At 41.0% G+C, this 141,197-nt stretch overlaps 9 protein-coding genes and 3 non-coding genes across 12 annotated transcripts; 7 read left to right on the plus strand and 5 right to left on the minus strand.

Annotated features, from left to right (window-relative positions):
- Window positions 1-2,833: 2,833 nt before the first annotated feature.
- Window positions 2,834-2,940, minus strand: LOC125588164. The gene has a single exon (XR_007324558.1). It is a non-coding gene; the product is annotated as a small nucleolar RNA R71 (small nucleolar RNA).
- A 16,321-nt stretch (window positions 2,941-19,261) lies between these two features.
- LOC106398145 (homeobox-leucine zipper protein HDG2-like) lies at window positions 19,262-21,121 on the plus strand. The gene is made up of 4 exons (XM_013838740.2): window positions 19,262-19,564; window positions 19,641-19,730; window positions 19,850-20,201; window positions 20,298-21,121. The coding sequence occupies exons 1-3, from the start codon at window positions 19,343-19,345 to the stop codon at window positions 20,195-20,197; spliced, it is 660 nt and encodes a 219-aa protein (XP_013694194.2). The 5' UTR covers window positions 19,262-19,342; the 3' UTR covers window positions 20,198-20,201; window positions 20,298-21,121.
- A 202-nt stretch (window positions 21,122-21,323) lies between these two features.
- LOC125587779 lies at window positions 21,324-23,059 on the plus strand. The gene is made up of 5 exons (XM_048758910.1): window positions 21,324-21,861; window positions 22,065-22,251; window positions 22,355-22,469; window positions 22,572-22,702; window positions 22,782-23,059. Exons 1-5 carry the CDS (start codon window positions 21,721-21,723, stop codon window positions 22,844-22,846), a joined length of 639 nt encoding a protein of 212 aa, XP_048614867.1. The 5' UTR covers window positions 21,324-21,720; the 3' UTR covers window positions 22,847-23,059.
- A 15,273-nt stretch (window positions 23,060-38,332) lies between these two features.
- Window positions 38,333-38,438, plus strand: LOC125588151. The gene has a single exon (XR_007324545.1). It is a non-coding gene; the product is annotated as a small nucleolar RNA R71 (small nucleolar RNA).
- Window positions 38,439-51,067: 12,629 nt separating this feature from the next.
- LOC106398146 lies at window positions 51,068-51,628 on the minus strand. Its single transcript, XM_013838741.1, has one exon. It carries the CDS (start codon window positions 51,626-51,628, stop codon window positions 51,068-51,070), a length of 561 nt encoding a protein of 186 aa, XP_013694195.1.
- A 5,746-nt stretch (window positions 51,629-57,374) lies between these two features.
- Window positions 57,375-58,322, minus strand: LOC106398148. Its single transcript, XM_013838743.1, has one exon. The coding sequence runs from the start codon at window positions 58,320-58,322 to the stop codon at window positions 57,375-57,377; it is 948 nt and encodes a 315-aa protein (XP_013694197.1).
- A 3,267-nt stretch (window positions 58,323-61,589) lies between these two features.
- Window positions 61,590-63,068, plus strand: LOC106398149 (protein FAR-RED ELONGATED HYPOCOTYL 3-like). Its single transcript, XM_013838744.1, has one exon. It carries the CDS (start codon window positions 61,590-61,592, stop codon window positions 63,066-63,068), a length of 1,479 nt encoding a protein of 492 aa, XP_013694198.1.
- A 2,635-nt stretch (window positions 63,069-65,703) lies between these two features.
- Window positions 65,704-78,320, minus strand: LOC106412618 (uncharacterized protein At3g43530-like). The gene is made up of 4 exons (XM_048757407.1): window positions 77,736-78,320; window positions 77,533-77,664; window positions 65,951-66,178; window positions 65,704-65,865 (listed from the first exon to the last, which is right to left on the minus strand). The coding sequence occupies exons 1-4, from the start codon at window positions 78,318-78,320 to the stop codon at window positions 65,704-65,706; spliced, it is 1,107 nt and encodes a 368-aa protein (XP_048613364.1).
- On the plus strand, window positions 75,223-75,328 carry LOC125588147. Its single transcript, XR_007324541.1, has one exon. It is a non-coding gene; the product is annotated as a small nucleolar RNA R71 (small nucleolar RNA).
- A 1,664-nt stretch (window positions 78,321-79,984) lies between the features above and the next one.
- On the plus strand, window positions 79,985-81,795 carry LOC106415103 (transcription factor VIP1). Its single transcript, XM_013855726.3, has 4 exons — window positions 79,985-80,661; window positions 80,742-80,874; window positions 81,217-81,301; window positions 81,394-81,795. Exons 1-4 carry the CDS (start codon window positions 80,078-80,080, stop codon window positions 81,582-81,584), a joined length of 993 nt encoding a protein of 330 aa, XP_013711180.1. The 5' UTR covers window positions 79,985-80,077; the 3' UTR covers window positions 81,585-81,795.
- Window positions 81,747-83,798, minus strand: LOC106415102 (serine decarboxylase). The gene is made up of 5 exons (XM_013855725.3): window positions 83,388-83,798; window positions 83,089-83,320; window positions 82,813-83,006; window positions 82,601-82,737; window positions 81,747-82,535 (listed from the first exon to the last, which is right to left on the minus strand). The coding sequence occupies exons 1-5, from the start codon at window positions 83,677-83,679 to the stop codon at window positions 81,972-81,974; spliced, it is 1,419 nt and encodes a 472-aa protein (XP_013711179.1). The 5' UTR covers window positions 83,680-83,798; the 3' UTR covers window positions 81,747-81,971.
- Window positions 83,799-128,657: 44,859 nt separating this feature from the next.
- LOC106412617 lies at window positions 128,658-129,830 on the plus strand. Its single transcript, XM_013853534.2, has 2 exons — window positions 128,658-128,936; window positions 129,051-129,830. The coding sequence occupies exons 1-2, from the start codon at window positions 128,658-128,660 to the stop codon at window positions 129,828-129,830; spliced, it is 1,059 nt and encodes a 352-aa protein (XP_013708988.2).
- The last annotated feature ends 11,367 nt before the right edge of the window (window positions 129,831-141,197 follow it).

The raw sequence follows: 141,197 nt of genomic DNA on the forward strand, positions 1-141,197 counted from the left end.
TGCATCTTGAGATTTTGGAGGATCGACAGAGAATTAGGTTATACAAATCTTTTAGATTAAATATTCAGTTGCTCAGTTATAGTAATTCTTAAAATAAACATTCATAAAAAGTACTAATCCGGTGGATTCATTGTTAGAGTAGAGAACAACCTTTTTGATTTTGTTCAATTGTCCTGTTCTAGAAGCGATTAATAAAAAAATATATCCCCTATATAGTTAAAGAGAAACATTTGTTATTAATGTGTTCACACCATATTTGACCTGTGACAGTCTCACAATGATTTTAATTTTAGAATGCTGACGTTTCGCTTGCAAAAAGCTTCTCAACCCAAAATCGCGTAATTAACAAAATATGTTTCCAAGTTTGCATCTCACGTGTACATAAAAAAAGTTTTGGAGAATGACCGTTATCTTGCGGTTGAAACTAATTCTAATATTTTCATTGATAAAAAACGTGAGAAGAATTGGTTGACTAACGTGGAGAATATTTTCTGAGCTTTATGTAACCAGCATGGTTGCTTAACTGAAACTAATAGGGTTGCTCTTCTTCCTTTGAGTTTTCACGAGCTGTACGTAAGCAAGATGAACTGAATGAAACATCACATCCAAAGAAACTTTTCCTACTTAAACATTAATGATTGTTTGATATACCTTGGATTTGACCCATTTTTATCCATGGTATATAAGTGTTTTACTATATATATATCTATGTTTTCTACTCTTCTAGGTATGTTTTCAGGTTCATGTGCATTTCGGAGTAAAGCTATGACTTTGGAGCATTTTGGAGCTTAAAGGACATTTCACCCGAGCTGACCACTTAGAGGTCGAAGAAAGGAAGAATAATCGATCGATGCGCATCAATGCTGACGATCGATATCAGGAAATGCCTCGACAGATGAAGATCAATATCGATCGATGTAAACAAGTACCATCGATCTATGTCGAGACACCAGACGCGACATTTTGGATTCAGCAGACTTAAAAACCGAGGCCGAGCCAAATTACCAAAATGCCCTGACGAGTTTTTAACCTAGTAGAATATATACCGCCTAGTGTTTTTGACGGCAAAAGAACAGAGCTTTTTCTAGACCTAGTTTTGTTACAAGTTTCATTTGGGAGAGAAGATCACTTGTGATTGGAACTCCTTGTTTCTATTTCTTTTCATCTATTCTATGAGTTTCTATTTATCTATTGATATGAATTGCTTTGCTATGTCTGAGTAGTTCAACTGTTAGATCCAGAGTTCAGATAGGTTTGTGGGATTAGCCCCAAACTATAGATCTGCCATGTTGTGATATTCATGATAGATTTGTATTCATTGCTTGTTTTAGCCTAGCTAACTAGAACTTGATCATAGGATTGCACATTCAAGTACCCTTGTTATCCCATCCTGACATCTATCTATCATATTAGGATTTCTAGAGAGGGCTAACTGCCAATTTAGAATCTTAGTAGAGCATTTCATACTCGCGCATAGGCCTGGCTAGAACCCGTCGATCGATGTCCTCAACTGACAATCGATCGATGTTGGCAAAGGTGTATCGGTCGACGTCTTAATAGACTATCGATCGACACTCTCTTGTGTCTGCATACTAACCGGTGAGACACAAGATCTAGTCTGTTAACCAGTGGGACATGCGACAGCTGATCACTGAGTTAAGCGAATGAGCTCTAATATATCATGCATGCAACAGTTAGGCATCTATAGGTATTATAATCTCCAACACCTGAATAGTGGCCCTGCATCTAATATCATTTCCAACCAAGTTACATTTATATTTACTCGCTTGTTACTATTGCTATTCCATTTAAAAACATTTACAACCTTTAGAATTAATAAACACTAGATTTAATTGTTCCCTAGCTCTTTGTGGATTCGTTCCCTAAGTACTACATCTGAACCTCTTTTGATGAGAGTAACACTCCTTAGGGTAATTTGAGTGGTATCAAATTTGGCGCCGTTGCCGGGGAGCTTTGATCGCCATTAGATTTAGTTTTATTAATTTTTTTCTTTTCTTTACCCCCTTTCTAATAATCTTTTTCTTGTCTTTTCAGGTGCATGCCCAGCGGTACCAGAAGCAACAAGGAGAAAGACTTGCTGTTCTCAGACGATCCTGCTCATTTGGAACGCACCATCCGTAGAGGTCAACGTTCCACATCGCTCGACGCAACCACTTCGTCGTCGATCGATACGCACAACCAACCGTCGACCGACACCAGACCATCATCGTCGATCGATCCCAATCGTTCGACAACGATCAATACTACACCGCGTACATCGATCCATACCGTGTCATCAAAAATGGTAAACATTATTATTCTAACGCAGGACGAGAACGGAAACCTGTATGACCATGCCGATCATCTGCGTAATGCAATAGGTCAGAAAATAGATGCTCAGGAAACTGTAATCCCTGATGTTGATGCTACAGGAGCTGCTCAACCTGTAGATGAGGACGCTCGATCGAAACCACTGGCCGACTACAATTGCCCATATGAGTATTATTCCAACAGATCATTTATTCGACTCTCGGAGATCCAGAAGCAGAATTTCGAGCTGAAGCCTCAATACTACACTCTCGTGTCGCAGATACCCTACTCTGGGTTACCGCACGAGCATCCTATGGACCATTTGGAACGGTTCGAGGATCTAATCGCTGCTATTCGAATGGAAGGAGTCCCCGAAGATTACCTGCTGTGCAAACTCTTCAGATACACGCTGAATGGAGAAGCGATGCACTGGCTTAGGCAGCAACCCACATGATCTTTAACATCCTGGAGCGACATCAAGAATGCTTTCTTACGAAACTTCTTCGATGAGGTGCGCGCTGAAGAACTTCGGAACAAAATTTCCACATTCTCGCAGAAGGCTGGAGAGTCCTTCAAAGATGCGTGGATTAGATTTTGGTTCTTCCAGTGAGACTGTCCACACCACAGATTTAACGAAGTGCAGCTGCTAAGCACTTTCTTCCAAGGTCTCGCCTTACAGTATCAAATGGCCCTTGATACGGCGAGTGAAGGAAACTTCACTACTCGGAATCCGTTGGAAGCTGTGAGACTTATCAAAAACCTTGCTAACAGCAGCATCACCAAGAACACTGACTCTGAATGGAAGAAGTCTGTAGCCTCTATCGGGAAGGAACAGATGGACGAAGTAAGAGCTAAGTTAGATGTGGTGCACGAGCTTCTTAGGAAGCAACTCTGTTCAGCTGAAGGAGAAGTAGCAGATACGGAAGGAGAAGAAAATGTGAATTACATCGGAGGTACCGGATTCCAGAAATTTGGAAACCAAGGCGGAAACAGAAACTTCTTTGGAAATGGCCAAAGAAGTAACCAAAATTCACAATTTCAAAAACCCTTGAACAACAGCAAGAGCTACTCGAACTCTTACTACCAAAATCCACCATCCCAGACTCAGGAAAGCAAGATCGAAGAGATACTTGATCGAGTACTGTTGGGACAACAACAAATCACTGTGGATTTTAACGGTAAGGTAGACTCTGCCTACAACAATCTGAACACCAAAATCGAGACCTTAGGGACTCAGGTGAGAAAACTTGAAACCCAAGTAATTCAGACGGGCGAGACTATAAAGAGGCAAAAAGCTTTCGCTAGAGGGGCAGGAGCCGACAAAGGAAAACACCACGTAAATGCCATCATAGATGATGATTTCTGGCAAGTGGTGAGAAATGAAAAGCTTGAGGAAGGAGATTTTAAAATCGAAAGCTCCATGAGTCTCGGCGGATCCCAATGGTGTCGACCGATGTCGATGAACTCGCATCGATCGATAGACCATGATGAAGATCGTTGGACGGATTACTCCAGTCATCGATCGACGTCGTCTGCCAAATCGACTGAATGCAATGCAGTTCGAATTCTAACTCATGAAGAATTCGCAGCTAAGCATCCTCACCCACCCTCCCCTTTCTATGATAAAATCGATCGATCGGTTGAGCTACCCATCGATCGACAGAGTGAGTCCGACGTCGATCGTCACAACACACCTCCCATCGATCGACAGGCACCTCTGACATACCGAGTGCGGTTACCCTTGATCGATAATGATTACATCAACGCACTCAGACAACCACCTAAACCATTAGTAAACCCACCCGAACCAACACCCAACCCTTTAAATAGTTCACCAGAATCAGTTCAAGAAGAACAAGAATCTGAAGGGAGAAAGTTAAGGAAGAGAAAGGAGAAGATTCCTAAAAACCTTAAGAGGGAAGCTAACAATAAGGAGATGAATGGTTTCACTAAACGAGTCCTCAGAATCTCAATCGAATAACCTTTTGATGAAGCTTACTTCACACACCGGTTGTGGATGTTCTTCAGAGAAACAAAGGTAACCGAGGAGGACATTAGGAGAATGTTTCATCAAGTCAGAGAGAAGATGAAACACAAGATCACATTGACGAAGAAGAGTGATCCTGGGAAGTTTGCAATACCATGCGTAGTCAACGGTGTTGAATTTCCCCATTCAATGTGTGACACAGGAGCATCTGTTAGTATCCTCCCTAGGATCATGGTAGACCAGCTTGGTTTGACCATCGAACCCTCAATGGAATCCTTCACCTTCGTGGATCTTTCAGAGAAACGATCAGGAGGTATCATAAGAGATCTGGAGGTACAGATTGGTAATGCCCTTGTCCCTGTAGACTTTCATGTCCTAGACACCGAGCTTAACTGGAACTCTTCACTTCTGCTTGGAAGATCTTTCCTAGCTACAGTAGGAGCCGTATGTGACATGCACAAGAACAAATTGTGTCTAACGCTCATAGACCCAAACATCCACTACGACCCCATCCGACCTAAGAGAAAGGTCATTAATTCTGTGGATTATGAGAAAGAACTCGGCTTCATTGGCGCATGCCATTGTGGAGCAGAGTATGAATCGGAGTACGAAACAGAATAATCGGAATCGATCGACACCCCAACATTTCCATCGATCGATTCGAATGTGTCAATGGTGACCGATGAGCACAACAACACGTCACTCGACGTAATGCACCCACTTGACCATTTTGCTTCACCAAATCATTGTTACCAACATTTTGCCTTCCAACCTCCAAGCAAGAGAGAACATGATGATTAGTCCATAGGCAGTTGGGCAGACAGTGGTTTTCATGAAAGTTTTGCAGTTGACACTGTAATTACTTCACCTAATGAGGAACATACCGAGGAATACGATGAGGATTACTGGAAAGAACGTGCAATAGAAATGTCTTTGCAGGATGAAAGACTTGAAACACATAAATTCACCAACACGTTTCCAACATCGTTCGACTCTGTGCACTCCACATCGGTCGATACCCATCCTTGTCCAGCAAAACAACCGCTCACATCGATCGACACCTCGAAAGGAACATCGATCGATATTCGCACCGCAGCGAAAATCTAGGAGCAGGAGAATATTCCCTCCCCAACTAGGTTTATAGATACCTATATAAATCATTTTGCACCTCCGAAACCACCTACACACATCAGAGCAAACACACAAGCAAAAAAGATGAACACTCTTCCTTCTACATCAACAGAAAACTCCATGAAAAGCAATCATCTCAAGAACAAAAATTCTGCAGAAATTATACTGCCATCGATCAATGTGACTGTATCTACATCGATCGATACTACTCTAAACCCTAATCTTTCTATTTCTAAATTGAATGATTATGCAAACATTGATTACGGTTTTCTAACACCTGATGAATTTGGTATTTTCAGGGACACAGATGGCAACGCACGTGCAATGGATGGAAGGATTTTACAAGTGTCCAGAGAGGACATTACAGACATCCTTCAAGTAGCCAATGGACCTGAAAACCTATTCTCACATAAACGTGGCACTCCAGACGTCATTCAAACAGATCCTAACAACCACGCAGGAGTCGCCACAACAGAGATCAACCCAGATCTATCACGGCAACCAAAAGGGCAAGCATCGATCGACGGTACAACGGAGACATCGATCGACAGGGTAACACCAACGTCGATCGATAGGGATGAACCGACGTCGATCGACAGATGGTATGAATGTGGGAACCGCGCTTTCGACATGTACGGAGCCAGAAAGTTCACTTGGGAACAAAGGGACGAGTATGGAGTCTACAGAGATGAGCGTGGACACGCACGAGGCGTAGCTGGTGAGATGATACCTGTCACAAAGGACAACATCAGGAAAATACTGGAAAGAGCATCTCTTTTTTAGGAAAGCCACATCTGTCTTCCAGAACATGCCACTTCCTTCACACCCACAAGATTGGCACCAGAACTCTACACCAAAGAAGAAATCGATGAAATGGTGTTTGGTATTTGTGGAGCTCAGGAGAAACTGGGAGAGGAGCTCAAAACATTGGTAGATGATACACATCAGCCTTTGGATAGAGGCTACAATGAGCTTTTCAGATGTATGGCAGAAATGAGGACATAAATTGAGAGTTTACGTCAGCAACTTGAGAAGGAAGCTACAACCTCAGCATCGATCGACGCACCACGTGCAACATCGATCGACGTCAGTCTTCCTACAGCTCAGATCCCTGCAGGACTGCAATGTTCAACACAACACAGGGATGAATGGGAAGTCTCATACATCGACACAAGGATAAACGACGTTTATTGCCCTCTCAACAACAACGTGGACTGGCTAAACACTAAAATCGAGCTACTACAAAAAAGATATGGACACCATTCGCAAGAAGAACCAACAACCAGTCACATCGATCGACATGTGTACCTTCACATCGCTCGACGCCAAAGTCTAAATCCCGGATATGCATGACCGTTTTATATCACCAGTCATGATAGATTTAAACAAACTGTCTAGCCAATTACTTGATGCCCAAAAGGATATTGAGAACATTACTCATCAATGTTTTTTTCAGGCAAAATCAGCATCGATCGACAGGCTACGAGGGCCTTGGATCGATGGCAAGAAACCTGTGGAGTTACTTCCTTACGCAGCAGCAGAGGTTGACAAGATCACATCCAAGATCTACACTGCTCTAGACACCATGAAGGAACGACTTGACAAACGCTGCGATGACATCAACTTTCTATTCGACAACAAAATCAGTGGACTAGACAACCATGCAGAATGGCTACAGAAAGAAGTCAAAGCCATTCAGAGGCAACTCGCAGCTCAACATCAGATATCAGCATCGATCGACAGGACACCAGCGAAATCGATCGATGGCAACTCGCCTAGATCGACCAACGAACACATAATCGCATCGATCGACGCCGAGTCTACAGCAGTCGGCGAGCAGCTGACACACAAGACGGTAGAGTCAATGCAAAAGGAACTGACAGAACTTTCAGCATACGCCTATGACAACATAGGCTGGCACCAGGTCAGCATTGACAACATTCAAGAAAGAATACAGAACATCTCCAAATTGCTTGAGAAGATGGATGACAAATAGACAAGAAATGATGAGGCCACAAGAAGTTTCATTACATCTTGGTCCAGAATGCGCAGAGATGACGTGGATGCTTGCTTTCCAACAAGCAGCTGCTTCTCCACCCAATAGCCAATCACTACCACAGTCAAGCTAAATGACTATAACCAAGCGCTGAGTGGGAGGCAACCCACTATTAGGTATTTTACTTTAGTTTTATTAGCTAGCATTAATTTCTTTCGTTTTATTTCTTTCAAATTTAGGAGACCCAAGTAGGAGGACCTGAATATCGACTGACGACGAGACGTCGACATCGTTCGACATCGGCAACCACACGACGATCGATGTAACACTTACACATCGATCGATATCTAATCCGGTCAGATGTATCTTTCCTACTTGTTACATTTCGTACATCGTAAACTATTCATCATAACTCCGGCAGAGTTACACTGGGACAGTGTAATTTAAGTCTGGGGGGAGATTTACTGATATAATTTATTTTATTCTTATGTAAAAGGGAATTTCAAATAAATTATGCTTAGCTATTGAAAATAAGGACTATAATCCTATATTGATTTAAACATGAATATCTAACCAATCTTTAGCACCATTTTAGATTTAGTGATTGCAGATAGCACTAAAGATGCTAAAGCGGATCAACCTATCAACTACACACTTACCTTGAACCGTATGAAGTAACCAAAACTGATTTCCAACACTAAACCTGACATAACCGCTTGTATTGGGGCTTGGTATACATGGGATCGGATTCTTCAGACAGGTCTGGAAGGTAACGCCTAGTTTAGATTATTTATCACATTTTCTCTCTCTAAATTTCGACCCTAGATTAGTTAGTGAGTATATAAAAAAAATAAAAAAAAATAAAATAAAATAATAAAAAAATATAAATAAGATCTATTGTTTAATTAGGATGAGTCTGAACAGGACTTGGTGGCTAAAACCATTAAGGCTTGTATCATAAAGACTCAAATAAAGAGTTCGAAATGGGACTTGGAGGCGGCAATCTTCAAGGCTCGCTTTCGCAAAGAACTCTTGGATATAGGTCAAAAAGAAGTGAACAGAACTTGGTGGCAACCACCATTAAGTTTTGATTCATGGAAGCCTGTCCAATCTTGGTCACTGATCCTGCAATGGAAGCAGACTTTGACTCAAGAGAGAAATTTAGAGAGAGAGAAACTAGGAACTAACTTTGACTCAAGTCTGCTCCTTTCCAGCTCAGCACCTACAACCCAAAATCATAAAAGTTAACAAGCACCCAAGAAGCTCGATCGAAACCTTAATCCAGATTCCTGACTGATGCTTACAAGAGCTTAAATTGAAGAATCTGTCTCGTAATAAAGACAATCGGAGATATCAACTATGTTTATCTTGATGGTAGATTACAACTTGAGAAAGAGAGAGAGAGAGAGAGAGAGAGAGAGAGAGAGAGAGAGAGAGAGAGAGAGAGAGAGAATCAGTAGAAAGCTAAAGAAAGGAACTTGTTGTTTATCTTCTTCATCTTCTAGGGTTTGGGGATAACCCAAAAGAAACTAAAACAATTCACTGTCTCCTACAAATTGTTTTTTTTTTTATTAACTTGTACCTTTTGTTTTGCTCACAGTTTTGTCTTCTGTTCTTCACTGTATCTTTTAGAGAGAGAGAGAGAGGAGGAAGATGAAAAGAGAGAGAATAGTCCTTGCGGACGTCAAAACTATTTTCGATCTGATTTTTTCATTCCCTTTCTTACTTTTCTGTCTCTCTCCTCTCCTTCAAATGAAGTAAATGACATTACTCTAAATTTTGGGTTATCACCATATTTTATTCAATCATTTTTTCCCCTTTCAATTTTAATCATGCAAGATTATGTTTTTTTTTTTTTTTTTTTTTTTGTAATCCAGGGTTTCCCGCTTCGCGGGTCAATCCCTGGACCCGACCAGGCAGCAGGCCAGCTTCACCTGGGAGGTTTTTCCCTGAGCCCGAAGTCCCAGTACCCACTTTGGTGTCTAGATGAGGCAGGGTAGTTTTCGCATGGGGGGGATCGAACCCGGACGGTGGTTGCCACCACAGGTCCGTCCTTCCACTTGGACTACCTCGTCCGGACAAGAGATTATGTTTTTCCTTTGAGATTATACGAAGTTATACTATTTTAATTTGACTGAAATTAGAAAAAAAATAATTCGTAGCAGAAAAGAAACTAAACACCAGCTAATACAATAATAACCACTATGATAACACATTAAGATACTAGAGTGGACACAAAGAGAATATCTAATATTTTAAAATAATTTGATTTGTTTCATTCGAATAATTAGTTTTTTTGATCCGATACGCTTAGATCAATACAAATAAATTAATAAATAAAAATGTATAATAATCGAATATTTTATTACAGAAATATTTTTTTACTTTTTATATCTAATAACTAAAACAATAAATTTAATAAATAAATATATTATAAACTTACATAAAATATGTTAATTATAATATATATATATATATATATATATATAATTTTTAAATGTATTAATATATATGCATATTACATGTCAAGGCATATATTCACTTTTTAATACTAGTATGTGTGATTTGCTTCATCTTTTGTGGATATTTCATATTAGTATTTGATTTACTTCGTAAAATCGGGGATGTCTAATTTACTTAACTCAATGAGACTTAAAGCAAGTATTCAATTTATAATATATCATATTATACTCGAAAGTAAAGAGTACGACTCAATAATTAAGTTTATGATTTTACAGTGGCGTGGATTTGAATAGTAATGCATGAGGTGTTTATGTCGACAAGTTTGAAAGTTTCTTAGTTAGACTTCCTTTTAAGGACCTTAACATTTGCATCTTGAGATTTTGGAGGATCGACAGAGAATTAGGTTATACAAATCTTTTAGATTAAATATTCAGTTGCTCAGTTATAGTAATTCTTAAAATAAACATTCATAAAAAGTACTAATCCGGTGGATTCATTGTTAGAGTAGAGAATATCCTTTTTGATTTTGTTCAATTGTCCTGTTCTAGAAGCGATTAATGAAAAAATATATCCCCTATATAGTTAAAGAGAAACATTTGTCATTAATGTGTTCACACCATATTTGATCTGTGGCAGTCTCACAATGATTTTAATTTTAGAATGCTGACGTTTCGCTTGCAAAAAGCTTCTCAGCCCAAAATCGTGTAATTAACAAAATATGTTTCCAAGTTTGCATCTCACGTGTACATAAAAAAAGTTTTGGAGAATGACCGTTATCTTGCGGTTGAAACTAATTCTAATATTTTCATTGATAAAAAACGTGAGAAGAATTGGTTGACTACGTGGAGAATATTTTCTGAGCTTTATGTAACCAGCATGGTTGCTTAACTGAAACTAATAGGGTTGCTCTTCTTCCTTTGAGTTTTCACGAGCTGTACGTAAGCAAGATGAACTGAATGAAACATCACATCCAAAGAAACTTCTCCTACTTAAACATTAATGATTGTTTGATATACCTTGGATTTGACCCATTTTTATCCATGGTATATAAGTGTTTTACTATATATATATCTATGTTTTCTACTCTTCTAGGTATGTTTTCAGGTTCAGGTGCATTTCGGAGTAAAGCTATGACTTTGGAGCATTTTGGAGCTTAAAGGACATTTCACCCGATCTGACCACTTAGAGGTCGACGAGAGGAAGAATAATCGATCGATGCGCATCAATGCTGACGATCGATATCAGGAAATGTCTCGACAGATGAAGATCAATATCGATCGATGTACACAAGTACCATCGATCGATGTCGAGACACCAGACGCGACATTTTGGATTCAGCAGACTTAAAAACCAAGGCCAAGCCAAATTACCAAAATGCCCTGACGAGTTTTTAACTTAGTAGAATATATACTGCCTAGTGTTTTTGACGGCAGAAGAACAGAGCTTTTTCTAGACCTAGTTTTGTTACAAGTTTCATTTGGGAGAGAAGATCACTTGTGATTGGAACTCCTTGTTTCTATTTCTTTTCATCTATTCTATGAGTTTCTATTTATCTATTGATATGAATTGATTTGCTATGTCTGAGTAGTTCAACTGTTAGATCCAGGGTTCAGATAGGTTTGTGGGATTAGCCCCAAACTATAGATCTGCCTTGTTGTGATATTCATGATAGATTTGTATTCATTGCTTATTTTAGCCTAGCTAACTAGAACTTGATCATAGGATTGCACATTCAAGTACCCTTGTTATCCCATCCTGACATCTATCTATCATATTAGGATTGCTAGAGAGGGCTAACCGTCAATTTAGAATCTTAGTAGAGCATTTCATACTCGCGCATAGGCCTGGCTAGAACCCGTCGATCGATGTCCTCAACTGACAATCGATCGATGTTGGCAAAGGTGTATCGGTCGACGTCCTAATAGACTATCGATCGACACTCTCTTGTGTCTGCATACTAATCGGTGAGACACAAGATCTTGTATGTTAACCTGTGGTACATGCGACAGCTGATCACTGAGTTAAGCGAATGAGCTCTAATATATCATGCATGCAACAGTTAGGCATCTATAGGTATTATAATCTCCAACACCTGAATAGTGGCTCTGCATCTAATATCATTTCCAACCAAGTTACATTTATATTTACTCGCTTGTTACTATTGCTATTCCATTTAAAAACATTTACAACCTTTAGAATTAATAAACACTAGATTTAATTCTTCCCTAGCTTCTTGTGGATTCGATCACTAAGTTACATCTGAACCTCTTTTGATGAGAATAACACTCCTTAGGGTAATTTGAGTGGTATCAGTGTTTTCCTTCCTTTGAGCTTTTATGAGCTGTATGTAAGAGAGATGAACTCAATGAAACAGTAAATCGAAAAAGTTTCTCCTACTGGGTCCCTTTGTTTTTTATAAAGATTTGCTGAGCTCCAAACTATTTTTCTAATAGAACATTTGATTTCAAAATTCCACCCCATGAAACACTTTTTCTTCACCCATATATGTTTAATCTGCACTAACAAAAATGTTTACCAAATATCTTATTCTTTATATGTGTTTTAATGCATTAAGTACTAAATATGCAAAAATGTTTACCAAATATTTCATGGCGAGGGCGACGAGGTAAGGGAAAGGGGGCAGTGACGGTAAGATGCCGACTGGACCGGGCACTAGCAAATGAGGAGTGGCACACACGATTTCCATGCTCCCATACTGAATATCTGAATATGGTGGCATCGGATCATCGTCCATTGGTGGCTTATTTGGAAGATAAGATTGTTAGAAGAAGAGGTCAATTTCGATTTGATAAGCGGTGGGTTGGTAAGGAAGGTCTAATGGAATCAATTACGATGGGCTGGTCAGCAAATAATGAAGATAGTGGTAATGGGTTAGTGGAAAAAATAAGTAATTGTCGTCACGCGATTTCAAACTGGCGTAAAAATAATCCGCCCTTTGGGAAGGACAAAATTGCAAATCTACAAAAGGCTCTCGAGGAGGTACAAACGGATGATACTAGGTCTCAAGAGGAGATATTGGAAGTTTCCAGAAAGTTGCAAGAGGCATATCAAGATGAAGAGGAGTATTGGCATCAAAAAAGTAGGAATATGTGGTATTCATCGGGAGATCTTAATACAAAATTTTATCATGCTCTAACTAAGCAACGGCGAGTGCGTAATAGGATTGTAGGACTTCATGATGTAAATGGAAATTGGATTACGGATGATAATGGGGTGGAGAAAGTAGCAGTTGATTATTTTGAAGAGTTATTTAGTACTACTTCTCCATCAGAGTTCGATGATTTTTTATCAGAGATAGCACCAGGAATTACGCCTGCAATGAATCAGTGGCTATTGAGGTTGGCAACTGAGGAGGAGGTAAGAGTGGCGTTATTTATGATGCATCCCGAGAAGGCACCAGGACCGGATGGTATGACAGCTTTGTTCTTTCAACATTCATGGCATATTATTAAGGGTGATCTGGTGGATATGGTGAATAATTTCTTGATTTCGGGGGAAATGGATTCAAGATTAAATATTACGCATATTTGTATGATTCCAAAAACGGAACGACCTACGAGGATGGCAAATTTAAGGCCAATTAGCCTATGTAATGTTGGATATAAAATTATCTCAAAGGTCTTATGTCAGAGGTTGAAAATCTATCTACCTTCTTTAGTCTCGGAGACTCAATCGGCATTTGTGGCTGGACGATTGATTTCTGACAATATTCTTATTGCTCAGGAAATGTTTCATGGATTACGGACTAATAAGGCATGTCAAGGAAAGTATATGGCGGTTAAAACGGATATGAGTAAAGCTTATGATAGGATTGAGTGGGAGTTCATTCGGGCATTATTGCAGAAGATGGGCTTTCACCAACATTGGATCAAATTAATGATGGAGTGTATTTCGTCGGTCCAATATAGAGTTCTTCTTAATGGCCATCCCAAAGGGCTCATTGTGCCACACAGAGGACTACGGCAGGGAGATCCGTTATCTCCTTATCTATTTATTTTATGTACTGAGGCACTGATTGCAAATATTCGGAAGGCGGAGAGGGAGAAGAAGTTAACAGGAATAAAGGTTGCCAGGGCATGTCCATCGATTTCACATCTACTTTTTGCGGATGATAGTTTGTTTTTCTGTAAAGCTCAAAGAGAAGAATGTCTTACTATTCTCCGGATTTTAAAGGAATATGAAGTGGCCTCTGGTCAGTTGATCAATTTTGAAAAGTCTTCAATTCAATTTGGACACAAGATTGAAGAGTCTATGAGACAAGAGTTAAGAGATATTTTGGGTATACATAATTTGGGAGGCATGGGATCCTACTTAGGATTGCCAGAAAATCTTGGAGGTTCCAAGATTCAAGTTTTTGGTTTTGTTCAGGATCGCTTAAATAATAGGGTCAATGGATGGACTTTTAAATTTTTTACAAAAGGCGGAAAGGAGGTGATCATTAAATCTGTGATTACGGCTTTGCCGAATCATACGATGTCTTGTTACCGGTTACCTAAGGCCACTGCAAAAAAACTAACGAGTGCAGTAGCTCAATTTTGGTGGAGTCCTGGAGGTAGTACAAGAGGACTACATTGGAAATCCTGGGATAAGGTATGTGTCAGCAAGGAAGAAGGCGGCTTGGGTTTTAAGGATATAACTGATTTCAATACAGCAATGCTTGGAAAGCAGTTATGGAGGCTAATAGAAAAGCCAAATACGTTATTTTCACGGGTTTTTAAGGGTAGGTATTTTAGGAATGCCTCACCCCTTGACCCGGTTCGATCATACTCTCCATCATATGGCTGGAGGAGTATTGTCTCTGCTAGATCTCTGGTAAGCAAAGGACTAATCAAAAGGGTGGGAACAGGAACGTCTATATCAGTATGGAACGATCCCTGGCTCCCAACCACTCGCCCGAGACCAGCCAATAAAAATCAACATAATTTGTTTCCTGACCTTACAGTGGATGCCCTTATTGACTCCACATCGCGAAGATGGAATTCGCAGGTTCTTCGGACTTTGGTAGATCCACAGGATGTGAAAATTATAGAAAGTATACCCTTGAGTAGATATCAGATGGTGGATAGGAATGGATGGCACTTCACGAATAATGGTAAATTCACAGTTAAATCAGGATATCAAGTGGAGAGGATCTATCCGGATAGGGATCGATTACCGCTATTAATTGGTCCTTCTGTTGATGCTCTAAAGGCTTTTTGCTGGAAAATACGGTGTCCACCAAAAATCAAACATTTTCTGTGGCAATTGATTTCAGGATGTGTAGCAGTAAAGAAGAATTTGCAGGCCCGAGGGATGCATGGGGATATATGCTGTGCAAGATGTGGAGCGGAAGAGGAATCGATTAATCATGTTTTCTTTGAGTGTCCTCCGGCTATTCAGGTGTGGGCACTGTCAAAGATTCCAACAAATCAAGCTACTTTCCCGACAGGTTCTATATTTACAAATATGGATCACCTATTCTGGAGAGGTGTTCCACTGATGGAGGATCATCAATTTGCTTGGATACTTTGGTACATTTGGAAAGGAAGGAATAATAAGGTTTTTAGTAACTTGGATATAGATCCGAGGGAAACTCTTAAATTGGCTGAGACGGAATCGACACTCTGGGCTGATGCACAGTTACTAAAAGATCAGAAGAGGGGGACAAAGACTCAGGTTACGCCTCTCCCGTCAATTCCCGGTAGGTGGTGCTTTACAGATGGATCGTGGAAAGAGGGAGATAGGTACTCTGGCCAGGGCTGGTTCAGTACTCTAGCTGGTTTTGAAGGTCTGATGGGAGCAAGGAATGTAAGAGCTTCCCTCTCGCCTCTACATGCAGAGGTCGAAGCCTTACTATGGGCAATGGAATGTATGAGGAATTTAAGACAAGTTCAGGTTACGTTTGCAACGGATTGTTCTCAATTGGTGAAGATAGTTTCGGAACCAGAAGAATGGCCAGCTTTTGCAAGTTATTTGGAAGATATCAAGAACTTGAAGGAGAGTTTTACACGATCAGAGATTGTACATGTACCAAGGATGCAAAATACAAAGGCGGATAGTCTAGCACGCAGCGTGAGAAAACAGCCGTCTTTCGTCATCCACATGGATCAATGTCTCCCAGGGTGGTTTACAGAGTCTATATGAGTCTGTAATGTTGTCGACAAAAAAAAAAAAAATACTAAATATACAAACATTGTTGTAAAAAATACTATAGAAAGTGACAGACATTTTGGTTACTATAAATCATAACTAACAATTCTATTTAGAAATCACACACTTCCCATTTCTTGAAATCATAACAAACAACTAGATTTTGATCCGCAGAACCGCGCATATGTTGTTTTTATTTTTTATGTTTCACAGTAATGGTTGTTCATATGTTTTAATTATTTGTAATTGTATTTATTTGTGATATGTATTATTGGTGTTCAAACAACTAAAATGGTATATTAGTCAAATATTAAAAATTTTAATGTTTTGAAATTTCATTTAAAGATTGATTATAATTCAGTTTATTTTCAAGAGTTTTAAGAATATTATATTTTTAAAATTTAAATTATGTTTAGAATTGCTAGTTGTTAGTTTTAATTTATTCAGTCTTCTTAACAACCATTTCTTAATCATGCCACCAAGCTTTTGTTACGCTAAATTGTTTAAGTATGTATTTTTGAGGCAAAAATAAGTATTTGGATAACTGCGAACCAAATTAAAACCGAATCCAAATTTTAAAACGGGTTCAGGCGAGTTCTAAATATGCTATTATATTCGAATCAAACTCGAGTAAGCCCGAACCGATACAAAAATAAACTTTTATAATATCCGAATGAGACTAAATTTTTGATCTTAAAAAACCCGAACCCAAAACCCCAAACCAATACCAACTCGCTATCCGAACACCCATGCCTACTATTAATGTATCAGAAATGGTGGTCAGAACCGGTAAAGTCCAATTTTGATTTGCTTACTAACTATATAAAACCAATTGAATAGTCAATCTTATTAAGAATAGGTTAGGCCCGACCTTCCGATTCAGATTCAATAATAAAAGACAATGATTATTACTATAATCGTGAATCCGTGCTCGTGGATATATAATCGTTATAGCAAAATTTTATGATGGTCAGAAGTGGTTATCATTACTCGTGAATATATTTTCACATCATTATATATCTTATATTATAAAATAGATTTTTTTCCCTCCTTAGGGGGAATTAATACATGTGGCACCTCAATTACGTTTTGGACTTTTGAGTTCTGAGATTAGCCGGGCCTTAGTGTATTTAAGTTATTTTTCTATCCCAGTCACCCTAGGCTTCTACGTCACATGATTTATACTCATATATTTAAATAATGTTTGTCACAAACGTTAAATAAATAAATAAGGTACAACTTTAAATAAAAGATGTGATATGAAGTGAGTATAATGTTGAACATAGGGGATTTAACGTTTATTTATATTATTAACACATGATTTATTATAATACTTTATAATAACCACCATGTTGATTTTTCAATTCGTTTACAACTTTCTTAAGATGTATTTTTTCTTTCTTTTTTTCTTGCAGAATCATCAAGAACGCCATGAGAACTTACAACTTCGTGAGGAGAACACTAGGCTTAGAGCTGATAACCACCACTTTCGTGAAGGTCTCGCTAAAGCCTCATGTCCTAATTGCGGAGGTCCCACCGCAGTTGGCGAAATGTCTTTCGAAGAACATCATCTTCTCCTCGAAAATGCTAAGTTAACCGAAGAGGTACGTACTTGATGTGTGTACTAGAGGATGAATAAGTGAACAATGCACCTTTATAATGTTTTGTTTAATGCCAAACGTAAGACAAACACACATATACGATTGGTCTCATAAGTTCATAACCATTTCAATAACACCTCATAACATTTTTTCAACCAACAACATACATTATATGGATTTAAAAGGAAAGACACTACTACATATTGCAGTTACTTCAAATTTACTTACTATTTTTTTGTATTTCTCTTTGGGTTTCAAGATCCGTCAATTATCTGAGGTGGCGAAGTATACATGCAAAGCTGTAATGAGATATCCTGTTCCGCCTACTCCTAATCAAGCTCCACTTTTCGAGCCCCCGATGATAACTAATGGAAGTATTGGAAACCTCTCGTTGTCCAACATCGGATCAGTGAAAGAGGCCGATAAGCCATTGGTCATAGAGTTAGCAGTTGGAGCCATGTCAGAGCTTATAGCGTTGGCTCAAATGAATGAACCGCTGTGGAAGGAAGGAGTTCATGGCATGATATTAGATTTGAATGAATACACAAGAAACTTACAAAACGGACTCGGGCCTAAACCGGTCGGGTTTAGAACCGAGGCATCAAGAGAAACCGCGATTGTGTTCATGCACCATATGGACATTGTTCACAGGCTAATGGATGTGGTAAGTTAATTTAATCATTCTAATTATGATAAAAATTGTATAAGCCTTTTTGTAAGGTTTTGTAATTAATTAACGTGGTATTTGTAGAATCTATGGTCGACCATGTTTGCTGGAATGGTTGGTAGAGCCATGACTCATGACACCCTCTTGACTGGAGGCCAAGGAAACTTGGACGGAACTATCCATCTGGTAAATTTTCCACTTTGTTTTTCTATATAATATATGCAACAGGAGTTTATAACAAAACAAGAATAATATCATTTTGATATGAAACAAATATTATTAATATAAAGAACTAATATTGTTCTAGAGGTTCTAAGCGATGAGTCACCGTTGCTTAGAGCCTAACTCCTTTTACAATTGAATATAACCAAGATTGTTGTTGTTATTACTTCATTAGATGACTGCTGAATTCCAAGTTCTATCGCCGCTAGTCTCAAACCGTGAATGCTACTTCGTCCGCTACTGTAAGCAGCACGGTGAAGGTTTATGGGGGGGGGGGGGGGGGGGGGGTGGTCGATATATCCATCGACCATCTCATTCGAAACCTGGAACCTAAGTGTCTGCGAAGACCATCTGGATGTCTGATTCAAGACATGCCAAATAGATTCTCCAGGGTATAAACTAAAACTTTATGTTTAATAGGTCTTCTTATGGTTTTGTGTAGGAATATTCTAGTTAGTTATATTTTGTTTGTTTTGAAAAAGGTTACTTGGGTTGAGCATGTGGAGGTAGATGACAGAGGTGAACTTCATGCCATGTTCAAGCACTTGCTCAATTCTGGTCAAGCTTTAGGTGCTAACCGCTGGGTTTCTACATTGGACCGCCAGTGCGAGCGGTTAGCCATCATGATGGCTTCACACATTCGATCCATAGAACCTGGTGGTCAAATAAGTATTTACTACTCCTTATGATCTCAAACTAATCACAAAATAAAAACGCTCCCTGTTGTTTTTTCCTTAACCATTTTGTGAGTTTTGTTGAATGGTGCAGCGGTAACGAACAATGCCAAGCACAGCCTGCTGAACTTAGTTGAGCGGATGTCTAGAGGTTTCTTTGATGGAGTGACAACTTCTAATGCAGATATATGGATGAACTTGGGTGATTATACAGGAGATAGTGTGAAAGTGACGACTCGGACGAGCTTGAATGATCCAGGAAGACCTGAAGGACTCATTCTCTGTGCAGCCCATTCGTTTTGGGTCCCGGCTCCTCCTACCACTGTCTTTGACTACCTAAGAGATGAGAACAACCGAGTCAATGTTCGTACCTTCTTCTTTTTTTTGGACAATAGCTTATCTTTGTTTTGCCTAACATGTTTTGAAATGTTATTTGCAGTGGGATGTTCTCTTCCTTGGAGGGAATCCTCAGAAGCTGACACATATATTTAATGGGAGGGACAATAGGAACTGTGTATCTTTACTCCGGGTATATATTACATAACTTTATTGTTTTCTTTTTTACATCTATTACATGAGGTTATGTTTATATTGCATTCTTTTCGATTTTTAATATGCTACATGTGTTTTGTTTTTTTTGGTTACTAGAGCCCAAACACTAGCCAAAGCGAGATGATGATGATTGAAGAGAGCTCTACTGAGCCAGCAGCTTCGTTCCTGGTCTATGCGCCTGTTGATGTTCCGTCAATGGAGAAAGTTCTCAATGGAGGTGACCCTAAGTATGTGCCATTACTTCCATCAGGTTTTGCTATACTACCAGATGGTACGGCTCAGCCTGGAAAAGCAGGAGGGTCACTCGTGAACGTTGCGTTTCAGATGCTGGTTGACTCATTCCCTTCGGGTTCGCTGACTTTTAGCTCGGTTTCAACCATTGAGAGTCTGATTCTAGCAGCCGCGAATAAGATCAAAGCTTGCTTTACTCAGCAGACTCCTTGAACAGGTAACATAACTGAATCCATTTCAGTAAAGATACTTAAAAAACATTGTTACTTTCAACGCGTTGGTGTGCTAATGACTTTTATGTTATGTTTTACAGGAAAGTAAGTGTAAGGGGATGCGGAGGAATCAAGAGAGAGTGTGTTTTTATTTTATTTTCAAGAATTTGGAAAGCTTCAAAAGGGGAGGAGTCAAGAACGAACCTGACAAGAAACAGTTCAGTTCTTGAATGGTTTTCTTAATGAGGTTCGGGTATTGACTTCCTTGTTAACTTTTGCTATAAACTTTCCGTCATTTATGTTTTAAGTACTTTGTTTCATTCTGAATGTTGGAACTTTCTCAACTCATTTCTCTTTGTGTTTCGTGTTGATAAACTTTCTGTTGTATGTAGATAAATTTAACAGCCACTCAGAGCGAAGGAAGACAAAAATTCTGATCCATTGATTTTGTATACTATACCGGCTGATAATACCAATGATAAAATCCCCATGAGAATTTGTATCCACTTGGGTCTCCATAAATAAATAAGAATAGGTTGCAACAGAAAGATAAATCATAAACAACCTATATCTTAGTATTCAACAAAAAATATGCAAAAACAAACACAGAAAAACTCGTCACAACCTCCAATTGTTCTGCCTACAAAACGCAAAAGAAAATTTGAAGAAGGTAATAACTCATCTATGGCTACCTTGTTTTCATCATATGAGCAAATCCTTAGTTTCTTAAAAGAAAGTGAAGCGATTAGAGAAAAGGGTTACAGGATCGTTCAATTGCGTTTACACATTGAAGCAAAAAAAATTGGCTCTGAAAGAAATGGCGGAAGAAAATAAATTCCTACTGAAGAATTTAAGCTCCATACATGATAATAATGTACGAGAGTATATTCGACACGAACAAGCAAGAATCATACATAAAAGGAAGGAGCAACATCAACAACCGCCCATTAAACCAATTTCATATGGACAAATTTTTGGTGATCCTGTAGCCTCGGGACCAAAGTTACTGATTAATAATAAGCATGAATAATATGTATAATCTTATGTAATCTTATCGTTATTGTTGTCTGACCAATGATAATATCTTCTATTTTTTTTTCAAATAAATAAATTTCTTTCACAAATTCATTAATGCTACGCGTGTTTGATAACTCCACCAAACATAACAGTTGTATGAGGATAGCTAATGCCATGATTTACACCGATTAAGCAAGTTGATTCGACAACAACCAATATTAACAGTTTTCGAGAAGGCATGGCAAGGCTACAGCAAGTTTAGGTAGTGGAAAACAATTACCAAAAATATCAGTTTTTAATGATGTCGCATTGGTACTCAATCACAATAAAAGATTTGTAATCATTTTACTATGGAAATATCCGACTTAAAAAGGCTAAACAGTTCTAATCTCAAATATCTTTTTCTACTTTAAAAAGGCTAAACAGTTCTAATCTCAAATATTTTTTTCAGTTCTCTCCCTACTAAAGAAACTACCGAAGCTTTTGCGAATCTTGCATAAGAAAATAATGGAACGCAACAATACCCTAATTTCGGATCTCACTGAGTCGTCGATAAATGTCGAAGTCTGGGCAAAAATCCTACGAGTATGGGAAACGAAAACCGCTCCCAATGAGATAGAGCGTCATCTGATTGTGTCCGACCCGAATGTAAGTTAAATTTCATGTTTAGTTTTTCTTTTTCTGTTAGTTATTGGTTAAGTAATTTCTTTCTATGCCCTTTTTCAAAAAAAAAAAAAAAGTAATTTCTTTCTATGATAATGAGCTATTAGGGTTGCAGAATCAAAATTACAGTCCCTCATAGTTTGGCTGATAAGCACTATTTTGGATATTTCCATGTAAATCAATGGAAGATATTCAGACGATTTGAAGTTACACCATGCGATAGTTTGATTAGGAATACTCCACATGAATTCCAGATCAAATTTTCCGAACGTACACAGGTATTTTTTGGGTATTCACTTTCAGAAAACCCAATGTTTGTACATGTTCCGTTCCGACAAGTTCTTCAAATGAATTTCGACAACAGATATCCTATCGGTATGTAGTCTTAAAGCCCAATTCTGCTGTTTGATATAATTAATCAATATGTAATTTATTGTTAACTTAAGTTAATATCCGATATAATTATTGACTTTTGTAGACTTGTTAGGATGGGTTACGAAATTTGGAACTTTAAAGGAGTCTGAGGATGATCCTTACGAGGAGATATTCGGTGAACCTATCACTCATATTAGTTTTACCCTTAAGGATGAAAGGTAATTACTATTCTTAGTCAAATAAATTTTATAATTGTCAAATAATAGTATGATGTAAATTAAAATTATTCTTATTTGTATTTCATCTACAATACTACACAGTGTGTGTGAGTTGGAGTGCAAAGCTTCAGGAGAACTTGCTCGAGAATTGGATATGAAAAGTTGGATGATCATGAAATACGAGAAAACCTTCCTAGCTTTGCGTTTCTGGCGAGTTAACTGCATTGAGCAAGGTTAGATTCTAATGCATTTTTATAATATAATATCTTCAAAGATAGTCAATAAATTATTATTATTGTTGTACATTTTCAGGAAGAGTTATGATCACAGGCGGAGGGCCATGTGCTACATTCGAATTCGATCCAACTTGGATTTAGTTGATAATTTTATATTGATTACTCTGTTTGTTTATGTTGCTATGCTTTGGTATTGTTTTATTGACTATGTTAAAATTCTGTTAAACCGCGATTATAAACGGTGAAGTTAAATTAATTTGAGGGTTTTAATGGCTAGTGAAGGTAAGTCAGATTGAAAAGAAAGTTCATGCCTTTTTAAAAGTTCAAGATAATATAAGATTTATACTGAGAAAAGGAAAACTAAATTATTTATTTCAACAGCTAATTTACACCACTTTGAAAGTTGATATGACAAGAAGTAGAAGTAAAAAAAGTATTTGATTAAAGTTTAGTTACTCCAACAATGAATCCTCAAAAATATCTTAATTTTTTTTATTAATTTACAATATTGTCCTTGACATTAACAAAAGTCACAAATAATGATAAAACTTTACAATTTCTGTCAAAATCGAAAAACACAAACTCACTTCTAAGCATTCTCTCAATTTCATGATGGTTCATCTTCCGAAGTACAATCTGGAGGAGGCGATCGTGGGTTCCCAATGAAGTGTGACTGTGTATTACGTGTGGTACCTTTATTATCGAAGACACAAGAGAATCCAGGAAGACCTTTTTACCGTTGTATAACCAAAAGGAGGTAAGCTTCCTCGTCACTTGATTTTGTTATTTAGACAGAAATATATCTAATATGGTCATGAATTAGGGGCATTTGTTTAAGTGGATTGAGGATGCTGTATGTGAGGAAGTTGAAGATGCTATTCCAAAACTCGAAATCATTGACAAGGAGATTGCGAAGACCAAAACCGAGGTTGATGAGTTAAAGACTTTGATTGAAGATGTGAAGATAGATGTAGCAAGGAGCAAGATAGAAATCAGGAATTTGAAAGCCTTGATGGCAGTGTGCCTTTTTGTGTTTTATGGCTTTGTTGTTAGTAGAGTTTTATGGAAACCATATCAGCTAAAAACAGATTATTTAAACATGGTTGGTTCAAAATTAAACATCACCATCACAAAACGAGGTCGTTCAGGTTTAGCATCGACAACCACAACACCAAATATTATAGAAGTAGCAATCTAGAAACAAGATCATATCACTTTAACCCTAAATAACAGGATTGCCGCAAATTCATATAGTATTTTTGAGATACCCAAGTCAGGGGAGACAAATCAACAATCTTCCTCTTCGATGATAAGTGAGTCTACCATCGTCTTCGTCCTCATCTTCACTCGTCATTACATATGGTTCTAATTTCTCAATCTTGTTGAGAATAACATGGCATAATACCAAGTCAGTATCAACAACAGACGGTGGTAGACTAATCTCTTCAATGAACAATTCTTCTCTTGGAGGTTCTATTTCGTCAGGCAAAGAAATGTCATCAGATACTTCCTCCTGCTCAGTGAGAGCATAAGTACATTTGATACCAACAACGCTTCCCTGTGGATCAAACACAGTAGTATCTTCACCGACTCGTGTCCAGAGAATTCTAGGTTCTGGGCCGTTTGTTCTCCTGCAATAGCAATGCCATTATGTTTCTCTTGGATAGTCTGGATTAGAAGACAAAGTTAGACCACGAAACAAAACCACAACATGCATGATTCAACATCATCTGACCGGGCAAACAACGAGGAGGTATTGAGAAAATGTGGTCACACTCTTCAGGTATGATGACCTCTTTCTTTGGCTGTCCTAGAACTTTGTTATTCAGAAAATAGTTTGCCATCATATCATCTGATGGACGAAACCTGCAGCCGGCAGGGTAAAACCTAAGACAACTGGTTCAACCAAGTTATCATCAGTGGCCAAGACATCTCAAGAAACATATATATATGCATTGAGAGAGAAGATCACTTCTTTAAGGTGTTGAAGAATTTGATGAATGGATCCACCAGTTTAGGATATGTTTTTACTTTATCATAGACCTTGGCACTGGTATGAAGTTTGTGTGCGATGAGGTTGCATTCGTCAGTTTGGAGATCTGCGAGATTCTGTTCCTTGAACTCGGGCTCAGTCTCGGAATCATGTGTTTTTGCTATTCGATTTTCTACATTAGCAGATGAGTAATAGAATGAAGAACATTAGTTGAGATAATTAGAAAAGCATAGGAATCCGAAACTTTGAAAACGATAAACCCTAATTATAAAAACATCACAAGTACATGTACCGAGAGGAGGATTTTGGTCTAAATATTTCTTGTCCGCCATGAGAGGAGGTTGTTGAGCTTGTTTGAGGAGATTACTGTGTTTGTTGTTGTACACTCCTCTCCAGTAAAGTCCTCCTTATTTAAAACCAATAATCTTATTATAAAGTAAATAATTTATTTTATTGTTTATAAGAAAATTTATCTTTTTAAATTCTCTGTAAATAGAGATTAAGTTTATTAAATTTGGATATAGAAATACCAAATTTCATCAATGACACATGTCACTTTTTAAGAAGCTTTGATATTTTGTTATCCTCTTAAAACTAATAATCTCATTATATATGAAATTATTTATTTTTATTTCTTATAAATAGAGACTAAATTTATTTAATTTGGATATAAAAAAAGTTAATTATTAATTAATAAAATAGATTGTTAAAAAAAGTTAATAAAGTTGAATGTGTGTTGAATAATGAGTTGGAAGAAAGAGAATATGACATGAAGTGTTAAAACATGAACTGGAAAGTGTTGAATCTTAAAACCATTGTGGATAGTTGGATGTTGGGGTCAAAAACGGTCATGATGGAATTATCACCCGAAAACTCTCGGAAATCGCATTTCCGAGAAGATAGTAATATAAAAATATGATTTTCGTAAAAAATAACCAATACGAAGTTTTTACGAAGAAGTATCCTTGAAAACTCGAAATAGACAACTCAAGCTCGATCATGCACACTATCCGGTCACTACAACGCATGCACACTATCCGGTCGCTACGTAGCGACCGAGTCCAAGCCAAAGCTTGGTCGCTACGTAACGACCGAACGTCCGTTCTGTTCGGTCGCTACGTAGCGACCGAGCTCGAACCAAAGCTCGGTCGCTACGTAGCGACCGAGCGTCCGTCTCGCTCGGTCGCTACGTAGCGACCGAGCCCGAGCCATGCTCGGTCGCTACGTTGCAACCGAGCGTCAGTCTCGCTCGGTCGCTACGTAGTGACCGAGCCCGAGCCAAGCTCGGTTGCTATGTAGCGACCGAGCGTCCGTCCCGCTCGGTCGCTACGTAGCGACCGAGCGTTCGTCCCGCTCGAACGCTACGTAGCGACCAGGCTCGAGCCAAAGTTCGGTCGCTGCGTAGCGACCAAGATCTTCCGAAACATCGAGACGACACCAGTCTATGCATTCTCGTCAAACCATCAATGCTATCTCCCGAAGACCGTAGTGAGCTCAGTCTATGATTTCCGCTATTCTAGATCATCGATCAAACTTTGCGGATTAACACCGCGGAAAGTTCATTCCTTATCGAAAGAAATCATAGTAAACGCTTCGATTCGGAAGACGGCCCAAAGGGACCTAAAACACGACTCGAGGCCCATCCTATGATTTCTTAAAAAGCCCATAAACCACAGCACGGTTTACGCTTGGTCCACAAGGAAAGATAAATGTCAACTTTCCGCGGATAAATACGGAAGTTTTGAAGATAATTACGAAGATCGGAAAAAATGGAATATCTCCATTTTATGCTATGACGGCTTAAGGGCAGAAGAGTAAAAGCGTAAACTGAACTTGGAGCTAGTATATAAGGAGTCCTAGGCGAGGAGCGTGGGAAGAAAACTTTTTCAGAGCAAACTTAGCACTTAAGAGCAATTTAGGCAATTTTCCGTTTTGGTTATTTCGAGCTGCGACTCAATTAGGTTTAGCCGTCTTAGGGTTGCTAGAACTAGGAATCTCGCCGACAGCTCTCGAGCCCAGGCTTATACCTTGTTGTAGACGCTCATACGCAAAATTCAGAATTAGATCTTCTTTGCTCTCTTTTTCGATTTCTTATTTTCCTAGTTTCCTTATTTAAAAGGAAATCGACAGTGCGAATTTCGGTTCCCACAGTTTGGCGCTAGAAGGAGGGGGAATACGGATCAATCTAACCCGCAAAAGACACACCACGCTCAATCAGACATGTCAACTAACGACACGGATAACGTGCAGACTCGAATTAACGGAGGCTGCGGCACCAATCTCCACACTCCAGCAGCGGACGTACCCGCGGCCAACGCACCAGCCAACGCCGCGACGCTCGAGGTGTTTAAAAAAATGTTCGCCACCTATGAAAAAAGGTCGAAAGATCAGGATAAACTTGTGAGTACCTTAACCAAACATGTTGAAACCTTAATGGAAAGGACTCGAGCAATCTGTCCCCGCGGAACGACCAAAATCCGCGGGAAGAGGCTCGACTTCGCTACCCCACTTGACAGATCTGGAGTCGCGCAGGAACGACCTTTGGGTCAAAACCCTAGCGAGAAATATCCCTTCGAAAAGGGGAACCCTGAAAGTCCTCCGCCTCCTGCAAAGGATTCGGAGGATAACGAAGCCGAACGCATTGACCTGGATCCTAGCGATGTCTCCAACGCCACCGATGAGGACGTCGACAGACATCCAAGAAGGACCAGAAGCCGATCTGCTCGGGTAAGCTCTCCGTTCGAAAAACCAATGACGGAAGAAGAGGAAATCGCCTATTGGAACGAACAAGAGGAGCTGGCTGAAAGGCAAACCGAGCTCACTCGCAGTAAACGCCGACAGGCTCGGAAATCTACTGACGAGACATCGGATATCCGCGATCTTCGCGACTACATCACCAAGACTGCGGCAGAAGTGAGAGCCGTAAAGTCTCAAATCCATCATGCTACTAGTGCTGCCCCCGAAATCGATCGACTGCTGGAAGGAGCTCGGAAGACCCCTTTTACCAGTCGCATTTCGGATATGAGGATATCCGATCCGGGAAAAATCAAAGTACCGAAGTACGATGGTACGGCCGATCCAAAAGCACACCTTCAGGCTTTCCACATCGCGATGGGAAGAGCAAGACTGGAGAACGGCGAAAAAGATGCCGGCGTGTTCGTCGAAAACCAGGAAGGAGCGGCGCTCGAATGGTTCGCACGCCTCCATCGCAACACAATCGGGAGTTTCCGACAGTTCGCATCGGAATTTCTCAAACAATACTCTGTATTCATAGACAGAGAAACTTCCGATGTCGATCTCTGGAGTCTCTCCCAGAGGGATGACGAACCCCTCCGCGAGTTTATCAGCCGGTTTAAGCTCATAATGTCCAGGGTCAGCGGGATAAGCGATAAAGTGGCCATTGACGCGCTGAGAAAGACGCTCTGGTACAAGTCGAAATTCAGAATGTGGATAACCCTCGACAAACCGCGAAGGATCCATGACGCCCTCCACAAAGCAACGGACTACATCATAGTCGAGGAAGAAACTAAAGTCTTAGCAAAAACATAAGGTGGCAAGACCATCCTCGAAGGACGTGGATCCGAAAGCAAGAAAGAAGAACTCTCGTAACGACAAGTATGTCCATAACGAGGGGGAAGATCTCCAAGGGGCGCATAATTACGCGATCAATTCCTATCAAGTCCAAACCACGGGCAATACGTGGACCCGCAATCAAGGGTATGACGAAAACACCTTCTGCGAGTTCCACCAGTCCCGAGGACACTCCACGACCAACTGCAAAGTCTTGGGAGCAAGGCTGGCCACGAAGCTACTCGCTGGAGAGCTCTCGGAAGTAACCAGCATCAAGGATCTCATCCTCGACTCTGATCGCCTTCCAAAGACGGACAGAAATCCGCCCGCTGAAAAATCCCCTCAACGAAATCAGCCTGGGGATAAACGCAGTAGGAGGCCGAACGACAAGGGGAATGATAACAATCGTCGCAGAGTCAACATGATCATCGGAGGATCACAATACTGCGGCGATACTGTTTCGGCCATCAAGGCTTACCAACGGAAGGCAGAGTCGAGTGCAAATTGGCCTACATGGTCTCCTCCCCGAGATGGCCAAAATTGCTCGATCACCTTCACAAAGGAGGAAGCCGGTGGCATCGATCAACCTCACTGCGATCCGCTTGTCATAGATCCCGTCATACGAGACTTAGAAGTCGGAAGGGTACTCTTCGACACGGGAAGCACGGTCAACATAATCTTCCGCGACACTCTCAAGCGGATGAGCATCGAACTCGGAGAAGTAATTCCGACGCCAAAACCGCTCACAGGTTTTTCAGGCGAAGTATCGATGACTCTTGAATCAATCCAGTTGCCAGTCATGGCCAAGGAGATCACAAAAATCGTGGAGTTCGCGGTAGTCGATTATCCCGCTATCTACAACGTGAACATGGGAACTCCATGGCTCAATGCCATGCAAGTAGTTCCATCAACCTAGCACCTGGGTCTCAAATTTCCGACCCTAAGCGGAGTCGCGGCTATCTGGGGATGTAAAAAACAGTCGCGGCTATGCTTCCTCGCAGAGCACAAGTTAAGGCAAATCACGACTTCTGCAACTGCAAACGGCAAACGCACGAAGATAGATAGATCTTCGGCCAAAATTGCCCCAAGAAAAGACGAATTAACATCGTCTGCCGACGCAAACGCATCGGACATCAAAACTCAACACGAGTTCGAATCTGACGCTACAACTCAACCGGAACATCCAGAAAAAAGCGTTGACTCGGCCACGATCAACACGGTCACGGCGGTCAGCGCGACGTCTACCGCTGAGTAAAAACGCTCGCGGCATGAAACAGAACTACGAGATGGCTTGATCCTTGAAAGGGGTACGTAAGCAGCTCGTCAAAAGACGAGTTCAGCTATCCCCCTCTCTAAAAAGGGGGGGGGGGGGAGTGAGTGTGTATACTCGTATACTCCCATTTAGAAAAATCTTCATTATTGTAATCGAGTTTTTAGAAACTTCAAAATTTTTTACTACAATCTATGTTACTCCTTTTTTATCGAAAACGTTTTACGCTTCAGTTAAACGCAAAAACTTTCAGGACACACCTGGAAACGTTAAGACTCTTGTCTGCGGCCTCATCCGGCCCAAAATCGTAAAGTTATCATCGTTCAAACACTTTAAAATACACGTATAATCCTCGAAACAACTGCGAGACGTCGCAAAGTTAAAATTCGAAGATAATGCGAACAAATTGTCCGAACGCGACCACCAAAACCTTACACCCAGTTCGTTGATTGGCCCCGACGAACACGCCAGCCGTCTTAAACAGACGCAATTCTATCACTCTTTTGATCTTCAAAACGTCCAACACAAGGACGAAAGCGCGCTGCAACAAAAATCAGAAATTTTGGTTTAGCACTCCCAGTTAGCTTAAAAATTGCCTCTGAGAAGATGCTCGACTCGTACCATACAAGTCATATAAGCCGAGAACCTATCGCGGACTTTAAATCGGAACGAGTCAGGAAGAAATCGCAACCGGAAAAACGATAGCCGGCTAGTCACCGCACAAACCTTAAACCGAAAGTAATCCTAGGTCTTGCCCTAAACCCAATGCTCTGGTCTCTAACATCTCAAGGCATGAGATCTAAAAATTGATATGAGATCCTAAACCATGTCTCTCCGTTCACATCTCAATGTTCCCAAAAATCGTAAAGATAAATAATTTTCTACGAAAATCACTAACGAACCAACAGATTGAACGTCTCATCGGAATTAAATATGAGACGACAACTCATAGTTACTTCAAACCTACTCAGGAAAAATTCGAAATAAAACATTCATCATATATATAAAACCGCGTAAAGCGGTAAGGGATTCAAAGCCACCAACGGCCAGTCCCGGTAAATACAAATACGGCCATCTAGGCCTAAGCGAAATCCAAATTTAAAAAGCCACACTCGGCCGAAAACAGATAAACGATAATCAAACTCAACCATCAACGCAAAGGATCAATCCATCCAATGACTACCTCCCTGCCCATCAAAAACAGGATCCTCTACGGTCGGCTCTTCATCATCCTCAGCGTCAAGCGACCCTCGACCATTGCTCTGCCCAGTGGCATAGATAGCAGGCGAGGAGGTATCTTCGAAAAATACCCCCATGTCATTATCAATTGACGAGCTGAAACGAGATCGATGAGTCTCGACCGCAGCACGGACCCTCTCGGGAGAGAAATGACCCCAAAACAGCGGACCACCACGGAGAAGGTTTCGGACGATGCACAAATCTTCCGGAAAAGGAGGAATGGGGTTGTGCACTGCAAAATGGACGTAGTTCAGATATAAAATAAAAACGGGTAGTAAGAAAACAACGAGTGATAATTCAGCACGTTACCTCCTACCCCCCACAGTCGCCTAAACAAGGGAAGACACTCCACGGCGACCGAGGCTTGGTCCAGTCTAACATAAAAAAAATAACTCTTCCATCCACGATCGCCCTGAGAGAATCCCTTCAGGACTTCCATATAAGTACGCGATCTAAAACCATACAGACGATCAGTCCCAACTAGAGACAGGGTAAGGAAAGCTTCGAGATAATCAGCAGTGAGCTCCATGCCTCGCTCGTATCCTAAGACTAGCAACCCGACAAGATGCTTTATACCGCGGGGAGAAATCTGACTTATCGAAACTTCCAAACGGTTCAGAAACTCTACTATAACCGACAGAATGGGGAACATAAGCGAGCACGCATCAGATGCTCCTCGTACAAAGTAAAGAAGCCTCCGGGAGGCTCGTCAGCCCTCTCCCCCTCGAGGGGTAATCAAAAATCCACGTTTTCCGGAACGTGACAGAAGCTGCGTACGGTTCCAAGGAATGGAAGGGTACACCTGCTCGGTCTCCCAACGACCCTTTCCGAAAAAGGCATCATGGGAACCCACGGCTCGGGAGGCGGTTCTTCCACATTGCACGTAGCCACCCAATATGCGTCAGCCTCGGCAGGGTCAACAGAGTGTTCCACGAACTCGATCTCTTGGACAACCTCACCGCGTTGGTCACGGACAGTTCCGTGATTGAAGATAGTAGGGCCGAGCGTTGCCCGAAATCCCTTGAGACATTCTCAGAAGGGAAAGAAATGAAAACAAGGAGTTCCAATCACAAGTGATCTTCTCTCCAAAACTCTCTTCTCTCCCTCTCCAAATGAAACTTGTAACAAAACTAAGTCTAAAAGCTCTTTTACCGTCAAAACACTTAGGCAGTATATAATCTACTAGGTTAAAAACTCATCAAGGCATTTTGGTAATTTGGTTTGGCCTTGGGTTTTAAGTCTGCTGAGTCCAAATGTCACGTGTCTGATGTCTCGACATCGATCGATGGTACTTGTGTACATCGATCGATATTAATCTTCATCTGTCGAGGCATCTCCTGGTATCGATCGATAGCACTGATGCGCATCGATCGATTTATGTTCCTCTCGTCGACCTCTAAGTGGTCAGCTCGGGTGAAATGTCATTTATGCTCCAAAATGCTCCAAAGTCATAGCTTTACTCCGAAATGCACCTGAACCTGAAAACATACCTAGAAGAGTAGAAAACATAGATATATATATAGTAAAATAATAATATACCATGGATAAAAATGGGTCAAATCCAATGTATATCAACTCCCCCAGACTTACCCTTTTGCTTGTCCTCAAGCAAAACATACATGCAGTCTCTCTGAAAGAGGTTTGAAAATATTTGGGAACTTAAGATTTTAAAAACATAGAAATCTTTCGTCAACAATTTTGCAACCACATTTAAACAGTCCTAATCACAAAAGCACACTATGCAATATTCTAGCTTAGCAACCATTTCTAACATAACACAACTCATCAATTCACGTCTGACATCCCCTCTACTGATTTCATTTCATAGCATAAATATAAAGTGAATGCTTTACCTTGGGAGTATCGATCACAGGATGCAAGGATTTCAGACAGGTATCTGGAGCTGCAGGTAAAAGTTAGTTCCTAGTTTCTCTCTCTCTAAATTTCTCTCTTGAGTCAAAGTCTGCTTCCATTGCAGGATCAGTGACCAAGATTTGACAGGCTTCCATGAATCAAAACTTAATGGTGGCTGCCACCAAGTTCTGTTCACTTCTTTTTGAACTATATCCAAGAGTTCTTTGCGAAAGCGAGCCTTAAAGATTGTCGCCTCCAAGTCCCGTTTCGAACTCTTTTATTGGAGTCTTTATGAATCAAGCCTTAATGGTTTTAGCCACCATGTCCTGTTCAGACTCATCCTAATTAAACAATAGATCTTATTTATTTATTTATTTATTTATTATTTTTTTATAAAATAGAACTCACTAACTAAACTAGGGTCGAAATTTAGAGTGAGAAAAATGTGATAAATAATCTACACCAGGCGTTACCTTCCAGACCTGTCTGAAGAATCCGATCCCATGTATACCAAGCCCCAAAACAAGCGGTTATGTCAGGTTTAGTGTTGGAAATCAGCTTTGGTTACTTCATACGGTTCAAGGGAAGTGTGTAGTTGATAGGTTGATCTGCTTTAGCATCTTTAGTGCTATCTGCGATCAGTAAATCTTAAATGGTGCTAAAGATTGGTTAGATATTCAAGTTAATTCAATATAAGATTATAGTCCTTATTTTTAATAGCTAAGCATAATTTATTAAAATTTCTTTTTATATAAGAATAGAATAAATTATATCAGTAAATCTCCCCCCAGACTTAAATTACACTGTCCAAGTGTAACTCAGCCGGAGTTATGGTGAAATAGTTCATGATGTACGAAATGTAACAAGTAAGGAAGATACATCTGACCGGATTAGATATCGATCGATGTGTAAGTGTTACATCGATCGTCATGTGGTTGTCTATGTCGAGCGATGTGGACGTCTCGTCGTCGGTCGATATTCAGGTCCTCCTCCTTGGGTCTCCTAAATCTGAAAGAAATCAAACGAAAGTAAATAAATGCTAGCTAATAAAATCAAAATAAAATACCTAATAGTGGGTTGCCTCCCACTCAGCGCTTGGTTATAGTCATTTAGCTTGACTGTGGTAGTGATTGGCTATTGGGTGGATAAACATCTGCTTGTTGGAAAACAAGCATCCACGTCATCTCTGCACATTCTGGACCAAGATGCAATGAAACTTCTTGTGGCCTCATCATTTCTTGTCCATTTGTCATCCATCTTCTCAAATACATTGGAGATGTTCTGTAGCCTTTCTTGAACGTTGTCAATGCTGACCTGGTGCCAGCCTATGTTGTCATAGGCGTATGCTGAAAGTTCTGTCAGTTCCTTTTGCATTGACCCTATCGTCTTGTGTATCAGTTGCTCGCTGATTGGTGTAGACTCGGCGTCGATCGATGCGATTAGGTGTTCGTTGGTCGATCTTGGCGAGTTGCCATCGATCGATTTCGCTCGTGTCCTGTCGATCGATGCTGATATCTGGTGTTGGGCTGCGAGTTGCCTCTGAATGGCTTTGACTTCTTTCTGTAGCCATTCTGCGTGGCTGTCTAGTCCACTGATTTTGTTGTCGAATGGAAAGTAGATGTCATCGTAGCGTTTGTCAAGTCGTTCCTCCATGGTGTCTAAAGCAGTGTAGATCTTGGATGTGATCTTGTAAACCTCTGCTGCTGTGTAAGGAAGTAACTCCACAGGTTTTTTGCCATCGATCCAAGGCCCTCGTAGCCTGTCGATGGATGCTGATTTTGCCTGTAAAAATTTTTGATTAGTAATGTTCTCAATATCCTTTTGGGCATGAAGTAATTGACTAGACAATTTGTTTAAATCTATCATGACTGGTGATATAAAGCGGTCATGCATGTCCTCGTAAGTTTTCAGCCTCTCATTCATGGCTGAGACTTTAGCGTCGAGCGATGTGAAGGTACACATGTCGATCGATGTGGCTGGTTGTTGGTCCTTCTTGCGAATGGTGTCCAGATCTTGCTGTAGTAGCTCGATTTTAGTGCTTAGCCAGTCCACGTTGTTGTTGAGAGGGCAGTAAACGTCGTTTATCCTCGTGTCGATGTACGAGACTTCCCATTCATCTCTGTGTTGTGTTGAACATTGCGGTTCTGCAGGGATCTGGGCTGTAGGAAGACTGACGTCGATCGATGTTGCATGTGGTGCGTCGATCGATTCTGAGGTCGTAGCTTCCTTCTCAAGTTGCTGACGTAAACTCTCAATTTCTGTCCTCATTTATGCCTTACTTCTGAAAAGCTCATTGTAGCCTCTATCCAAAGGCTGATGTGTATCTTCTACCAATGTTTTGAGCTCCTCTCCCAGTTTCTCCTGAGCTCCACAAATACGAAACACCATCTCATCGATTTCATCTTTGGTGTAGAGTTCTGGTGCCAGTCTTGTGAATGTGAATGAAGTGGCATGTTCTGGAAGACAGATGTGGCTCTCTTCAAAAAGAGATGATCTTTCCAGTAATTTCCTGATGTCGTCCTTTGTGACAGGTATCATCTCACCAGCTACGCCTTGTGCGTGTCCACACTCATCTCTGTAGACTACATAATCGTCCCTTTGTTCCCAAGTGAACTTTCTGGCTCCGTACATGTCAAAAGCGCGGTTCCGAAATTCATACCGTCTGTCGATCGACGTTGGGTCGTCTATATCGATCGACGTTGGTGTTACCCTGTCGTTCAATGTCTCCATAGTACTGTCGATCGATGCTTGCCCTTTTGGTTGGCGTGATAGATCTGGATTGATTGTTGTTGTGGCGGCTCCTACGTGGTTGTTAGGATCTGGTTGTCAGGTCCATTGGCTACTTGAAGGATATCTGCTATGTCCTCTCTGGACACTTGTAAGATCCTTCCATCCATTGCACGTACGTTGCCATCTGGGTCCCTGAAAATACCAAATTCATCACGTGTTAGAAAACCGTAATCAATGTTTGCATAATCATTCAATTTAGAAATAGAAAGATTAGGGTTTAGAGTAGTATCGATCGATGTAGATACAGTTGCATCGATCGATGGCAGAGTAATTTCTGCAGAACTTGTGTTCTTAAGATGATTGCTCTTCATGGATTTTTCTGTTGATGTAGATGGAAGAGTGTTCATCTTTTTTGCTTGTGTGTTTGCTCTGGTGTGTGGAGGTGGTTTCGGGGGTGCAAAACGATTTATATAGGTATCTATAAACCTAGTTGGGGAGGGAATATTCTCCTGCTCCTGAATTTTTGCTGCGGCGCGAATATCGATCGATGTTCCTGTGTGAGTGTCGATCGATGTGAGCGGTTGTTTTGCTGGACGAGGGTGGGTATCGACCGATGTGGAGTGTACATCGTCGAACGATGTTGGAATCGTGTTGGTGAACTCATGTGTTTCGAATCTTTCATCCTGCAAAGACATTTCTATTGCACGTTCTTTCCAATAATCCTCATCGTATTTCTTTGTATGTTCCTCATTAGGTGAAGTAATTATAGTGTCAACTGCAAAACTTTCATGGAAACCACTGTCTGCCCAACTGCCTATGGAATAATCATCATGTCCTCTCTTGCTTGGAGGTTGGAAGGCAAAGTGTTGGTAACAATGATTAGGTGGAGTGAAATGGTCAACTGGGTGCATTACGTCGAGTGACGTATTGTTGCGGTCATCGGTCACCGTTGACTCATTGGAATCGATCGATGGAAAGGTTGGGGTGTCGATCGATTCCGAGTACTCTGTTTCGTACTCCGATTCATACTCTGCTCCACAATGGCATGCGCCAATGAAGCCAAGTTCTTTCCCGTAATCCACAGAATTAATGATCTTTCTCTTAGGTCAGATGGGGTCGTAGTGGATGTTTGGGTCTATGAGCGTTAGACACAATTTGTTTTTGTTCATATCACATACAGCTCCTACTGTAGCTAGGAAAGATCTTCCAAGCAGAAGTGAAGAGTTCCAGTTAAGCTCGATGTATAGGACATGAAAATCTACAGGGACAAGAGCATTACCAATCTGTACCTCTAGATCTCGTATGATTCCTCCTGATCGTTTCTCCGAAAGATCCACAAAAGTGAAGGATTCCGTTGAAGGTTCGATGGTCAAACCAAGCTGGTCTGCCATGATCCCAAGGAGGATACTAACTGATGCTCCTGTGTCACACATTGAATGGAGAAATTCAACACCCTTGACTACGCATGGTATTTCAAACTTCCCAGGATCACCCTTCTTCGTCAATGTGATCCTGTGTTTCATCTTCTCTCTGACTTGATGAAACATTCTCCTAATGTCCTCCTCAGTTATCTTTGTTTCTCTGAAGAACATCCACAACCGGTGTGTGAAGTAAGCTTCATCAAAAGGTTTTTCGATTGGGATCCTGAGGACTCTTTTAGTGAAACCATCCATCTCCTTATCGTTAGCTTCCCTCTTAAGGTTTTTAGGAATCTTCTCCTTTCTTTTCCTTAACCTTCTCCCTTCAGCTTCTTGTTCTTCTTGAATTGATTCTGCAGGTAAACTATTTAAAGGGTTGGGTTTTGGTGCGGGTGGGTTAGCTAATGGTTTAGGTGGTGGTCTAAGTGCGTTGATGTAATCATTATCGATCGGGGGTAACCGCACTCGGTATGTCAGAGGTGCCTGTCGATCGATGGGAGGTGTGTCGTGACGATCGACGTCGGACTCACTCTGTCGATCGATGGTTGGCTAAACCGATCGATCGATTTTATCATAGAAAGGGGAGGGTGGGTGAGGATGCTTAGCCGCGAATTCTTCATGAGTTAGAATTCGAACCGCATTGCATTCAGTCGATTTAGCGGACGACGTCGATCGATGACTGGAGTAATCCGTCCATCGATCTTCATCATGGTCTGCCGATCGATGCGAGTTCATCGACATCGGTCGACACCATTGAGAACCGCCGAGACTCATGGAGCTTTTGATTTTGAAGTCTCCTTCCTCAAGCTTTTCATTTCTCACCGCTTGCCAGAAATCATCATCTATGATGGCATTTACGTGGTGTTTCCCTTTGTCGGCTCCTGCCTCTCTAGCGAAAGCTTCTTGCCTCTTTATAGTCTCGCCCGTCTGAATTACTTGGGTTTCAAGTTTTCTCACCTGAGTCCCTAAGGTCTCGATTTTGGTGTTCAGATTGTTGTAGGCGGAGTCTATTTTACCGTTGAAATCCACGGTGATTTGTTGTTGTCCCAACAGTACTCGATCAAGCATTTCTTCGATCTTGCTTTCCTGAGTCTGGGGTGGTGGATTTTGGTAGTAAGAGTTCGAGTAGCTTTTGCTGTTGTTGAAGGGTTTTTGAAATTGTGAACTTTGGTTACTTTCTTTGACCATTTCCAAAGAAGTTTTTGTTTCCGTCCTGGTTTCCAAATTTCTGGAATCCGGTACCTCCGATGTAGTTCACATTTTCTTCTCCTTCCGTATCTCCTACTTCTCCTTTAGCTGAACCGACTTGCTTCCTAAGAAGTTCGTGCACCACATCTAACTTAGCTTTTACTTCCTTCCCGATAGAGGCTACAGACTTCTTCCGTTCAGAGTCAGTGTTTTTGGTGCTGCTGCTATTAGCAAGGTTTTCGATAAGTCTCACAGCTTCCAACAGATTCCGAGTAGTGAAGTTTCCTTCACTCGCCGTATCAAGAGCCATTTGATACTGTAAGGCGAGACCTCGGAAGAAAGTGCTTAGCAGCTGAACTTCGTTAAATCCGTGGTGTGGACAGTCTCGCTGGAAGAACCTAAATCTAATCCACGCATCTTTGAAGGACTCTCCAGCCTTCTGCGAGAATGTGGAAATTTTGTTCCGAAGTTCTTCAGCGCGCGCCTCATCGAAGAAGTTTTGTAAGAAAGCATTCTTGATGTCGCTCCAGGATGTTAAAGATCCTGTGGGTTGCTGCCTAAGCCAGTGCATCGCTTCTCCATTCAGCGTGTATCTGAAGAGCTTGCACAGCAGGTAATTTTCGGGGACTCCTTCCATCCGAATAGCAGCGATTAGATCCTCGAACCGTTCCAGATGGTCCATAGGATGCTCGTGCGGTAACCCAAAGTAGGGTATCTGCGACACGAGAGTGTAGTATTGAGGCTTCAGCTCGAAATTCTGCTTCAGGATCTCTGGAAGTTGATTAGCTGATCTGTTGCAATAGTACTCATATGGGCGATTGTAGTCGGCCAGTGGTTTTGATCGAGCATCTTCATCTACAGGTTGAGCAGCTCCTGTAGCATCAGCATCAGGGATTACAGTCCCCTGAGTATCTATTTTCTGACATGTTGCATTACGTAGATGACCGGCCTGGTCGTACAGGTTTCTGTTCTCGTCCTGTGTTAGAATAATAATGTTTACCATTTTTGACGACACGGTATCGATCGACGTACGCGGTGTAGTATCGATCGTTGTCAAATGATTAGGATCGATCGACGATGATGGTCTTGTGTCGGTCGATGGTTGGTTGTGCGTATCGATCGACGATGAAGTTGTTGCGTCTAGCGATGTGGAACGTTGACCTCTACGGATGGTGCGTTCCAAATGAGCAGGATCGTCTGAGGACAGCAAATCTTTCTCCTTGTTGCTTCTAGTACCGCTGGGCATGCACCTGAAAAGACAAGAAAAAGATTATTAGAAAGGGGGTATAGAAAAGAATAAGAATCAATAAAACTAAATCTAATGGCGATCAAAGCTCTTCGGCAACGGTGCCAAATTTGATACCACTCAAATTACCCTAAGGAGTGTTACTCTCATCAAAAGAGGTTCAGATGTAGTACTTAGGGATCAAATCCACAAGGAGCTAGGAAACAATTAAATCTAGTGTTTATTAATTCTAAAGGTTGCAAATGTTTAAATGAAATAGCAATAGTAACAAGCGAGTAATTGTTGCCTAATTGAGGTGATAGAATAGATCTATCAGCTAAAACCAGGGTGATCGGAGTTGGCATAAACTCTTTATATCCTAACGTCACTGCAACAGAGTAAGGCATAAGGTTCAAGCTAGAGCCGAGGTCACATAATGATCTAGGGAAGCGCGTGTTTTCTATTTTACAATCTAGGACGAAACTACCAGGATCTGATCTCTTCGTTGGAGTTTCTCCTTTAATCATAGCATTTACTTCTTCTGAAATCATCATCACGCTATGTTCTGCAATTGGATAGTTTGGAGATGTCATATCCTTTATATACTTCTTAATTGAAGGTGCTATTTTTATAGCATCACTAAGGGACATCTCAACAGTAATCTTATCTAAGGCTTTCTTGCAGATTGCGTTTTCTAATGATTTCTTAGTTTGCGTTTTAGGAGGAAAAGGGGGTAAAGTTCTATCGACTCTTTCAATTATGGGCTCGGGTTGAGTAGACCGTCGATCGACGGGTTTTTCAGGTCGTCGATCGATGGTAGGTGTTTTGGGTCGATCGACGTCAGTTCCGTACTGTCGATCGATTTCATCCTCAATCTCCGTATCTTCTTCTAGTTCTAAGTCTATTGCCTTTTCCTTAGCCTTTTCAGCGGTGGTTTTCCGGTTCTCTTGAGATGGATTTTGGTCAAGATCGTTAAGAAGAATAGGATGAGAGTTGCTTCTCTCGGTCTTGTCGGCGTCGTCAGGCTTTCCAACATCTGAGTTATTCCTCGTATCTGCTGCGAGGTTTTTCCCGCTGTGCAGCATTACGGCACTGACTTGACGTCTCGGGTATAAATCAGTTCTTCCGGGAAGACATCCATCATCTCTTTTTATGGCAGTTGCAATCTCAGCTACTTGACCTTCTAATTTTCGGATTAGTTCTCCTAAAGAATCTGCTTTCTCCATCAATTCTTCGTAAACCATATTTATCTTTCCATAAAACTCTGATTTTGTCTTACGGTTGCCAGTAAGAGCTTGTCTGATATTGAACCTCTCTCTTCTGGTACGTGATTTTACAACAGTGTCATAAGCTCGGGTAAAGCTATCGACATGAAGCACAGAGTAGGGATCAGAGCAGTTTGTTCCTTCATCCGAATAATCATCGGTGTCAGACAAAGCGTTGTCGTCGATCTGGGCTATATCAGATCGGTGTTTGTTTTGAAGAAAGGAATGAAGGGATTTAAGGAAATTCTTAATTTATATTAAATCAGAATTGTCTTTTGGACTTGTGGTTTTTTCTATCTCTTCATCCATCTTTTCATAGGATCTTCCCGTTGTCATATTCTTGATAAGGCGTCTAGCTCCTTCGGGATTCCTAGTGATGAAATTTCCATCACTCGCTGTATCGAGTGTGGTTTTATAGCTCAAATTAACACCTCCATAAAAGATGTTAAGAAGTTGTGGTTTTGAATAACCATGATGGGGACATTCAAGTTCATAGCCTCTGAATCTTCCCCAGGCGTTTTTAAACGATTCGGGTGGACCTTGACGAAATGTAGAAATTTGTTTTCTTACTTCCCAGTAACGTTCATCAGTGAAAAATTCTCTAAGGAAGGCTCTTCTAATCTCTTCCGAACAAGTGAGTGATCCTGTTGCTAAACATTTTAACCACCTGAGGGCTTCTCCTTCTAGGGAGAATGAGAATAGTTTGCAACGATCATATTCATCTGGTATTAATCCTTCCAAAGTTTCAATGTGATCTTGTGGGTGTTCTGGGAGAGATCCACGGAATGGGTTTTGACGAACCATACGGTAGTAATCTACGTTAAACTTATTTTTCTTGGTATCGTCTCCTGGTATTTTAATAGCGGACCTATTGGAATAGGTCCTACCAGGATCAAGGTAGTCTTGTATGGACAATTTTATATCTTCACCTTTAGTTAAGGTGGAATTTTCCTTAACAGGGATTTCAGTCCCCTGTTCAGTTTGGCTAGTTTCATTGCTCGTTTGACCATTTAGTTCAGTTTGGACTACTTTCTCGTTAGCAGGCTTGGTAAGAGAAAACTTACCTGCTTCCGGCTGGGCGGTATCGATCGATGTTGGCAGCTCCGTATCGGTCGATTCTTCTGACTCATCGTCGCTCGATGGAAACGTGTCTCCGTCGATCGATGGTTGGTCGCGCTTTGTGTTCTCAATTCTTTGTGTCTGAGTAACATATTAAGAAAGAAAACTTTAGCAAGATTTTCGTAACAAGTCTATACTAAATTCTAAATTAAATCTAATGGTAATAAGAAAGAGTCCCCGGCAACGGCGCCAAATTTGATATCACTTAAATTACCCTAAAGAGTGTTACTCTCATCAAAAGAGGTTCAGATGTAGTACTAAGGGATCAAATACACAAAGACTCTAGGATTACTCAACAGACTTAAATAATTAGAAATGAAGATAGACTAAAAGTTTTTAATAGTTTTAAAAGCAGTAAATGTTAAATCGAAAACAATAGTGATTCAATAGATTGAATTGAAGTGGTTACAAGATTGGGAAAGCAGCTAGATTCAGGCAATTCTCAGGTATAAAATGTATGCACTTAGTTTAGACTAAAGGGTTTGATGGTTTTTGAACTAAACATTGATTTAACCGGATAGATTATCTTCGCTAGATCTCGGATCTCAACTGTCGTATTTTGATCTCGAGAGAGTGTCGATCGATGTGACTTGATGTACATCGACCGATACACCTTTGTAACGATCGACCGACAGAACGATAGTTGCGTCGATCGATGGTTATTCTAGCGAGCTTTGCGAACGGGTTTAACTTGTTCTCTAACCTTCTCAGACCAACTGTTGTTGCGCCTGAGTTAGTTAGATCACGCAAATGGGTTCAGGTATTGAGGGAAAACGGTTAGTTGGACTCAATTAATCCTAAGATCTAAAATTAAGTTGATCAATCTCAACTTTAGCATTAAGTTCATAAGCAATGAAAGAACAATCAAAACACCTTTTTAATAGTCATATTAGCAGTACATAATTTCAACCATGGTGAGAAACCTAAATCTAACAATTGGTTTACTCAAACATATTCATGAGAGACAAAGTCATGATGGTGTGAAATAAACTCAAATGAAACATAGAACACAAATAGATAGAGTAATAGAAATAAAGGAGTTCAAGATCTTCTCTGTTTTGCAGTCTCAGATCTATCTCTCCAATCCTAAGCTCTCCTAATGGTAGCCAAAATGCTCCTTCTCCAAAACTAGGTCTTTGCAAGTGTCTACCTAGAAATGATACAAAACCCTATTACATATAGCCTAACAGGCGGCTAGGGACTTAAGTTGTAAATAATAGATCTTCTGGGAAATGAAATCTTTTAATTTGCGATTTCATTCGTGTGACTGGGCATCGATCGATGCACATGTATGTAAGTCGATCGATGGTAAGTGATTATGATCGACTGATGTTGCTCTTCAAGCGTCGATCGATTTTCTTTGCGTAAAAACATTCCAAAATGTCCCAAAAGTATCATTTCCTTCCATCAGGTGAATAAACCTGTATTTGCTTTGAAAAGACTCTAAAACATGATTAATACATCTTAACACCTTTATATACCATGTATTAAAACGGGTGAAAATCATGGTATATCATCCTCCATAACAGCCATATCCCACCATTTCCAAATATGGTAGTCGCCATCATCAACATTGTCGCACGTGAAGTATCTTCTCCCTGGATCTTTACGAGTGTAAGATGTTGCAACTACAGGCTCACCACCACAGTAGCATGTGGTCGGGATTCCATCATCAGCCTCAGGTTGAGGTGGGTAATGAACCATCTCTGCAAGATTGTAGCCACTCTCAGCTTCATCCGCGTACAATTCACCTTCTGCTTGAAGAAGGGAGGTTATGTCATACTCGTCTGATGAAGAAGGCTGGATGTACGAATAATCTTGTCCCATGATTCGTTAACCTGAAAGAAATTATGTACATGGTTTAACAACAACAATCACAGAGCATTAAAGCACCCGCACTGATTGAACAAAACAGAGGGATCGAGTTAGAACCGATTGAACAAAACATGACAAAAGATTAAGCTAGAAAGCAAACCAGAAGAGTGTCACTCGATTGTAACTCGGTTGTAATAATCGATCATAAGAACAAACGAGAAGAACCCCTAATCGTTTGAAACCAAAATCGTTTTCAAACCCTAAATCGAGAAGAACCCCAAATCGATTTTATACTCAGATCGTTTGAAACCCTAACCGAACCCTATATCGAGAGAAAAACAACAAAGAACATAATCTAAAGCCATAAATCTGCAAGAGAATGCTTGAATTTACCTTGGTATCTCAAAGGATCGAAATCGCCTTCTCGTCGCAAGCTTTTTTTTTCCCTCCGCTTCGGTCCGCTTCAAGTCGAGAATGTCTTCATTTTTTTTTGCAATACGAAACACAAAATCCCACCACCGAATCATACGCTGCCACATACGTAAGGATCAAGTCCTTAAAATCCTTACTTGCGAACACAGTGCGGGTACATTACAAACACATTATCTGCTTGCCTATGTCTCTTTTGTTTTTCTTTCAGGCATGCTAGTGATCCTAAGGTGCAAGAGGACCTTGGTATATTCATTATTCAAAAAAGTTACAAAAGTCATATAAATATAAAAAACGTTAAAACAGTTCTATTGTGAATAAACTCTTAAAATTTGAAAGTTTGAATAAATATAGATTTTGGATTGTATAAAATTTAGGGAAATTTATTGGACCAAAGAGTTAGGTAGAGCTTCTCAAGTTTACCTAGTTGTACATATCAAGGTAACAGCACGTACATTGCGAACACATTCTATGCTTGCCGTTGTCTCTTTTGTTTTTCTTTCAGGCCTTCCAGTAAACCTAAGGTGCAAGAGGACATATTAAGATGAAAAAACTAACTTTAAAAATTTTGAAGGGTAATTTTAGGTGAATCATCAGTTTTATACTGCCAAGCCATTGCTGTTTACTTGCCAACACCGTGCGGGTACATTGCGAACACATTATCTGCTTGCCGTTGTCTCTTTTCTTTTTCTTTCAGGCCTGCTAATGTTCCTAAGGTGCAAGAGGACCTATTAAGATGTAAAAAATTAATTTTATATTTTTTGAAGGGTAATTTTAGGGGAATCATCAGTTTTATACTGGCAAGTCGTTGCTTTTTATTTGCCAACACAGTGCGGGTACATTGCAAACACATTATCTACTTGTCATTGTCTCTTTTGTGTTTCTTTCTGGCGTGCTAGTGATCCTAAGGTGCAAGAGGACCTTGGTATATTCTATATTCAAAAAAATTACAAAAGTCATATAAATATATAAAACATTAAAACTGTTCTATTGTGAATAAACTCTTTATATTTGAAACTTTGAATAAATATATATTTTGGATTGTATAAAGTTTAGGGAAATTTATTGGACCAAAGAGTTAGGTAGAGCTTCTCAAGTTTACCTAGTTGTACATAGAAAGGTGACAGCACGTAACCGGTAGGGGAATCAGCAGTTGTACACATTCTCTGCTTTCCGTGGTCTCTTTTGTTTTTCTTTCAGGCCTTCCAGTGATCCTAAGGTGCAAGAGGACATATTAAGATGTAAAAAATTAATTTTAAAATTTTTGAAGGGTAATTTTTGGAGAATCATCAATTTTATATTGGCAAGTCATTGCTGTTTAATTCAAAAAAATGACAAAAGTCATATAAATATATAAAACGTTAAAACAGTTCTTATGTGAATAAACTCATAAAATTTTAAACTTTGAATTAATATAGATTTTGGATTGTATAAAACTTAGGGAAATTTATTGGACCAAAGAGTTAGGTAGAGCTTCTCAAGTTTACCTAGTTGTACATAGCAAGGTAACCGTACGTTATCAGTAGGGGAATCAGCGGCTTTATACATGCAAGGTTTTGTTGTTTACTTGCGAACACTGTGCGGGTACATTGCGAACACATTCTATGCTTGCCGTTGTCTCTTTTGTTTTTCTTTCAGGCCTTCCAGTAAACCTAAGGTACAAGAGGACATATTAAGATGAAAACAATTAATTTTAAAAATTTTGAAGGGTAATTTTAAGTGAATGATCAGTTTTATACTGCCAAGCCATTGCTGTTTACTTGCCAACACCGTGCGGGTATATTGTGAACACATTATCTGCTTGTCGTTGTCTCTTTTGTTTTTCTTTCAGGCCTGCTAGTGTTCCTAAGGTGCAAGAGGACCTATTAAGATGTAAAAATTAATTTTATATTTTTTGAAGGGTAATTTTAGGGGAATCATCTGTTTTATACTGGCAAGTCGTTGCTTTTTATTTTCCAACACAGTGCGGGTACATTGCAAACACATTATCTGCTTGCTGTTGTCTCTTTTGTTTTTCTTTCTGGCCTGCTAGTGATCCTAAGGTGCAAGAGGACCTTGGTATATTCTATATTAAAAAAAATTACAAAAGTCATATAAATATATAAATTGTTAAAACAGTTCTATTGTCAATAAATTCTTTATATTTGAAACTTTGAATAAATATAGATTTTGGATTGTATAAAATTTAGGGAAATTTATTGGACCAAAGAGTTAGGTAGAGCTTCTCAAGTTTACCTAGTTGTACATAGAAAGGTGACAGCACGTAACCGATAGGGGAATCAGCAGTTGTACACATTCTCTGCTTTCCGTGGTCTCTTTTGTTTTTCTTTCAGGCCTTCCAGTGATCATATGGTGCAAGGGGACATATTAAGATGTAAAAATTAATTTTAAAATTTTTGAAGGGTAATTTTTGGAGAATCATCAATTTTATATTGACAAGTCATTACTGTTTATATTAACAAAAAATTATAAAAGTTATATAAATATATAAAACGTTAAAACATTTCTATTGTGAATAAACTCTTAAAATTTGAAACTTTGAATAAATATAGATTTTGGATTGTATAAAATTTAGGGAAATTTATTGGACCAAAGAGTTAGGTAGAGCTTCTCAAGTTTACCTAGTTGTACATAGCAAGGTAACAGTACGTTATCGGTAGGGGAATCAGCGGCTTTATACTGGCAAGGTTTTGTTGTTTACTTGCGAACACTGCGCGGGTACATTGCGAACACATTCGATGCATGCCGTTGTCTCTTTTGTTTTTCTTTCAGGCCTTCCAGTAAACCTAAGGTGCAAGAGGACATATTAAGATGAAAAAAATTAATTTTAAAAATTTTGAAGGGTAATTTTAGGTGAATCATCAGTTTTATACTGCCAAGCCATTGCTGTTTACTTGCCAACACCATGCGGGTACATTGCGAACACATTATTTGCTTGCCGTTGTCTCTTTTGTTTTTCTTTCAGGCCTGCTAGTGTTCCTAAGGTGCAAGAGGACCTATTAAGATGTAAAAAATTAATTTAATATTTTTTGAAGGGTGCTTTTAGGGGAATCATCAGTTTTATACTGGCAAGTCGTTGCTTTTTATTTTCCAACATAGTGCGGGTACATTGCGAACACATTATATGTTTGCCGTTGTCTCTTTTGTTTTTCTTTCTGGCATGTTAGTGATCCTAAGGTGCAATAACGACCTTGGTATATTTTATATTCAAAAAAATTACAAAAGTCATATAAATATATAAAACGTTAAAAAAGTTCTATTGTGAATAAACTCTTAAAATTTGAAAGTTTGAATAAATATAGATTTTGGATTGTATAAAATTTAGGGAAATTTATTGGACCAAAGAGTTAGTTAGAGCTTCTCAAGTTTACCTAGTTGTACATAGAAAGGTGACAGCACGTAACCGGTAGGGGAATCATCAGTTGTACACATTCTCTGCTTTCCGTGGTCTCTTTTGTTTTTCTTTGAGGCCTTCCAGTGATCCTAAGGTGCAAGAGGACATATTAAGATGTAAAAAATTAATTTTAAAATTTTTGAAGGGTAATTTTCGGGGAATCATCAATTTTATATTGGCAAGTCATTGCTTTTCATATTCAAAAAAATTACAAAAGTCATATAAATATATAAAACGTTAAAACAGTTCTATTGTGAATAAACTCTTTATATTTGAAACTTTGAATAAATATAGATTTTGGATTGTATAAAATTTAGGGGAATTTGTTGGACCAAAGAGTTTGGTAGAGCTTCTCAAGTTTACCTAGTTGTACATAGAAAGGTGACAGCAAGTAACCGATAGGGGAATCAGCAGTTGTACACATTCTCTGCTTTCCGTGGTCTCTTTTGTTTTTCTTTCAGGCCTTCCAATGATCCTAAGGTGCAAGAGGACATATTAAGATGTAAAAAATTAATTTTAAAATTTTTGAAGTGTAATTTTCGGGGAATCATCAATTTTATATTGGCAAGTCATTGCTGTTTATATTCAAAAAAATTACAAAAGTCATATAAATATATAAAACGTTAAAACAGTTCTATTGTGAATAATCTCTTAAAATTTGAAACTTTGAATAAATATAGATTTTGGATTGTATAAAATTTAGAGAAATTTATTGGACCAAAGAGTTAGGTAGAGCTTCTCAAGTTTACCTAGTTGTACATAGCAAGGTAACAGTACGTTATCGGTAGGGAAATCAACAGCTTTATACTGGCAAGGTTTTGCTGTTTACTTGCGAACACTGTGCGGGTACATTGCAAACACATTATATGCTTGCCGTTGTCTCTTTTGTTTTTCTTTCAGGCCTTCCAGTAAACCTAAGGTGCAAGAGGACATATTAAGATGAAAAAAAATTAATTTTTAGAATTTTGAAGGGTAATTTTAGGTGAATCATCAGTTTTATACTGCCAAGCCATTGCTGTTTACTTGCCAACACCGTGCGGGTACATTGCGAACACATTATCTGCTTGCCGTTGTCTCTTTTGTTTTTCTTTCAGGCCTGCTAGTGTTACGTCATATGAGAGTGGTGTAAGTATGATGGGACGGTTGGGCTTGACTCGGGAGTCTCGTCGCTTCTGTTTCTTTCTGCAAGATTTTCCGTATCTGATTCCTCTTGATCTTCTTTTTATTCTCTCGGTTCACGCTTCTTTTCTCTGCCTCCCTCTGGAACTTTCTAACTTTGGTCAGTTTTTTCTCAAGTTTACATTCATGGCGAGAACGATTTCTGGCTCTTCCTCTCTGATCCCGTACCTATCCTTTGAAGATCGTCTTCAGATCAATTGTGCCATCTTCGCTAACGATGGGTTTCTTGTCGGTTCTCCATTCGATCGGTTTGCAAACGATCGTGCTGTAGCCACTTACGATGACTTTTGTTTTCGGGGCTTTGTGGTTCAAGGTCGTCTTAATCCTCGGGACTCCGGTTTCTCCGAGGTCTTTCGACTTCTTGACCGAGTTGAGTGGACGTATACCGTTCTGCATGTCCGTCCCTTCTGCCCCAGAATCGTGAGAGAATTCATCGCAAACCTATGCTACTGTGCTGACGGAGTAGTGGTTCGTGGAACTCACTTTTGGTTCGACCCCGATGTGATCAACACAGTGATGGTCACTCCTCACATCGAGCGATCTTATGACTGGGAGGGCTGTGATCTTGGTATGGCGATAAAATCACTTACGGGGTTTCAGTGCTCAGGCTGGTATGGCTTTTCCCTCATTGCTCTCGTTGCTCCCTACCAGATTCTCTATCGTGTGTGTGAGCGCAACTGGCTCCGGGGCCCGATACTGATGCGATGATCAAGTTGCGTATCAAACTGATCTATGCGCTTGTGAAACGCCGTGAGATCAACTTTGGTGAACTGGTGTATGATAGGTCCTGGCCATGGCACGTCAGGTTGATGAGGAGAAGAAGATCATCCTTCCGAACCTTATCTATCAAGTCTTCCAGCTTCAAAAGGAGATTCCTGTTCTTCCAGGTGACGAAGAGGACTTGGTAAGGGTGTGTTCATTACGAATTCCCCAGCGGACTCATCTCATCTCAAAAACCGTGGCCCGAGGGGACGTAGACGGATCGATGGTTAATTTATCTGAACGGTCACTCATTCAGGGGGAGAAGCGAGCCTGTCTTGTTATCTTAAAATTGTTTGCTTATGTTTAGTGCTTTCGGCTGCTGATTCATAGTTTATCTCTCGGTCTTTTGAATCAGTTTCTTGGTTTGTAATATCAAAACAATCTGCTTAATTTGTGCTTAATGTTTAGTTAATTCTCTGTGTTGATCGTTGATTCAAATGATTAGTATGAATGACTAATACTAATAGAGTATAAGTGGAACTTGTACTCCTGGTATGTTTGAATGTTGATGTTTAATGAGGTGATCGATTCAGACAACAAAGGGGGATATTGTAAGCTTGTGTACTTTGGGTAACAAGACAAGTTGTTGAGATACGCAAGATACGATGGAGCCAATTAAGGAAGTAAAAATTCTGTGGTTTAGAAGTTATAAAAGACGAGAAAGTTAGTCAATGAGGTTAGGGCTTCCGAAACAAAAGGAGAGATTCTAGCCGTCAAAAGAAAATGAGAGTACTCTATTGTTACTTGGAGATCAAGCAACGTGTGTGTTGGATTAACCAATGTCTACGAACTTTCGACAAAATCACAAAATTAACCGGAAATTTACTAAACAAGAACACTTTGATAACAGACACGAACAACAAAGATCTTGGTACTACTTTCTTTTACAGCATGTGACAAACGTTGCAACAAATCCAAAAGAGCTTGCAGTTATTGCAGGAACCATCTACCCCGACAATGTAAACATGCTCATTAATGCATTCCGGTAACATGATTATCGGAAATTGGAAGGATGATTCGTATTTGTTAAGCATCGGCGCATGGAACCTTGAAAGTAGGCACTCCATGGAGTTTCCCATATCATAAATGGTTTCCGACCGCAGGTCATCGTGATGGGCTGCGAACAACTGAAACACTTGGATGGCTTCCTTGTCTCTGGCAATACATACATTGAAAATGGCGACAGCAAAGGTTGATAATCCATGCGTCGGCACATTTGGTTCCAAAATTGTAATACTCTCTTCAAGTCCTATCATTGTTACTGCGTGGAGACCTTCATTTAAGAAGATGTTAACAACCAACACAAATACTCATTGGCCGAAAGATTTAGTTAGAGTTTCTCAAGTCTACCTAGTTGTACATAGCAAGGCAACATTATGTTATCAGCAGGGGAATCATCAGAAAACAAACTTTGGCCATATATAATTCCAGGAATTTTAAGGACAGTTCAAATAAGTTCTGCAAAATAAAAGGTAGAGTAGTTTTAATTGTTTAGTTTTAGTATATTCACAAAATAACTGTCTTAATTTTTTTTGAGTATGACCGAGAGATCATCACCCTCCGGAGTATAAACGTACACTATATCTTAAAGTAAGTTCAACCAGTTCTATATTCCATAATAATAATTAGTAGAGGGCACACGATAAGATACAAAAAGCGGTGTATGATCTTAGTTGGAAAACGATAACAGACCCCTTACAGCAAATAAGATTCCCAAAAACCTACATTCACATCATACTTGCAAACGACTTAAACTGAAGCAAACATATTAAAACTAGAGATTGGAGTCGACTGAGGTTGGGACAGCTTATTTACCGGCGCCAGAGAATGCGACGGAGTTTGAGCTGCGGCTGGATCCAGCGGCGGAGGGGCTCGAGTCAGCGATGCTGCCAGAGATGGAGCCCACTCCGGTTTAATTGGAGCCAGAAATGGAACCTAATCCGGACGCACTGTTGTCTGTGACGTTGTCAGTGACGGAGGCGCTAGAGTCAGCGACGGAGCCACCACCGGCAGCGCTGTTTGCGGCTGTTAAAGATTCCGATTCGTCAGTTACGGTACCTGAGGCGGCGGAGACAGAACCTGGTGTGGAAAAACCCTCGCTGTCATACTCAACTTTCACCCTCGTGTCTCCGTCATACGACCAGTCGTCGTCAGACTCTTCGTCTTCACTCTCTTCCTCCTCTTCAGGTTGCGATTTGTCCCAGGGGAGTTCATCTTCCGGGTCCAAGAAGGTGTTCTTCCTCTTCTTACGTCTGCGAGGTTTTTCTTCCGAAGATTTTTCCATCTTGAGTATCTCTTCAACTGCGGCTGCTTCTAGAAAGAGTGCTTGAAGAGTTGCAAACTCTTCAGATTCCAAACCCTCACGGATATCTTCCTTCAATCCTTCACGAGTGATTTTAATCAAATCATGCTCGTCTTTTTGATTCATGATCGCAAGACCGAGGAAGAAATCCTCGTATTCTTCAACGGTCATCGATCCTTGTTTGACTTCAAAAACCATTTTGAGTTAAGGAATGTTTTGCGGTGATGAAATGGTTTGAGGTTCAGATCCGTTTTAACACAATAAAATGAAGTAAGTAATATGAAATTGGCATTAATATCCCCTACACAGTAGATAATGCCGAGGCGACTTTTCTACTTCTCGATTCAAGGTAACCTAAACGATTAAGTAAAATGATCGTTTTAGAATAACTTTTTCTCGTGGATGTCAGAATTAATACGAGAGCAGCTTCAATTGAAAATAAAGTATTAATAAGCCCCGACAATGTCAGAACGAGTTTGAATTTTGTACAATGTCACCGAAACGAATTTGCATTTGTTTGAATATATCATTGCATTTGACCATATATGCTGTACACCACATTGAATTTCAAAAATATTATATTTATTCATAGAGTGATAAGGGCAATACACCATATTAAATATCATAAAAGATTATATTTATTGATATAGTGTTTAGGTAACCTGCCTCGATTCAAGGTAACCTGCCTCGATTCAAGGTAACCTAAACGATTAAGCAATTTGTTTCAGTTTAGTAGAACTTTTTCTCGGGAATGTCAGAATTAATACAATTTCTCTTTTAATTGAAAATAAAGTATTAATCAGTCCCGTCAATGTCAGAATGAATTTGATTTTTTTACAATGTCACCGATATGAATTTTGGCTTCGAATGGTGACCATTGTCCTGTCCCTTCTCGCAGTTAACAGTAACAAAATCTTTACATATACTATATATCTATATATTTTTATAACTGTTAGAACTGCACCGCAGTTGAACCGCTTGTCCCGCACCGCTCAAACCGCAGTCACCATTCGAAGCCTTTAATTTGTTTGAAGACTGTTGTTCCAATCTCCAACCGTATGTTTTCTCGTAAGCCTTCTCGATACATCTTTACCAATGTAGGTTCGTCGTGTTTGTCTACCAGACCTCCTGCTAGAAACCTTGTATTGTATTCTCTCACAGAAGATTTTCCTTGCTTCATTTCGCCTTCGGCAGGACAGAAATTTAAAAATAGATGAGGATGTTGCATTCTCCGACGGTGTATTTAAACGAGCCGGTTGATAGGATAAGCAACCATTAGAACACTAAAGGCGTAATTAGGAGGTGTTTCGTGAAAGTGTACAAGAGTGAGAGCCAACGAAATGCGACCATTTAATAGAACATTATAAAATACAACGTTAATAATTAAAAAGAACAACATTAATTGAAACCAACAACATTAATAATCATTTAGATGCATTTAGAGTTATTTAATTAAACAATACTACTTAGAGTTATTTAAGTAATTTAACATCCACACAATTCCTTAAGCAGTTTAATATCTTCCATCATTTTCTTCAACTCATCTTCCATCTTCTTTCAGCAACTTCCTCCTTTACCTCCTACAGTTTTTCTTTTACAGCATCAAAACAGTGATGCCGATTGTGAAACCCATCATTCTGAAGGATATAAGATAGTGAACTTCATATATAAACTAAAAAAAATTGAACTTATATAAGATTATAAACATCATTTCTCACCTCATCCCCCCTCCATACATAATTCCTTAAGCAGTTTGAAATCTTCACGCATTTTCTTCATCTCATCAACCATCTTCTTTTGGCTCTTGGCCTCCTCAGCAACTTTCTCGTTTAACTCTTCCAACTCTTCTTCGAAGGCATTAAAACAGCCATGACGAATGTGGAACCCATCATCCTGAAAGATATAAGAGAATAAACTTCATATCTAAACTCAAAATATTTAAATCATATATACAATTTATTTACTCACCTCAAACTCTGTGCATTCAAAGTAGCTCTTTCCTTTCTCGTCGATGAACACTCTTATAGGAGCACCACACGCACATGTTTTGGGTATGCAATGGTGAGCATAGAGAACCAACTCACGCCTATCGGAATCCCTTTTCCACTGCTTGATATCTGCATAGTAAGGATCCGTCATTATGAAATCCGCCTCAAAATATAGTATCAATGTAATCCTTTTCCCACTAAACATCTCAGTTCAATCTTCTTATATAGGGAAATTTTCCCATAACGGCTCTTTTTTACCCTTAAGGGCTTTTTTTCCAAGAAACTACATTTATTTTGAATTAAAGTTCAAAATATGTGGTTTCTCTACAAACGGCTATATTTCTTTTGAATCAAAACAAACGGCCCAACTTTAGTTTAAGATCTGTAAGGACACAAAATATTTAAATAATATATTCGCAACAGACTCTAAGATTTAAAGAGGTTTGGTGGTGAAATAAATGAAGGCTGTTTGGTTGGTGATGAATCAATGTTTGTGGGTTGGAATGTCAGATTAAACATTAAAACTTACATCCACACTACTTTCCTATTTCAAACCGCTCCTTCATTGTAAATCTTCATCACAAATTTTTACAATGACAGATCCCAGCTACGAAGACGATAAAGAACATAAGAGGTATAATGACATGCTGTTCTTCGTTGCCGACTCTGACAATGAAATTCTGCTACGTTGTCCATGCGGTGGCCAGATTGTCATACATGTCTTTAAGACAGGAAAAGACATTGGAAAGAAGTACTTTGTTTGCAAACACTTTGAGGTAACAAACTTATAACATATTCCTTTTCATTCTTTGAATTTTTAATATCAACATGTGGTTTCCAGAATGATGGCTTGCACAGAAAGAAAGAATGGGACGAGGCTATTGAAGAGGAAACGAAGAAGCTAACGAAGAAGGTTGCTGACGACGAACTCAAAATTCGAAGCTTATATTCCATTGAAGATCGTCTTAGTCGTTTAGAAGAAGACGAGAAGAAAAACGCTGAAGATATCGAAGAACTGAAGTACTTTCTTAAGAACTGTTACCCCAACGAGTTCTACTAGCTTTTAAAGCATGCTGTACAGTTTAATTTTTTAAGTGTACGGTGTTAAGGATTTTCTTGTTTAACTGTATGCTTATCTATTAAATAAACATTTGAACCGATAGAGCTTCTCAAGTTTACCTAGTTGTACATAGCAAGGTAACAGTACGTTATCGGTAGGGGAATCAGCAGCTTTATACTGGCAAGTCATTGTTGTTTACTTGCGAACACTGTGCAGGTATATTGCGAACACATTCTATGCTTGCCGTTGTCTCTTTTGTTTTTCTTTCAGGCCTTCCAGTAAACCCAAGGTGCAAGAGGACATATTAAGATGAAAAAAATTAATTTTAAAATTTTTGAAGGGTAATTTTAGGTGAATCATCAGTTTTATACTGCCAAGCCATTGCTGTTTACATGCCAACACCGTGCGGGTACATTGCGAACACATTATCTGCTTGCCGTTGTCTCTTTTGTTTTTATTTCAGGCATGCTAGTGATCCTAAGGTGCAAGAGGACCTTGGTATATTCCTTATTCAAAAAAATTACAAAATTCATATAAATTTAAAAAACGTTAAAATAGTTCTATTGTGAATAAACTCTTAAAATTTGAAAGTTTGAATAAATATAGATTTTAGACTGTATAAAATTTAGGAAAATTTATTGGACCAAAGAGTTAGTTAGAGCTTCTCAAGTTTACCTAGTTGTACATAGCAAGGTAACAATACGTTATTGGTAGGGGAATCAACAGTTTTATACTGGCAAGTGCTTGCTGTTTACTTACGAACACTGTGTGGATACATTGCAAACACATTATATGCTTGTCGTTGTCTCTTTTGTTTTTCTTTCAGGCCTTCCAGTAAACCTAAGGTGCAAGAGGACATATTAAGATGAAAAAAATTAATTTTAAAATTTTTGAAGGGTAATTTTAGGTGAATCATCAGTTTTATACTGCGAAGCCATTGCTGTTTACTTGCCAAAACCGTGCGGGTACATTGCAACATATTATCTGCATGCCGTTGTCTCTTTTGTTTTTCTTTCTGGCCTGCTAGTGATCGTAAGGTGCAAGAGGACATATTAAGATGTAACAAAATAATTTTAAAATTTTTGAAGGGTAATTTTATGGGAATCATTAGTTTTAGACTGGCAACTCATTGCTTTTTACTTGCCAACAAAGTGCGGGTACATTGTGAACACATTATCTGCTTGCCGTTGTCTCTTTTATTTTTCTTTTAGGCCTTCCAGTGATCCTATGGTGCCAGAGGACCTATTTAGAAATAAAAAATTAATTTTAAATTTTTTGAATGGTAATTTAAGGGGAATCACCAGTTTTATACTGCCAAGCCATTGCTGTTTACTTGCCAACACAGTACGGGTACTGGCAAGTCATTGCTTAAGCCTTGCTTACATTCTGCGGAATATTGCTAAAAAATATTATCGCCTTGCCGTTTTTTGTTTTAAGCGTAATGTATTGGCAAGCAACTGGCAGCTAAATATCAAATTATTTGAGATTGCAGACCAAGCCGAAAGACCCAAACAAAATAACCGTAGTTTGATCACCGGAAAACAACAATACCCCGACAAATAAACGCTAAACTGACAAACACTCCCCCTGAATGAGTGACTAATTAGCTGAACACCCATATATATCACCCAAACAACAATGTGGCTAATTTGCACGTCGATCGATTATGTCCGCCTTTGTTGCATTTAGTACACACGTACCTCCCTTTTTCCTTCATTGTTGATTTGGCACCCTGAGTTGCCTTCTTTGATGTTGGGGTACTCTGGAAAAGTCCTTTTCTCACACTGGTGGATGGAGTGGTTGGTGATGTAATCTTTGCCGAGTATTTTGGTTTCTTTCTTGATGACGGATTAGTTGATGGCGTCTTCCGCGATAGATTGGTTTGGTTCTGTCGTATTGGAGTTCTGGGGGCTGGATTACGACCACATTTCTTTGTTGATGTGTTACGTGAAGACTGATTAACTTTCGGTGTCACTGGTGGTGGATTGCTCGTACTCATTGTTTGGTTCTTCTTTCTTAGTAGTTTACGCTTGAACCGCTTGGCTTTTTCAATAGCAGATAAGTATCTCTTCATCTTCGGTCTACCACGTTGTTTGCAAATTTCTGGTGGCAGACACACTTGAGTAAGTACATCGGCTGGTGGGATCAAATCTTCATCTGTAGGGTTAATAGGTTCTGTGTACGCTGCAACCAAGTAGGCCTTTGTGTAAACAGGATCCACTAGGGTAGCTTCAACAATTTTCCGAGATTTAGCCACTTTAATTGCGTGCTCACAGGGTATCTTATCGAGATCATATTGCTTACAAGTACAAATCTTCTGCAAAAAAAAAAAGGAAGTCTATGAATAAAAACAGAGAAAAATGAGAACATGTAGAAGTGAAAGTCTATGTTTTCAGACCTTTTCTAGATCAACCATACAGAGCAGATCTCCACCACTAACATAGCTACGGGTTGAATTAATATGATCAACAGTTAATGTACCAATGTTGTCGTGTCTCATATGCAGTGTGAGTTCAGCTGCTTCTGTGAGGTTTGTTTTCATTGAGGCAGCTTTCTCTCGCCTTTCCGCAAACCATCTTGAAAGCATCTTTCTAAAAGAATCCACAAAATATGCAATTGGAAACGCTCTTTCCTCCTTAAGCACGCCATTAATGCATTCGCAGAAATTGCTTGTCATGATATCATATCTGTCTCCTGGAAAATGTGAACGAGCCCACATTCTAATATCTGCAGTTGTCAAGTAGCGGTGAAGTTTGCTGTCTTGACGTTCAATGACTTCAAACATATTCTGAAATTCCACCCGTCGATATACTCGGGCAGCCCTTTTCGCCAAACCTACCATTGGGGCATTTTTGAAACCGGTCATGTTTTATCCAAGGTGATATAAGCATATGCCCTTATCAGCTTCAGGAAAAACATTCGTAAGAGCCTTGGCTATTGTTGGGCATCGGTCAGAGATGAAAGCCATATTTTTACCATCACCAACCACACCACGCAGCTGAGTAAAAAACCATTCCCATGCAGCTGCATCCTCTGCATTTACAATCCCAAGAGCTATAGGATATATACCCCTATTTCCATCCTGACATGCAGCTACTAACATAACACCTCTGTACTTACCACTTAGATTAGCTCCATCTATAACAATAACCCTTCTCATGAACGGAAAGCCTTTGATACATGCGCCAAAAGCAATGAACAAATACTTAAACCTTTTCTTGGCATCAAGTTCAAGCTCTGTTATTGTACCTGGATTGGCGTGCTTTATTTTGTATAGATATGAAGGCAAGTACCGATAGCCACTAGCATGAGTGCCTCTAACCAACTCTCGTGCATATGCTAATGCACTATGAGCCTTTGTATAACTAATGTCAAGTTTATAAACAACCCTTATACAGTCCATTATATGTTTAGGCCGGATTCCTTTAAGATCACTACCACCAGTAAATCCCTCAACATACATCTGGCCAATACATTTTGCATTTGCCTGTCGTTGGCGAGAGTACCTAATGACCGTAGAGCATGTATGAAGATCAGTATATTTACCATCGAGGAATTCTGGAGATGATGTCGACATTCTTGTAGCACGTATACTCCAGGTACATCTAGCAACGAAGCATTTTGCGTTAAATATTTGCCTCCAAGACTTTTTGACAATGAAATCAAACCTTTCGATCACTGAAACCTTGCGTAATTTCACTATTGGTTCCTTCTTGCCACTAAATATGTCACCAGACTTAATGGTTTCACTCTTCCGCAGCTGTGATGGTTTCATAGTCTCATGTGATGGCTTCATAGTCTCATGTGGTGGCTTCATAGTCTCGTACTAAACATTTCCAAAATTACCAAAATCTGCAGCAGCTTTCTCTCTGACAACACGCTCTTGATTTCTGTTCACATCATGATGACCTTTGTTTGCAGACAATGAGACATTAATACACATTATGTATGTCTTCAACAATCTGATAAATCTTGCAAGGTGTCTGTCGTTACTAAAGAAAATCGGAGGAGTGTTTCTAGGTATTTTCTCCAATATACGTTTAGGCAGCATATAAGATAACTCGACCGCTTCCATCTCACTAATCTTGTAATCTTCACAAACCATGCGCAGAAAATCTTCGTAGTTCACATCGTCTGCAACAAAAAAAGCATTCTCCTTCTTACTTGGATCAAGAACGAACTCCCAACCAACATTATCCATCTTCCATTGTCCAAAAACAGTAATTAAGTGCAACATTATCTGTATAATAAAACTTACGTCAAAAGATCAGAAGACACATTGAAAAACTTTTCTTTTAGAAAGACAACAAGGTATAGTGAATCGCAGCGGCACGATAACAGCATTTTTAAGGCAACCATAAAGACTTCGCCTTTGTTCATACATCTTATAACAATGGACTGTTTATCATACCTGGTGTCTCAGAATTGGTTTCGAAGTTTCTGTCAATCAAATCGCATATAATCTTTTTTCGCCTTCCACCAATAAACTATCGAAATTTATCATAAATAAACGCAAATTTGACAGTAGAGAAGAGAAAGTAGTGCTGCGGCTTGAAGGTATGAAACATATCTGATGTGGGAGAAAGACGTTGAAGAGTTCAATGGTAATAAGGCAAAGTGTTATATTTTCTTTCTGTTTTCATTTTTGTATTATTTTTGTTGGAAAATGGTTAAATGGTAATTTCTAAAAGAGGATGAAACCTTTTAACAATTTTCCTTTGGAAGAGTATCATTCTCACATATGTTTTCGAAAGTAGGGCATATCAACAAATGAGCCTTTATTCTATTCAAAGTGAAGTTAGTACGAGCCAACTTCTCGCGTACCCCAAATGTAAAATACCAAATCTCCTACGGGTTCCTAGAGTCTCCTATGCCCCTATTTCATAATTCTTTTTTTGATCAAAATCCAAACTCCCAAATCAAATCCTTCCCGGTCATCAAAACTAAACCCTAACCCCCCCCCCCCCCCACCCCCCTATGGATTAGTGAACCCATGGGCAAATATTTAAATTCTATACCTTTCAAATTCAGAAAAATATATTTTAAAATCGTTTTTAATCACATTTTGATGATTTTTTCGAAAATATGGAAAACAACGTTTTTGGATTTTGAATACTTTTATCAAATTCTATAAATCAAATAAAAAATATTAGCGTTTCCATTTTAATTTTATGATTTTTCGTTTGACATATAAATTAAAAGAACAAAATGATCCTTTTGAGATTGTGTTATGAGATATAGGGGTACGAGAGAATTTGTCTCAGTTAGTACACCAATCAAAAGAGGCATCTCCCCGGTTGCCCCTAAACGTGACTTGCAAAATCTCGTATGGGCTCTATCAACCGCCTATGCCCCTCATTCATTAATGAGTCGCGAAATGTCGTAATCACCCTTCCGTGGGTGAAATAAAAAAAATAGAAAAATCAAAAATTGAGGGAATCGGGTGATTCGGGTTGAGAGGGTTCTGGTCCGGCACAAATTGGTTTGGGTTATGGCGGGTTTATAGATTAGGCGGTTTGGTTATATGATTCTGATTCAATGTCAATTAAAAATATAAAAGTTAAAATAAAACAAAAAAATATGAAATTAAAGCGAGAAATAAATTATCCAGTCCCCCATTCGTCATGAGTCCTCCCAAAAAAGCTCGATCGATTCCAGCTCGTCCAATTCAATTCGCAGCTCCCGAGAAATCTCGCAGCTCCCCAGAAAGCTCGATCGTTGGATTCTTCAGCGAATGCAGGTTAGTTGTTCTCCTCCCCAAGCTGCATTGGATAAAAATTGTTTTTAGGGTGTGTAATTGGAAATGTGAATTAATTAAAGAATATGGTTGGTTGATTGATTTGAGTTGCCTCCATGGAATTGAGTTGAGTTGAGTTGAGTTGAGGTTCTTGAGCTTATAGTACCCGAAACCTCAATTTGATATGTAGTTGAAGCATAACTTGGTAAAACTAGTAGAACTGATAATTGAAGTATAATACGTATAACTGTAGATAATTAGATAACACTAGTATAACCGTCACTTGAATTTGTTGTTTTTGCAAGATACAATGACGAAACACGTGAGCATACATTTCAAATTCAAAGATTGAGTCTATAGTGTAACCATGAAGACAACAGTGGATGATATAACTTTGGCAATGCTTGAAGAAAGGTTGTATAAAAAGCTGTCGTTGAATGAAAGGAATGTAAAACTGGTGCTGAGGTACATGCCGATGGTGGTTGGATGTGAGGCAGAGCTAACTATTTGTGATGATGAGGATTTGTTTGTTTACCTAATAACAATTGATAAAGACAACCGTAGAAGTCTTTTGTTAGTGGAGGAGACGAGTGTATCGGATCAGTTAGAGGTGGTGTCAAGAGTGTGCAAAAGTTCTGTTGGTATGAATTACCAAGCGTTGCAGGGAAATGATGATGAAGTCGGACCTAAGGCCCTGATACTGTACGTAGAAAACGGGGAGGCAGATCAACAGAAGAAGCAGATAGAGGTAGAGAATGATGACGAAAGAAGACATGATGATTTTATGGATACAGACGCTGAGACAGAAACCGCAGCTGAGACGGAAACTGCAGCTGAGACAGAAACCGCAACTGAGACGGAAACTGTAGCTGAGACGGAAACTGCAGCTGAGACTGAAACTGCAGCTGAGACAGAAACCGCTGCTGAGAAGGACACCACATGTAATATGGATGGCAGTGGTAATATGTATGTTGAGCAGCTACCTTTAGTAAAATGTAGTCAAGTTATAGAGGAATGGGGAGATGCTATGGGTATGTACCTTCTGCAGGAATTTCCAAACAAGAGATCACTTCAAGAGGTGGTGGATAGAGCTGCATTTGGTTGCAGCTTTCGTTATGTTATTAAAAAATCTGATCGTAAACGGTTGGTGTTAAAATGTTGTGAAGCAAACTGTAAATGGGGATTGCGAGCTGCGAGGATTCGAGAGACGAAAATTTTTCTATTAGGAGGTACTGGGGTGTGCATACATGCTCTCGGACTAATCAAAGTAATAGCTGCAACAGCAAGAGGAAAAGATCTGCAGAATTAGTTGCAACTTTTTTGAATGAGGAATATCCTGGAAAACTGATGACTCCTGTTCCGAGAGATATCATAGACTTAATTAAGTTAAGACTGGGTGTATCGGTATCTTACTCCACAGCCTTGAGAGGGAAAAATCTAGCTATGCGTGAGTTGCGTGGTAATTCAGAAGACAGCTACAAGATGTTGCCTAGCTACTTGTACATGTTAGAGCAGGTTAATTCCGGAACAACAACAGAGGTGAAGTTGGATGAGGCAGGTAACTTCAAGTACCTTTTCATAGCTTTAGGAGCTTGCATTGAAGGGTTTAAGGCCATGAGGAAAGTGATTCTTGTGGATGCTACATTTTTGAAGAACGGATATGGTGGGGTACTAGTATTTGCTAAAGCTCAAGATCCTAATCGTCACCATTATCCCCTCGCGTTTGCGGTGCTTGACGGTGAGAATAATGCTAGTTGGACTTGGTTTTTCGAGATGCTTAAAACTGTTATACCGGACTCTTCTGAAATAGTTTTTATGAGCGATAGAAATCAGAGCCTCATCACTGCTGTAGCTAATGTGTATCCACAATCTCACCATGGCCATTGTATATGGCATCTAGCTCAGAACGTGAGAAACCATGCTTGTAACACCATCAAAGCCGTAGTGCCATGGAGATTTATGAAGTTGGCTAGGTATTACACAGTGCCTGAGTTCGAGGCTGCTTATGCATCTTATAAGGTGAGATATCCTTCAGCCTGCAAGTATTTGGAGGAGAACACTAACAGAGCAACATGGGCTAGGGTCTACTTTCCAGGTTGTAGATACAACTTGGACACTAGCAACAGTGTGGAGTCGATGAATAGCGCGTTTAGGGACGCAAGGAGGTATGCCTTGATACCATTGTTGGATACAATCATCAAAAAAATATCTGACTGGTTTAATGAACATCGGAAGGACGCCGTGTCTGGATCAATTAATACCAAACTGGTTCCTCTGGTTGAGATCCATTTGCACAACTTATGGTCCAAAGCTGGGAAAACGCCAGTGCGTGAGCTGAATAGTTATGATCTTGAGTACGAGGTTACCGACACTGACAATGGGAAGGTTTATTTGGTGAATTTGATAGCGAAGTCGTGTAGCTGCAAGGTATTTGATTATGAAAAGTATCCTTGTCTTCACGGACTTGCTGCTTACTTATATTTCCTTGAGGTTCCTGCTGCTAATGGTCGTCGACGTGAGGTCAACATAGAGTATCATCAGTTGTGCTCAAAGTATTACTGGACAGAACTTTGGGCAATGGCTTATTACATGACCATTTTTTCTATGCCGGACAAGTCTGAATGGATTGTACCAGATCACATCAAAGAGCTCCAGATCGTACCTCCGAAAAAGCTGACAAGGAAAGGAAGGAAAAAGGTTAATAGGAATCCATCAGTTGGAGAACGGCGTAAAAGGACACAAAACGTAAGGCGAGCAAGGACAAATTTTGGTTTTAATTGGCTGTTGTTTGGAATGCGTTCTAATCCTCCAAGTGAAACAAACTAAATCTTGGAATGTTGCTTTTGCTATGTTGATTTTGCTATGTTGCTTTTGGTATGTTGAACTTGGAATGTTGTTGTTGTTAATTTTAATCGGGTTTGGAAAACTACTGAGAACCTTGGTATAACTAAGTATAATTGTTCCTGAATATACCCGAATTTGGTCCTTTATATATCCAATAAATGATATAAATTCTCCATCTTCTCTCTCTCTCTTCTCTCACTTCTCTCTCTCGAAACTCTTCTGCTTACTTTCTGAGGACAAAATATCGAAGATGCAAGGAGATGGTTCGGGTTCGTCAAGGAGAAGGGAAAATTCTGCAAGAAAATTGTGTTTCTGTCGCTTAGATGCCGAAATAAGACAAGCTTGGACAGACAGGAACCCGGGGCGACGATTTTATGGCTGTCCGCGTTATAAGGTATCCCAGCTGATGATAGAAATTGTGATCCAAGATTGAAAAATAAAGAAATTATTTACAATGGAATTTTTGGCAGGAGAAAAATGGATGCAACTACTTCAAATGGTTTGATGTAGAGGATGGTACATAATGGTAAAAAAATGGCTTTGATTGAAGCCCGAGATGAGATCCAAGAGAAGAGTAGGGTGATCGAGCAGTTAAACCAAACCATTGCAGAACTCACAATTAATTTGGAGAGGATCCAACAAGAAGAGGAAATTGTTAGAGACTTTCAAAATCTCTATGTTTAATGGTGTGAGAAAGTTTTATTCTAAGTTTACTTACTTATGTTTCCCTGTATTGGAACCTATGTATTTTCTAAGTCTGTGCACTGTCGAACTTATGTTGCAACTATGGAAAACCACGGAAAACTAGTAAAACAAGGTGTTACTATGATCGTAAATAACAGATATTTACTTGACATCATCCCCTCTAATCCAACACAAAATTGTTAATGCACAAACACATTCACTTGACTACTCCCCTAATTCATCAACAGAAACTCCTCCTGAAATTATATTAGTGAAATAAACTAAACTAATTCATCGTCATCACATTTTCTATTATGCATTGTATAGTCTTTCCAAGTTCATTTTCTTAATAAGAGCAGCTTACAAAGGACTATTCTACAATTCTCGTCATTTCGAAAATATTCTTGCACTTATCAATTAAACTTGAATGGTAATGAGGGAAAATAACAAGTAAAACCTTCTTCACCAATTTAAATTATACGTAAAACTAAAAAATGTTGAAATCACGAAAAATAGAACTATGAAGAAATTTGGTAACACCTGAAACTTCAGTATAACTATGAGCAAATATTTGGGGGGGGGGGGGAATCTAAAAAAAATTCTGCGCCTACTCGATAATATTCCAAAAATCTCAATTATTTCGGTCAAAAAGTAGACTCCCTCTCTGCTCTCCGTCTCGTCTCGTCTACTGTGTTCTGTCTCACTTTAGTCAATTATTTCAATTATTTCTCTCTCTCTCTCTCCTCTGAGACAAATCCTCTCCTCTCTCTCTTTACTCTCTTCTTATCTCGTTGATATCTACCGACCTCCCTCCCTCATCTTATCTGCTCCACTCCTCCTCCTCCTCACACTCCTCACACTCTTCCCTCCCTCATCTTATCTATTTCAAAATTCCCTCTACTGACGATGACTCACCCGTACCAAGAGATGAAGGACATGAAGAAACACAAGAAACACTACGACATGTTAGGCTACATTTGCGATGCCCAGTATGGAATTCCTACCCGTTGCCCATGTGGTGGTGAAATCAAGACAGATGTTTCTCCAAATCGTAAGTATCGCCACGATTTCGATACCTTGCCTGGGAGTAGGTACTTCACCTGCAAGAATTATGAGGTAATTTCCTTCTTTGTAGAACTATATTAAACTTAGTTATACTCTGTGTAAAACAAATTTAATTAAACTTAGTGAAACATAGTTATACTCTGGGTAAAACTGTGTTAATCCTACTGAGTGAAACCTAGTTATACTCTGGGTAAAACTGTGTTAATCCTACTGAGTGAAACCTAGTTATACTCTGGGTAAAACTGAGTTATACTATGCGTGAAATTGTGTAGGACGATGGGATCCACTTTCGTCAGCCATGGGCTTTTGGTGTTGAGGATGAAGTGAGGCGCCTAAGGATGGAGGTGAATGATATGGCTGAAGAGATTGCTAAGCTTAAGAGGATTATTACCTCTACCTCTCGTCCATGAGATTCTCAAATCTCAAGTTCTTACTATGGATCTTCTAAAAATAAGAACTTTGCTTTGTATTCCCTATCTATTTCCAGTTTCGGTTACAAGTCTTTTTTTTGTTCTGTTAAGACTTGTATAAGTACTACTAGGTTTGTTCTGTTAAGTCTTTGAATTTTATCTAATGTTAGACTTATTATGTGGTTATGTTAAGAACTTTGCTTTGTCTTCAGTGTTGGCTTAGTGGATTTCATTTCAATTGGTAATATGTCATAGAATTATTATTCACCTAAAACGAGACAAATCTAATAACAACATTACAACACTAATATGACATAACAACTTAGTCATAACAAAGTTAAAGTTGTAAATCCACATCACAAACAAGATAAACATTCAGACTTCGTTTGTCTTTAACAAAAAAAAAACGATTAACATAAAACATCCAGAGACTTTGTTTCACTCCACTCCACTCGACCTCACTTAGTTTTCTGTTTTTTGCAATTCTCCACAGACTTCTGGGTTTTCTTTCTTTTGCCTTTCCCTTGTGATTCTGCTTCTTCAACCTCTACTACTTTACCTTGTGCTTCCTTGACAAACTCCTCAAGCGGGGCCAATCTCCCATCCAGCTGGTCAACTTTCTTGTCAATTTTCCTCATCAGTTTCATTGTTTTTTTCAGCATATTCATAACATCTCTCAGCTGAATCGACTGCTCACATACCTACCTGTACTCCATCCCCTGTTGCATCTTCAATCGGTTCTGGCTGTTTTTCACGCCCAGCTACATCTTCGTCGAACATGTCTTTAAAAAAAACCTTATGCCCTGCATCCAGACACTTCTCCCAACTGTCCACAGCTATATCAGATTGATCAACATCGTCTTCATCTTCCATAATCTCATCAAAAAGGCTATCTTCTCGTGGAGTTTTGGTGGGGATGATGCTGTCAATAACCTGTCACACACATAAATAATTTTAAAACTTAGCAATTTCTAATGTCTAAAAAGAAAATAAGTACTACCTTACTTCTACCATAGTTTCACTTTATTCCTACCCTAGTTCCCTTTCTAGTACTACCTTACTTCTACCACAGTTTCACTTTATTCCTACCCTAGTTCTACCACAGTTCACAGGAAGACTTACAGTTGTGTTACCCAGTTCCTTGTTTATTGATACCACTCAAATTACCCTAAGGAGTGTTACTCTCATCAAAAGAGGTTCAGATGTAGTACTTAGGGATCGAATCCACAAGGAGCTAGGGAACAATTAAATCTAGTGTTTATTAATTCTAAAGGTCGTAATGTTTTAAATAAAATAGCAATAGTAACTAGCGAGTAAATGATAAATGTAACTTAGGTTGGAAATGATATTAGATGCAGGGCCACTATTCAGGTGTTGGAGATTATAATTCCTATAGATGCCTAACTGTTGCATGCATGATATATTAGAGCTCATTCGCTTAACTCAGTGATCAGCTGTCGCATGTACCACTGGTTAACAGACTAGATCTTGTGTCTCACCGGTTAGATGCAGACACAAGAGAGTGTCGATCGATAGTCTATTAAGACGTCGACCGATACACTTTTGCCAACATCGATCGATTGTCAGTTGAGGACATCGATCGACGGGTTCTAGCCAGGCCTATGCGCGAGTATAAAAATGCTCTACTAAGATCCTAAATTGGCGGTTAGCCCTCTCTAGCAATCCTAATATGATAGATAGATGTCAGGATGGGATAACAAGGGTCCTTGAATATGCAATCCTATGATCAAGTTCTAGTTAGCTAGGCTAAAACAAGCAATGAATACAATTCTATCATGAATATCACAACAAGGCAGATCTATAGTTTGGGGCTAATCCCACAAACCTATCTGAACCCTGGATCTAACAGTTGAACTACTCAGACATAGCAAAGCAATTCATATCAATGGATAAATAGAAACTCATAGAATAGATGATAAGAAAATGAAACAAGGAGTTCCAATCACAAGTGATCTTGTCTCCCAAATGAAACTTGTAACAAAACTAGGTCTAGAAAAGAAAAACTCTCTCTGCCGTCAAACACTTAGGCAGTATATATTCTACTAGGTTAAAAACTCGTCAGGGCATTTTGGTAATTTGGCTTGGCCTTGGTTTTTAAGTCTGCTGAATCCAAAATGTCGCGTCTGGTGTCTCGACATCGATCGACGGTACTTGTGTACATCGATCGATATTAATCTTCATCTGTCGAGGCATTTCCTGATATCGATCGCCAGCACTGATGCGTATCGATCGATTATTCTTCCTCTCGTCGACCTCTAAGTGGTCAGCTCGGGTGAAATGTCCTTTATGCTCCAAAATGCTCCAAAGTCATAGCTTTACTCCGAAATGCACCTGAACCTGAAAACATACCTAGAAGAGTAGAAAACATAGATATATATATATAGTAAAATAATAATATACCATGGATAAAAATGGGTCAAATCCAAGGTATATCAACTCCCCCAGACTTACCCTTTTGCTTGTCCTCAAGCAAAACATACATGCAGTCTCTCTGAAAGAGGTTTGAAAATATTTGGGAACTTAAGATTTTAAAAACATAGAAATCTTTCCTCAACAATTTTGCAACCACATTTAAACAGTCCTAATCACAAAAGCACACTATGCAATATCCTAGCTTAGCAACCATTTCTAACATAACACAACTCATCAATTCACGTCTGACATCCCCTCTACTGATTTCATTTCTTAGCATAAATATAAAGTGAATGCTTTACCTTGGGAGTATCGATCACAGGATGCAAGGATTTCAGACAGGTATCTGGAGCTGCAGGTAAAAGTTAGTTCCTAGTTTCTCTCTCTCTAAATTTCTCTCTTGAGTCAAAGTCTGCTTCCATTGCAGGATCAGTGACCAAGATTGGACAGGCTTCCATGAATCAAAACTTAATGGTGGTTGCCACCAAGTCTTGTTCACTTCTTTTTGACCTATATCCAAGAGTTCTTTGCGAAAGCGAGCCTTGAAGATTGCCGCCTCCAAGTCCCGTTTCGAACTCTTTTATTTGAGTCTTTATGAATCAAGTCTTAATGGTTTTAGCCACCAAGTCCTGTTCAGACTCATCCTAATTAAACAATAGATCTTTCTTATATTTTTTCTTTAATTATTTTTATTATTATTATTATTATTTTTTAATATTATTAAATAACTAATCTAGGGTCGAAATCTAGAGAGAGAAAATGTGATAAATAATCTAAACCAGGCGTTACCTTCCAGACCTATCTGAAGAATCTGATCCCATGTATACCAAGCCCCAAGACAAGCGGTTATGTTAGGTTTAGTGTTGGAAATCAGCTTTGGTTACTTCATACGGTTCAAGGCAAGTGTGTAGTTGATAGGTTGATCTGCTTTAGTATCTTTAGTGCTATCTGCAATCAGTAAATCTAAAATGGTGCTAAAGATTGGTTAGATATTCAAGTTTAAACCAATATAAGATTATAGTCCCTATTTTCGATAGCTAAGCATAATTTATTTGAAATTCCTTTTTACGTAAGAATAAAATAAATTATATCAGTAAATCTCCCCCCCAGACTTAAATTACACTGTCCCAGTGTAACTCAGCCGGAGTTATGATGAAAAATGTATGATGTACGAAATGTAACAAGTAAGTAAGAGACATCTGATCGGGCTAGATATCGATCGATGGGTAAGTGTTACATCGATCGTCGTGTGGTTGCCTATGTCGAACGATATCGACGTCTCGTCGTCGGTCGATATTCAGGTCTTCCTACTTGGGTCTTCTAAATCTGAAAGAAATAAAACGAAAGAAATTAAATGCTAGCTAATAAAACCAAAGTAAAATACCTAATAGTGGGTTGCCTCCCACTCAGCGCTTGGTTATAGTCATTTAGCTTGACTGTGGTAGTGATTGGCTATTGGGTGGAGAAGCAGCTGCTTGTTGGAAAGCAAGCATCCACGTCATCTCTGCGCATTCTGGACCAAGATGCAATGAAACTTCTTGTGGCCTCATCATTTCTTGTCCATTTGTCATCCATCTTCCCAAGTACATTGGAGATGTTCTGTAGCCTTTCTTGAATGTTGTCAATGCTGACCTGGTGCCAGCCAATGTTGTCATAGGCGTATGCTGAAAGATCTGTCAGTTCCTTTTGCATTGACTCCACTGTCTTGTGTATCAGCTGCTTGCCGATTGTTGTAGACTCCGCGTCGATCGATGCGATTATGTGTTCGTTGGTCGATCTCGGTGAGTTGACGTCGACCGATTTTGCCTTTGTCCTGTCGATCGATGCTGATATCTGATGTTGAGCTGCGAGTTGCCTATGAATGGCTTTGACTTCTTTCTGTAGCCATTCTGCGTGGTTGTCTTGTCCACTGATTTTGTTGTCGAATGGAAAGTAGATGTCATCGCAGCGTTTGTCAAGTCGTTCCTCCATGTTGTCTAAAGCAGTGTAGATCTTGGATGTGATCTTGTCAACTTCTGCTGCTGTGTAAGGAAGTACCTCCACAGGTTTCTTGCCATCGATCCAGGGTCCTCTTAGCCTGTCGATCGATGCTGATTTTTCCTGCAAAAAACTTTGATTAGTAATGTTCTCAATATCCTTTTGGGCATCAAGTAATCGACTAGACAATTTGTTTAAATCTATCATGACTGGTGATATAAAACGGTCATGCATATCCTCGTAAGTCCTCAGCCTCTCATTCATTGTTGAGACTTTGGCGTCGAGCGATGTGAAGGTGCACATGTCGATCGATGTGGCTGGATGTTGGTCCTTCTTGCGAATGGTGTCCAGGTCTTGCTGTAGTAGCTCGATTTTGGTGCTTAGCCAGTCCACGTTGTAGTTGAGAGGGCAGCAAACGTCGTTTATCCTTGTGTTGATGTATGAAACTTCCCATTCATCCCTGTGTTGTGTTGAGCATCGCGGTTCTGCAAGGGTCTGAGCTGTAGGAAGACTGACGTCGATCGATGTTGCACATGGTGCGTCGATCGATGCTGAGGTCGTAGCTTCCTTCTCAGGTTGCTGACGTAAACTATCAATTTCTGTCCTCATTTCTGCCATACGTCTGAAAAGCTCATTATAGCCTCTATCCAAAGGCTGATGTGTTTCATCTACCAGTGTTTTGAGCTCCTCTCCCAATTTCTCCTGAGCTCCACAAATACCAAACACCATTTCATCGATTTCTTCTTTGGTGTAGACTTCTGGTGCCAGTCTTGTGAGTGTGAAGGAAGTGGCATGTTCTGGAAGACAGATGTGGCTCTCTTCAAAAAGAGATGCTCTTTCCAGTATTTTCCTGATGTTGTCCTTTGTGACAGGTATCATCTCACCAGCTGCGCTTCGTGCGTCTCCACGCTCATCTCTGTAGACTCCATATTCGTCCCTTTGTTCCCAAGTGAACTTTCTGGCTCCATACATGTCGAAAGCACGGCTCCCACATTCATAGCGTCTGTCGATCGACGTCGGATTATCCATATCGATCGACGTTGGTGTTACCCTGTCGATCGATGTCTCCATTATACCGTCGATCGATGCTTTCCCTTTTGGTTGGCGTGATAGATCTGGGTTGGTCTCTATTGTGGTGACTCCTGCGTTGTTGTTGGGATCTGTTAGAATGACGTCTGGAGTGCCACGTTGCTGTGAGAACAGGTTGTCGGGTCCATTGGTTACTTGAAGGATGTCTGCTATGTCCTCTCTGGACACTTGTAAAATCCTTCCATCCATTGCACGTGCGTTGCCATCTGGATCCCTGAAAATACCAAATTCATCAGGTGTTAGAAAACCGTAATCAATGTTTGCATAATTATTCTTCTTAGAAATAGAGAGATTAGGGTTTAGAGTAGTATCGATCGATGTATATACAGTTACATCGATCGATGGCAGAGTAATTTCTGCAGAACTTGTGTTCTTGAGATGATTGCTCTTCATGGATTTTTCTGTTGATGTAGAAGGAAGAGTGTTCATCGTATTTGCTTGTGTGTTTGCTCTGATGTGTGTAGGTGGTTTCAGAGGTGCAAAATGATTTATATAGGTATCTGTAAACCTAGTTAGGGAGGGAATATTCTCCTGTTCCTGAATTTTCGCTGCGGCGCGAATATCGATCGATGTTCCTTTCGGTGTGTCGATCGATGTGAGCGGTTGTTTTGCTGGACGAGGGTGGGTATCGACCGATGTGGAGTGCACAGCGTCGAACGATGTTGGAAACGTGTTGGTGAAATTGTGTATTTCAAGTCTTTCATCCTGCAAAGACATTTCTATTGCATGTTCTTTCCAGTAATCCTCATCGTATTCCTCGGTATGTTCCTCATGAGGTGAAGTAATTACAGTGTCAACTGCAAAACTTTCATGGAAACCACTGTCTGCCCAACTGCCTATGGAATAATCATCATGTCCTCTCCTGGTTGGAGGTTGGAAGGCAGAATGTTGGTAGCAATGATTAGGTGAAGCGAAATGGTCAAGTGGGTGCATTACGTTGAGTGACGTGTTGTTGTGGTCATCGGTCACCATTGACACATTGGAATCGATCGATGGAAAGGTTGGTGTCGATCGATTCCGAGTACTCTGTTTCGTACTCCGATTCATACTCTGCTCCACAATGGCATGCGCCAATGAAGCCAAGTTCTTTCCCATAATCCACAGAATTAATTACCTTTCTCTTAGGTCGGATGGGATCGTAGTGGATGTTTGGGTCTATGAGCGTTAGACACAATTTGTTTTTGTTCATGTCACATACAGCTCCTACTGTAGCTAGGAAGGATCTTCCAAGCAGAAGTGAAGAGTTCCAGTTAAGCTCGATGTCTAAGACATGAAAATCTACAGGGACAAGGGCATTACCAATCAGTACCTCCAGATCTCTTATAATGCCTCCGGATCGTTTCTCTGAAAGATCCACGAAGGTGAAGGATTCTGTTGAGGGTTCGATGGTCAAACCAAGCTGGTCCGCCATGATCCTAGGGAGGATACTAACCGATGCTCATGTGTCACACATTGAATGGGGAAATTCAACACCCTTGACTATGCATGGTATTGCAAACTTTCCAGGATCACTCTTCTTCGTCAATGTGATCCTGTGTTTCATCTTTCCTCTGACTTGATGAAACATTCTCCTAATGTCCTCCTCAGTTACCTTTGTTTCTCTGAAGAACATCCACAACCGGTGTGTGATGTAAGCTTCATCAAAAGGTTTTTCAATTGGGATTCTGAGGACTCGTTTAGTGAAACCATCCATCTCCTTATCGTTAGCTTCCCTCTTAAGGTTTTTAGGAATCTTCTCTTTCCTTTTCCTTAACCTTCTCCCTTCAGATTCTTGTTCTTCTTGAACAGGTTCTGTTGAACTATTTAAAGGGTTGGGTGTTGGTTCGGGTGGGTTTGCTAATGGTTTAGGTGATGGTCTGAGTGCATTGATGTAATCATTATCAATTGAGGGTAACCGCACTCGGTATGTCAGAGGTGCCTGTCGATCGATGGGAGGTGTGTTGTGACGATCGACGTCGGATCACTCTGTCGATCGATGGTTGAGTTAACCGATCGATCGATTTTTTCATAGAAAGGGGAGGGTGGGTGAGGATGCTTAGCTGCGAATTCTTCATGAGTTAGAATTCGAACCGTATTGCATTCAGTCGAATCGGCAGACGACGTTGATCGATGTCTGGAGTAATCCGTCTATCGATCTTCATCATGGTCTGTCGATCGATGCGAGTTCATCGACATCGGTCGACACCATTGGGATCCGCCGAGACTCATGGAGCTTTCGATTTCGAAATCTCCTTCCTCAAGGTTTTCATTTCTCACCACTTGCCAGAATTCATCATCTATGATGGTATTTACGTGGTGTTTCCCTTTGTCGGCTCCTGCTTCTCTAGCAAAAGCTTCTTGCCTCTTGATAGTCTCGCCCGTCTGAATTACTTGGGTTTCAAGTTTTCTCACCTGAGTCCCTAAGGTCTCGATTTTGGTGTTCAGATTGTTGTAGGCAGAGTCTATCTTACCGTTGAAATCCACGATGATTTGTTGTTGTCCCAACAATACTCGATCAAGCATTTCTTCGATCTTGCTTTCCTGAGTTTGGGGTGGTGGATTTTGATAGTAAGAGTTCGAGTAGCTGATATCTTGCATGTTTCTAATGTTTTATCCATTCACCCATATGCATTTTGATCATATAGATTAGGATTTAGCCATGTTTAGGTTGCATTTTGCATACATGAGTCCTTATCAGGTATTGGAGTACCACATGGAGTTCTTGAAGACATTTGGGTGCAATTGGAGTCCAAAAGAAGTGTTTAAAGTGATCATTGGGCGAGCACCTTACCGGAGAGACCAGTCCGGAGCGACACCGTCAAGTCGCTCTGATCTCCCTATCAGAGCGACCTTACCAGAGCGACAGGGAAGACTCGCTCGCGTTTTGATCACCCGGAGATGCGAGAATGAGTCCGGAGCGACCTCTCGCAGCGACACAGCGAGGTCGCTCCCGAAGCATGGAGCGACTACTCGGAGCGACGAGCGGAGGTCGCTCGCGTTTTCATCACTCGGAAATGCGAGAATGAGTCCGGAGCGACCTCTCGCAGCGACACAGCGATGTCGCTCCCGAAGCATGGAGCGACTACTCGGAGCGACGAGCGGAGGTCGCTACGCGTCTTATTTCTGCTCGAACTTATGATTTCTCAAGGGCCTTTTGGTCATTTCATGATGCACGTTTTTATTTTCTAAACCTATGTTTTAATACTCTGTAAACCACCAGGAGGCAGGGGATCTTTTGTTCTTAAGAAAAACCACCAAAAACCTTTGGAAAGTCATCTCTTGAATCAATTGATCAGTTTTGTTATTGAAATTCTGTGTTCTTATATCTATTTTTTTGTGTTTCTCTACATGATTAATCTGAAATCCAACATGGGTTTAAGAGGAATCATGGAGATTAGTGAGTAATCCCCCCTTTGAATTCATGGGTTAGGGAGATTAAGGGTGATTAGGTTAGAGGTAGGATGTTTTAGTGTAGATCATTCATATTTCCTTGCTAGCAGAGTTAACCTAATGCATCTTCTAAGTTGGCCACTCAGTTGTTGATCCTTAGGCATTTCTCACCCGAAAGGTGTTCGAGGAAATGCCCGAGACAACTCTTCCTAGCTTTTAGCATACTTTGCCAAAGATATTTGTTGTTAGAGGTGCTAAGATAACCATTGGACTTGCTAGTTATGATTACTTTCATATTATTCAACCAAAGACATTTGATGCTTGGATTGTGTTAGTAAATGAACATTCATCTAGACATAGAGTTTGTTTAGGATTGTGTCTAAGCTTAAGGTTGATAGTTTGATTGATCGTTTGCCATCCTTAGTTCGAAACTTGATCACTCGAGGTCTAATCCCTATATCCATGAGTTCTCTTTTCCCATAGTTAAGAAAGTATCATTTATTTATTCCTTTTAGTTAGTTATAGTTTAAAAACCCTTTTAAAAACCATTGGTTGCACTTAGATTAAGTGATTACTTGCATTCTCGGTGCTTTCATATCTCTCTGAACTGGTTCGACAATCATTTATACTACAACATTTGTCTTACGAGCCTTGAAAACTCCTAACATCAGTAGCTCTTGTTGTTGTTGAAGGGTTTTTGGAATTGTGAACTTTGGTTACTTCTTTGGCCATTTCCAAAGAAGTTTTTGTTTCCGCCCTGGTTTCCAAATTTTTGGAATCCGGTACCTCCGATGTAGTTCACATCTTCTTCTCCTTCAGTATCTGCTACTTCTCCTTCAGCTGAATAGACTTGCTTCCTAAGAAGTTCGTGCACCACATCTAACTTAGCTCTTACTTCGTCCATCTGTTCCTTCCCGATAAAAGCTACAAACTTCTTCCGTTCAGAGTCAGTATTTTTGGTGCTGCTGCTGTTAGCAAGGTTTTCGATAAGTCTCACAGCTTCCAACGGATTCCGAGTAGTGAAGTTTCCTTCACTCGCCGTATCAAGAGCCATTTGATACTGTAAGGCGAGACCTCGGAACAAAGTGCTTAGCAGCTGCACTTCATTAAATCCGTGGTGTGGACAGTCTCGCTGGAAAAACCTAAATCTAATCCACGCATCTTTGAAGGACTCTCCAGCCTTCTGCGAGAATGTGGAAATTTTGTTCCGAAGTTCTTCAGCGCGCGCCTCATCGAAGAAGTTTCGTAAGAAAGCATTCTTGATGTCACTCCAGGATGTTAAAGATCCTGTGGGTTGCTGCCTAAGCCAGTGCATCGCTTCTCCATTCAGCGTGTATCTGAAGAGCTTGCACAGCAGGTAATCTTCGGGGACTCCTTCCATCCGAATGGCAGCGATTAGATCCTCGAACCGTTCCAAATGGTCCATAGGATGCTCGTGCGGTAACCCAGAGTATGGTATCTACGACACGAGAGTGTAGTATTGAGGCTTCAGCTCGAAATTCTGCTTCTGGATCTCCGGAAGTCGAATCGCTGATCTGTTGGAATAGTACTCATCTGGGCGATTGTAGTCGGCCAGTGGTTTCGATCGAGCGTCCTCATCTACAGATTGAGCAGCTCCTGTAGCATCAGTATCAGGGATTACAGTTCCCTGAGCATCTATTTTCTGACCTGTTGCATTACGCAGATGACCGACCTGGTCATACAGGTTTCCGTTCTCATCCTGAGTTAGAATAATAATGTTTACCATTTTTGACGACACGTTATCGATCGACGTACGCGGTGTAGTATCGATCGTTGTCGAACGACTGGGATCGATCGACGATGACGGTCTGGTGTCGGTCGACGGTTGGTTGTGCGTATCGATCGACGACGAAGTGGTTGCGTCGAGCGATGTGGAACGTTGACCTCTACGGATGGTGCGTTCCAAATGAGCAGGATCGTCTGAGAACAACAAATCTTTCTCCTTGTTGCTTCTGGTACCGCTGGGCATGCACCTGAAAAGACAAGAAAAAGAAAGATTATTAGAAAAGGGGGTAAAGAAAAGAATAAGAACTAATAAAACTAAATCTAATGGCGATCAAAGCTCCCCGGCAACGGCGCCAAATTTGATACCACTCAAATTACCCTAAGGAGTGTTACTCTCATCAAAAGAGGTTCAGATGTAGTACTTAGGGATCGAATCCACAAGGAGATAGGGAACAATTAAATCTAGTGTTTATTAATTCTAAAGGTCGTAATGTTTTAAATAAAATAGCAATAGTAACTAGCGAGTAAATGATAAATGTAACTTAGGTTGGAAATGATATTAGATGCAGGGCCACTATTCAGGTGTTGGAGATTATAATTCCTATAGATGCCTAACTGTTGCATGCATGATATATTAGAGCTCATTCGCTTAACTCAGTGATCAGCTGTCGCATGTACCACTGGTTAACAGACTAGATCTTGTGTCTCACCGGTTAGATGCAGACACAAGAGAGTGTCGATCGATAGTCTATTAAGACGTCGACCGATACACTTTTGCCAACATCGATCGATTGTCAGTTGAGGACATCGATCGACGGGTTCTAGCCAGGCATATGCGCGAGTATGAAAATGCTCTACTAAGATCCTAAATTGCCGGTTAGCCCTCTCTAGCAATCCTAATATGATAGATAGATGTCAGGATGAGATAACAAGGGTGCTTGAATATGCAATCCTATGATCAAGTTCTAGTTAGCTAGGCTAAAAGAAGCAATGAATACAAATCTATCATGAATATCACAACAAGGCAGATCTATAGTTTGGGGCTAGTCCCACAAACCTATCTGAACCCTGGATCTAACAGTTGAACTACTCAGACATAGCAAAGCAATTCATATCAATGGATAAATAGAAACTCATAGAATAGATGATAAGAAAATGAAACAAAGAGTTCCAATCACAAGTGATCTTGTCTCCCAAATGAAACTTGTAACAAAACTAGGTCTAGAAAAGAAAAACTCTCTATGCCATCAAACACTTAGGCAGTATATATTCTACTAGGTTAAAAACTCGTCAGGGCATTTTGGTAATTTGGCTTGACCTTGGTTTTTAAGTCTGCTGAATCCAAAATGTCGTGTCTGGTGTCTCGACATTGATCGACGGTACTTGTGTACATCGATCGATATTAATCTTCATCTGTCGAGGCATTTCCTGATATCGATCGCCAGCACTGATGCGTATCGATCAATTATTCTTCCTCTCGTCGACCTCTAAGTGGTCAGCTCGGGTGAAATGTCCTTTATGCTCCAAAATGCTTCAAAGTCATAGCTTTACTCCGAAATGCACCTGAACCTGAAAACATACCTAGAAGAGTAGAAAACATAGATATATATATAGTAAAATAATAATATACCATGGATAAAAATGGGTCAAATCCAAGGTATATCATTTATCACAGAAAGTGACACCCCTGTCATTCCATTTCGTTTAAAGTAGGACTTGCACATCCTCGGACAGTCGCGACCAGCTCCAACCACAGGCTCTCTGAACGCTATTCCTAGCTTCGGAATTGCCTCGAATGCAAGAAGCTTTTACACACAATATTTTTGCATTAGTAAATAACAATGTTGTCAGACTGGTTTAATGGGATTTTGCATACCTCTAATAGAACACAGAAACCTGGTATCGGCCATAATGTTTTCTCTTTCACCACCCCTCCAAAATGCTTCATTGTGTGAGAGATCTCCTTCAGCATGTAATCATAGGAAAATCTCCCCCACGGAAAGGACTTGCAGTACTCAAGATCATCCACTGCTCTCTGGAATACCTCCAATACATCATTAGCCTTGTGTCCAACCTTCGTTTGTGCACAAACAACCGAAGTTAAGAAGAATAGAACCGCCATCTTCAGTCTGTCTTTGTGGGGTCCCATTTTCACCAGCTTCTTCTTAACATCCTCTAACCTTCTCGGTTCGCCTTCCTTGAAATGACGATCAACGAACCTCGTCCCACCAAGCTCTTTGTAGCCGAAAGGATAGTTCTGGCAGAATAGCCCAGATATCAAACCATGTTCCCTCAGCCCGTAACGGATTGGAACCCCATTCACAATGAACCACACTTCTCTCAGCTTCTCGCTACCAGCAGTACGCAACAACAACATCCACATTCCCTGAACCCTGTGGTTAGTCTCTATCTTCATGTGGAAAATGTGTCTGAATTGAGGATGCTCCGTGAACCAGCTCATCTCCGCGTTAGACAGATTGGGTTTCAGATTTTTTTAGCGTCTTAATCACGCTAGCTATCATACACCTTGTCCCTAGCTTTATTTTTTTTCTGTACTCGGTTGGCTTGAAGAACATGCTGGTTGGTTTGATTGCCTCGGTTGCCACATTTCCATTCAAACCCTGCAAGTTATACCAAAGTATTCACCACGTTATACCAAAGTTATATCCAAGTCATACTAAAGTTATATCCAAGTTAGTTATATCCAACTTATATCCAAGTTATATCCAAGTTATATCCGTTTACGCAATTTCAGTTTACCTCTACCAAAACTAACATGTTATTCCTATACTTCCCCAAGTATTACTAGCATTAACACACTCAATTGAAAATTTGTTACATTTGTTACCTCTGGTTCAGGTGGATTCCCGGGTTCAGGTGGATTCTCATTGTCGTCTCCATTTGCTAACTCTTCTCGGTCATTTTCTTCTTCAGAACCTTCATTCTCATTATCCTTTCCTTCTCCGTCTCCATTTCCTTCTCCATCTCCATTTCCTTCTTCAGAACCTTCAGTCTCTTCCTTCTCATCTGCTTCTTCTTGTTCTTCTTCAGCATCTTCATTCTCCTGGCTAGAACCATCGGAACGGTCGTCATATCATTCTCTTCCTCTCCAGAACTGGCTTTCTGATTCTCTTCATCTCCAGAAGAAGGGGTTTCCTCATTCTCTTCTTCTTCAGATTCAGTCCCAATCGCCGGAGTTGCTGGAGGAGCTGGAGGAGATGGGCCAGCAGGACCTTTGTTCATTGTCGCCGGAGCAGTTTCTAAAGCCACATCACTCGGCTCCGTTATCTCGGCCATACTCTCCCTCGCGTCCTCACTCGTCTTCTCCGCCGAGACATCCGTCGTCTTCTCCTTCGAGACATCCGTCGTCTTATCCGTTGAGACATCCGTCGTCACCTCCGTCGAGACATCCGTCGTCTTCTCCCTCGAGTCAACAATCTCCGTCGTCTTTGCCGTTCCCGTCGATTCAACATTCTCCGTCGTCTTCTCAATATTATCGGAGGCCGTCTTTACAAACTTCACTTTCCGAACCTCTTCCTTCGTTGGATTATCCTTCCTCTTACCCCCTCCTCTCGTTTCGACCACCATATCGCAATCGTTGTTGGCTCCTCTGAACTCACCGATTGATTGATTTTCAAAACTAGGGTTTCTTCTCGTTTAAAGTGGAGTGAAAAGAGGGGGAGAAATGAGTCGAATGAATTAATTGGAGGATTCAGGGAAATTGTAAAGGGTTTGATAAAACCAACATATTTGGTTTGGTTTCGAAGGATGAGTTCGGTTTTGAGTGATTGGTTTTGTTTCCAGAGATTGGTTAAACGGTTAAACGATTTGGTTCAATTGAATTGACCATACATCCGGGTCGGGTCACTGCGGATGAGTTATACCCTAGTACAACTTGTAAATACTTCATTTATTCCAGGGTTTTTTGTCATTTCCGCATTTTTTGATTTTAAAAATAAATATTTATCTTTGTGTTTATATAGGTGTCTTTGTGAGATTGCCTTTTTACATTTGGAGACTCCAGAGGAGATGCCTCCAATCAAAAAGACGTTTATATTTACCAATTAAAAACAAAGTTTTCTATGGTAAGTGTGGAAAATATAGTGAGACCATATTGACAAAACTCTCGTGGCATTTTGTCTTGGAAGACTTTCTCTACTTGGGTAGGTATAATAAACTACTGAAACAGAGGAAACCCAAACCTCGCCGCCTAAATCGATGGAGCCTTCTTCCCTGAGAGCAAACCAATCATCGATTCTAAGCGAAATCGAACGTATGCCAGAAGCTCCACGTCAGCGTATCTCTCATCACCGTCGAGCTCGCTCGGACACTTTCTTCTCCGGCGAATCAATTGACGATCTGCTCCTTTTCGATCCTTCCGATGTTGATTTCTCTTCTCTCGATTTCCTCAACGCTCCAACACCTCAAACACAACCACAACCACAACCACAACCGATGTCCGTCGATTCACCTCCGGAAGAGACCTCATCCAACGGTGCTCCCCCCATTCCTCTTCCTCCTGGCCGTCACGTTCGAAGCTTCTCAGTTGATTCCGAATCCAATTTCTTCGACGATCTAACGGCCACTGAGGATACTCAATTCGCCCGACCTACAAGGTCTGGAGGGAGAAAGGGTCATCATCACCGGAGCAATTCTATGGATGGAGCTACAAGCTCGGGTTCGTTTAACATGGACTCGATTCTAGCCGCCGTCAACTGCAAAGACGGTGCTAAGAAGAACATGGGTATGGCTAGTGACAGACTCGCCGAGCTTGCGTTGCTTGATCCCAAAAGAGCTAAAAGGTAAGTATCCTCAGAAATTAGGGTTTCTTTTTCCTTCAACCATTCTTTGATTCATACGTCTTTGTGGTGATTCTTGACAGGATTCTAGCAAATAGACAATCGGCGGCTAGGTCAAAAGAGAGGAAGATTAAGTATACTGGTGAGCTGGAGAGGAAGGTACAGACACTTCAGAACGAAGCAACTACACTCTCTGCTCAAGTCACTATGTTGCAGGTAATTACTTTATTCCTTTTATTCATTGTTTGTGCTTATGTATCTGATACCTGCTATGTTGATCTGAGTTGTATTTGGAGATCTCTACAACTTTGTTGTTGTATTCTTGACATTAATGAAAAGAATTCATGATCAATAAAGGAAGAATTATTATTATTTTTTGAATCCTTATTAGTAAACAATTGTTCTTGTTATGTTTGTGTCATATAAGTCATCAATATACCGAAAACAGTTGCTTAAGTGATTTTTGTATAAAATGACTTCTTGTCTGGAGAGCATATTTCCTGTGTTTGCGCACTTATGTGTCCATTCTAACATGTGCTCTTTCTGTATATTGTGCAGAGAGGAACATCAGACCTGACCACTGAAAACAAACACCTCAAAATGCGGTTGCAAGCATTAGAACAACAAGCTGAACTTAGGGATGGTGAGCCACTTTTCACTGGAAAAAGCAGCTTTGCATATAATATAAACCAATGTTTTGATGCCAGAGATAATATTGTTCGGTGTAACTTGCAGCTTTGAATGAAGCACTGCGGGGAGAACTGAACCGACTGAAGATAGCCGCTGGAGAAATTCCTCAAGGGAACGGAAATTCATTCAACAACAACCGCTCGCAATTCTCATCTCAGCTGGGGAACAACAAGAACCAGCAGATGAGCACAAATGGGCAGCCATCGAGCTTCATGGATTTCAACAAGAGAGGCTAAGTTCCCAATCTTAGCTTTGTTACTCATTTGGGGATATGCTATATTGGATGTATGTATGTTTATGTTTGTTTTATGGTTTGTGTTAAGTAGTTTGATTGTATGTCTATGGCGTTGTATGTTCATATCCATATCACGGTCCTCATATATATTAAGAGTAGGAACTACTGTAATATTTCTCCAGACATCTTTATTGCATACATATTTACACAAAGTTTAGCACCAATCATCTAAAATGCATAGATCACATCACACAATGGTTTAAAATCATGACCTTTTATTAATAAGTGGAAGTGAAACTGGAAAATTTTACGAAAAATTCGTGACTGCAACGAATAGAAATTTAAACCAGAAACAAAGAAACGCCAAACATATGGTGAAACTTCACGGTCACTTGTGAGCTGGACAGACGCAGTTGTTGGTTCCTACATCCTTTGCAAGGCATGGTGTTTGAGATCCGTCCTTACACCAGATCGATCTGTGTTCGACCAGGTCTTTCAGAAAATGATCGAGTTTCTTGATTGTAACACTTGGCATCACCACCACATGAGCTATATCGCCTTGGCAAGCGAGCTGCCACCTTCTAACAAATTCTTCATCTTTGGGCCTTTCAAAGACAACAGTGCTGCTAAGCTCGTTGAGCATGGCGCTGATCCCAGCTTCACGGAGTCTGTCTTTAAGGTAATGGGCATTCCTCAGGCATTTCTGAACTTCTTTCTGGAATCCTTTGTACCCTTTCCGGTTTAGAGTGTACCAAAGGAACAAAGGAGCATGCCCGTTTCTGCTCCCCATGATTGTTGCATCCCTAGACGCCAGGTACTCAACGTTACTGGACAGGACTTTGATGTGTTTCATTCTTGTTATCTGAACACCACAAGGCATTGGACACCCGACGAATTTGTGGCCCGACACACTCACACTCCCTATCGGTTTATTGAACGTGACTTTTGGTGCCTACATAGAAAAATGATTCGTCAGAGCACAGTTAAGGTTATCACAACGGAAGACTGTACACTTACACGTTTGACAAAAGGCATCATAAGTCCGAACAGAGCTCCATCGCAGTGAATATAGAACCTGTCATGTGAGAACCCACACTCTTCAAGAGTTTTGATTACAAGGTCGAGATCATCAACGGCTCCTTTAACCGTTGTTCCTGCAAGAAATAACAAACCATCAGCAAACACACACACACACACACACAAACCAAGTAACAAAGAGAAACACAAACCTATGTTAACATTAAGAATCGCGGGTTTATCTTTGTTAGCCAACAGCTTTCCTCTGAGATCATCACAGTCAATCTCCCCGGAGATAAGCGTATCAACCTTGTCACATTCCATTCGATACATACGAGCTGCTTTAAACACAGAGTAATGAGATTCAGTCGAAGCATACAGAATCCCATCAGGTAACATCTCTCTCCTGAAAAAAATTTCAAAAGAAAGAAAAACAGATTGAAAACAGATCACACAAACAAACAAACAAACAAACAAAGAAAACATACCCAACTAATATGCCGTGAAGGTTTCCTTCTGTGCCACAGTTAGTGATGTAACCCCAATAGTCATCTCTTTCAATCTCCCAGAGACGAGCAAACCAATCCAAGACGCCAACTTCGAAAGGCCTAGAGTGCACTCCATAGTTGCTTTCGATAAACGGATCTCCGAGGTTGTTAATGGAGAAATGCTGCAACTGCCCAAGCGCACCGTAGTCGAAATCCAAGTTATATGGATAACCTACACCATAAATCATCATTTCAAACAGAATCTTGGAGCCTAGGATCTACCGAATATATTTGTTTACCTAGATGATATTTGGTTCGTTCAACCAAAGTTTTCCGGTAACGAGCGAGAACGCTAGCCATGTAAGCTTCCTTGTCTCCGGTGAACTCGTCGTTTGACTCCGGTTCCGTCACGGCAAGAGACGTCGTGTGCACATTCCTCCCGAGGACCATTACTCTTTCTCCTCCACCGTTTGTTACCGGGGAAGGTAACGGTTCGGTGACTACAGCGGTTGGATCGAAATCATCAGACAATATTTCCACCTTTTCAGACATGGCAAGGATTGTATGATCAGATTCCAGAGGTCCAACCATGGTGCTTTTAAAAGATGCAGAAAGGAGGAGAATCTCTGGTAAATGCAGATCTGAGAGAGAGAAGGAAGTGATTGGTGGAGAAGCGGTGGGGCACAAGGCCAAGACCGAGACCGAGGGAGACGCGGCCTCGTTAATTTATAATATGTAACAAAGGAAAAAAAAAACAAATTTGACTCCTCTGCTTGTTCAATGAGATATTTTTTTACATCAACCAATAAGATTTATTTTTAAATAAATAAACTAGTTTGATCCGCGCTTCGAAAATCCAGATTTTATAGGTTATATACGAAGTTGAAAATGTGATAGTATTTTGAGTATATTGTGTATTATTGTGTTATAAAGTCGTATTATATCGAATACATAAATTAGTTTAAAATTATATAACTTATGTATAAGTTTATTCGGGATTTTTTATATACACTCTTATGTAAATCTTTCTTAAGTATGAACATTTTACCTAAATTTGATAAACGAACCAAACGAATACGAAATACAGGTTGAGATTCGGGATTGAGAAAAAGTTACCTATTAGATTTTTTTGGACCTGTGGGTCTATGTCGGGTACCTAAAGTATCTAGAATGTTTTGTTCATATTATGTATATTTGAGTAATTCATATATGTTTTCAGTATAAAAATATTATTGTAAAATTTGGATTCGCATTTTCTGTTATAGTTTCAGGTTTTGGGTAAAATTTCAAAATTTAAAAATATATTTAAAATATTGGATATTTTTGATTCGTGGGTAAGATTTTGGTCTTTTAAATATTTAGTTATTTCTGGTATTTTTTTTTTATTTTGGGTATTTTTCATGTTTTGATTTTTTGACTTTTCGGATTCTTTAAATCTTTTTGTGTGAAATACTTGAACCAAGCTAGACTCATTACATAGCCAAATTACATAGTAAATTTTATAGATACTTGAATTATTGAATCGAACTGACCTGGAACTAAAAGGAACATATCTGAACAAAAATCATTCAAATATCTAGTTGGATATAAATGCCCAAGACCCAAAGAACTTGGATCTGAAAGAAACCGATTTATATTTGACCCGAAACTAAAAACCGGAAACTAAAAACCAAAATCTAAAAACTAAAAACCAAAAACCAAAAACCAAAAACTAAAATCTAAAAACCATCCAAACAATCATCACCTATATTTTTGTACATTTTATAAAAGTTACATTTATTCAGTTGGTGAAACTTAAGATTTATCTGAGAGGTCTTTGACTAATTTAATAGTATAGATTTGTAGGTTTTTTGTTGAGCAATAAAAAAAGATTTGTTTGGTTTTTGATAATTTAAGCTTATCTTAAATATTAAATTGTTATTTATCAATAAAATAAAATTAACATAATATATAATTTTTAAACTTATCTTAATTATGAAGTTAATGAGACATATTTAGAGAAGAGTATAATAAAGTGTATGTGATATTATATTTTCGTGAACCAAATTTATGTGGTAGTATATATATGTTATAATCTTTTCGTTTACAAAAAGATATGGGTCCAATAAATAAAAGCTTTGACTAAATGATTGTTAGAGAAATTTAAGGTAACATATTGTTTGTCCAAATCAAAGTAAGACCAAAATATTATTAGTTAATAAAAGGGTCCAAACAACTTTTTTAAGTAGATTTATTAAAACTCTTTCACTTTTAATAGTATTGATTAAAAGATTCTCCCAACTTACCAAGAGACTATACTATAATAAAATACATCTTGATCCGCACATCCGTGCGGATTTTTTCTTTCTAAGTTAAAATATTTTAAATTTATAACAAAATTTATCAAAAACTTAGTGTATAGTGTTATATTTCTATAATACCTATGTTTATGTGACTTATATATTATTACTATAAATTTTATCAATTATTTATTTATGTAATAAAATTTATTTTGAAAACATTATTATGTAACAGTACTATTTTATATTATTATGGCGCAATACTATTTTACAAAAATTTCTTTTATGACAAATGCTTTTTTACGTAGATCCAATTTAATTTAACTTCAATAATTATTTTTTGAAATACTATTAAAAACAATAATTTTTTTTTAAAATTAGCTACAATATATTGTACTTCAAAATAATTTTGTAGTAATGATCTTATTTGAGAAATTACTTGAAATACACTAATTTGGGTAAAGTAGTTTTATTTTTTAATTTGAAATAGAAATGGATCTTTCTAACGAAATAAATTTAAAATCTTTGTAAAATGTATTTCAACATAGATGAGTGTAGGTAGTGAATCATGGTATTCTTTGGTATAGGGTTTGGAACAATATGTTGTAGTATTGTATGTATTCTTAAGGTTAGATTTTGGAAAGCTTGAATGTTTTTTTGAAAAATTAAAATTTCACCTATACGTGTTTATTTTTGTGTATAGTAAACACTTTGAAATTTGATTTGATTTTATGAAGTGTTTAGTTAGTTAATTAAGTTTAGGGGTTATGTTTAGGGTCTAGACAACTTCCATGTGACCAAACAAAAAAAAGACGACTTACATGTAAGTCGTCCGAATATTCCGGCCTAAACTTTTTTTAAAAATTATTTTCCTGCTTAAATAATTTAAACAAGACAACTTACTTGTAAGTCGTCTGGGAAGTCTTCTATTTTAGTTTCCCGCAAAAAAAAAATTAATTTCCGCTAAAAATATTAAAGTCTTCTGGACGAATTACTTGTAAGTTATCTAAGAAGTCGTCAGAATCAAAAATATTTAACCTAATTGGATTTTTTATCTCTCTATATAATGAAAAATTTACACATTCTCTCTTCTGACGAAGTCTTCTTCCATATCAAGTGGAGTCCAAGCTTGTTTTTGTAGATGAATGATCTATAATAGTTTTGTTTGTGGTCTGTTTTGTTATTTGCATGTCTACTCTTTTAGTTGTGATTTTTTTGTAAAATCAGTAATAATGTTTCCCAAGATGTAATACATGTACTAACAATGTGTTTACACATTTACAAATCAATGAAATAATAGACTTCAATAGCCTTTTTCTTATATTTGGATCTCTCATATGCAATAATAAACTCCAATGGCCTTTTCTCATCTTAATAAACAAGAATGTTGGTAGCATCATATTGATACAACATTTTAAGAAGCATTTTAACCCTTCTTCCAACTCATAACAATAATCATCATTAGTGTCTACAACAATAATATTTAAGAGATGAAAACAAACAATAGTAACTAGTCAAAGCATATCATATTTTTTATAAGTTTGCGTTTAAAAACTTAGTCAAATATAGTAAAACAAAGGGAGAAAACATATTTTGAAAATATGAGTTTTACATATCTTGAAGTTACTTATCCTTCTTAAAAATACAAGTTATTCAAAAACTAGCGTAGAAGACTTATAAACTAGCGTAGAAGACTTCCACAAAAGTCTTCTCGGATCAGTTAGAAACTTTAATTAACGTGAATGTTGGTAACCTCATAAATATCACCAATTAAGTTATAAATTTCATTCAGTAGTCCAAATATTCATTAATAAACATGAATTAACAAGAAAATGTTAAAAAGTCTTTACAATTTTAGAGTAAATGCAAGTTTATTAAACATTGACGCAGACGACATCCACGGAAGTCGTCTAGTAGACTTCTAGAGAAATCGTCCATTTAGGTCGACGCGGAAGACTTCAATCTAAGTCTTCCAGACGACTAAAATATAAGTCGTCTGTTCAACGCAGATGTTATTTTTGCAATTGACTTTGAAATCTGTTATCTGGGACGACCGAAAAATAAGTCGTCTACTTTTGTTTGGTTAAAAAAAACTCCAAAAGAGCTTGACGACTTACATTTCAGTCGTCATAGGTTAGTTTTGCATTTGACTGGATTATTTCATAAGTTTGACTTTCCTAGACGACTTACATTTCAGTCGTCTGGTGAAAAATTGAAATATCAATAATTTATTAAAACTTGACGACTTAAAATTAAGTCGTCATACGTTAGTTTTGCAATTGAAAAATAAAATTTTAATATTTAATTATATATATAAACTTACAATTCATTCGTCCGTCCGACGACTTACATGTAAGTCGTCAAGGATTTACGAGGTTTGACCAGAATCTCAGAATAAAATCCTGGACGACTTATATGTAAGTCGTCGGGCGGACGACTGAATTGTAAGTTGTCTGTGTATAATTTAATATTGAAGTTTTTTTTCAATTGCAAAACTAACCTACGACGTCGGGTTTTAATAAAATATTGATATTTCAATTTTCCACCAGACGACTGAAAAATAAGTCGTTCAGGAAAGTCAAAATTACGACAAAATCCAGTCAAATGCAAAGCTAACCTGTAAGTCGTCATAGGTTCTTTGGAGATTTTTTTGTAACCAAACAAAAACATACAACTTATATTTTAGTTGTCTCAGAAAACAGATTTCAAAGTCAATTGCAAAAATAACCTTAGCATTGATCAGACGACTTCTAGGTAAGTCGTCTACAGCCAGACGACTTACCTGGGAAGTCGTCTGGACGAACAGATCTGGAAAAAAACTCGATTTCATACCTTAAATTGGTGAGATAACTTCCTTAGCATACATAAGGCTTCTCCAAGCACACATAATCTCAAACGAAAGCGACCCACCCAGAATCGTTAGCTTCTATGACTCTATGAACCATAAAAAGTGTAGAATCAAAATCTTGGGTTTTTTTAGCTGAATGTGGAGAGAAAGTGAGAGAGATGTTGTGTTTAGTTCATAAGAATAGAGAAAGAAGAAGGGTAAATCGATTTTTGGAGCATTAAGAGCTTCAAATTGGTTGTTCATGGTGGTTGGAGTATTGATGACAATGACAATCTTGTAATTACTTGAAGAAGATGAGGGTGAGAGAGTAAAAATGTCATTTTCGAAAAAAAAGTTGATGGCCTTTTCGTGAATTATATGAACTTGTGGGGTGAATAGGGCAAAACTAATTTCCAATAAAAAAGGAGGTTAGTTTTGTGTTTGACTTTGAGTTTTAAGTCAATTTTGGAAAAAGCCCTTCTTTTTAAAAGTATTTTGATAGAATTTTCTTAAAAATATTTATTTGTATTTCAAATAAAAAAATGAAGATATTAAAATCATGGCTATATGAATAATGTGTATTATAGTTTTCTTGAACTCTAGATGAAAGGATACGGTTTCTAATGTTCCTTTCTAATTAAATAGCTGAAATTAAATTAAACAAATATCACACATTAAATAAAAAAAAGAAGCATATGTTTAAGAAGGAAATGAGGAAAAGATCTCATTAACAATATGTTTACTTAGTTATTTAGGAAAAGAAAAGACTAAAATGTAACCACAATTATTGTTATGATATTATTATGCAGATTGAAAATTTCATTAAAATAATTATCTAGGAAAATGTCCAACTTAAAAAATCATACTTGAAAAAGTTGTAGCTTCTGTTTTAATATATAAGATTTATAGTAGAAAGATTGCATCCCTCAACAAGGCCCATTAGATAGCAGGTTGATATCACTCAAATTACCCTAAGGAGTGATTTATACTCTCTCAAATAAGATGTCGAGTTGTAGTACTTAGGGATTGAATTCACAAGGAGCTAGGGAACCAATTAGATCTAATAGTTAAACGATTAAGCTAGGCTAATAGTTTATAAAACAATAAATATAGATAACAAAATCAGTAAACACTAAACAAGTTGATCAAGACTATTCTTTAGCTTGGCAAAGAGTTGTTTGATGGTGGTTTGCTAGATCTATGGTTTCTATTCAGGTAATCAGAATTATAATGATAGAGAGGCTAATTGTTGCTTGCAAGATATTACTCAACTGGGAGTACAAATCTAACAACTTCCGTTGTATAGACAGTCTAATATCTAGATCTTGGATCTCAACTCTCGTTTTATTGATCACAAGAAAGTGTCGATCAATTATTCTATAAGAATATTGATCGATACACATTTCACAATATCGATAGATACGCATTTCACAATATCGATTGATATCGCTACTAGCAAGCTTTACGATCGGGTTGAATATGTGTTCACTAGGGTTCCTAAATCAACTCTCATATGTTTCTAGCAATCCTAACTCAATAGAATTCAGTTCAGAGAAAAGACCAAGAGATGGCATTGTGCCTAATGATTCTAAGATCAGGGTTCTATTTCATGACTCTAGAACACAAGTAGCAAGAACAATCCTATGATAAAAACCACAACTTAGCAGTTATATATTTTGGACTAATCCCTCATAACCTATCTGAACCCTAAACCTAACAAGTGGATCTACTCAGACATGAAGTTTGTCACCAAAATCATAGATGAATAGATATAAAACTGCAATAGATATAAAAATCAAAACAATGGAGTTCCAGGAGGACTCTGAAGGAGTTCCTCCTTTCTCTCCTAACTAAGAACAATGAATTAAAGAAAACTTAGATAGTGTAGCCGTCAACAATGGCTTATAAATAACATAATATGTTTTTGTTATCGTCCAAGGGTATTCTGGTAATTTGCGGTTGCTTCTGGGCTTCAGTCGGTCGTAAATAACACTCAGCCCATATTCTGACATCACTGTCGATCGACACCAATACTGTGTTATCGATCAACAGTCCTTCATCTCCTCGACAGGTTCCTCTTGCAAGGCACACTGACCACTCTTCAGTAAAACGGGCATAACGTCTGCTACAAGATGCTGATTGACCTCAAAACGGTAGCATTGAAAAGCTTACTCAAAGCTATATATTGTGTCAAAATAAGGACTCAATCTTCTCAATTCATAGCTAAACATCTGATGCGTCTGTGCAGCTATGCACCTCAAAAGGCTCCAAAATCACTATATTTCTCCAGAACGTACCTGAACCTGTAAATACTATAAATAGAGTACTCTATATAGTAGTAAATATATATTAAAACACTTATAGACCATGGTTAAAAGTGGGTAAAATCCATGGTCTATCACAGGTGTGGCCAATCAAACCTAGAGCATCAGCTCGGCTCAACGAGCCTCGGAGACAACGCCTCAGCTTGGTTTATGACTACTTTTAGCTGACTAAAAGGAACAACTTAAAGCATCTACCTTAACGGCTAAAATCAATGGCCTGATTACTCGGCCTGATGGGATAAAGTCCATCAGGACAAGATTAACCCAAGACACAGACACATGCATGTCGCCTATATAAGGGAAGGAGGAAGCAACGAGAAGGAGATCCAAAAATCATCACACATACTTGGCGGCTAGAATTAGGGTTTCGTCTACCTTGTATTATACTGATTTGTACTTTACTGGCCAGGTCAGCGAATATCGGCTTGTTTCCACAGTTTATTTCTTTATTTGTAACCGACAAAAACGAAGTAGTGTTAACAAAGATCGACATGGCTCATGAAGATTCAACCTCCGCCGAAGAGCCAACCGCATAAGCCTTCATCGACACCATCGTGGAGCGATTCGCTAGCAAGACGCAGCTCAAATGGTGACGACTGAACAACTCGCCCCTTTAACTGCTGTCCTCGCTCCTCTGACTGGAAACATTGACGCACCAACCACAACGATACATATACAACTGTTCAACACCTACCGTACGGATGGCGCCAAAAACCAAACCACTGGTACCAGAAACCCAGTCGCTGTCGGATTCGTACACACCCCAGACGGTCCAGTTCTGGAAACCATCTGACAAAATCGTCGAACTCAATCTTTCACTCTAGGATATTCTATCTAAGATCCACTGCGTGATGACTTCTGCCCCGCAAATCGAATGCGTCATCGTAAAGACCCTTAGAACTCCCTTCTCCCGGCTGATTAGCGATGTAGGGCTCCAAACAACCAAAAAATTTTGTCTACCGTCTTTTGTTGGCAATACAGACCCCACCGGCCATGTGACTTCGTTAACATAACGATGGAGAGCAAAATTTTTCTGACGAAGAAAAAGACGCCGACTTCTGTCAGCATTTTGTCGAAAGCCTGAAAGGCCCAGTTCTCAACTGGTTTTCCCAGTACCCGAGAACTCTATCAACAGTTTTCACGACCTTTCGACCGCTTTCCTCAAGGGCCAGCGCGTCCGACCTGTGGAACTTGTGTCAGTCCCAAGGAAAAAGCCTCATGGAGAAGTTCAAAGTCGTCGTCTCTAGAGTCAGTGTCCCCGACAGCATTGCGGTAGACGCATTGATGAACACTCTCTATGTTCCACTCAAAGTTCTGCGATGACCTCTACAGGCACCCGACGTCGTCCCTTCAAGACGCCATTGCTCGATATAATAACTTCAGCTGAATGGGGGAAGATACATGCGCGATAATCAGCAAGAAGTCCACGACAAAACATGCGACTGCCAAAGCTACCGACACATGCCAATAGCCGCGACAACATTCTTCTGGCGACAAACCTAACCAAAAAAGGGTTTCCTTTATGTCGTCAATAAAGATGAACTATCGCGTTCAACGGTAGTGGTACGCGAAAAGGGATGGAACCATTGTGATACGCCCTAAATAAGATCACTCGACCGGTAAGGTTTTGATATGAACTCCGAACGGAGAACTGATGGAATGAAGGCTCACACAGCAGTTCCAGAATGGCTGCATATATTTTCGAAGCCAATTTGTTGCAGGATGTGACGCACCGGTCCAACAAAGAAGTAAAGTCTATCTGTTGCTTGATATGACGCACAAGTCCAACGAGAAAAATATGTTACTTGGAGCTAACCACACCAAAAAATGAGAAGTGTTCTAATCAAAGAACAAAGAGTATGAACTCAAAAAGACGAAAAAAATCGATTACCTTATTCAAATGAGGGGATTACATACTTACAGAGTTTGTGGTCAATGACCTTAATGAGGAATGAAGAAAACAATACATAGGAAATAGGAAATTTGACTAGAAATATTAAAAATGGTCAAGGAACGGAAATGGAGGAAGATTGGTCGATCAGACCCTTCAGCTACTCTTGTCCAGGTTTGATGTATCCTGATGCATGACCCATGGTAAAGAGATGGACGAACACGGGATGGTCTGTGCGATCGGCTGGGTGTTCTTCGCGAACGAGCCTGGTCCAAATGTGACCCTAGTCTTCAGAAATATGGAGAATCCTTGCCTTAGAGAGATTCTGATAATCAAAGCTCATGAACGGATCGAACTGGTCAGTCAGTCCATCAGTACGTTCGTCGGGGCATGCAGTATGAACCAAACAGGCCAAAACAGAGAAGCTTCGGTCTGAATCAGATTCCTCTCATTCAAAATTAATTATGGCTCGACCATCAGTCTTAGCTTCGCGAGTCGGTCGGGGAAGACTGTCTTCAGTACGGTCAGTTCGGTCTTCCGGACATGGCTCCAGCCTTAGCTCTTTTCCGAACGTACGCGGGTCGATCTGGTACACGGCTCGATCAGTCTGATCGGAACGGTCGTCTTGGCAAACCTCAGTTGGACTGATATGATCGTCCTGAACTCCATCCTAAGCTGGTTTCATGTACTGATCTATGGACTGAGGCACATCACACTGGGACAAGAACATCGGGAAAAACCACTGACCTTGTCCGGGCCCTCGAGCTCGGTCGACCTCAGCAAGTGGTGCAGTTACCATAAAGTCAAGGGACCCGAGAAAAAGGAATGCAAGCAACTAGTCGAAGCCTTCCTAACATCCTACGAGAAAGGCACTTCAAACGTCAAACCGCGTAAATAGAAACCGAAGAATGGAAAGAGCTAGAGCAAGATTAAAGAGAAGAAGGCCCAGAAATCCCATGGGAAAGCTCCTTAAAGAGAGACTCTATCAAAGGAAGATGCGACCATTTCCACAGATCAAGACAAGGACGACACGTCCACCAACGAGGAACAACCTCAAAATCGGAGACGCGTCCAAGTGATCCTCACACGACCAGATACATCGTCCGACAAAGAAGACCAACTTGAGCCTGAGGATCTACATATTCATTTGGATCGACAATCGAGAAAAATAGACGGCTCAGACGACGTCAATGATCTACAAAACCTGCTCATGCATAAAACCGCGATGACTAAAAGAATTCACGGCGACAATATCGACCTTTGGGAAATGATCGACACGTCTAAAGCCAGAAAGGTCGACAAAACCAGTGCTTGCCCTGGGGACAATACAAGTCTGAACGCCTCTGATCTCGGCGATAAGCTCAACTAGAAGGTCGAGGACCTCAAAATCAAGCTCAATCGCCCAAAGACTTCCGACTTACGGCGAAAAATCGTAAATACAATTTGCTGACCCAAATACAATCTAGACATGCTAAACACACAATTCATCTCAACGTAATAATGGGTGGTTCCCCTCCGTGTGGCGACTCGGTCCGATCTGTAAAAGACTACCGTCGATAAGACACTACTTCGCAAAAATGGTCATCCAAACCGGAGAATGATCAACAGATCACTTTCTCGCCTGAGGAGGCAGTCGGCGTCCAAATGTCGCACAACTATCCCCTCCTCGTGGAGCTAGGGATATGAGATTGCAAAGTCGCAAAGGTGTTGATCGACAAATGCAGTTCGGTCGACCTCATTTTTCATGAAACGCTCGACAAAATAGGAGTTGACTTACGCAACATGAAGCCATCCTCTCTGTTGGGGTCAAAATCAGTCACGAAGGAATCAACGCCTGAAAGTGTCCAATAAACATTTTTTATCGGGAAAATAAATAGAAACTCAACATAAAGTTTCATATAATTATCAAACGACAAGTTCTCAGGCTGGTTGATCCAATATTTTAGCAAGCAATTTCTGGGAGACAAACAATGAAGCGGAAAAGGCCTACCATCATTCTCCAACCATCCGATTCGCCTGAAGATAGCCAAGACTTGACCTCGGCTTTAACCAACTCGTCATATGGCAAGTCGGGTAGCACCGTCCCGCTCGCCAAATGGCGAATCGGAAAAGCATTCTCCTGCTGCCATATGGCGAGCTGCGACAGCATCGTCCCGCTCGCCATATGGCAAGCCGAGACACCATCGTCCCGCTCACCATATGGCGAGTTGGGCAAGTCTCATCCAGCTCCCCATATGGCGAGTTGGACTTATCTTTTCTGGCTCGCCATATGGCGACCACGACTTAATGATGTCGATATCTTGCCATGCCGTCTCATCCACGTAGCTTTCTCCCCTGAGCCATGACTGCACTGTCTCTTGTTTCGTCTCGATTGGAGTTATCGTTGAAACTTTACAATTAAACCCGGAAAGACTTGTTTTCTCGTGTAAGTTCAAATTGATCGTTTTAAATGGTGACGGTTAACTATAACACCATGATTGCCAAACTATACGATTGGTTTAAATTATTCCATAGAACCGGCATCGTACCAAAGGTAGTTTCTCAAAGAAATCGTAAAAACGCCTAAGTCGAAAAGTGGCCCGAAGAAGTCTAAAACGCGGCTGATAGACCATGGACTTGACCTACTTTTACCCATGATTTATAAGTTATTTAACTACTATTTTTTATATTATAGAGTCTATTTAGTATATTTATAGGATCATGAGTGATTTGGAGGAAAGTGATGATTTTGGAGCATTTTGGAGATATTTGGAGTAAGCACCCGAGATGACCACCGAGCACAACCATCAGTCTACATTGAGGAAGAATAATCGATCTATGTTCACATTGTGACATCGATCGACAGCGAAGCGCGCAGAAAGCCCGTTTGGTCTCAGCCGACTTAGAGCCCAAGTCTTCACCTATTTACAAGATTACCCCTGACGAGTTTTAACCTAATTATATAAGCATTGCCAACATGCTAGAAGAAAAGTGTGCTTTCTTGTTTTACTAATTTCACAGCAAAAGTTTTTTAGGATTATTAGTTAGTTGGAGAGAAGATCCAAAAAGATTTGTGATTGGAACTCCATTAATATCTATCTATCTATCTAATGCAGTTTTCATACCTTATTGTTGTTATGAATTGCTTGGCCATGTCTGAGTAGTTCTCTTTGTTAGATTTAGGGTTTAAATAGGTTATGAGGGATTAGCCCCAACTATAGATTGCTAAGTTGTGATATTCTAGATTAGCTACCTAGAACTTGCCCTAGGAGTTGTAGACATAAGCGATAGCTTGCATCTTACCCTGAAACCATCCTAACTGAGCTAATACTTGCTAAGAGTAAGCCGAGAGCTGATCTAGTAAGCTTAGTGAGCACATTCAACCTGCACATTAACGCTTGACAAAGATCGTTGATCGATATTCTAATAGAATAATCGGTTTATGTTTCAAAAAGTGTATCGATCCATATTCCTATAGAATCATCGATCTACACTGGTCAATACACAAACCTAGAAAGCGAGAGCCTAGTGGTTTGTTTATAAGTGTTGAGCTCTACAATATCATGCATGCAACTTATTTAGCATCTGTACGATTATAATCCTGATTACCTGAATAAAAACCATAAGTCTAGCTACTTTCATCTAAGTACCAAAAACCCCCAATCAATCAATCGAGAAATTAAGTTGCTCACAAACCTTTCTTTTACATTTAATAATAATCAACCTAGCTTAATCAACTTAATTAGATTTATTAGGTTCCCTAGCTCTCTGTGAATTTGATCCATAAGTACTACAACTGAACCTCGTATTTGATAGAGTAATTCACTTCTTAGGGTAATTTGAGTGATATCAAATTTGGCGTTGTTGCCAGAGAGCTTTGATCGCTTTATAGACTTAATTCGATTTAGTCTAGGTTTCTTCTTAAAACCACTTTCTGACACAAAATTTTTTTCTTGCCTTTTCAGGTATATGCCTAACAGTACCAGAAGCAACAAGGAAACTCAACTTTTATTCTCATCAGACCCCGCAAGTTTGGAACGTTCAATCCGCAAAGGAAGACACTCCTTATGATAGACCATGGATTTTACCCACTTTCAGACATGGTCTATAAGTGTTTTAATATATATTTACTACTATATGGAGTCTATTTAGAGTGTTTACAGGTTCAGGTACGTTTTGGAGAAATATGGTGATTTGGAGCCTTTTGAGGTGCATAACTGCACGGACGCGTCAGATGTCTAGCTATGAATAGAGACCTTCCGACCGTTAGATTGAGCTCATCGTTTGACACAAGATAGAGCTTTGCGTTATCTTTCCAATGCCACTGGTTTGAGGTCAATCATCATCCTGTAGCAGATGTTATGCCCGTTTTACTTAAGAGTGGTCAGTCTCCCTCGCGAGAGGAAGCTGTCGAGAATAGGAACGTATGTCGATCGATGCAGAACACTTGACATCGATCGATATTGATACCAGAATGCGGGCCAAACATATTTTATGACCGACTGAAGTCCAGAAGCAACCCCAAATTACCATAATACCCTTGGACAACCAGAAACCCTATTTATGTTATTTCTAAGCCATTGTTAACGGCTTTGCTATCTAAGCTTTATTTTATTCATAGTTCTAAGTTAGGAGAGAAGAGAGAAAAACTGATAAAAAAATTTCTTCTGTTTCAGGTATATACATCTTAGTACCAGGAACAACAATGAAGAGAGGATTTATGGGTTCTTCAAGGAAGGAGCCTGCTGATTCACGCACGATCCGTAAGTCTACTAGGGCAGAATCGATCGACACCCTCCAAGCAGCATCGATCGAAAGTGTGAACCAAGCATCGAACGACACTAACCAGCTTGTGTCGGACAACACTGTTCACCATGGTACTATTCACTCCGATACTGTTCATCGAGGTACTGTTCATTCCGATACTGTTCATCGAGGCATTGTTCATCTCGACACTGTTCATCCACCGTCGATCGGCACTGTTCATCCCGCGTTGATCGACACTGTTCATCCCGCGTCAATCGACACTGTTAATCCGTGTCGATCGACACTGTTCATCAACCATCGATCGACACTGTTCATCAACCGTCGATCGACACTGTTCTTCAACCGTCGATCGACACTGTTCATCAACCGTCGATCGACACCGTTCATCTGCCGTCGACCGACACCGTTCATCCGCCGTCGACCGACACCGTTCATCCGCCGTCGACCGACATTGTCATCCGCCGCCTGACACCACTTGTTTGGAGGCAGAGAAGGTGGAAGTGCTCATTCTTAAGGTCGATGAGAATGAGATGTTAAGAGAGGAAGAAGGTCGCACTTGCAATAGCGCATGACAATTAATTAATTCTCAGGGTGTTGTTATCCCTGATGTGATTGCTGTTGCTGAGATGAATGACTTTGACCTGAGCCGAGAGTGGTACAATTGGTTAGGTCAAGACCTTTTCCAGGGTCTTCCTCACCAAGACCCAGAAAGCACATCGAAGAGCTGGAGGATCTCGTGTCAAGGAGTGAGCAGAATGAAGTGTCTGAATACCACATGCTCTGCAAAATCTTCCCTTACTCCATCTCTGGGGATGCATTCAGCTGGTTTAGTCAACTACAGCCAAGACTTCTAACCAACTGGGATGACATTTAAAGAGCCTTCCTTTACAAATTTCTTGATGCTGCTAAAGCAACTCGAGAAAAAGAGAAAAATGATAGATGGGACAGGTTCTTGGCATCGTTAGATGATAAGTATATGATTCCAGTACAGCTGCTCGATGACGTTTTGGCAAAAAGGGATGAACAACATATGTCTGGAGAGCTGAGCAGAGTAGAAGAAGCTGGTACTGAAGACGCACCTCAACGTCGACCGACAACACGACCTCAACGTCGATCGACATCACGACCTCAACATTGATCGACGTTACAAGCTCATAATCGATCGACGATGTAGACATAGAATTCACTATGGAAGACTCCTTAGAGCTGGAGGAATGGCTTGAAGATATGAATCAAAATTCAAAGAAGAAGCTTGATGACGATCAGCATACTTCGAGAAGAGATTTGGAAACTTCAAAGGCTAGCATCGGTTGACACCAACCTGATGAGATCGATCGACAACCACCCCACATCATCGAGCTACACCCACCCAACATCGATAGACACCACCAACCACTTATCGATTGACACCACCCACCTAATATCGATTGATTCCCATTGCTAGATGTTCCGTCAGGTTGCATAATTGAGATGGAACCAATTGAGGACAAGATGTACATGTCTAAGGCCTCACACCTTGCTGTCCCTAAACATCAGAGACCACCTATCTGGACATAAGAAGCTGCTAGGTTTCACAAAAGAGTGAAGAGGATACATGATCCTGTGAAGATTGTGGTTCCATGCGATGCGGTTGAAGTTGAATCTCCTATTCCACCTGATAGAAGTACGCAGCTCAGTCCTTACATCGAGGTACTTGATGATCCTCTACATGCAGAAGCTTATCAGAGAGGGTTGTTGTTTAGAGATGAAGTCGATAAAGGCCCAACAAAACCAGTATCGATCAACACCGACCAAATACCATCGATCGACATTAACAAACCGGCATCAGTCGATGCTACCACTTCACCATCAATCGACACTACCACTTTATCATCGATCGACACTGGACTCGTAACAGAGGAGTTTGATTTGTGTGGAAATCTTAGGGATGGAGATACCACCATGCGATCAGACAAGTCTGGGGGAAAATAAGAAGAGGAATTGGAAGAAGAGAAAAAGGATTATGGGTGATTCTCGGATATCATTGATTCCTCGCTTCTCAGATGGTGTCAGGAAATCCAGAGTGTGCAGCAGATGCTTCTCAAAGCCATTTGCAAAGGTTCGAGCACTCCTTATTGCTGAGATGATAGACAAAGAAGAAGAGTCTATGGAGGAAGCTTTCACACAAAATGATAAAGCTAACATAGAGCAGACATTGAGACTTGTTATGGAGTGAGTTCTCATCCTCATCTGGACTAAATCAGATCTCCAAAGTCAAGCTAAATCACTATAAAAAAGCGCTGAGTGGGAGGCAACCCACTATTAGGTAATTTATTTCAGTTTAGTTTAGATGGTTACTGATTAAAGTCTTTTATTTATTGCGGGTAAAAAAAAACGGGTGAACAGTAATGACGGTACTGTAGCAGAGGCATTGTAGCATCGATCAACACTGTAGCAAGGAAATCGATCGACACTGTAGCAAGGAAATCGATCGACACTGTAGCAGCATTACTGTAGCAGAATACTGTTCATCGAAAAAAATAGATATGTTTTATTGGTTATTTATTAATAACTTTTAGTGTTTTATTTATGTTAGGTAAAAGGAAAAGATCCGAGGAAGACGAGTCTACAAGAGGATCGACGATGGTTGCACAACATCGATCAAGAAATCATCACCAACATCGATCGATCGCCACTTAATTGCGTTGATCGACAGAGCTTCAAGAGTACTGATCACCACTTGACTGTGTTGGTCGACACTCATATCACAATCAGGTATACCGTTTTTCCTTGTTAAATATTGTCCTTATGATTTATTTCCCCGCCAATCTTAGACTGTGTAACACTGGATATAGTGTTGTTTAAGTCTGGGGGAGGTTCTACTAATATTGTGTTTTAGTTAGCTATTAAAAAAAAAGAAACAGATCTGAGTAGACGATTGCTCAGCACATCGACCGATGAGACCAGCTCGATATCGATCAACAACACTTCAGATCTAGTGATGTCAACCGAGAACCTGGACCGCAGGACATGCCCATTAAGGCTTGGGGCGGGGCGGGTATGGGCCAAAGATTTGGTATCCCGCAAAACGGCGGGCCTAGCGGATTGGTACTGTGCGGTATTGGGCTCAAAGCGGGATGGCCCAAAAGAACCGCGGGTTGCCCTAATGTCCCACACCCTCTTGCCTCCTCATTTCATCGAGGAATTGAAAAAACAAAAGAGAGAGAGAGAGAGTGAGAGAAAGACGAGTCACCGACGGAAGAAATGGAGATCCGGCTACAGAGAAGCTACGGTTAGTCCATCTCGGCTTGTAAACTTCACAAATCAAGGGATACGAATCTTAAGCACATGGTATAATTAATTCACATTATTATTTCTTGTAGAGTACCATTATCCTTCAATCCAAAGTAAATGAAATTTCTGATATTTACAGATGAAGAAATCGATGGTGATGGTGAAGTTGAGCAAGTACCATCATTTGAGTCCATTGTCAATGGGGAAGATGAAGATGGGGAAGCTTGAATTGTTATCTTGATTTGGTGTTTTTATTTTTACAATCTGCTACATCTTGTTTTGCTTGCTTGGTTTTGTTTTGACTGCTATGATTTGGTGTTTTTCTTTATTTAAAATTGGTTAAGACTTCTCATTTCATCTTCTACATGTACTATAAGATTTGGTTATCATCAGTGACTTTAAGATTCACTTTCAAATAACTCGAGCTTGTTTTGTGTACATGACTTCAAGAACTTATATGAACTGAACATCAACAATGACACGCCCTATATTGTACAGCTTTAACATGTAGATGAAGCGTCCTGGTCTCCTGGAGCAGCATGCAGCGTCAATAAGTGTCATGGAGCAGCACACAGCGCTTAGAAGTCGATTGGTGCACCTTTTGGCTCGCAGCCTGCGGGACGACCTGTAAATAACTGTCCATTTCGGCGGGGCGGGCTTGGGCCGAGCTTTTGGAGACCGCATCCCGCATGGGCCTGACCGCTCGTAACCCGCAGAAGAGAAAGCCCGCAGTGGTCCGGGCCGGGACGGGACGGAACAACCCATTTGACAACACTATTCAGATCCATCGATCGATTCTCTCTTCATTGTGTCGAATGATTGCTCTAACCATTGATCGATGAGACCACGTTGCTATCAGTCGACAGCACTTCATCAACAACGATCGATTGTCACTTCATTGTGTCGATCGACACTGAGCAGGTCATCGTTCTTACTTCTTAAATTATGTACTTATGATTAATTCTTACCATAACTCCGACTAGATATACACTGGGGACTGTGTAATTTAAGTCTGGGGGGATGTTTAGTGATATTAGTGTGTTTATGTGTCTTATCAAAATGTTTTCAAAAGAGTTCTATTGAGTCAAGAAGGGGATGATGAACTTTTTCAATTTAACTTACTATCTAACCACTCTCTAGCACCATTCTTTGAGGTTATTGACTGCAGGGTGTACTGAATGGAAAAGCCAAAGTGGATCACCTGCCGATAACATCCACGCTAGCTTAGAAAGTCGGAAGGAACCGAAGCTGACTTCAAACCTTAATCAATTCAACTTGCTTGTTTTGGGGCTTGGTATACATTGCATCGGATTCCTCTTTCAGGTCTGATAGGTATAAGTCTCTAAATTTGTGATTTCCTTCTCTCCTCTCTTTGGCATCTGAAGATAAAAAATAATAATAATAAAAGATTGAAATGATTTCCTGGAAGAGGCAGAGGGGTAGGAGTGTCTCCTGTGACCCCATTATTTTAAGTCTAAAGGGAATGATCACACATTGTGGAAACAAGGGGTAGGAGTGTCTCCTATGACCCCGGTATTCGCTACACTTTGTAAAAAAAGAGCTACAAAAGTAGACAAGTCAATGAGATGAACAAGATGGAATGTATCAGCATCAACATTCATTGAAATTGAAACTAATGAGATTCAGAGAAGAGAGATATAGGGAGAAAGGAAATTTGAATAAGACTACATGTTTACTCAGATACCTGCTAGAGTAAGAGTCCATGTGTCCCTTGATCGATACTCCCAAGATTTAGCCTACACATTTATATGCATAAATTAAGTCAGTAGGGGGTATGTCAGGCGGAATCAGCTAAGCTGTGGGCTGGAAGGTTTGGTTGCTAAGCTGAGGTCTAGTACATGAAGTGCCTCTAAAGTTGGCACTGGTCTAATGTGGCTGCAACATTGTAGAGGTAAAAATAGTAAGTTTAAAATTGTGTGAGTCCCTGCTGTTTTCAAACTCTTTAAGAGAGACTACCTGTGTATTTTGCAGAGGTAAAAATAGTAAGTTTAAAATTGTGTGACTCCCTGTTGTTTTCAAACTCTTTCACAGACTACCTGTGTGTTTTGTTTGAGGACAAGCAAAAGGCTAAGTCTGGGGGAGTTAATAGACCATGGATTTTACCCATTTTCAGCCATGGTCTATAAGTGTTTTAATATATATTTACTACTATATAGAGTCTATTTAGAGTGTTTACAGGTTCAGGTACGTTCTGGAGAAATATGGTGATTTTGGAGTCTTTTGAGGTTCAGAACTTTACAGACGCGTCAGATATCTAGCTATGGATGGAGACCTTCCGACCGTTAGATTGAGCTCATATCTCGAGACAATATAGAGCGTTGCATTATCTTTCCAATGCCACCAGTTTGAGGTTAATCAGGATTCTGTAGCAGACGTTATGCTCGTTTTACTGAAGCATGGTCTGTCTGCTTCGCGAGAGGAAGCTGTCGAGAATAGGAACGTATGTCGATCGATGCAGAACACTTGATATCGATCGATATAGATGCCAGAATGCGGGCCGAGCATATTTTATGACCGACTGAAGCCCAGATCAACCCAAATTACCATAATACCCTTGAACGACCAGAAACCTTATTTATGTTATTTCTAAGCCATTGTTGACGGCTACGCTATCTAAGCTTTACTTTATTCATAGTTCTAAGTTAGGAGAGAAGGGAGGAACTCCTTGAGAGTCCTCTTGGAACTCCATCGGTTTTATAATATCTATTGCAATTTCTTTATCTATTCATCTATGATTTATGTGACAAACTTCATGTCTGAATAGATCCATCTGTTATGTTTAGGGTTCATATAGGATGAAGGATTAGCCCAAACTATAGAACTGCTAAGTTGTGATATTCATTGACTGATTGTTCTTAATGCTTGTTCTAGCCTTGCTAACTAGAATATTGAACCTAGGAATTTGCATGTGTCAAGAATCCTTGATCATTATGTCCTGAATATAATCTGTCATGCTAGGACTGCTAAAGAGATGCTAACCGTTGATCTAGGAGAGTAGTGAGCATTATCAACCTGTGTCTAGGCTTAACTAGAAGCATCGATTGATATTATCTTCTGACAATCGATCGATATTGTGAAAGGTGTATCGATCGATATCCCTATAGGATCATCGATCGACACTTTCTTGTGATCAAAAGCCGACAGTTGAGATCCAAGATCTAGTTAGTTAACCAGTGAAACATTGCCATCGCTGTTCACTGTGATTAAGGAGTTGAGCTCTATTATATCATGCATGCAAATGTTAGGCATCTATAGGATTATAATCTCCAACACCTGAATAGAAACCCTAGATCTAGCAACCATCATTCCATCAAACAACTTCTTGCCAAGCTGAACAATAGTCTTGTTCAACTTGTTTACTGTTTACTGCTTTGCTATCTATATTAACTTCTTTATAAACTTTTAGCCTAGCTTAATCATAAACTATTTAGATCTAATTGGTTCCCTAGCTCCCTGTGAATTCGATACCTAAGTACTACAACTCGACCTCTTATTTGAGAGAGTATAAATCACTCCTTAGGGTAATTTGAGTGGTATCACCCTACCATGGGTTATCTCACGAGCATCCTATGGACCATCTGGAGAGGTTCGAGGATCTAATATTTTCTATTAAAGTCGAGGGAGTGTCTGAGGATTACCTACTTTGCAAGCTCTTTAAGTACTCACTTGCTGGAGAGGCTTTGCACTGGCTTAAGCAGTTACCACCAGGATCTCTTACATCTTAGAGCGACATCAAGAATGCATTCCTATGCAACTTCTTTGATGAGGCGCGTGCTGAAGACTTGAGGAGCAAGATTGCCACATTCACTCAGGAGCCTACAGAGTCCTTCAGAAGCTCTTAGATCAGATTAAAGTCTTATCAGAGAGATTGTTTACACCATGGATTTAACAAAGTGCAACTGCTCAGAACTTTCTTCAGAGCATCGCAGTGCAGTATCAGATGGCTCTTGATGCTTCCAGCGATGGGAACTTCAACACTAGGAATCCAGAGGAGGCTGTGAGAGTTATTCAGAACTTAGCATCCAACAACAACACCAAGAACACTGATTTCGAGAGGAAGAGATATACAACCATCCTTGGGAATGACCAGATGGATGAGGTGAAAGCAAAGTTGGACAGTGTTCACAAGCTTCTCAGAAAGCAGGCTTGCTTAGTTGAGGATGCAGAATCTGTAGACACATAGGGTAGAGCGGAAGTAGAAGAGGATGTGAACTTCATTGGAGGAACTGGATTTCGAGGTCTGGAAACCAGAATGGAAACTTCTATGGACAGAGAAGTAATTTCAACAAGAGTTCGCAGCACAAGAAACCCTACAGCAACAACTACAAGAACAACATGAGTTATGGAAGCTCACTTTACCAGAAGCCACCACCGCCTACTCAAGAGAGGAAGATTGAAGCCATGATTGATAAGGTTCTTGAGGGACAGCAGAGCATGACAGTGGACTTTAATGGGAAGATTGACTCTGTCTACACCAATATGAACACAAAGTTCGAGACTTTGAGGACTCATGTGAAGAAGCTGGAGATGCAGGTTGTTCAGACAGGAGAATCTGTTAAGAGGCAAGAGACATTAACAAGAAGGGTAAGAGAAGATGTGATGAAGCACCACGTTAATGCCATCATAGATGATAATCTCTAGCAAGTGGTGAAGCAGGAGAAGCTGCAAGAAGGAGATTTCGAAGTGGAAAGCTCGATGACCTTCGGCGGATCGCATTGGTGTCGATCGACGCATGACTTCGAACATCGATCGACGAACTTGAATCAAAACCGATCAACAGTCCCTCCAGAGTATCGATCGACGACACCTACGGAGTTGGCCACATCTTGGAATGCCGTGAGGATAGTGACTCACAAGGAGTTCGCAGCAAAACACCCACATCCTCCCAGCCATATTTATGTCAAAGTCGATAGACACTCTGATCCCGTCATCGATCGAACGAGAGAGACCGCATTCGAACGACAACCTCCAGCACCCATCGATCGACGCGCATCTCTTACATACCGAGTGCATATGCAAAAGATAGACATTGCCCGTCTAAATGAACTCAGGCCACAACCCAAACCTTCAGATAACCCACTAGAGGATACTAGTCCACATTCAGATGATGCCTCCGAACCTATGGAAGTTGATAAGGCTACTATGGGGAGAACCTTGAGGAAGAGGAAGGAAAGGGTTGCTAAGCATCTAAAGAGGGGGGCTAATGAGAAGGAGATGGAAAGCTTTCGCAAGATTGTCTTCAGGATACCACTAGAGAAACCATTCGATGATGCCTACTTTACCAACAAATTGTGGATGTTCTTCAGAGAGACCATGGAGACTGACATTAGGACAATGTTCTATGAAGCCAAAGAACATATGAGGAATACGATTACACTGAAGAATAAGAGTGATCCTGGAAAATTTGCAATACCATGTACGGTGAAGGGTATTGAGTTCCCACATGGCTTGTGTGAAACAAGAGCATCAATTAGCATCATACCTAGAGTTATGGCAGACCATCTGGGTCTACAGGTGGAGCCTTTGAAGGAATCATTCACTTTTGTGGATTGTTCTCAGAGGAGCTCAGGAGGAATCGTAAGAGACCTAGAGGTGCAGATTAGTAATGCCCTACTTCCAATTAATTTACATGTCTTGGATATAAGGCTAAACTGGAACTCCTCTCTATTACTTGGGAGAGCCTTCTTGTCGACAGTAGGAGCAGTGTGCAACATGCAAACCAACCAGTTATGCCTGACACTCATAGATCCTCATGTCCACTACAACCCTATTCCAGTAAAGAAGCCACATACGTCTTCTAGAAGATTTGATAACCCATGACTCATCGCAGCATGCCACTGTAGAGCTGAGTATGAGATAGAATATTCGGCATCGATCGAAACTCACACAACTATATCGATTGACAGTACTGTTGGGGTCAAAATTGGTCACGACGGAATCAATGTCTGAAAGTCCGTAAAAATCAGCATAAACGTTTTTACGAAAAGTAATCTTCGTAAAGATATCTTTACGAAGAGCCTTGCAGTAAAATCTCGTCCAAATCTCAATCGAACCACTATATACCGATTGTCCGAAGGCAACAGACATGTATCCAAATCGGCCGCGGACAAGCTCAAGTATGGAAATCAGACTGCGGACAAGCCAAGCTCGATCGTTACGTGGCGACCAAGCATGCACACATCTCGGTCGCTACGTAGCGACCGAGCGTCGTCCCGCTCGGTCGCTACGTAGCGACCGAGCGGTAGCAACCGAGCGTGCGTTCTCTTCGGTCATTACGTAGCGACCGAACTCTTCCGAAATGTCGATACGACACCAATTCATGCATTCTCGTCTATCCTACGATGTTATCTCCCAAAGACAATAGCGAACTCAATTCATGTCTTCCGACCATTCTAAAGACATCAATCAAACTTTGCGGTAAAAACCGCGGAAAGTTCTTTCTTTATCGAAAGAAGTCGTAATAAACGTTTCGAGTCGTAAGACGGCCCAAAGGGACCTAAGACACGACTCGAGGCCCAACTTACGATTTCTTAACCAAAAGCCCATAAACCGTATGACGGTTTACGCTTGGCGCGCAAGGAAGGATAAATTTCAAGTTTCTGCGGATAAATACGATATTTTGAGGATAATTACGAAGATCGGAAAAAATGGAATATCTCCATTTTATGCTATGATGGCTGAAGGGCAGAAGAGTAAAAGCGTAAACCAACCTTGGAGCTAGTATATAAGGAGTCCTAGGCGAGAGGCATGTGGAGAACTTTTAGACTCGGAATTCTCTGCACTTAGAAACTTTAGGCTTTATTCTCGACAAGTTTGGTTTCTATGACTGGCATTCAATTACTAGACGAACTTGCCCAGACAGTTCGATCTCTTGTCCAGCTCTATCAATTGAACTACATTCGGCTTGATCCTCGTAAGGGGTACGTAGGCAGCCTTTAACAAGGTTCAGTCCAAAATCAATCGAAAACCTTTTCTGTATCTTTTTTGTCTTTTGTTATCGAGCTGCGACTCAACTAGGTTTGAGCTTTTAGGCCGCTAGAACTGGGTAACTCGCTGACAGCCTTTACGGCCAAAGCTTTTATGATCTCTTGTAATGATCGCAACGCTCTTACGCAGACTCGAAATAAAATCTACTGTTTTCTCTAAACTCGTTTGTTATCTTTTCACGATTTCCGCATATATTTTTGATCACTTGTCGTTGGCTCTCGCAGAGATCTGGGACCTCTGGGAAATTAGGGTTTTTTAGTTTCCTAATTTAAACGTAAATCGACAGTGCGAATTTTGGTTCCCACAGTTTGGCGCTAGAAGGAGGGGGGGGGGGTACGGATTACTCTAACTCATAGCCGCAAAACGCATGATCAAAACTATGTCTGGAGATACAAAAGACAAAATCGCAGTTCGTAACGACGCTGGTAGGACAACCCCAGCCGCCACTGCGCCTATGGCCAACGCTTACGCAAACGCCATAGTGCCTAAAAGAAAATCGAAAAAACCTAGCCGCAATTTATCGCCAACAAGAAGTGCAATGAAACGAGCTCGCGATTTCTCTTTCTGAACATAAAGGGAAACGATAAATCTTATCAAACCCCGTAAGTTTGGCTCATTCCCAAACAACATATATCTCAATGCGTAAGGGTTTTACCAAAACACGTTTTTCGAAAACATCTCAGAAAACTAAAACTTGTTCTCCCAAAAAAACCGCTGAAAAACCCCTAGGTTAATCGCGGAAAAAGGAAACGCAACAAATCGATTACACAGCTCGGTCGCTACGTAGCAACCGAGCACGCACAATGCTTGGTCGCTACGTAGCGACCGAGCGGTATGAGTGCTCGGTCGCTACTGCTCGGTCTCTACTGCTCGGTCGCTACTGCTCGGTCGCTACTGCTCGGTCGCTACGTAGCGACCGAGCACGCACACCGCTCGGTCGCTACGTAGCGACCGAGCACGCACACCGAGCGACCGAGCACACACACCGCTTGGTCGCTACGTAGCGACCGAGCACGCACACCGCTTGGTCGCTACGTAGCGACCGAGCACGCACACCGCTCGGTCGCTACGTAGCGATCGAGCACGCACACCGCTCGGTCGCTACGTAGCGATCGAGCACGCACACCGCTCGGTCGCTACGTAGCGACCGAGCACGCACACCGCTCGGTCGCTACGTAGAGACCAAACACGCACTGCTCGGTCGCTACGTAGCGACCGAGCACGCACACTGCTCGGTCGTTACATAGCGACCAAGCACGCACACCGCTCGGTCACTACGTATTAATCGAGCACGCACACCGCTCGGTCACTACGTATTAATCGAGCACGCACACCGCTCGGTCGCTACGTAGCAACCGAGCACGCACTGCTCGGTCGCTACGTAGCAACCGAGCACGCACTGCTCGGTCGCTACGTAGCGACCGAGCTCGTACACTGCTCGGTCGCTACGTAGCGACCGAGCTCAAGCCAACTCTCTACTCGCTAAATAGCGACCGGTAAGGCCTCAGAAAGGTCCTCCTTTGGGTTCTGTTTTGAATCCTTGTCAAAACGCTTTTCCTTTCGTCTCAATCGGAGTTTCCGTTGAGATTTTACGACTAAAAAAAGTAGGACTCTTCTTGGCTCGCTTCCACTCGTTACGTAGCGACCTGTCTGACCTTCAATCGCTACGTAGCGACCGGTAAGGCCTCAGAAAGGTCCTCCTTTGGATTCTGTTTTGAATCCTCATCGAAACGCTTTTCGTTTCGTCTCAATCGGAGTTTCCGTTGAGATTTTACGGCGAAAACAAGTAGGACTCTTCTTGGCTTGCTTCTACTCGCTATGTAACGACCGATCAGACCTTCACTCGCTACGTAGCGACCGGTAAGACCTCAAAGGGGTCCTCCTTTACGTTCTCCTTTGAATCCTCATCGCAACGCTTTTCGTTTCGTCTCAATCGGAGTTTCCGTTGAGATTTTACGACGAAAACAAGTAGGACTCTTCTTGGCTTGCTTCCACTCGCTACGTAGCGACCTGTCAGACCGTCAGTCGCTACGTAGAGACCTGTAAGGCCTCAGAAAGGTCCTCCTTTGGGTTCTCTTTTGAATCCTCGTCGAAACGCTTTTCGTTTCGTCTCAATCGGAGTTTCCTTTGAGATTTTACGACGAAAACAAGTAGGACTCTTCTTGGCTTGCTTCCACTCGCTACATAGCGACCTGTCAGACCCCCAGCTCGCTACATTGCGACCTTTCAGGCTTCAAAAAGCTCCTCTTTTGTGTTCTCTTTTGAATCCCGATCGAAACTCTTTTCGTTTCGTCTCAATCGGAGTTTCCGTCGAGATTTTACGACAAAAACAAATAAGACTCGTCTAAACTCCTTCGCTTGCTCCTACTCGCCCTTACCTCCAGCTTTGTATTCTCCTTCAAATCTCGATCAAAACGTCTCTTGTTTCTATCGGAGTTACCATTGAAACTTTACGATAAAAAAAAAACCCCGCAAAGACTTGTTTTCTCGCATGGATTCAGATTAATCGTATAAAACGGCAACAGTTAACTTAACATCTTAGCCGCCATAACTATACGATTACGTTGAACCTTTTTACAAAAATCGACGTCTTATCTAAGGAGAAGATAACAGTCAAGTTCGGAAGATAAATGTCAAGTTTCAAAGGATAAACACCAATATCGGAAATGGCGAACATACACGAGAAGAGGAAAGGGAAATGAGCAAGCAAAACTGAGAAGAGACAAAACTGCATCTTCGAGAGAACTAAGGTATTTCCGACTTGAAATTTTTGAAATTAGACTTGGAATTTTCGTAGGAAATTACTTTGAGGCTGCCATAGAACTTTAGGGAACGTAAAACCTAGGTGGATAGTCTAACGAACTAAGTTTTAAGCGATTTTTCCTGTCTCGATATTTTGTTCCATAATTGTTCATCCAGATCTTGCAAACCGATCTAAACTCTCCGAAAGTCGAGAAACGATCGCCACACATATCAAGCTCGCTTCCTAAAGAGAGAAAAAGTTAGAGACATGAACGTCGTCTTAAAACCGATTCGTTTCTGGCAATTTTCTCGGAACCGACATATCCCAAGTCGTCAACGTGGAAACAACCAAATCACAGTCCAAACATCGTCTATAAATCATCCCAAATTATCGATCATTCCAAACATCAGAAGAAGAAACGTACACAACCCTTCAAAGTATCGGTTCAACTGTTTTCTTTCGTAAAAAAAAAAAAAAGGGAGGAGTAGGTACGTATACTATACTCGTGTACTCCCAAACTTCAAAAACTTCTGCAAATCGCCAAGAATAGGCAAACGACAATCTTAATATTCGTCTAAACGCTAGCAACATATCTAGACGAACATGAACATAAATCTCAAAGACTATACATCATTTCTTGTCACAATCATGCGTACAGAAAACCTGTACCAGTATCAAACTGAAACTCGACGATTAGCAAAAGTATTGAAGCCTTTTCCGGCTTCAGAAGCCAGTTTCGTTTTAAATATTTCTACGAGAAATCTTCAATCACCAAAGCATTTCTTTCAGTTTCCGTTGTACCAAGTAAGTCACTGAAAAGCATCGAAAACATTTGCGATGAAGAAAACTCGAGAATAGATGTAGCATCGTGCACATTAAAAGGATCACTTTCCTCCCGATGGTTAGCTAGATCCACCTCTAGTTGACCAATTCGTTCAAAAAACAAATGTGTCGTGAGAATCCTCTCGAAAAACCTATGAAAAACGTTTTGCGACTAGATCGTATTGAAATAAACTTCGGTAACACTCCATGAGTAACTCCAAGCAACTTTCACCTAAGATCAAAATCACAGCAGGAACGTTTCTCGTAAAACCCACAGAAACAACGCTACTTTGACATATGTATACATATCACTAATTTACGACCTTCGTAAAACCGGTTATATGATATGATAAATTATCGTATAGCCCACAGTCGGAAATCATATGATAAATTCTTCGTAACGAAACTAAGTCCTAACAACCAAACGGTTAACGAAAAATCTAAACTTTTCGAAAATTGACCAAGTTCAATACGCTCCACAATTTACTTTAAGCCCACAACGTTTTAACCATAATACGCGGCATGTAAGGAAAAATTCGTAACAAAGCTTCTAGAGCTATACGAAACATCCTAAAAAATGCATGAAATACATCTCGGAAGGCCAACACTTCACAAAGCACTATGAAGGAAAACGCTTGTTCCCATGGACAAATTTACACGACACCTCAGTCCTAATTTCTCGTTCGAAAATCAAATTGTTAGCATCCAAACAGGAACAACAATTTTTGCTCCGAACATCCGTAGTCAAACAAGAACGTTTCTCAAACGCAGGGCTAAGACAAAACCGTTGCAACATCGCGAAATATCTTCAAGCCCGCAAACACTTCAAGCACGAAACGCGGCATACGAAAGAATAACAAATCTTCAGCATCGCGAGACATCGCAGACGCCTGAAGATACGTTCTTCGACGAAATTTCCTTCCTCGATAAAAACATTTTCTTGGAAAACCAGACAGTCATACGCACTAACATCTTCTCAAAACATATCCTTCGCGAAGACTCGAAACGGTATTTTTTACCATTATGTTTGTTGCCGATCACAACAAACTCTCAACGTCCTAAACAGACTTAGCCATCTCGTAGAGATGACTCTCGTACATCCGACACAAGGATAATAGCGCTATAAAAGAAATCCAAAATTTTTGGTCAGCACTTCCAGGCTTAAAAATTGTCCTTGGAGAGATGCTCGGTTCCAACCATACAAGTCGTATAAGCCGAGAACCTATCGCGGACTTTAAATCGGTATGGAATCAGGATGAAACTGAAACGGGATACGTAAGTCGAATTAGTCATCACACCCTCTAAAACCAGGAGTAAACCTAGGTCGTGCCCTAAACCCAGCGCACTGGTCTTTAACATCTCTAGGCATAGTATCAAACACCCTGATACGAGATCCCAAAATTTGTCTCTTTGCCAATATTCGAGAATCTTAAGGAATCCCGCAAGTTTACACACTGCGGAAAACTCTCGAAACAGATTATGGATATGGCAGTTCACACAGAGTTAGATTACGAGATGACAACTCGTAGTCTTCCCTCTACACCCATACAAAATGCCATCGGCAGCAACACGTCTTATAACCGCTACATAAAAACTAGACCATAAAGGCCCCCACTGGAAAACTAGTCATAAGAACCTCAACTCCAAGACGAACTACGAAAGGCTTGATCCCTTCAACAAGGGTACGTAGGCAGCCGTCATAAGGCGCAGCCCCAATCTTATCGTGTTTTCTACTTTTAGGAGAGCGAGAAGATCACTTATCACAGACCTTTTCAGCCATTATTTCCGCCTAACTCACCTAACTTGCCTAACTTGCCAAGCCACTCGCTAGAACAACACGCTAGAAGCTCATGGTTCTAACGAGCTGGGGGGCTAACTGTTGGGGTCAAAATCGGTCACTACAGAATTAATGTCTGAAAATCCGTAAAAATCAGCATAAACGTTTTTACGAAAAGTAATATTCTTAAAGATATCTTTACGAAGAGCCTTGCAGTAAAATATCGTCCAAATCTCAATCGAACCACTAAATACCGATTGTCCGAAGGCAACGGACATGTATCCAAATCGGCCGCGGACAAGCTCAAGAATGGAAATCAGACCGCGGACAAGCCAAGCTCGATCGATACGTGGCGACCGAGCGTCCGTCCCGCTCGGTCGCTACGTAGCAACCGAGCGTCCGTCCCGCTTGGTCGCTACGTAGCCACCAAGCGTCCGTCCCGCTCGGTCGCTACGTAGCGACCGAGCTCGAGCCAAGCTCGGTCGCTACGTAGCGACTTAGCGGTAGCAACCGAGCGTGCGTTCTGTTCGGTCGTTACGTAGCGACCGAAATCTTCCGAAACGTCGATACCACACCAGTTCATGCATTCTCGTCTATCCTACGATGCTATCTCCCGAAGACCGTAGCGAACTCAATTCATGTCTTCCGACCATTCTAAAGACATCAATCAAACTTTGCGGTAAAAACCGCGGAAAGTTCTTTCTTTATCGAAAGAAGTCGTAATACACGTTTCGAGTCGTAAGACGGCCCAAAGGGACCTAAGACACGACTCGAGGCCCAACTTACGATTTCTTAACCAAAATCCCATAAACCGTATGACGGGTTACGCTTGGCGCGCAAGGAAGGATAAATGTCAAGTTTCCGCGGATAAATACGAAATTTTGAGGATAATTACGAAGATCGGAAAAAATGGAATATCTCCATTTTATGCTATGACGGCTTAAGGGCAGAAGAGTAAAAGCGTAAACCGACTTCGGAGCTAGTATATAAGGAGTCCTAGGCGAGAGGCATGGGGAGAACTTTTAGACTCGGAATTCTCTGCACTTAGAAACTTTAGGCTTTATTCTCGACAAGTTCGGTTTCTATGACTGGCACTCAATTACTAGACGAACTCGCCCAGGCAGTTCGATCTCTTGTCCAGATTTATCAATTGAACTACGTTCGGCTTGATCCTCGAAAGGGGTACGTAGGCAGCCTTTAACAAGGTTCAGTCCGAAATCAATCGAAAACCTTTTCTGTATCTTTTTTGTCTTTTGTTATCGAGCTGCGACTCAACTAGGTTTGAGCTTTTAGGCCGCTAGAACTGGGTAACTCGCTGACAGCCTTTGCGGCCAAAGCTTTTATGATCTCTTGTAATGATCGCAATGCTCTTACGCAGACTCGAAATAAGATCTACTGTTTTCTCTAAACTCGTTTGTTATCTTTTCACGATTTCTGCATATATTTTTGATCACTTGTCGTTGGCTCTCGCAGAGATCCGGGACCTAAGTACCCTAAGAAATCGATCGACAATCTGAAAGAAGAATCTGTCGAGAGTAGTCCAAACGATTGGGAGAACGACTACTAGAATCCCAGCATGGCAGCACACACCAGAGACACCGGTCACACAGAGTAGTATGATGAAGATTATGAGGAGGAACGAGCTATAGAGTACATAGCCATTCTTGATGAGGAAGATAGACTTCTACATCATTCCTCTTGGAAAAGGAATGCACCGTCGATCGACGGAACCGTCTCACCGTCGATCGACACTCATCTTCATCAGACCAGCTGAAAACGAGCATCGACTTACATTGCCTACTACCCATCAATCAACACTAGAGTCGACCGTGCACGAGAAGGGGACTACTCGATTGACAGTTGGGGAGATGATCACCGTTACGAAAGTTATGCAGTAGAAACAGCAGTACACAATGCAATCCCTTAGATCCGAGATGATTTTTTCGATGAAGAATACATAAAGATAGGAATTCTCGTCCACAAATTCCGCCCTCTCAAACAAGAAATTCAGGCACCAGCAGAAACAGATTCACTTCTTGCAGAAGCCTGTGGGAAAGGAACTTGTTTCAGCCGAATAAGTGGAGCATACAGACGTGCAGCGATCGACAGAAAAATACAAGAATTGATCGACGGAGCCAACCGCCCATCGATCGACAACAAACCTCCATCATCGATCGACATCCGTCCGAAACCACCATCTACTGTAAGCGAAAACCCTAATTTTGGTAATCAATATATAACACTTGTGAGTTTGGTATTTTCAGGGACCCAGATGGATATGCAAGAGCAATAGATGGACATGCACTGCAAGTATCCAGAGAGGACATCGAAGATATTATTCAGATGGCTAATAGAGCAGATAATCTCTTCATGCAACAACGCACCGTCCCAACACATCAGCAGAGAGTTACAAATGAGTTCTATGAAACAACTGGTGGTTTAGACAATCACTTCAAGCAGAAGTATAAACATCCTACTCGACCGTCGATCGACGTTGACTTCCTTTCATCGATCGACAAACGTCCAGAATTTGGCAGAAGATTCCTCTCGAAAGAGAAAGATGAGTATGAAGTTTACAGAGATGATCAGGGATATGCAAGAGATGTGGATGGACACATCATCCATGTGTCCAAGAAAGATATCAGAAAGCTAATGGAAAGAGCGTCGAGAGATGAGCATAGCTACATATGTCTTTCAGAACATGCTAGCTCGTTCACACAGACCAAGCTGGTACCAGAGATCTACACCAAGGACGAGATCAATGAGATGTTCTATGGAGTCTGTGAAGCCCAAGAAAAAAATGAAGGTGAATTCCTTATAAAACTTGATGGTGTCCACCACCCACTGAATGATAGCATCAGTTGGTTGACAGACACCATGATACCACTCAAATTACCGTAAGGAGTGATTTATACTCTCTCAAATAAGAGGTCGAGTTGTAGTACTTAGGGATCAAATTCACAGGGAGCTAGGGAACCAATTAGATCTAAATTTTTTATGATTAAGCTAGGCTAATAGTTTATAAAGCAGTAAATATAGATAGCAAAGCAGTAAACAGTAAACAAGTTGAACAAGACTATTGTTCAGCTTAGCAGGGAGTGGTTTGATGGAAGGATGGTTGCTAGATTTAGGATTTATATTCAGGTAATCATGATTATAATGATATAGAGTCTAATTGTTGCTTGCAAGATATATTAGAGCTCAACTCCTTAATCACAAGGATCAGCAATGGCAATGTTTCACTGGTTAACTAACTAGATCTTGGATGTCAACGGTTAGTCTTTTGATCAAAAGAAAGTGTCGATCGATGATCCTATAGGGATATCGATCGATACACCTTTCGCAAATATTGATCGATTGTCAGAAGAAAATATCGATCGATGCTTCTAGTTAAGCCCTAGGCGTAGGTTGATAATGCTCACTAGTCTCCTAGTTCAACGGTTAGCATCTCTTTAGCAGTCCTAGCATGACAAATTAGATTCAGGAATGGATGATCAAGGATGCTTGACTCATGCATATTCCTAGGTTCAATATTTTAGTTAGCTAAGCTAGAACAAGCATTAAGAACAATCAACCAATGAATAGCAAAACTTAGCAATTCTATAGTTGGGGCTAATCCCTGTAACCTATTTGAACCCTAAACCTAACAGGTGGATCTATTCAGATATGAAGTTTATCATACAAATCATAGATAGAATATATAAGAAATTTGTTGGGGTCAAAAACAGATGCGACGAAGTTAACACTCGAACGTCCGAAGAAGAAAGTGAGAATATTTCTACGACAAATACTCTTTCGAAAAAGATTTGTTTTTACGAAGAGCTTTGCGGAGAAAACACAAGACATCGGAGAAAAACCAGAATAAGGTCGCTGCATAACGACCGAACGGACGTCCTACTCGGTCGCTACGTAGCGACCGAACTCAAGCCAAGCTTGGTCGCTACGTAGCGACCGAACTTAAGCCAAGCTTGGTCGCTACGTAGCGACCGAGCGCGCGTCCCGCTTGGTCACTACGTAGCGACCGAGCGTGCGTCTCGGTCGGTCGCTACGTAGTGACCGAGCTCGCTTCCCGCTTGGTCGCTACGTAGCGACCGAGCGCGCATCCCGTTTGGTCTCTACATAGCGACCGAGCGCGCATCCCGTTTGGTCTCTACATAGCGACCGAGCTTTTCCGAAATGTCGAATGCGACACGAGTCCATAAATTCTCGTCTACCCTTTGATGCTATCTCTAGAAGACCGTAGCAAAACCGTTTCATGTTTCTTGACATTCGAGGTCATTAATCAAACTTTACGATAAAAACCACGGAAAGTTCATTTTTATCGAAAGAATCCGTAATAAACGCTTTGAGCCAAAGACGGCCCAAAGGGACCTAAGACATGATTCCTAGGACGGTTTACGCTTTTCCCCTTCTGACTTAAGAAACGCCTAGAGGCTAAAAAAGGCAGGTGGGCCGATGAACTCGAGGGAGTCCTCTGGTCCCATCGCACCACCCTGAGGCGAGCAACGGGAGAAACACCTTTTGCTCTGGTATACGGAACGGAATGCATGATTCCCGCAGAAGTCGAGTTCCCCGGTGTTCAAAGAAGATTGCTACCCGAACGAGAAGAGATTAATAACGCCATGCTCTTCGATGATCTTGACCTGGTTAACGAGCTCCGAGATCGAGCACTCATTCGAATCCAAAATTACCAACACGCAGCTGCAAAGTATTATAATTCCAATGTACGGAATCGCAGATTCAATGAAGAGGATTTGGTCCTTTGCAAATTCTTCCAAAACTCCGCTGAACAAAACGCGGGAAAACTTGGAGCGAACTTGGAAGGACCGTATAAGATCGAAAAAATGGTTCGACTGGGCTCCTACGAAATGGCCAACACGCAAGGCGTAAAAATTCCGAGAACCTGGAACGCAATGCATCTCAAACTAAACAAACTACCTCGCAACTACCGAACTACAAGACGGCTTGATCTCCATAAGGAGTACGTAGGTAGTTTGTCGAAAGACAAATTCAGCTGTCCCCCCTCACTAGAAAGGGGGGGGGAGTGGATACGTATACTCGTATACTCTCAAATTCGAAACATCTGACCACGCCCTCAATGTTTCCGACAGATTTTAACAAAGCGGAACATCTTCATCCGCAAATTATTTTCAAGTCGTCGAAAATAAACCAGTCGTTAGGGAAAATCAACCTTTGGCATCGCGAGACGTCGCAAAAAACGCCTTAAGAGTTGTTTTTTCCGGCCGAAAAATGAAACTTTCGTCACGAAAAACAAGGTACATGTTAAACGCCTCAGCCAAACACATATTTTACGCAAAACCCCAAACGGCGACATCTGCCGCCAAGTAGGGTGCTGATCACATCAAACTCTTGAACATCCTAAACAGACATAGCCATCTCACGAAGATGACTCTTTTACATCCGACACAAGGATAATAACGCTATAAAAAAATCCAAAATTTTGGTCTAGCACTTCCAGTTGGCTGAAAAATTGTCTCTTGAGAGATGCTCGATTCGTATCAAACAAGTCGTATAAGCCGAGAACCTATCGCGGACTTTAAATCGGTACGAATCAGGTTAAAATCGCGACAGATAAATCGATAGCCGGCTAGTCACCAAATAAATCTTAAAACCTAAAGTAAACCTAGGTCAAGGCATAATATCGAAAAGATATGAGATCCTAAAACAGTGGGAACCGAAATTCGCACTGTCGATTTCCGTTTAAATTAGGAAAGTAGGAGAACCCTAGTTTTCCAGAGGTCCCGGATATCTGCTAATACCACACGCCAAGCAATCAAAACACGAAACGAGAACAATAATAAAATAAGAAATCAAAAAGAGAGCAAGATAGTTCTTATTCCGAATCTGCGTTTGAGCACTTACAACAAGGTAAGTGCCTGGGCTACGAGAGCTGTCGGCGAGATTCCTAGTTCTAAAAACCCTAAGACGGCAAAAATCTAATTGAGTCGCAGCTCGAATAACAAAAACGAAAAATTGCCTAAAATCGCTCTAAGTGCTAAATTTTCTGTGTAAAAGTCCCCCTCCATACCTCTCGCCTAGGACTCCTTATATACTCTCTCCTAGGTCGTATTACGTTTTTCCCCTTTTGCACTTAAGTCGTCATAGCATAAAAATTGAGATATTCCATTTTTTCCGATCTTTGTAGTTACCTTCAAAATTTCGTATTTATCCGCAGAAACTTGACATTAATCTTTCCTTGCGAACCAAGCGTAAACCGTCCTACGGTTTAAGGGCTGTTGGTTAAGAAATCGTAAAGTGGGGCTCGAGTCATGTCTTAGGTCCCTTTCGGCCGTCTTTTGATTCGAAGCGTTCATTACGGCTTCTTTTGATAAAGAACGAACTTTCCGCGGTTTTTATCGTAAAGTTTGATTGATGACTTCGAATGGCGGAAAACATGAAATGTGTTCGCTATGGTCTTCGGGAGATAGAATCAAAGGGTAGACGAGAACGCATGGATTAGTGTCGTATCGACGTTTCGGAGGAGCTCGGTCGCTACGTAGCGACCGATCGGAACGCATGATTCGTCGCTACTTAGCGACCAAGCTTGGCTTGAACTCGGTCGCTATGTAGCGACCGAGCTTGGCTCGAGCTTGGTTGTTACGTAGCGACCGAGCTTGGCTCGAGCTCGGTCGCTACGTAGCGACCGAGCGGAACGTGCGCTCGGTCGCTACGTAGCGACAAATTGGGATGTGCGCTTGATCGCTACGTAGTGATCGTGCGACCCTATTTGGGCTTTTCTCCGATATTTCATGTTTCCTCTGCAAAGTTCTTCGTAAGAACGAATATATTTCGAAAAAGTATTTTTGGCGAAGAAAGTTCAAATTTTATTCTTCGGACGTTTTGAATGTGAACTTCGTCGCAACTGTTTTTGACCCCAACAAAAACCATGCCGCTGTGTTTATGTTCGACATCTTCAGATATCCCGCGAAATCTAGATCTCGCGGAAAAACTCTCGAAACAGATCGCGAACAAAGCATTTCACATCGAAGAAGGATATGAGACGACAACTCATCATCTTCCTTCCACACCATACACTAACTCACGAAAAATGCAAATTGATCATCTTATCGTAAAAAGAAAGCCGCAACACGGCAGGGATTCGAATCCACAAATGGCCAGTCCCAAAACATGAAATAAAGCCACTTAAGGCCGAAACATCAACACAAAAAAAATCTCTCACAAGAGATCGAAACCATAGTCATCTTCTGAGCTCAAGCCCCCTCTTCACCTATCGCTTCGTCCAAGCTTGGAGCCGCGTCGCCCTCGTTTTCTCCGACCACGGGATCTTTCCCCTCTGGATCTTCTGAACACGTCGGAAGGAAGCACGCGGATTTCAGGTCAGCTAGGACGAGATCGAAATCTCCATCCACGGCTACAAAATCTCCCATGCAATCAGACAACCTGGTCTCTTCGGCTTCTAGGGACAGGGGAGTCTCGCTCTGGAAATCTCGAACTACAGCCATCCTGCCCTCAATCGTTGCCAAGGCCAAATCTCTTCTTCGGATGCCCTCGAGGGAGCCAAGAAAAGGTATAGATCTTCGCTAAATGAGCCCGGAACTCAGAGCGGAGAGCATCGTTGGTTTCTTCGATCCTGCGGCTCGCCGATCCTACGTCAGTCTCGATCTGACACTGAAGTCGACACACCTCCGAAGATTTGGCCTTCCTAGCCTTCATCTCCTTAAGCAGAGAACTCGCCGTCTTACCGAGGTCCCTCTCGAGCTCCCCGATCTCAACCTCGAGTTTGGACACATTTGTGGAATGAGAATCCTTGACAGCCGTCAGCATGGCTTCAACACCCGGTTGCAGCTCCTTCAACTCCCCGGCAAGACAACTGGCCTCGGAACCGCACTCGCTGATCATCCCGTCAATCAGCGACATGAACTGTGAAGACGAGAAAACAGTTAGAGATATAAAAAAAAGAAAAAAAAATAACAAAACAAACGACAAACCTTTCCGCATAGTCTCGACGCTAGACTCGAGCCTCCTTGCTGTGAATATTTCCCGTCACCGCCCTTGGTAAAGTTCCTCTTCTGTCCCTTAGGCTGAGCGACCGGAACAGCACTAGGAGCACACAGTGATAGGACGATCTCTTTCCTAGCCGGAGGAGGAGGGATAGACTCAGCGGCCTTCTATTTGTCCTTGACAAGAATCGGAGTCGTGGACGATCCGGCGGGAAGAACCAAAGTATCAAAAACACACGGAACGCTTGTGTCAATGAGGGTTCCTGCGTTCTGCGGAACCTGGACCTCAGTCCCATGATCCGGAGCAACGGCCAGAGTAGAAGAGGATGGGAACTCGGTACTAGCTCGAACCGGCTCCTTTTCGGCTCTGCGATGAACTAGTTTCTCCCAGAAGGAAAGATGGTCGGCGATGCAAGCTGGCGCTTCAACGGCGGATGTCGGAATCGGCGCCGGGGAGGTGGCCTCGCCCATCTCAACGTTGGAACTTCTCTTGTCACCTTGGGAGGAAGATATGTTGAAGGCAAGAATTTAGGAGAGAAGCTAGAGAAGATTTGAGGAAGGGAAAGTGTGAAGGAAATGAATGATGGGAGCTCACTACTTATAGAAGTATGAGCTTAGGATTTTGATTTTTATAAACATATACTTTCTCGATGACTTTCCTCTGCAGGGTTCAAAATGTGAACTTCGCCCGATACACCTATCTTTGCCTAAATCGCCACACCGCGAGCTAGAATCTCATCTCCCGATCCATGATTCTAACGAGCTAGGGGGTTAACTGTTGGGGTCAAAAACGGTTGCGACGAAGTTAACACTCGAACTTCCGAAGAAGAAAGTGCGAATATTTCTACGAGAAATACTATTTCGAAAAAGATTATTTTTTACGAAGAGCTTTGAGGAGAAAAACCCGAATAAGGTCGCTACGTAACGAGCGAACGGACGTCCCGCTCGGTCGCTACGTAGTGACCGAGCACAAGCCAAGCTCCGTCGCTAAGTAACGACCAAGCTCGAGCCAAGCTAGCGACCGAGCGCGCATCCCGTTCGGTCTCTACGTAGCGACCGAGATTTTCCAAAACGTCGAATGCGACACGAGTCCATGCATTCTCGTCTACCCTTTGATGCTATCTCCAGAAGACCGTAGCAAACCCATTTCATGTTTCTCGACATTCGAGGTCATTAATCAAACTTTACGATAAAAACCGTGGAAAGTTCATTTTTAACGAAAAGAAGCCGTAATAAATGGTTCGAGCCAAAAGACGGCCCAAAGGGACCTAAGACATGACTCGAAGCCCACTTTACGATCTCTTAATCAAAAGCCCGTAAACCATAGGACGGTTTATGCTGGGTTCGCAAGGAAAGATAAATGTCAAGTTTCTGCGGATACATATGAAATTTTGAAGATAATTACGAAGATCGGGAAAAATGGTATATCTCCATTTTTGGCTATGATGGCCTAAGGGCAGAAGGGGAAAAGCGTAAACCGACCTAGGAGCGAGTATATAAGGAGTCCTAGGCGAGAGGCATAAGGAGAGAACTTTTTCACAGCAAACTTAGCACTTTTAGAGCAATTAGGCAACTTTCCATTTTTGTTATTTCGAACTGCGACTCAATTAGGTTTAGCCGTCTTAGGGTTGCTAGAACTAGGAATCTCGCCGACAGCTCTCGAGCCAAGGCTTATACCTTGTTGTAAACGCTCATACGCAAATTCGGAATAAGACTTCTCTTTGCTCTCTTTTTACGATTTCTTATATTTTGTCGTTGTTGTCTCGTGTTCTGATTGCTTGGCATGTGATATTAGCAGATATCCGGAACCTCTGGGAAATTAGGGTTCTCCTACTTTCCGAATTCAAACGGAAATCGACAGTTCGAATTTTGGTTCCCACAAAATTGCAATAGAATAAATAAAAAAACCAAAGGAGTTCCAGGAGGACTCTGAAGGATTTCCTTCTTTCTCTCCTAACTAAGAACAAGAATCAAAAAAAGCTTAGATAGCGTGTAGCCGTCAAAAATGGCTTAGAAAACACATAAATAGGGTTTCTGGTCTTCCAAGGGTACTCTGGTTGTTGGGGAAAAATACCCCGGTATCATTTCCTCGAGCCTCCAGGCAGGATCCATACCCCAGGTCCCCGATAAGGGAACGCTCCGGGTCCCCGCTAGAAGGAACCCCGAGCTCGGTCCCTGGAACCAAGCTCCCTTCCAAGAAATGGAAAACTTCCGACAAGGAAAACCTTCCATATTTCCGAATATGGAAGAGTTTAATCTAATGAAACCGACTCCTAGAAGACTATATAAGAGCTACTAAACCCTAAAGTAAGGGATCGACTTCTTCAAGGCTTAGAGACTAGAATTAGACGGCTAAAACTAGGGTTTATTCAAAGATCATTGTAACCTCTCTTGTTCTTGTTTATCTGATCAGTAATACGTCTCTTCAAGCCTATATTCTCAGTATTCTCTCAAATCTTTACGAAATACATACAAACTCATCTGGTTTACCTGCTTGTCCATCGTTCCATAGTACTCACAAAGAGCCTACACAAAAATCCCCTAAAAGTTTAATTAGCGCTAGAAGGAGGGGAGTAATCTAACTACGTGATGATGACGGTGGGTGAGCACGACAGCGAATCGACTGAAGCTACTCAAACTACAGCTGAGCTTCAAAAGCAAATAGACAGCCTGCGAGGCCAAATCACCGACATACACCGAACTTAAGGAACTACCGGACAAAATTCCAACCTCTTTTCAGAAGTCCAGAGCCTGAAGGAAAAATTTGACGAACACTCCAAACAGTTGGAGCTAAGCGCTGAGAAGCTAAGCCAGCTACAGTCTGAGAACACTACCCTCCGGGACCAGAATCAAACCCTCAACGTGGCAGGTGACAAGAAGCATCGCTTCAACACTCGGGTTCGACCTATGGGAAATCTGAACACACCCAGAACCAGAGAAGGTACCACCGACACACCTCCTGCATCTGGGGTAGCTGGGGCAACACGGGAAGGGACTGAGAATCCTCAAATCCATGATATGGAGGAGAGTGATTCCGAGCCAGAACCCGAGAAGGAAGAACCCGAGAAAGCAGCAACTTAATCCTCCATAATCACCAACCTAGAGCAGATGTTCTCTAGAAGATTCGATGCCATGAAATCCATGGTAGAACGCCTACCAGGAGTAGCTCCCCCAATCTGAAGGAGCAACCCTGATTCCTACGCGGATAGCCCTTTTGCGGAAAAGATTGCCTCGGTTGAGATGCCTAGAAATTTCTCCTTCCCCAGCATCAAGATGTATGATGGTACTGGCGACCCCGACGATCACATCGTGCAGTACAAGCAAAGGATGTTGGCAATTGCAATCCATAAGGAGTCCCGTGAAGCCACGATGTGCAAAGGGTTTAGTTCTACTCTGATCGGACCTGCCTTGCAATGGTACATCAATCTACATAGCCCGCTTCAACCAGGAGAAAGTGGCGGTCCCCGAATGCATCATCCCTACTGCGATCTCTGCCTTCAAGAGAGGTCTACTTCCAGATGGGGGGGCTATACAAAGAGCTGACCATGTATCCTTGCAAGACCATGGAAGATGTGTTGTCCCAAGCCTGGCGCAGGTGAAGTGGGAGGAAGATGTTGCTAGCCATGCCAAGGCTCAGCCAAAGCAGGACCAAAGGTCAGCCCGATCAGATTGAGGAGACCGAGATGAAAGATCCTCCCAAAAAGGATCCAAGGACTCTGGTAGTAGAAACAAGGGCAGGTTCCAGTACCGGCCGCAAGAGAAGGAAAAAGGGATCTCGGTGTCTACCTGGCCCGATATCTCCCATCTCTCAGTATCAACACCAGAGCTAGTCAACGCACTGAGACAGATGGGGCAACGGGTTAAGTGGCCTCCAAAGATGAAAGCACCTGACTCGTTCCAGAACCTGAAACTCTGGTGGGACTTCCATCGCGATCATAGCCACAAAACCGAAGACTGCATCGCCCTGAGGATCGAGGTCAACGAACTACTCCAAAAGGGGCATCTTCGAGAATTTCTCTCAGAGAAAGCCAAGGCCCACCTCAGCAAAGAGACAGTAGGTAAATCAAAAAAAGCTGCACCAGCCTCACCACCTCTCCAAGATCGGGTGATCCATGTCATATCCAGAGGCTCAAAAGGAAGCGGAGTGAGCCACACAGCCGCAAAGTAAAGCACCCGTAACGCTAAGCATGGTCTGGAAACGACCTAACCGAAGCGCCTACTTCTAGGCACCGACGAGATAAGGTTCACAGCTAAGGAACAAGAGAAGATCCTAGCTCCCCACCATGATGCTCTAGTTATCTCTCTCACCGTAGCAAACTGCTTGGTAAAAAGAGTACTAGTAGACAACGGAAGCTCCAGCAACATTATCTTCCAGATGGCGTACCAAGATCTAGGGCTGGAGGAGAGCGCCATGACGCGCAAGGTAACCCCACTCATCGGGTTCAGCAGCGAGGTCAAGGAAACCACCGGAGAGGTTATCCTCCCATTAGACGCTGAAGGGGTCAACATGTCTACCAAATTCCTGGTCGTAGATTGCCAATCGGCATATAACATGATCTTGGGACGACCATGGATTTACGATATTGGAGCAGTTCCTTCAACCCTTCATTAGATGTTGAAGTTCCCTACACCCTGGGGCATCAGAATAATCAGGGGAGACCAAGAGAACTCTCGAAGCTGCTACCAGACCACCCTGAAGGGGAAGACCAAGGTCTTATAGCAATTACAGAGAAGACGTCGGACCCCGCGAACCCAGAGATAAGAGGTCAATGATACAGGTAATCGGGGATCATTCCGGAGAAGGCGAACCCTAAATCATTCCAAGAACCCGAAGGATCTTCAGAGAACACTAAAAGCCGGGGCATGAAACGAGTCTCGACCACGGTCCCTAGACCCAAGAAAGAGGCAGAACCCTGCAAAAGAAGGAGGAACCCTCCAGCAAGGACGCTCGTCCCAAAAGCAAGTCAAACCCTGCAGATCACCTAGCAACAAGAGGTAAAACATGGCCTAACCACCGGGGTATCTCGCAAGCTGATATCTTGTACGGTCTCCGGACCATGATTTCTATTAATTATTTTATCTATTATTTAAGCATTATGTTTCCTACTCATATGTATGCTGAAATGTCTCTGAACAAAGCTTATATAATAAAATAGTTCTGACTATAAAAGAGTAGTAGGAATGCCATAATACTTAAAGGGGCAAACGAGCTGGATCAGGTCCAAGAGACCTTCGATCCTGGCCAACCCTTAATGACAAGTGGTACGACCACGAAAAAAACAAAACGGGTATGGGACATAAGGTAGGAATGGGTCTGCACAAGCCCGAGTATGCCGTCAATACTACCTAAAACCCTTGTATAGCCTTAGCCATATCGGGGTCCCAAACAAAAATACCAAAAAATGTGAAAGTACATGTATTAAAACGCTATGTGCTAGAATAATACATGGGACACGAGGTATAATTGCCCTTGAGCAAGTGCAAAATTCTGGGAGCACCACATAATAATCTACTTCTCCAAACGTGGAAAGTAGCAAAGCCTGGCACTTGGGTTTTCACCCACACCAGCACCCTCTAAGTCTGATAGTGGCTTTCTGCGGAAAGCAGCATGCAGCACAGGAACTCTATAGTGACCAGCTTCCGAGCGGTAGAATGTGATACCCCAACAGGTACCGAGAGTGGCCTCACCTAGGGCGGCAGAATGCGGTCCCTTTAAAACCTTTATTTCGGGTTCTGAGAAATAACTCCGGGCTCAGACATGCCTCAAGGCCAAGAACTTATTGTTTCCCTAAAAAGAATTCAGGGTCCAAAGACCATGTGTCCAACTCAAGACCTCAGGGTCCGGAACCCACGGGTTCCCTAAAACGACCTTCGGGTCCTAAGCTTATCAAATCTCTCCAAGTGACTCCAGGGTCCCAGAGGACATCCTTGTTTTCATTTATTTTCATCTATACTATGAGTTTTGGAGAGAAGATCACTTGTGATTGGAACTTCTTGTTTTCATTTCTTTTCATCTATACTATGAATTTTCATTTCTTCATTGTTATGAATTGCTTTGCTATGTCTGAGTAGTTCATTTATTAGATCCAGGGTTCAGATAGGTTTGTGGGATTAGCCCCAAACTATAGATCTGCCTTGTTGTGATATTCATGATAGATTTGTATTCATTGCTTGTTTTAGCCTTGCTAACTAGAACTTGATCATAGGATTGCATACTCAAGCACCCTTGGTATCCCATCCTGACATCTATGTATCATATTAGGACTGCTAGAGAGGGCTAACCGCCAATTTAGTATCTTAATAGGGCATATCATACTCGTGCATAGGCCTGGCTAGAACCCGTCGATCGATGTCATCAACTGACTATCGGTTGACGTAGGCAAAGGTGTATCGGCCGACGTCCCAATAGGACCATGGATCGACACTCTTTCGTTGTCAACATACTAACCGTTGAGACACGAGATCTAGCCTGTTAACTAGTGAAACATGCGACAGATGATCACTGAGTTAAGCGGTTGAGATCTAACATATAATGCATGCAACAATTAGGCATCTATAGGTATTGTAATCTCCAATACCTGAATAGTGGCCCTGCATCTAATATCATTTCCAACCAAGTTACGTTTACTATTTACTTCGCTTGTTACTATTGCTATTTCATTTAAACATTTACAACTCTTAAAATTAATAAACACTAGATTTAATTGTTCCCTAGCTCCTTGTGGATTCGATCCCTAAGTACTACATCTGAACCTCTTTTGATGAGAGTAACACTCCTTAGGATAATTTGAGTGGTATCAAATTTGGCGCCGTTGCCGGGGAGCTTTGATCGCCATTAGATTTAGTTTTATTGATTCTTATTCTTTTCTGTACCCCCTTTCTAACATAATCTTTTTCTTGTCTTTTCAGGTGCATGTCCAGCAGTACCAGAAGCAACAAGCTCACTTCTCTTCCCTGATTTTTTTCTGAATTTTTCAACCAATTTTTCTAACAGATTTTTCTCTCTTCTTTCTCTCTTTCTCTCTTTCTCTCTGAACTTTTATCTGGTTTTCTATCTGTTTCAGGACGTCCAAAGGAGAGAAGAGGGTATTTTATATCATAAAGAGTTGCTTCAGATGAGGGTGTGCTCCCACAGAAGAAAAATATGAGGTTAGACAGCTAGTGACATGCTTCAGCACACCAAGCAGCACAAGCTGCTGAACATTTCCCTTTCATGAAGAAAGATACAAGCAGCTGAAGCAAACAGCTTGTCACCAGCATGTGACTTCTAATGAGCAAGCAGGTAAGCAAGTAGGTGCATGTCATGTGCGCTAATTACTGAAGAAGCAAGTAGGCTAGAAGGTGCAAGGCATGTGATTGTTCAGAAATAATTTTAAGAGTTTTCTCGATATTTTTCGAACTGTTTCGACTATATATTTTTCATCCTCTGAATCTCATCCTGCTCTGAATAAACTCGCCCAGCATGAATAAAAATCGACAATAATAATTAACAATCGACTAGAACCATCAGGAGATGGTCTTTCGACCAAAAGACAACCCCGTCGAGAGATTAATTCACCGTGTCGATTTTTATTTAAATTCTGATCGATCAATCTTCAAACTGATCTTAAAGAATTTTCTCGACCAAAATTCTATCTGCTCGTGAGGGTTATTACACTGCCCCTGGTTGGGAATATTGAATCCAACGGTTGTAGAGGCATGCTTTGCAGTTGAGATCCGAGACCAGCAGTGACCAAAGAATGTAGAGGCTGGCTTTGAGGTTAAGACTTGGAGGCGGGGGGAACCAAATGTTGTTGAAGGGCGATTCCAGGCACCCGAGAGGGATGCAGCAACAAAGTCCTCTATAACCGCCTACCTGGAGCAGATTTTCTCTAAGAGATTCGACGCCATGCAGTCCATGGTAGAACCAGGAGTAGCTCCCCCAATCCGGAGGAGCAAACCAGATTCCTACGCCGATACCCCCTTCGTGGAGGAAATCGCCTCAGTCGAGATGCCTAGAAAGTTTTCCTTCCCCAGCATCAAGATGTATGACGGTACTGGCGACCCCGACGATCACATCGCGCAGTACAAGCAAAGGATGTTGGCAGTTGTACACCTTAAGGAGTTCCGCGAAGCCATGATGTGCAAAGGTTTTGGTACCACTCTGATCGGACCTACCTTGCAATGGTACATCAATGTCCGTACAAGGTCCATATCTTCCTTCGCAGGCCTGAGCGACAAATTCATGGAGCAATTCACAAGCAGTTGAAGCCTGGAAAAGACTTTAAATGGTCTCTACGAGATCCGCCAGCATGAGTGGAACCCCTGCGAGACTACATCAATCTACATAGCCCGCTTCAACCAGGAGAAAGTGGCGGTCCCCAAATGCATCATCCCTACTGCGATCTCTGCCTTCAAGAGAGGTCTACTTCCAGATGGGGGGGGGGGGGCTATACAAAGAGCTGACCATGTATCCTTGCAAGACCGTGGAAGATGTGTTGTCCCAAGCCTGGCGCAGGTGAAGTGGGAGGAAGATGTTGCTAGCCATGCCAAGGCTCAGCCAAAGCAGGACCAAAGGTCAGCCCGATCAGATCGAGGAGACCGAGATGAAAGATCCTCCCAAAAAGGATCCAAGGACTCTGGTAGTAGAAACAGGGGCAGGTTCCAGTACCGGCCGCAAGAGAAGGAAAAAGGGATCTCGGTATCTACCTGGCCCGATATCTCCCATCTCTCAATATCAACACCAGAGCTAGTCAACGCACTGAGACAGATGGGCCAACGGGTTAAGTGGCCTCCAAAGATGAAAGCACCTGACTCGTTCCAGAACCTGAAACTCTGGTGGGACTTCCATCGCGATCATAGCCACAAAACCGAAGACTGCATCGCCCTGAGGATCGAGGTCAACGAACTACTCCAAAAGGGGCATCTTCGAGAATTCCTCTCAGAGAAAGCCAAGGCCCACCTCAGCAAAGAGACAGCAGGGAAATCCAAAAAAGCTGCACCAGCCTCACCACCTCTCCAAAATCGGGTGATCCATGTCATATCCAGAAGCTCAGAAGTAAGCGGAGCGAGCCACGCAGCCGCAAAGTAAAGCACCCGTAACGCTAAGCATGGTCTGGAAACGACCTAACCGAAGCGCCTACTTCTAGGCACCAACGAGATAAGGTTCACAGCTAAGGAACAAGAGAAGATCCTAGCTCCCCACCATGATGCTCTAGTTATCTCTCTCACCGTAGCAAACTGCTTGGTAAAAAGAGTACTAGTAGACAACGGAAGCTCCAGCAACATTATCTTCCAGATGGCGTACCAAGATCTAGGGCTGGAGGAGAGCGCCATGACGCGCAAGGTAACCCCACTCATCGGGTTCAAAAGCGAGGTCAAGGAAACCACCGGAGAGGTTATCCTCCCATTATACGCTGAAGGGGTCAACATGTCTACCAAATTTCTGGTCGTTGATTGCCAATCGGCATATAACATGATCTTGGGACGACCATGGATTTACGATATTGGAGCAGTTCCTTCAACCCTTCATCAGATGGTGAAGTTCCCTACACCATGGGGCATCAGAATAATCAGGGGAGACCAAGAGAACTCTCGAAGCTGCTACCAGACCACCCTGAAGGGGAAGACCAAGGTCTTATAGCAATTACATAGAAGACGTCGGACCCCGCGAACCCAGAGATAAGAGGTCAATGATACAGGTAATCGGGGATCATTCCGGAGAAGGCGAACCCTGAATCATTCCAAGAACCCGAAGGATCTTCAGAGAACACTAAAGGCCGGGGCATGAAACGAGTCTCGACCACGGTCCCTAGACCCAAGAAAGAGGCAGAACCCTGCAAAAGAAGGAGGAACCCTCCAGCAAGGACGCTCGTCTCAAAAGCAAGTCAAACCCTGCAGATCACCTAGCAACAAAAGGTAAAACGTGGCCTAACCACCGGGGTATCTCGCAAGCTGATATCTTGTACGGTCTCCGGACCATGATTTCTATTAATTATTTTATCTATTATTTAAGCATTATGTTTCCTACTCATATGTATGCTGAAATGTCTCTGAACAAAGCTTATATAATAAAATAGTTCCGACTATAAAAGAGTAGTAGGAATGCCATAATACTTAAAGCGGCAAACGAGCTGGATCAGGTCCAAGAGACCTTCGATCCTGGCCAACCCTTAATGACAAGTGGTACGACCACGAAAAAAACAAAACGGTTATGGGACATAAGGTAGGAATGGGTCTGCACAAGCCCGAGTATGCCGTCAATACTACCTAAAACCCTTGTATAGCCTTAGCCATATCGGGGTCCCAAACAAAAATACCAAAAAATGTGAAAGTACATGTATTAAAACGCTATGTGCTAGAATAATACATGGGACACGAGGTATAATTGCCCTTGAGCAAGTGCAAAATTCTGGGAGCACCACATAATAATCTACTTCTCCAAACGTGGAAAGTAGCAAAGCCTGGCACTTGGGTTTTCACCCACACCAGCACCCTCTAAGTCTGATAGTGGCTTTCTGCGGAAAGCAGCATGCAGCACGGGAACTCTATAGCGACCAGCTTCCGAGCGGTAGAATGTGATACCCCAACAGGTACCGAGAGTGGCCTCACCTAGGGCGGCAGAATGCAGTCCTTTTAAAACCTTAATTTCGGGTTCTGAGAAATAACTCCGGGCTCAGACAGGCCTCAAGGCCAAGAACTTATTGGTTCCCTAAAAAGAATTCAGGGTCCAAAGACCATGTGTCCAACTCAAGACCTCAGGGTCCGGAACCCACGGGTTCCCTAAAACGACCTTCGGGTCCTAAGCTTATCAAATCTCTCCAAGTGACTCCAGGGTCCCAGAGGACATCCAATTATGCGAGACCCATATGGTCACCTAATCATTCCAGGGTCTAGAGGTTCCAAGGAACATTAGCACCCAAGATCCATTTGTCCTCCGACGATCATGACATCTAGAGCCCATGCGGCCCAGGTCCTGTAAGAGACCCTCAAGCAATCAACGCTTAGCTCACTTGAGCAGTATTCACCAGCTCTCAAATCCTGACTCATGAGTCAAAGCTTCAAGACCCCAAGGGCACTCAACAACCTGCAATCTTTTGAAAAAGGGACAATTACAGAAGCAATGTGAGTATCACCTACAAAGCTAAAGATCCCGAACACGAAGGACAAGCATGCAGTCAAAAGATGACCCTATGGATAACATAAAGGCACAACATGGCCATGGTTCAGATCAACAAAACAAAAGTAGAGTAAGCCGAGAAAGGCCGTTATTACAACAAAAACGGAAGAACATGAGTTCAAGAGGAAGATCCCCAAGGCCTCAAATCTATGTCCATCCCGGAAACATGGGGAACGACTGGCTCGTCCTCAAACGTAGGAACCAGAGCACCTTTGTTCTGGGCTTCCTCCAGGGCTACAGTTTTATATTGTTCCAAAGCCTTGGCCGGGTCCCATTGGTTACTCTTCCTCTGCAGCCACTCTCTCATCAATTCCCACCGAGTGGTGACTCTTGCCCCATTTACAACCATCACCATCTCGAGCCTCAGAGTTTCTATGGCCTCTTCCAGCGCCTGTTCTTCTTGCCAATAAACGCATCCGCCGAATATATTTCGGCTGTCCTCTCCACATCCTTTAGCTTGTCTTTGAGATCACGGATCTCCATCTCACGGGCTACACGCTGAGCCTTGTCCTCCGAAACTTGACGCTTCAAATCATCTAGCTCTTCTTGGCTAACCAACGAGCTCTCAATGGACAGCCGCTCTCCAAAATGAATCAGCTGGGAGATGGTCTGCCCGGAAACCACAGTCTCCCATCAGAAACCGGAATAGAAAGAGATCAAAAGCACTACAATGTACCCAAAGAAGTCCCCCTTGGAGGACCTGAACAACCTCCAATGGCTCTCCCGAAGGAAGAATGGTGCCATGATATACCATATATTTTACCCATTTTTAATCATGGTCTATAAGTGTTTTAAAGTGTTTTAAGATACAATTATTATGTTTTGGAGTCTATTTAGAGTATTTACAGGTTCAGGGACGTTTAGGAGAAATATGGTGATTTTGGAGTCTTTTGGAGCTTTTGGAAGTGCAGAGTTGCACAGACGCGTCAGATGTTTAGCTATGAATGGAGACCTTCCGACCGTTAGACTGAGCCCATGTTTTGACACAACATATAGCTTTGATCTAGCTTTCCAATGCCACTGGTCTCAGGTTAATCAGCATCCTGTAGCAGAAGTTATGTCCGTTTTACTGAAGAGTGGTCAGTCTGCCTCGCGAGAGGAAGCTGCCGAGAAGAGGAAGCCACGTCGATCGATGCAGCACTCTGCACGTCGATCGATGGAGATCCCAAATCGTGGGACTTGTATATTTTATGACTGCGTAAAGCCCAGAAGTAACCATAAATTACCAAAATGCCTTTGGACGACCAGAAACCCTATTTATGTTATTTCTAAGCCATTGTTGACGGCTGCGCTTTTTACATGCTTTCTATTTCATTGTGTCTCTTGGAGGAGAGAAGGGAGGAACTCCTATCAGAGTCCTCCTGGAATTCCTTTGGTTTTATTTATCTATTTCATTTCAGTTTTTCTATCTATTCATCTATGATTTTTGTTTCCATGTCTGAGTAGATCCACCTGTTAGATCCAGGGTTCAGATAGGTTAGTGGGATTAGCCCCAAACTATAGATCTGCCTTGTTGTGATATTCATGATAGATCTACACATATTGCTTGTTCTCGAGTAATTGACTAGAATATTGATCATAGGATTGCATACACAAGCATCCTTGTTATCCCATCCTGACATCTATCTATCATATTAGGATTGCTAGAGAGGGCTAACCGCCAATTTAGCATCCTAATAGGGAAAATCATCTCGCGCATAGGCCTCGCTAGAACCCGTCGATCGATGTCCTCAACTGACTATCGGTCGACGTAGGTAAAGGTGTATCGGTCGATGTCCCAATAGGACCATCGATCGACACTCTTTCGTGATCAAGATACTAACCGTTGAGACACGAGATTTAGCGAGTGTACCAGTGAAACATGCGACAGCTGATCACTGAGTTAAGCGGTTGAGCTCTAACATGTCATGCATGCAACAAATAGGTACCTATAGGAATTATAATTTCCAACACCTGAATAGAAACCCTAGATCTAGCAACCATCCTTCCATTGAACAACCCTTGCCAAGCTGAACAATTGACTTGTTCAACTTGTTTACTGCTTTGTTTATTTAATTGTTATTTTACTGCTTTATAATCAATTAGCCTAGTTTATTATAAATTGTTTAGATCTAATTGGTTCCCTAGCTCCTTGTGGATTCGATCCCTAAGTACTATAACTCGACCTCTTTTTATGAGAGTAACACTCTTTAGGGTAATTTGAGTGATATCATGCCATCTTGAGGAAACACCTGGAAGTTCAAGTTAGACAAAGCCGTAGCAAGACTTCCCACGGAATGCGCAAACTCGGCGGATTGCTGCAAAGATTGGGTCGCCATACGTCCACCCCTAGATTTTTTGGTCTGAACCAGGGCGAAAGGTTCAATCTTTACTGTCGCCGCTCGATGACTGCCAGTAATCACCAATTCGTCTTTGGATAATGTCCTGCTCGCGGAGACCTTCTTTGCAGACATCACCTTGGCCGCTTCTTGATAGGCCGCGAAAGGATCGTTGCTTGTATTCCCAGACATGTTCCCTGCATAAAGAATCATTAGGAATCCAAACAAAGGAACATTCAAAGTGCACCAATCGAAAGACGCTTACCCCAGAGGCTGCTACGGTGTAACGCGCTGTCACTAAGTAAGAAAGGTACTTGACGACGATCAAGGGGAAGCTAGCGTGCTCGAACAACGGTATCCTCTCCCTCCGGAAGAACGTGGTGCATTCCAGCTGCAGACACAATAAGAGGGTTAGAAGATCAAAAAAGCAGTATAACCACGCGTATCCCCTTGACCTACCTATGAAGTTCCAGTGATAGGAGTGTCCATGAAGCATCACAAAAACATATCATTCCTGCCACTTTTTACTAAAAGCAGACCCTTTACGATCACCCTTTTAAAGCTCCTCCACAATAGGCAATCCACTAAGAGGACGAAGATGAAGTCGAGCTTCATTTCCGTTCAGAGGGGCCAAGTGATAAGAGAATAGAACCTCATTGATCCCGAAGGATAAGTTCTCTAGGTCACCCAGGTTCTGAATGGCCAAGAGTAATCTCCAGGACGGAGGATTCAGCTGGGAAGGAGAGATCTCGAAAAAATTGCATAAACTCGCTATAAGCAATGGGATCACTCCTCTAAAGCCGATATCGAAGAAAGCCTCGTAAATGGCGATCTGCCCTGGGGTGAAGCTAAAAGCCCGTTCCTCCGGTGCTGGTATCCGAAGGAATTGCGGAGGAGGAAAGATAAAATTTCCACCGCCATTCTACCTGGTCGTCTTCATTCACAGAAGACGCAGGACCTATCGGCATAGGAGATGTTGGGGAAAAATATCCCGGTTTTTTTCCCCCAGCCTCCAGGCAGGACTTAGATCCTCGGATCCCTGGTAAATGAGTTCCCCGGGTCCCCGTCGGAGGGAACCTTAAGCTCGGTTCCTGGACCATGCTTCCTTCCAAGAAATGGAAAACTTCTGACAAGGAGAAACCTTCGATATTTCCGAATATGGAAGAGTTTAACCTAATGAAACTGACTTCTAGACGACTATTGATACCACTCAAATTACCCTAAGGAGTGTTACTCTCATCAAAAGAGGTTCAGATGTAGTACTTTGGGATCAAATCCACAAGGAGCTAGGGAACAATTATATCTAGTGTTTATTAATTCTAAAGGTTGTAAATGTTTAAATGAAATAGCAATAGTAACAAGCGAGTAAATAATAAATGTAACTTAGGTTGGAAATGATATTAGATGCAGGGCCACAATTCAGGTGTTGGAGATTATAATTCCTATAGATGCCTAACTGTTGCATGCATGATATATTAGAGCTCATTCGCTTAACTCAGTGATCTGCTGTCGCATGTACCACTGGTTAACAGACTAGATCTTGTGTCTCACCGGTTAGATGCAGACACAAGAGAGTGTCGATCGATAGTCTATTAAGACGTCGACCGATACACCTTTGCCAACATCGATCGATTGTCAGTTGAGGACATCGATCGACGGGTTCTAGCCAGGCCTATGCGCGAGTATGAAATGCCCTACTAAGATTCTAAATTGGCGGTTAGCCCTCTCTAGCAATCCTAATATGATTGATAGATTTCAGGATGGGATAACAAGGGTGCTTGAATATGCAATCCTATGATCAAGTTCTAGTTAGCAAGGCTAAAACAAGGAATGAATAGAAATCTATCATGAATATCACAACAAGGCATATCTATAGTTTGGGGCTAATCCCACAAACCTATCTGAACCCTGGATCTAACAGTTGAACTACTAAGACATAGCAAAGCAATTCATATCAATAGAGAAATAAGAACTCATAGAATAGATGAAAAGAAAATAGAAACAAGGAGTTCGAATCACAAGTGATCTTCTCTCCCAATGAAACTTGTAACAAAACTAGGTCTAGAAAGAAAAGCTCTCTTTGCCGTCAAAACACTTGCAGTATCTATTCTACTAGGTTAAAAACTCGTCAGGGCATTTTGGTAATTTGGCTTGGCCTTGGTTTTTAAGTCTGCTGAATCCAAAATGTCGCGTCTGGTGTCTCGACATCAATCGATGGTACTTGTGTACATCGATCGATATTAATCTTCATCTGTCGAGGCATTTCCTGATATCGATCGTCAGCAATGATGCGCATCGATCGATTATTCTTCCTCTCGTCGACCTCTAAGTGGTCAGCTCGGGTGAAATGTCCTTTAAGCTCCAAAATGCTCCAAAGTCATAGCTTTACTCCGAAATGCACCTGAACCTGAAAACATACCTAGAAGAGTAGAAAACATTGATATATATATAGTAAAATACTAATATACCATGGATAAAAATGGGTCAAATCCAAGGTATATCAACTCCCCCAGACTTACCATTTTGCTTGTCCTCAAGCAAAACATACAGGCAGCCTCTCTTAAAGAGGTTTGAAAATATTTAGGAACTTAAGATTTTAAAAACATAGAAATCTTTCCTCAACAATTTTGCAACCATATTTAAAAAGTCCTAATCACAAAAGCACACTATGCAATATCCTAGCTTAGCAACCATTTCTAACATAACACAACTCATCAATTCACGTCTGACATCCGCTCTACTGATTTCATTTCTTAGCATAAATATAAAGTGAATGCTTTACCTTGGGAGTATCGATCACAGGATGCAAGGATTTCAGACAGGTATCTGGAGCTGCAGGTAAAAGTTAGTTCCTAGTTTCTCTCTCTCTAAATTTCTCTCTTGAGTCAAAGTCTGCTTCCATTGCAGGATCAGTGACCAAGATTGGACAGGCTTCCATGAATCAAAACTTAATGGTGGTTGCCACCAAGTTCTGTTCACTTCTTTTTGACCTATATCCAAGAGTTCTTTGCGAAAGCGAGCCTTGAAGATTGCCGCCTCCAAGTCCCGTTTCGAATTCTTTTATTTAGTCTTTATGAATCAAGCCTTAATGGTTTTAGCCACCAAGTCCTGTTCAGACTCATCCTAATTAAACAATAGATCTTATTTATTTTTTATTATTTTTTATTTTATTATTTTTTATTTTATTTTATTTTATTTTTATTTTTTATTTTATATACTCACTAACTAATCTAGGGTCGAAATCTAGAGAGAGAAAATGTGATAAATAATCTAAACCAGGCGTTACCATCCAGACCTGTCTGAAGAATCCGATCCCATGTATACCAAGCCCCAAGACAAGCGGTTATGTCAGGTTTAGTGTTGGAAATCAGCTTTGGTTACTTCATACGGTTCAAGGTAAGTGTGTAGTTGATAGGTTGATCCGCTTTAGCATCTTTAGTGCTATCTGCAATTAGTAAATCTAAAATGGTGCAAAAGATTGGTTAGATATTCATGTTTAAATCAATATAAGATTATACGTAAGAATAAAATAAATTATATCAGTAAATCTCCCCCCAGACTTAAATTTCACTGTCCCAGTGTAACTCAGCCGGAGTTATGATGAATGGTTTATGATGTACAAAATGTAACAAGTAAGGAAGAAACATCTGACCGGATTAGATATCGATCGATGTGTAAGTGTTACATCGATCGTCGTGTGGTTGCCTATGTCGAACGATGTCGACGTCTTGTCGTCGGTCGATATTCAAGTCCTCCTACTTGGGTCTCCTAAATATGGAAGAAATAAAACGAAAGAAATTAAATGCTAGCTAATAAAACCAAAGTAAAATACCTAGTAGTGGGTTTCCTCCCACTCAGCGCTTGGTTATAGTCATTTAGCTTGACTGTGGTAGTGATTGGCTATTGGGTGGAGAAACAGCTGCTTGTTGGAAAGCAAGCATCCACTTCATCTCGGTACATTCTGGACCAAGATGCAATGAAACTTCTTGTGGCCTCATCATTTCTTGTCCATTTGTCATCCATCTTCTCAAATACATTGGAGATGTTCTGTAGCCTTTCTTGAACGTCGTCAATGCTGACCTGGTGCCAGCCTATGTTGTCATAGGCGTATGCTGAAAGATATGTCAGTTCCTTTTGCATTGACTCTACTGTCTTGTGTATCAGCTGCTCGCCGATTGGTGTAGACTCGGCGTCGATCGATGCGATTATGTGTTTGTTGGTCGATCTCGGTGAGTTTCCGTCGATCGATTTCGCTATTGTCCTGTCGATCGATGCTGATATCTGGTGTTGAGCTGCGAGTTACCTCTGAATGGCTTTGACTTCTTTCTGTAGCCATTCTGCGTGGTTGTCTAGTCCACTGATTTTTTTGTCGAATGGAAAGTAGATGTCATCGCAGCGTTTGTCAAGTCGTTCCTCCATGGTGTCTAGAGCAGTGTAGATCTTGGATGTGATCTTGTCAACCTCTGCTGCTGTGTAAGGAAGTAACTCCACAGGTTTCTTGCCATCGATCCAAGGTCCTCTAGCCTGTCGATTGATGCTGATTTTGCCTGCAAAAAACTTTGATTAGTAATGTTCTCAATATCCTTTTGGGTATGAAGTAATTGACTAGACAATTGGTTTAAATCTATCATGACTGGTGATATAAAGCGGTCATGCATATCCTCGTAAGTCCTCAACCTCTCATTCATGGCTGAGACTTTGGCGTCGAGCGATGTGAAGGTGCACAAGTCGATCGATCTGGCTGGTTGTTGGTCCTTCTTGAGAATGGTGTCCAGATCTTGCTGTAGTAGCTCGATTTTAGTGCTGAGCCAATCCACGTTGTTGTTGAGCGGGCAGTAAACGTCGTTTATCCTTGTGTCGATGTATGCGACTTCCCATTTATCCCTGTGTTGTGTTGAACATTGCGGTTCTGCAGGGATCTGAGCTGTAGGAAGACTGACGCCGATCGATGTTGCACGTGGTGCATCGATCGATGCTGAGGTCGTAGCTTCCTTCTCAAGTTGCTGACGTAAGCTCTCAATTTCTGTCCTCATTTCTGCCATACATCTGAAAAGCTCATTGTAGCCTCTATCCAAAGGCTGATGTGTATCTTCCACCAATGTTTTGAGCTCCTCTCCCAGATTTTCTTGAGCTCCACAAATACCAAACACCATCTCATCGATTTCATCTTTGGTGTAGAGTTCTGGTGCCAGTCTTGTGAGTGTGAAGGAAGTGGCATGTTCTGGAAGACAGATGTGGCTCTCTTCAAAAAGAGATGCTCTTTCCTGTATTTTCCTGATGTTCTCCATTGTGACAGGTATCATCTCACCAGCTACGCCTCGTGCGTGTCCACGCTCATCTCTGTAGACTCCATACTCGTCCCTTTGTTCCCAAGTGAACTTTCTGGCTCCATTCATGTCGAAAGCGCGGTTCCCACATTCATACCGTCTGTCGATCGACATCGGTTCATCTATATCGATCGACGTTGGTGTTACCCTCTCGATTGATGTCTCCGTTGTACCGTCGATCGATGCTTGCCCTTTTGTTTGGTATGATAGATCTGGGTTGGTCTCTGTTGTGGCGACTCCTGCGTGGTTGTTAGGATCTGTTTGAATGACGTCTGGAGTGCCACGTTTCTGTGAGAACAGGTTGTCAGGTCCATTGGCTACTTGAAGGATGTCTGCTATGGCCTCTCTGGACACTTGTAAAATCCTTCCATCCATTGCACGTGCGTTGCCATCTGGGTCCCTGAAAATACCAAATTCATCAGGTGTTAGAAAACCGTAATCAATGTTTGCATAATTATTCATTTTAGAAATAGAAAGATTAGGGTTTAGAGTACTATTGATCGATGTAGATACAGTTACATCGATCGATCGCAGAGTAATTTCTGCAGAACTTGTGTTCTTGAGATGATTGCTCTTCATGGATTTTTCTGTTGATGTAGAAGGAAGAGTGTTCATCTTATTTGCTTGTGTGTTTGCTCTGATGTGTGTGGGTGGTTTCGGAAGTGCAAAACTATTTATATAGGTATCTATAAACCTAGTTAGAGAGGGAATATTCTCCTGCTCCTGAATTTTCGATGCGGCGCGAATATCGATCGATGTTCCTTTCGGGGTGTCGATCGATGTGAGCGGTTGTTTTGCTGGACGAGGGTGGGTATCGACCGATGTGGAGTGCACAGCGTTGAACGATGTTGGAAACGTGTTGGTGAACTTATGTGTTTCAAGTCTTTCATCCTGCAAAGACATTTCTATTGCACGTTCTTTCCAGTAATCCTCATCGTATTCCTCGGTATGTTCCTCATTTGGTGAAGTAAATTCAGTGTCAACTGCAAAACTTTCATGAAAACCACTGTCTGCCCAACTGCCTATGGAATAATCATCATGTCCTCTCTTGGTTGGAGGTTGGAAGGCAAAATGTTGGTAACAATGATTAGGTGAAGCGAAATGGTCAACTGGGTGCATTACGTCGAGTGACGTGTTGTTGCGGTCGTCGGTCACCGTTGACACATTGGAATCGATCGATGGAAAGGTTGGGGTATCGATCGATTCCGAGTACTCTGTTTCGTACTCCGATTCATACCCTGCTCCACAATGGCATGCGCCAATGAAGCCAAGTTCTTTCCCATAATCCACAGAATTAATTACCTTTCTCTTAGGTCGGATGGAGTCGTAGTCGATGTTTGGGTCTATGAGCGTTAGACACAATTTGTTTTTGTTAATGTCACATACAGCTCCTACTGTAGCTAGGAAAGATCTTCCAAGCAGAAGTGAAGAGTTCCAGTTAAGCTCGATGTCTAAGACAAGAAAATCTACAGGGACAAGGGCATTACCAATCAGTACCTCCAGATCTCTTATGATACCTCCTGATCGTTTCTCTGAAAGATCCACGAAGGTGAAGGATTCCGTTGAGGGCTCTATGGTCAAACCAAGCTGGTCTGCCATGATCCTAGGGAGGATACTAACTGATGCTCCTGTGT

Source organism: Brassica napus, chromosome C5 (assembly GCF_020379485.1).
Source record: "Brassica napus cultivar Da-Ae chromosome C5, Da-Ae, whole genome shotgun sequence".
Taxonomy (NCBI): Eukaryota; Viridiplantae; Streptophyta; class Magnoliopsida; order Brassicales; family Brassicaceae; genus Brassica; species Brassica napus.

Bases quoted from the DNA above. Each gene is read 5' to 3' on its own strand.
- LOC106415102 (XM_013855725.3), bottom strand. From the start codon at position 83,679: ATGGTTGGACCTCTGGAATCTGATCATACAATCCTTGCCATGTCTGAA. The intron at 83,321-83,387 runs GTAAACAAATAT...TTTATGGTGTAG, and splicing joins ACGAACCAAATATCATCTAG to GTTATCCATATAACTTGGAT. The intron at 82,536-82,600 runs GTAAGTGTACAG...TTTTCTATGTAG, and splicing joins TGATGCCTTTTGTCAAACGT to GCACCAAAAGTCACGTTCAA.
- LOC106412618 (XM_048757407.1), bottom strand. From the start codon at position 78,320: ATGAGCTGGTTCACGGAGCATCCTCAATTCAGACACATTTTCCACATG. The intron at 77,665-77,735 runs GTATGCAAAATC...TGTGTGTAAAAG, and splicing joins GTTTCTGTGTTCTATTAGAG to CTTCTTGCATTCGAGGCAAT. The intron at 65,866-65,950 runs GTAGGTATGTGA...AAAATTGACAAG, and splicing joins CAACAGGGGATGGAGTACAG to AAAGTTGACCAGCTGGATGG.
- LOC106398145 (XM_013838740.2), top strand. From the start codon at position 19,343: ATGTCTAGAGGTTTCTTTGATGGAGTGACAACTTCTAATGCAGATATA. The intron at 19,565-19,640 runs GTTCGTACCTTC...TGTTATTTGCAG, and splicing joins ATGAGAACAACCGAGTCAAT to TGGGATGTTCTCTTCCTTGG. The intron at 19,731-19,849 runs GTATATATTACA...TTTGGTTACTAG, and splicing joins ACTGTGTATCTTTACTCCGG to AGCCCAAACACTAGCCAAAG.
- LOC106398146 (XM_013838741.1), bottom strand. From the start codon at position 51,628: ATGACCGTTGAAGAATACGAGGATTTCTTCCTCGGTCTTGCGATCATG.
- LOC106398148 (XM_013838743.1), bottom strand. From the start codon at position 58,322: ATGAAGCCACCACATGAGACTATGAAGCCATCACATGAGACTATGAAA.
- LOC125587779 (XM_048758910.1), top strand. From the start codon at position 21,721: ATGGAACGCAACAATACCCTAATTTCGGATCTCACTGAGTCGTCGATA. The intron at 21,862-22,064 runs GTAAGTTAAATT...AATCAATGGAAG, and splicing joins TGATTGTGTCCGACCCGAAT to ATATTCAGACGATTTGAAGT. The intron at 22,703-22,781 runs GTTAGATTCTAA...GTACATTTTCAG, and splicing joins AGTTAACTGCATTGAGCAAG to GAAGAGTTATGATCACAGGC.
- LOC106412617 (XM_013853534.2), top strand. From the start codon at position 128,658: ATGGTAGAACCAGGAGTAGCTCCCCCAATCCGGAGGAGCAAACCAGAT. The intron at 128,937-129,050 runs GTCCGTACAAGG...GAGATCCGCCAG, and splicing joins CCTTGCAATGGTACATCAAT to CATGAGTGGAACCCCTGCGA.
- LOC106415103 (XM_013855726.3), top strand. From the start codon at position 80,078: ATGGAGCCTTCTTCCCTGAGAGCAAACCAATCATCGATTCTAAGCGAA. The intron at 80,662-80,741 runs GTAAGTATCCTC...GATTCTTGACAG, and splicing joins GATCCCAAAAGAGCTAAAAG to GATTCTAGCAAATAGACAAT. The intron at 81,302-81,393 runs GTGAGCCACTTT...TGTAACTTGCAG, and splicing joins ACAAGCTGAACTTAGGGATG to CTTTGAATGAAGCACTGCGG.
- LOC106398149 (XM_013838744.1), top strand. From the start codon at position 61,590: ATGACTCCTGTTCCGAGAGATATCATAGACTTAATTAAGTTAAGACTG.